The sequence below is a fragment of the Glycine max genome, chromosome 8 (genome assembly GCF_000004515.6).
Source record: "Glycine max cultivar Williams 82 chromosome 8, Glycine_max_v4.0, whole genome shotgun sequence".
Taxonomy (NCBI): Eukaryota; Viridiplantae; Streptophyta; class Magnoliopsida; order Fabales; family Fabaceae; genus Glycine; species Glycine max.
This window is the reverse complement of record NC_038244.2, coordinates 11331092-11434091: the sequence shown is the minus strand read 5'-3', so window position 1 is coordinate 11434091 and position 103000 is coordinate 11331092. Positions and strand designations below refer to the sequence as shown.

The following is a 103000-nucleotide window of genomic DNA, read 5'->3' as shown; positions in this document are numbered from 1 at the left end:
CTTAAAAACTTTCAACTATTAATTATTTTTTAAAATTTCAGCAGTTAATTTTTTCCGACATAGTAAAAAAAAATCTTTGTTTGCAAAATTAACAACACTCTTGGAAGTGGAGATAAGTGACGGAAAGGAATTAGGGAAAGTTGGCCATACCTAGTTCAAACTTGTATAACAGGCTAAATGTTGGATGACAATTTCAATTCTTTGCAAAGAGTATGCGGGGTCGATTAGCCTCACTTCTGCAACTGACATTGATATATAACAAATTCAAACCATTTCAAAGCATCATTCTACAATTTTCTTAAAAATTCAACATCGAAATGAATATTTAATTATTGTAGCAATAGTATATTGAACTGTCTTATAACTGATCCAAATTTGGCTAATTAAACTAACCCAAAATTAAAAGAGTGGAAAAAAAAACTCATTTGATCATCTTGACTCTGACATAATGCAGAAATATATATTAATTTAACCTATAGTTGTTCACTTGTTAGTTCAATGTGATATTAACATTATGTCACCCCACTATCATGCACATATTACCCACCTACACCATAAAGGTACAGATAACCCAACCCACTCCATAAAAACTAGCTAGTTGGACGAAAGCTATATGCAATCATGATTCATGACTCATATATCTAGTCATTCTACTCCTTAATCTCCCATTTGTTAATTTAAAAATATAAATTAACAAATATTAAAATTTAAAATATATGATTAATTTAAATAAATAAATAAATTATTTGGGTTTAATGAAAAAAGAAAATAAAATGATTTTTAAAGCCAAAAATAAAAAACCAATAATTTGAAGTCCTAAATTTATTTAGAATATTTTTTTTTCTTTCAAAATATGTTCTTTTATAAATCTTGATTATAAGGTTGAGCCTTTGTCCACGTGTTGAGAGACATAATTATTTAAACCATACATTTCATACCTTGATAGTAAAAAAAAATAATTATTTTTTTGTCTATATCATAGACTAATCTCATAATTAGTCTAAAATTTTTTTGCATATAAAATGAATCAAACACATATGTTCTTCCTTCATGTAGGTTGTTCTTTACGTCTCTTCACAACCCAAACATCTTCGTTGTCCCTATTACCTTAACCTTTCCCAACATTGATCAATCACTAGCGACAACCACATCATTATCTGTCATTCTCCAACATTCTCACCACCCACCACCACCATCCTACCTTTTAGCAGTTTTGCTCATCCAAACCACCAACCTCCCTTTCACTAGATCCACTCGCCCAAACACCATCGAACCACCACCAACCTCCACGAGCCAAGATCCACTTGGCCAAAAAAACTCTACCAGATCCCATTCTAAACATGAAAAGTTTCAGAAAAATTACAAACTCAACTACATTTAATGGGGCCTTATATATTATATATTTTTATATACTTTATGGTATCATCATTCATTGTTTGATATTTATGTTGTCATTGATTTTTTTTGTTATTTGTAATAATTGAAGATAATTACGAGAGTGTTTATAACAACTCATACACCTTACTCAATCAACTAAGGCAGTATCCTTGGTATATTTGAAGTGATCATAATGTCAAAAGAAGAGGAGTTGAATTGTGACTTTGTCAACTTTTCCTAAAGCATTAACCTTTATAAAATTTTACTCAAGATTACCTTGGTGTTCAAAAAGCCTTGAGATGATTATGTGAACCTAATGTTAGTTCACATTTGTTCATGTATAGAATATCATAACTTAAATAAAAGCATTTCTCAGTATATTGTTATAATGAAAAATTCAATTTGTGTTATGCAGATGGAGCACTCAAAATGTTGTGTTCAAAAGGTCATATTGTTTAGAATGTTGTTTCTAGCTTATCATGCATAAAACCATGTTCATGTTTAAGGAAAGCTTTAAGACTTTGATGCATATAACATAGTTGGTTTAAAACATATCTTTTGATCACAAAGATTATATAGTTAAAGCGTGGCATTTTACAAACCAGTTAAGCTTGTTATGAAAATCTCTTTTGTATGCATTCTGATATGTGCCATTTTGAGCTTGGAATGGTTTAATGTAGATGCAATATATAAGACAACAAAATAGCTTATTGTAAAAGGAAGGGAATAAATGATTAACACTTGGATTTTTATACTAGTTCACCTTAACTTTGGACTGCGTTCAATCCTTACACTTCAATATGAAATTTTTCACTAACACAACTAATAATATGTTGGACCAGTCAATTGCTACATCTTTACAATTATCAACACCCTTGATGAACTTTTCTTTTCAGCCATCCCTTGAGCTTTCAACATCTGCTCACCACAACACCACACTAGTATTGGCTTGGAGATCACCCATTCAACCATGACACCCGCGTGGTTATGTGAGAGACAAATCTAGTGAAAAATTATTAAATTTTGGGTTAAAAATAATCATCTCCTTCTCATTCATTGTATTTTTTTTACTTTTCAACAAAACAAAAATACATTTCACATAATAAAAATATCCTAAATTTAAAATTACCTATGTTTCCTTATCAACCCACAATTCCTTTCGCCTTAGATCCATTTATTTCCAAATACGCCATATATCAATGATATATGATACTCCCAGAGGAGAATATTGTTTGACTTTTATAATTTACATTTAGCATCCTTTTAAATAAAAATACCGAGTTTGTTTATGTTGTATATTAAATTAAATCAAAATATTAATACATCCCTTTTAATGCAAGGCAAAGTACACCATAAAATAATATGTCCCTTCTAGATCATTCATTTTTAAGCTGTGCCTTTCCTTCAAATCTTTCGTAGCTGCGTAGGTTAGGTAAAAAAAAGTAAAATAAAAAATGATTTACAAAGAGAAGAACTCCACCACTTCCTATCCACCATAATTGCTTTTCTTTGAAGCAATAATAATAAAAAAAAGCTGCTGAAACGACCTGAAGAAGGGAAATACAAAATACGTGTCAAATTAAATAAAAAATTTCAAAGGTGTTGATAATCAATAAAATATTGGAACGATTTCCTTTTTTCTTTTCCTTAAAACCTTAATTATAAAATGTTTTAGAAACTATTAATGATATAGAACAAGCTTTCATTTTGATTCTGTAAATATTATTGTCTTACTCACAAGAATTAGATCATATATAATTTATTTACTGAAGGAGTTAGTATAAGTTTTTTTAGAACGTTTAAATAATTAGGATTTTAGACATTCAAAAAAGTCCTTTTATCCGTTGCAGTAGATATAAATATTAAACATATTGCCACATTAATTTTTTTTATCATAATATTGTTTTATATACTTATAAATCTATATAGGTAAAGTGTTTTTCAGTACATAAAGAAGAGAGAAAAAAAGCTAAAACGCCGAAGCATATGATTGGAGAGTTATTCAATTTGGTTTTTTATTTTTAAAAAATTTAATGCAATCTTTTATGCTTTTAAAATACATTAAAATAATCCTTCTGAAATAATGATTATTTTTTATTTATTTTGGAATATAATTTTAAACCATTTTTAAAATTAATTTGAGACATAAAACTTATTTCATTTTATTTGCTTACATGAAAATTATAAAATTGAACCGATGTTCAATCAATAAAAAAGAATATGATATGTTAGCTTTTTAAAAATATTTTATAAAAAATAATATGAATTAATAATACAAGTTTCACATTTTAAATAAGTCAAAAAATGGATTTAAAATTATGTCTTGAAATAAAAAATAATTATTGTTTTAAGAGGATAATTTTGACTATTTTTAAAAACACAAATAACGTACTAAATTAAAATTTTAAAAGATAAGATATAAAATTAAATATAATTAAAAATATAAAAGACTAAAAGTATATTTTATCATATACTTAAATTCTTTTTTTCAAATAAAGTTTTAGCTGAAGTCAAATCCTAAAAAAATACTTATATTAAATAAAATATCAAATGTAACCTCAAAATTGACAAGTTTTTTAATTGATGTTGTGTGTTATGATACCTATAAAATTTCTAGAAATCCAAAGGATAAATAATTTCACATAGCTTCATATCAAATATCATAATATAAAAATATTTTGTCCTAGGTAATAAAATACTACAATATTATATTTTCAATTATATCAAGTAATTAAAAGTTATAAAGATAAATTTTGGTGACAACAAATTGATTGGGTTGAACATCAAATTTCACTATATTTTCATATGGATCATTTAAATGACCAACTCCAATGTGTAGGTTGTCTCCCTAATAGTTCAAGAAATTGATAGAAAACCTAAATGTTTCTAATTTCACAAAATTTGAGAACAAAATAATTAAAACGTGAAAAATAATATAAATTATGAGGAAAAAACACACATGTAAATATAAAATTAACAAACATTTACAATGTAAAAAAAGCATAGAAGAATATAAATCACAACGAAAAAATACATGTAAATATAAAATAAACCAAAATTCAGAACAGAAAAATTCCTAAATCAATTTGTGAATTTCAAATGTTGGATGATATCTATCTTATATATTATTAATTTTAAAGTGAAAAAGATTAATATTGTACTTTGTGCTTATATTTGTTTGAGTTTAATATTTCTTTTTTTATCATAAAAATATCATATTATTATTTTTAAATTATATAATGTGATAAATAATTAAAATAATTGATAAAAATATGTATAATTTTTTTGATTTCTAAAAAGTTATTAAAAACTGTTAATAATCAACCAAATAAAGTTTATAAACTTTATTTTAAAAAACATGATTTTTAAAAAAAAATTCTACCTTATCAAATACTTCAAAATAGTATTAAAATTTGTATAATGATATTTAATAAATAATAAATAATATATATGATAAGTTTGTTGATTTTTAAAATAATTTAAATAATTATTTATAATTAAATGATAATATATCTGTTTTATACCAAGTATATAAATATTAAATTCGTTATTTATTAGTTAATTATATAAAAGTCTTTCATATTATTATGGATTAAAAAACATTAAATTCTGATGATCTTTATCTAAAAAAAAGTTTTCGAAAAAGAAAAGAACAAAGCAGATCAGAAATGCAGAATAAACAAGTTGGGGGAAAAAAATAATAAGAAAGAGACATTGGGTCCGACACCTCCCTGCTGTGTACATATGAAACCTCTTTGGCGTTTTCTCTCTTTGGACTTCTTTTGACTTCTTTTCTCTCTCTCTCTCTCTCTCTCTCTCTCTCCTTCTTTTCCTTCCTCTCTCTGCACTTCAACAACTCTCTTTCTCTCGCAATGCATCTTCTTCTTCTTCTTTCAGATCCAGCCAATGCTCCACATTGCGCACTCTCTCTCTAAACCCTAATCCCGAAAACGACGCCGTCTCGCCCTCACTCTCCCGCGCAAAACCCTAGATCTGCTGCGACTGCGATGCTACACCTCCGCCAGCGCCGCGATGCCGCCGCGCCCGCCACCACGCGCTGGCGCAACACGGTAGGTTATTAACGGCTACAACAAACAACCGAGTCCTCCTCGCTGGAAACGGTGCGTTTTGAAGTGACGCTTTTTGTTTTGTGTTTTTGAGTGTAGTTCGAGGAGAATCTGGAGCAGTGGCCGCACCTCAACGAGCTCGTCCATTGCTACACCACGGATTGGGTCAAGGATGAGAACAAGTACGGACACTACGACTCCGTCGGAACCCCGTCGTTTCATAACCAAATATATGAAGGCCCCGACACTGACATTGAAACCGGTATTCTCTCTCTCTCTCTCTCTCTCCAGTTTCTTTGCTTTCTTTTTTTATCGTATTAGCTTCTGCATTAGTTTGCGTTTTTTTTTTTTTTTGAAATTTTGAAATGTGGGTTAAATGCGAGTTTGGTTAATTAAAATAGGGGTAATGCTATTAAAAGCATGTGTGATGTGATATTGACAGAAATCGGTGTTTATATCTATTCTTCTTCTTTTTCTTCATCTTCTTCTTCATTATATCAGCTTCGGGACTGTTTGGATAAGAAAAAATGAAATAAGTTTTTCCGTGAGCTAAAGTTAGTTTATGCATAAGTTAAAAATAAGCCTTCGGAGAAGCTAATATGAGAGAGCTTTGCTTCCATAAATTATTAGCTTATGTACAAGTTAATTTTTATAGCTTATGCAGAAACTTATTTCATTTTTGCTTATCTTTTCTCTTCTATAAGTGCTTGTGGAGTTTATCCAAACAGAGCTTTATGCATTTCTGCGATTATTTTTTTTTTAAATTATGAAATGGAGTTTAAATGTGAATGTGCTTATTTACTGGGTTAATGCCAATAAATTAATAATAGTATGTGACACAGACACTGAGACTGGTCTCTCTCTCTCTGCATTTGCTTGTTTATCATACTTTTGCTTGTTTATCATATCAGCTTTTGCATTGTGACTTCGGGCATTCTGCGCCATAACACTATTAATAGCATGTGGGTGGGTTTAGGGTTGTGTTTGTGATTAGAGGCTGTAGATATTTTTTTAGCTTAAATATGTTTTTGGTCACTGCAAGTTAACGTTTTTTCATTTTTGTTCCTTTTAAGTTAATTTTTCTTATTTTAGTCCTTGTACGTTTGTGCCTTTTCAATTTTGATCCTTGTAAGATATTTTGCTCATTTTTAGTCCTGTAAGTTTGTGTTTTTCAAATTTTGGTTCTTGTAAGCACGGACTTATGGGGACTGTAAATGAAAAAATTAGAATCTTACAAGTTCAAAAATTGGAAAAATGCAAACTTACATGGACTAAAAATGAGCAAAATATCTTACAGAGTCCAAAATTGGGAAAACATTAACTAACAAGGACTAAAATTAGAAAAATGAACTTATAGGGACCAAAAATGAAAAATCCCTAATTTACAGGAACCAAAAACATATTTAAGCCCTATTTTTTTTTGTAAATACAATTTTGCCTTTCCTCTATCATACTAGCTTCTGCATTTATCAATTTTGTTTTTACTTTTTTAAATTATGAAATGGGTTTTACATGTGCATGTGCTTATTAACTGTGGTATTACTGCTAATAGCATGTGATACTGGTATTTCTCTTTTGTTTTTTTTCCCCATTTTTTATATTTTTTGCTTCTGCTGCTTCTTCATCATATCTGCTTCTGCATTCTGTATCATAACACTGGTAATAGAATGTGGGTGGGTTTGGGTTGTGTTTATTGGTGATTAATGATTGTAGCAAGTTTTTTGTTTTCTTGAACAAAGTTATTGGTGTATGCAGAAATGCGCCTTGCTGGGGCAAGGCAAACGAAGGGTGATGAAGTTAATGATGATGACATACCTAGTACTTCGGGAAGGCAGTTTACGGAAGGTGTAGATGGTGACTTGCTGCCTTCAGATGTTCCAAAGGTTGATAGGGGTTTAGTTTGGTTCCTTGTTTTAATTCCATTGGAGATTCTGTGCTAGTTTACGATTCAAGTTTTGTAGAAATGGTATTGTTACTGATTTTGGTTTTATTAATTGACTTAAATGTGCAGCATATTGGTCAATCTCCCCTTCCTGCTTATGAGCCTGCATTTGATTGGGAAAATGAGAGGACATTGATATTTGGACAAAGGATACCGGAAACTCCTCTATCGCAGTATGGCATTCGTGAGATGTTGTTTCTTAGTAGAGTATATTTTCAATTTCTTTTCCTGTTTTTTTTTTCCCAACTGAGTTTTTTTGTCGATACTTTTCTATTTGGCATCACAGTGGAATGAAGATCTCTGTAAAAGTTCAGTCTTTACAATTTCAAGCAGGATTGGCTGGTGAGTGTTATGTGGTTGATATTGGTGGGATAATGTGGTAGACAAATTGCTTCTTCTCATTGTGCCATTGCCAATGCTATGCTATTTAATTTTTAGTGTTTATGCTGAAAGTGGATTTATATGTCTGACGCAGAGCTCTGTTTTTGTTCTCATAATTTGTAGAGCCCTTTTATGGTACAATTTGTTTGTACAATAGGGAGAGAAGAGAAAAGTTATCAGAAGACTTTTACTTTCATGTCTTGCCAACTGAAACGCAGAATGTAAGAATACAATTTTTTTTGTTAAAATATATGTAATCAATGGGTGATTTTGAAGTGACAATGATTCGGTCCCATCCCCCCATTTTTTGCTTTTTCCAGGCCAAAATTACATGTGAACCTCGTGCAGTCTTTTACTTAGATGCGCCATCTGCTTCAGTTTGTTTGTTAATCCAGTTAGAGAAGCATGCTACTGAAGAAGGCGGGGTTACTGCTTCTGTTTATTCACGTAAAGATCCAGTATGTATTGGCATTTTTCTTCCTTTGTTGTTGTTGTTTAGCCAAGAATTTGAGCTGCTGTTCCGCTATTACATGTGTACATACAGTATATGGGAGCACCTTTTGTCCATAAGATGGGCATGTCATCTATTTATTAACAAATTATTGGTTCTAGCTTAATGGTAACAAAGATGGGCGGTGGTTACTTTCTTTAAAAGAAAAGCTTGAGCTTTAATCGTTACAAAGTCTATACTTACTGCTTAATATTAAGCCCAAGTCTTTTTAATTTGTTGCATTGTCCCAAATTGGACTGCATTTTGTTGACCAATCTTTTCAACAATGCCATCCATTATAAAAGATTATTTAGCTGTTATTTATATGTGAGATGTATCAATAGGCTTCAAAAAGACTGTTCTCTTAGGTTAGTTTGGATATTTAATGGGGAACGAAATAGAATAAAAATTCCAGTCCCCATTGTTTGGATACTTTATGATGGAACATGGTAACAGTTATTGCATGAACTTATTATTCTTATTTCACTTGATGCTTTTTCCTGGTCCCTTTCTTCAAATTTGTGTATTCATTTTTGTGCATCTCTACCCAGTTAACTTGTTGAAAAGTTGAGCTGAGTAAGCAATGAGTTTGAAGTGGGTGGCCCCTATTGCAAAAAGCAACTAACAATAAATTGGGATTCGGGATTTATCATCCCTCTATTTTGTGTCATTGAATGTGGGTATTTAGGAATAATTTGTGAAACAATGGGGGGAATAAAAAAATGGTCAACTCAATAGTCTAAAAAAATTCCTTCAAGGAAGATTTATTGCAAAGATGAAAGAGAGGGCATACTTATGAGAGAATGGCCTAGTTTGTAGATGCTGGATGTCTTCAACTTTGGGAGGAAGAAGCATACACTTGCAGAGGGAGGAAGACACAAAGTAAAGGATTAACTTCTTTACAAACAAATAAAACGATCAAAAGTGCTGATTCCATCCCATACCCCCATCAATTGGGGTGGGGGGTTCAGAATGGGGGTCTTTGATGCATTGCAATTTAAGTACAGGGTTTTTATTGTGTGCCATGGAGGCATGCACACTGGATAAGAAGATAAAGTTAGGAAGTTTATATTGTGAAAGAAAGTATTTATTATATCTAAACATAAGCAATTCATTTCGTGATTTTTTAAGTTATTTCAAGCATTTAATAGGTTATGTTTGAATGGGCACGTGATAGACAATCCCATTTATACTATCCAAACAAAGGTGCACTTTAAAACTTGATTTCATTCTTCTCCATTCCCCTATCCATTAATGCAAACAAAGCCTTAGAGCTGTTCACTAAGTAGTTTAATATGGTCTTCCTTTCCTTAATATTCTTCCATCTACCAATCATGATGTTGCATTCCGTTTTCTTCCAATAAGCTATATTTTCTTCAATAGCCTCCATGGTCAAATTCATTTGTTGATTCTAATATTTGACTCTAATCTCAGGATAGGATGGTGGCTTAAATCCTGTGCCATCACTGCCATGTCTTGCAACCAATTCCAAGATGTCATAGAATTCATCACGTCTTGTCACATTGAATGGTATGGCATGGCATTGTAGAAAAAAAGAACCAATTTCTTGACATGCTTCCTCAGTCAAATTCTTCTTAAAAATGTAATTCGTTATGGATTGGGTGCTTACTCTGCTTTTTTTAAAAGTAGTTCTAGAACATTGTACCACATCATTCCCTTCTCTTTTTTCACCAAATTTATATGCACATCATTGGTGCTGGATTTCTTGATTAATCTCTCTTGCAACGGCGATGCAATTGCTCACATTTCTGTCTTCACTTCATCAGTAACAAATTTGCATGCTACAACCTCCTTTGTGTCCAAACCCTATGGCCTATGATGCTTCATGATTGTAATGCTGTATTTAATTTTTTTTTCCTTGCATCTCCGTCCATTGAAATATGCTTCCACCTCCTATGTCCAATTGGATTCTTATGCATTTAAGGACCCTCACTCACAGCATCACCTGGGTTGCTACCAGCAGCAGCTGCACTAGCACTCTGTTAACCCCAAGCACCAAAACATAGAGGGCAAGAGAAGCAACAAGTAAAACAAAGAAGAAAAACCCAATTTGAATCAGCATAATAGCATAAGCATTAGATTGTGCAGTAAAATCTCGTAATTTGATTGAATGAAAAGCAGCTGAACCAGCACCCATAGAAGATAATATAACGGGCAGATCAGGAAGCGCCTAGTAGAAACAGAAAAAGACAAGGTTGAACTTGAAGATGATGCAGATTGGAACAAGAAGACACAAGTCGGAATGGAGGAAGAAATAGGGCTTGGATTCTTTTAAGTGGATCTTCAAAATTGGTTAAGTTCCCTTTTTTTCTTCCATTAGTGGGCCTTCTGATCAGCAGTGGATCAACCAATCACACTAGAACAAGTTTACATAGGTGATTGCGATCAATGGCATCTCCAGAATTGCGGACATGTCTGATTCACAAGTTAGATTTGGGGATCAGCACTTTATTTAGGCAAAACTGGGAAAAGGATAAGGAAAGGAGTGTAACGGGAGAGCAAGAGTGTGATTTGTCCTATGTGGGACTTGAAAGATGTAATGAAACCATATGCTTCTATAAGAAACACATTAAATAAGATAGTGAGCCTAGGCCCTTCAGCAGTTCAACTAGGCTTTCAACTAAGAACATTATTAAGCCTTTTTTTCTTTCTCTTCTTTCATCTTCTACTTCATTCATTTAGATTCTTTTTTGGGCTTGAACATTTCAAAAAATGAAGACACTTTTTTTTTAATTTTGAACAGGTGTTCATAGGATGTTGGTTACAAGATTTTAAATTATTAGTTGAAAAGGGAGAAGCAGGGTGTAAATATGCATTTTCTGGCTTGGACGTTGGATTTTTTTTTTCTTTCTAGTAGTAAATAAGTTCTGTGAATTTTTTCTTGTTGACTGTGGATGCTTGCTTATTTTAGGTTATAATTTACAGGGTGACTGTTATTTGTTTGGGATGATACATTTTAGGAAATTGTTTAGGCTTTAACATTTACTTCACTTTACAGGTGCACTTGACTGAGAGAGAAAAGCAAAAACTGCAGGTGTGGTCTAAAATCATGCCTTACAAAGAGTCCTTTGCATGGACCATCGTATCATTATTTGATAGCAGTATTGGTGCAGCTTCAGTAGGGCCTGCTTCCCCTAGCAGCCCTCTTGCTCCTAGTATATCTGGTTCAAGTTCTCATGAAGGTGTTTTTGAGACTAGTGCAAAAATCTCTTTAGATGGAAAGCTGAGTTACTCTAATGGAAATTCAGTGGTAGTAGAGGTTTCAAACTTAAATAAAGTCAAAGAAAGCTATACTGAGGAATCACTTCAGGTGTGCGCTTCAGATTTCCTGATTTTGCTTTTGTTGTTAGTGGCTGAATTGAAGGAATAAAATTTCTGGCTTAAATTTGCTGTTATTTATAGCACTTTTAAGGTGATATTATTGACACTGGCAATTTACACGAGGCATTACATTGCAATAATTCTTTATGCAGTAAATATTTATTTATTGATTTTCCCCTCTTATATGGGTTTTTTTATTTATTGATTTATTGTTTTTGTTTATATGCACTATATTACAATCGTTCAGTGTGCTTTAAATATTTATTTATTGATTTTTTCTTCTTATTTGGGTTTTGTTTTCTGTTCCTCCATCTGATTGAATGTTAAATTGTGATTGCATTGTCCTTTGTGATCTAATGTTTGTTTTATTTAATATTAAATTCAACTTTGTTTTTAATTGGCATTATTGTTTGGGTTTCCAAATCAGAGAATCTGTGTTTGGTCTATATGACACTATGTTGTGCCACTTTTTACATTATCAAGTTTGAGCTTTGGGTAACTGCATTTCTCTTTTCTTGAGAAGACATTTATATGACTGCTATGATTAAAATAAATTAGTGTTTCATACTGATTTATTCTGTTGCTGGTATTTCTTGAAAAATATCTAGGATCCTAAACGTAAGGTGCACAAACCTGTCAAAGGTGTTTTGAGGCTGGAAATTGAAAAGCACCAGATTTCCCAGGCTGATTTGGAAAACATGTCAGAAAGTGGTAGTATAACCAATGATTCTGTTGACCAAGGGGATCGAATTGCGGATTCACTGTCTGGAAAGTACCCTAGTAATGGTTGTGATGATCCTCAGGGTAGCAACCTCAGGGTAGTATCTCCAGTTTTGGGAAATGGAGCAAATCAACATGGAAATTCAGATTTTAATGCCCATGATGTAAGTATTGTCTTTTGACATAGTTAACAGCCTTTAGTTAGTCAATGGAGTTAACTTTTTTAAAGGAATTAATAATAACAAATTTGATCTTAAAAGTGAATTTGTATCGCTGAGTTCGTGGTTGATATTTTCTTTTGACTTGGAGTCTTCGCAAGGAAGATAGTGGTAACTATGGATATTTTAGTGTATGATCATGAAAACAGCTTTATGGTGTACTTTATCAAAGTGTCAAGTTTTATCAATGTTGAGTAAATAAAGAGCATGTAACTCTTCCATTGTTATACCAAAATGCATTGTTAATAATGTGGGGTGCACATACTGGAATTGTGTTAAATTGGACATATCTGGTGCTATGGGTTCATTTTTTAATGGTTTATTTCTAATTAATGGTAGGAGAAAAGGAACTTGTGTATAATCTTGAACCACTTCGAGGAGGACCTAATTTTCAAAACCTTGGTGTTTCTTAATTGTCACTTCTCATGTTGATCACTTCATGAGGGATATTTGCATCTTGCTAGTCTATGTTGTATTTGGTTAATATAATAATGCCAAAAGTGCTTAATTTTGCTATGGTGGTAAAGATATTTTGTGATACTGTGGTTTTAAGTAATTCTATTTATACATGCTGTGCCTCTGCTAATGTGCTCTATATTGATTAACATATAGTTCCATGCTTTTGACTTCCGCACTACAACAAGAAACGAGCCTTTTTTGCAACTTTTTCACTGCCTGTATGTGTATCCGTTGACTGTAAGTTTGGGTAGGAAAAGGAATTTGTTTTTACGGGCTGAACTCAGGGAGGATGATGGTGATATTCGTAGGCAGCCATTGGAGGTAATGACCTTTATTTTTGTGTTCTTAAGGAAAGTCATTGTCCTATGCTTTCATCTTATGTGTGACTCAATCTGCCCAGGCAATATATCCTAGAGATCCAGGTCTCGATGCATCATTTCAAAAGTGGGGTCACACCCAAGTTGCTGTCGGAGCTAGGGTTGCTTGTTACCATGATGAAATCAAACTTTCCCTTCCTGCTATGTGGACACCAACGCACCACCTTCTATTTACTCTATTTCATGTTGATCTGCAAACAAAATTGGAAGCTCCAAAGCCAGTAAGTTTATTTTTGCTTTCCACCCAATTTATTGTTTTTTCATTCCTTCCTTTTACCGCTGCTGTCTGGGGTTGCATATTGATTGTTATGAATTGATTATGCTTCTTAATTTTTACAGGTGGTAATTGGATATGCAGCACTTCCTTTATCTTCCCATGCTCAGTATGTTTTCTTAATTTGATCTCTTTTCCTTTGGTTAGACTTTAATGTTTATTTTATTAATTAATGATAGTTCTTGGCCGGTTGCTGTTGCACAGTGAAACCAAAATGTACTTCTTACCATAGGAGTCTCAATTACAATTTTAATGACCACAATGTTGATGGCAAGGCTGGATCTAAAATTTGACATCTGATGAGTTTGAAAGCTTTTCTTCTTTTTGTACTTGTGTGGCATGCTGGTTATATTTCTTTTCTGATATTTTTATACATGACCAAATTAACTTATAGTTCAAATTGGCAATATGAAAAGTTGTTCAGCCTTTTGCATGTGTTCATGTACAATGAGTGAAGCATAAGTTACCTAATGTGCACAACCTTGGATATGAGGACTTAGATTGATCTGATGGCTTGAGGAGAATAATTCCTCAGCTCTTTATTTATAATGATCAGAATTGAATACAAGGGTTATTTCTTAATTGTAGGGATAATACAATCAGAATCAATTACATAAAAATAGTAACTAAGCAAGTGTAATCATGGTAGTCGAAATCATGTTTTGGAGCGTAAGTTCATATGTGTTTATGATCTTCTCTCCATCATCTGAGTTTGTTTGTTTTTTTTTTTTGCTCAGCAAAAATAATTATATATATCTAAAGAGTACCAGAGGTATGAAATATACATAGTGAGGTTGGGTGCACAGCTGGTTCCCAATGCTAACAGTTCATCAAGCACTTCTGGGAGACACTAAAACCTGATATCATTAGGTTTCTTGATGAATTCCATGCTAACGGTATCTTCCCTAAGGGTGGTAATGCCTCTTTTATCGCTCTAATACTCAAACTGAAAGATCCACAATCTCTCAACGACTTCAGACCTATCTCATTAATTGGCTGTGTCTATAAGATTGTGGCCAAGACACTTGCTAACAGATTGAAGTTGGTAATGCCGGATATCATAGACGAGAGACAATCTGCATTTATAACGGGTAGACACTTGCTGCACGGTGTATTGATAGCCAATGAAGTAGTGGAGGAGGCAAAAAGGAGCCAAAAGTCATGTCTAGTATTTAAAGTTGATTACGAAAAAACATATGACTCTGTTTCATGGAAGTTCTTATCACACATGATGAGCCGGTTGGGATTCTATTCTAAATGGATACAGTGGATCATGGGCTGCCTCACCTCAGCATCGGTCTCCATTCTGGTTAACGGCAGCCCTACTAATGAATTCACTCTGCAAAGAGGCCTTAGGCAAGGGGATCCCCTAGCTCCCTTGCTGTTTAACTTAGTTGTAGAAGGCTTAACAGGCTTGATGAGGGAAGCAGTGGATAAAAAGCTCTTCAACTTTTTAGTGGGCAAGAATAAGGAGCCAGTAAGCATACTACAGTATGCTGATGATACCATTTTCTTCGGGGAGGCTACGATGCAGAATGTGAAGGTCATAAAAATCATCCTCAGATGTTTTGAAATTACATCAGAGCTTAAAATCAACTTTGCAAATCTGACCAATGGAGGAGGGCAGCGGCTGAATTTTTGAATTGTAGTATGCAGTCTATGCCATTTTCATATCTCGGTATACCAATTGGGACAAACCCAAGACATAGTGCGATCTGGGATCCTGTCATTAGGAAGTGTGAGACAAAACTAGCTAGATGGAAACACAAACACGTTTCCTTTGGAGGGAGAGTCACCTTGATCAATTCAGACCTAACAGCGCTTCCAATTTATTTTCTTTCTTTTTTAGGATACCTAGCAAAGTTATTGACAAGCTGATCAACATACAACTTAGATTTTTATGGGGTGAGGGTTTGGAACAAAAGAAGATTGCCTGGGTCAGTTGGGCAATGGTGTGTCTTCCAAAAGACTAAAGGTGGCCTCAGCATAAAAGATTTATGGGTATTTAATACAGCGTTGCTAGCAAAGTGGAGGTGGGTGCTGTTTCACAATCATGGGGAGATGTGTACCAGAATACTCACTTCCAAGTATGGCGGTTGGAGATCCCTTGACGATGCAAGAAGGAGTAGATATTTTTCTCCTTGGTGGAAGGATCTCATGCAGATTAATCAACAGCAGCCAACAGATGTAATTAAAAATCAGATAGAATGGAAGGGTGGGACGCGGAGATAAATTCAGATTTCGGGAGGATACTTGGGCAGGTGATGGTAGACCACTAATGTCAAAATACTCAAGGCTGTACCAGATCTTAAACCAGCAGCAACAACTCATCAGCTGTGTGGGGAGTCAAAAAGATGCAGGGTGGGAGTGGAACTTTAGTTGGAGGAGATCCCTTTTTGAAAACGAAATTGGTATGGCTGCAGAATTTCTTGAGGAGTTAGCACATGTAACAATTCATCAAAACAGGGCAGACTCATGGATATGGAAGGCTGATTCGAGTGGGAACTACTCAACGAAAACTGTATACCAATTACTGGTGGGAGCAATAAGGGGGGTTATTGAAGATCGGACCTTTGTGGAGTTATGGAATCTTAAGATCGGTTGCCAACTAGGACCAATTTGAGAAGTAGACAAGTGGAGATAAATGATTCAAGGTGCCCATTGTGCAACAGCCTGGACGAGGATGCAGCCCACTCATTCTTCCACTGCAATAAAACCCTACCTTTATGGTGAGAATCTTTGTCTTGGGTGAATTCCCACAAAGTCCAAAAGATCATTTTTTGCAACATGTTAACGGGTCTGCTGCTGAAATCAAAGGTAGAAGATGGAAGTGCTGGTGGGTAGTGCTAACATGGACCATTTGGAGGCATCGAAATGGGGTAGTTTTTGAAAACCAATCTTTTGATGGGAGCAAAGTGATGGATGATGCAATATTCTTACTATGGTCATGGCTTAAGGCTATGGAGAAGGATTTCACGCTGCACTTCTGTCACTGGTCCTCCTATCTCAAAGAAGCTTTCTATAATTAGGGAATGATGATAGATGCAGGATTTTCAATAACTTGTGCAGGGCATTTGTAATTTCTACTATGGGTTTAGTCAGGTTCTTAGTATTTGTTGTCTAGCATTCAAAACCTGATGCATACCCATCCTCTATATGTATTTAAGTACCTATGGTACTAATCTATAATATATCTCTTATTTTTGCTGAGAAAAAAAAAACAAAGATTTCGAATGTCCTACAATTACATATTAATCCTTGCAGCTGCCATCCTTTCCTAATTACCCAAAAGCATCTCTCAAATGAGTTGACCAATAGTTAAAATGCATTCCAAAATCTTTCTCCATGTCTTTAAGCCATGATCAGATTAGTAGTACTGCATCATCCAACACTTTATTGCCATTGAAAGATTGGTTTTTAAAAACTATCCCATTTCTATGCTGTCATATGGTCCATGTTAATGCCACCAACCAGCACTTCCATCTAATATCTTTAATTCCATTAGTCGTCCCTCTAATGTGTTGTAAAAAATGGTCCTTCAGATTTCATGGGAAAACACCCACTGTATTCACCCATGACCGTGACTCCCACCATAAGGGGAGTGTTTTGCTGCAATTAAAGAATAGGTGAGCTGCGTCTTCCTCCATATTGTTGCTCAGTGGGCACAGCGTGTCATTGATCTCCACCTGTCTCCTTCTCAAGTTCACCTTCGTTGGTAGTCTTTGTCTAAAGAGCCTCCATGCAAACACTGCTGCTTTGGGTGGCATCTTAAGTTTCTACAGTTCCACAAAAGTCCCATCATCATTTTCCCTCCTTGTTGCTTTCGACAATATCTCTTATGCAGTTTTTGTTGTATAATTCCCACTCGGACCAGGCTTCCATACCCATGAATCTTCTCCATTTTGTTGTATTGTTAGCTGTTCTGATTCCTCTATAAATTCTGCAGCCATTGCAACTTCATTATCAAATAGGGTTCTCCTCCAGTTGAAGTTCCATTCCCAACCTGCTTCGTTATGACTCCCCATGAGGCTGATAGTTTTTTGTTGTTGGTTTGAAATCTGGTACAGATTATGATATTTTGCCATTAGTGGTCTGCCTTTAGCAGTCCATGTGTAATCCCAAAATCTGATCTTGTCTCCACGTCCCACCTTCCATTCTATTTGCTTTTTAAGTTCAATTGTCTCCTGTTGTTGATTGAGCAGCTTAAGATCCTTCCACCAGTGAGAATAATATGTGCTTCTTCTTTCATCGTCTAGGGATCTCCACCTACCATACTTTGAAAGCAAAATTCTGGTCTACATTTTCCCGTTTTTCTAAAATAATTCCCATCTCCACTTTCCAAGCAGCGCTGTGTTAAACGTCCAAAGATCCTTTATACCTAATCCTCCTTTCTCTTTTGGGAGACATACTGTTTCCCAATTGACCCACACAATCTTCCTTTGCTCCATTCCTTCACCCCATAGGAATCTGCGTTGAATGTTGGCCAGCTTCTCTACTATTTTGTTGGGGATCCTGAAAAATGAAAAGAAGTAAATTGGAAGCGCTGTTAGGACTGCATTTATAAGTGTGACTCTCCCTCCAAAAGATATGTGTCTTTGTTTCCATTTAGCTAGTTTTGTCTCACACTTTCTAATGATAGGATCCCACGTCTTGCTACATCTTGGATTTGACCCAATTGGGATTCCAAGATAGGAAAAAGGCATGGACAACGTGCTGCAATTTAAGAACTCAGCAGCCTCCTTCCCCCATTGGTCAGATTTCCAAATTGCCCCAAATCGGCTCTTTGCAAAATTGATTTTGAGTCCTGACATTAATTCAAAACATCTGAGAATCACTTTTATAGCCTTCACATTTTCCATGGTGGCCTCCCCGAAGAAAATGGTGTCATCAGCATATTGTAAAATAATGACTGGCTCCTTGTTTTCCCCCACTAGGAAACTGCTAAAACGCTTTTTGTCCAACTTCTCTCATCAAGACGGTTAGACCTTCAACAGCAATATTAAACAGCAAGGGCGCTTGGGGATCCCCTTGCCTGAGGCCTCTTTGTGGAATAAATTGGTTAGTGGGGCTTCCATTAACCAAAATAGACACCGATGCTGAATGAAGACAGCCCCTAATCCACTGTATCCATTTGGGGCAAAATCCCAATCTCCTCATCATGTATGTTAGGAACTCCCATGAGATAGAATCGTAGGCTTTCTCGTAGTCAACTTTAAACACCAAGCAAGGTTTTTTCCGCCTTTTTGCCTCCTCCACTACTTCATTAGCTATCAATACACCATGCAACATATGCCTTCCCCTTATGAATGCTGTTTGTCTCTCATCTCTGAGTTTGTGTTGCATCTGGCTTGCAATTTGGGCGGATTGCACTGTATCGCTGTTGAAGATTGAGACTTGTGGCGCTTTTTAACAAAGTTTGTTTCTAGGTTATTTGCCGATAGGGTTTGCGACCTGGTATTTTAACCTGAATTGCTTTAGGCCAAGAAACCTAATTACTTAAGCCCAATTTCTATTCCCTCTGCGTCCAAATAATACCGTGCCCCCTTTTCACCCAAAAAATGAAAACTACCGCACTTCCTTTCCCTATAAACAAAAAATTACCGTGCCCCTTAATCCCCTCTTTGTTCTCTTTCACTCACGAAATTATCTTTCTCCTGCTCTGTTTGTATGGACTGCACCCGAGACATTCTTCTCTCATCTCTGTGATTTTGTTTGCAGCACACGCACACCATCTTTGTTATTCTGTTTGCAGTGCTTGCACGCCATTTGTGTGATTTTGTTTGCAGCAGATGCATTCCTTCTTCGTTTATCTGTCTTTTAAGTGTGATATAGTGATTTATGTTACTTTTTTTTTATCAGCAAAGATAGATATTTATATATAAATAACTGAGTACCAGAAGTACTAAAGTACAAATGTTTGATTGGCCATGCTAATGGTTCCAAATCAGACTAAATGGAGTCTAGGTTGGAGCCATAGGCAGGCCACAACATGGTATTAAAAGCTACTGCTAATCTATGTTTTTGTTATTTACTGGTACATAAACCCTGCTCTAAGGTTACTAGACCATTGATTAAAATGCATTGAAAAATCCTTCTCCAAATTCCTCAGCCATGTCCACAATAGGAAAGCTGCCTCATCAATCAATTTGTTGCTATCGAAGGATTCATTGGAAAATATCATCTTATTCCTTCGCTGCCAAATAGTCCAAGTCACAGCCAACCACCAATATTTCCATCTAGTTGCCCAAATCCCATCAACCCCCATCGATCCATGTTGCAGAAAATGCTGCCTTGGGTCTTTCGGGAAAGCTCCAGAATTATTTACCCAAGATAATGTTTCCCACCAAATAGGGATGATTCTACTGCAGTGGAAAAACAAGTGTCCTACTTCCTCTTCCATACTTCTGCAAAATGGACAGCTCCTATCCATGACCTCTATTTGTCTCTTGTGAAGGTTTACTTTAGTAGGCAACCTATCTCTAAGTAGCCTCCAAGCAAACATTGCAAATTTGATTGGCACCTTCAGCTTCCCCAGCTCCTCAAAAGCTCGATACTGGATCCCCTCAACTGCTGCCCCCCTCATTAGATTGTAGGCAGTTTGCGCCGTGTATTGCCCACTTGGATCTGCCTTACACACCCACTCATCTCTTCTATGTATCTGAATAGGCTTCCTTTTGATATCTTTTAGGAAATTAACAGCCATTGGTATCTCATTATCGAACAATGACCTCCTCCATGATAAGTTCCACTCCCACTCCGTTTCCTTATAGCCTCCCATCTGCTGGATTAATTGGTTTTGTTGGCACGAGATTAGAAACAATCTGGGGTATTTTGTTACCAGTGAGACGTCTTCATCTATCCACGCGTCCTCCCAGAATTTGATGCTGTCTCCACATATCATATTTACCCTCTTGGTTTCCTGGATACATATCATATTTACCCTCTTTTTTTTAACCAATCTCCTTATTGCTGCCCATTTCACCCCCTTCCCCAACTCTCTCACATTGTATTTGATAATGTTTATGAGTTATGGCTTCTATTCCCCACTTTCTCTGCCTCTTCCCTGTCTCTCTCCTCCATTGTCATAAATTTCTCCACCATCCTCCCCTGGTCTTCAACTCCAGTTGGCCCCAACTGTTTTGCTAATTCCCATATCTTTGTTGCTTTTTGCTTCTTATTTTCTCCTAAGCCTGTCTACTCCCCTAAGTCCTAGTCTGTTGTTTCTCCTCTACATCTTGCCCCTCCCGACATCTTGTCTCTTTCATATGCACATATATGATTTTATGTGCATATATGTGAATTTCATAAATTTTGTAGGATCTTACGATCCATGTTACGATCTCCTAATATACGATCCATACTCCCCTTCCCGATCTTGAGTAAGATCTCGATTTTGACTACCATGGTAATAATAACAGAAATATGGAAACAAAATCATAACTCAACTGAAATATGGAAACAGAATCATATCTGAACAGGTATTATTTACAATAGTAAAAACAGTCACCTATATTGTATTGGAAATCTTTACAATATCTTTTATGATAATACCTCTCTTGTAGGTCTGGTTTCACTCAAGATGATAATCAATATGTTGTCACCACTGTGATTCTTCATTTATGTTTTCGCCGCTTCCTATTTTCCTTTTCTATAGTAAGAACTAGTTATGTCTTTAAGACTTGGTGCATGTCTGGTTTTGTGTACTTTGGGGCCTAAAAGTTTTCTTTTCTTTCCCCCCAGTTTCCTAGAGAGCTTTTTAAGGAGAAGTTCCCCTAAAAAATTGTTATCAAATATGTACTTATACTCTTAACTTGGTATATGGCAGCTTATGCTTTTGTCGTTTTATACAGGCTGCGGTCAGAAATAAATCTTCCAATTATGAGAGAATTGGTTCCTCATTATCTCCAGGATGCAGGACGGGTATGTGTTTATTACTGTACACCTATACATGTTAATTAACTTTCATCTGTTGCTTTTTCTCCCTTTTCTCTTTGGGTAGTGTGACCCAATGGGTATGTTTGGATGGAGGACGGGAATGTTTACTTAAACTTTCCTCTTGTTTAAGAGTTTTATAAAAAGGAGAAGAAGATGAGAGATCTTCATTTAATTGTTCAAAACCTCTCCGCTCATAACGTTTGAAATTCCCACAATTTTAGAGGATATTAAATATTCAAAGACAGGGAACATAACTTATTAGGGTGCTGCTTAATGCATTAGTAAACTTATAATATAGTTGTCTAATTATTTTAAATTTGTTATGATGGTTACTGGTCTTGTGAATTGTAATGTGATGCATAATATTGTATTGTACTGCACTTGACTTTATGTGGCTCTGGATTGGTTTCTGTTATTATATTTGATCTTTGAACTTAAAGTCATTCTATAATTTGGTCTCTTATTTTACTATAGGAGAGATTGGATTATTTGGAAGATGGGAAAAGTGTCTTCAGATTGCGTTTGCGACTGTGTTCGTCTTTATACCCTATCAATGAACGTATTAGAGATTTCTTTCTTGAATATGACCGGCATACTCTTCGAACAAGTCCACCATGGGGTTCTGAACTTCTGGAGGTATCATTCTTGCCTAGCTTTGTTTTTTTTTTTTTTTTTTATAATGATTTTGGGTATTGTTGTTAATCTTATCATTTGTTTATTTTGGACTCGTGTAGATATCATTTTATATATGCTGAAGTTCACTGTTGGGGGTTGCTTTTTATTTCCATTCTTGAATGGGAGGGGTTATCATATATCTTTTTGACTCTGCATGTCTATGCATATTTGCGATGTGCTTGTCTTAGAATGTGGGTTTGGGCCTAACTCAACCCCAAAAGCTAGCTCATAGAGTGAGGGTTGTCCCTCACTTATATGTTCTATCTTTGCCTTATCTCTAGCTAATGTGGGACTTGAGTTTTTCCCAACAGCTTGATTATGATGTGTCATTTCCTTTTTTTTTTAATAAAAAAATAGTTTTCAGTTGTGCAAAAGTGAAAAATGGTGTCGGAAACCATAAGTTATCTCTCTGCTTTTCATCATTTTTCACACATATGTTGCTAAGTTGTATTTTTATAGTGAAATACATATCTGTTGCTTTTTTACAGCTCATCTGGGATACACTTATAGATTTGGCTTAAATTTCTTTGATAGGGTAATTAACGGAAAGAAAAAGAGTAAAAAAAAATATCAACTCTTGATGGTATCTCAATTCTCCACTGACCTGCTGTCAGGTGTTCAATAAATATAGCACCTTTCCAAACCTTCCTAATTACACAGGCATAAAATCTGTAAAGCACCCCTTTAATGGATTCTAAAAGCAGTCCAATAAAACAATGAAAAGATGAACATGACTTCCTATCACAAGTTAACGTTTCTCTCTCAGGTCAACCTCACCATCTGAGCATCAAATGTCCCAATGGAGAAGGGAAAAGAAAAAAGATAAATACACTGCCATGGTTTTATTGTCAATAAAAATATTTTATAGAATTGTCTTGTTTTGTTCCATTTGGTTCACCTATTTTTATGGAATGAAGTGCTATCACCTTTTACTATCCATGTTCTTTTTTTTTAAAAATATAATGAACCAAGCATAGGATGGGACTTGTGTTATGTTTTGTACTGTGCACACATCTATCATCTAACACGCCTTCTCACACCAAAGGGCTTAAAACTTGGACAATGCTCATGCCTACTCTTTATATGCTGAAATTCAACCCTTTCTTGCTATAATGGGGTTGGCAGCCACTTGGGGTATGTTCGGATTAAAGTTTCCAAACCTAAGTTTGAATTAAAAGTATGCTAGAAACTTAAGTTTGCTAAAAAAATGAGTTTACATAGTGCAATTTATGTTTGGATATTTTTTCCTCAAAAGTATGTTTGATGAAATAAAACTTGTTTGGATAATACTAATCAAAAGTACTTTTAAATGTGTAATTACTGAAAAGGATATGAAGTTTATAATGTAATATTGAATATAAACTAATAATTATATTGTTTTTTAGTGAAATAACATAATAAAATAAGGGAATGAATTAAGAAATATGCTCTAAATTATATATGCAACAATATTTCAGTCAAATAAAAGGAGTATTAATTTTCATTAAAAGAAGTTACTCAAATTCTCTTAAAAAAAGTTAATCAAATTACCTATGGATAATAAAAGAATGAAAAAAACAAGTGAGTCCCAGTGGTGGCAGCAAGCACTTCATTGCCCGTGATGACATTTTAATTGAAGAGTGGGTAAAATTGGAAGTTAATGTTTTGAATGGAAACTGAAGAATGAAAAACATGTCCTCAGCTGCTTTTGGCCGAAACCCAAGTTACACCAAAACGTAGGTACTGGAATTACTTTCAGGGGTATTCAAACATCTTTCCAAACTGAGTTTAGCCTTTCAAAAGTTTGTTTAAAGTGGACAAATGGAAATCCAAACATGCATTTGGTCATAGAGGTTCTATTATCATGTCAAAGACCAAGTCTTCATAATATATTGTGTAAATTATTTTGGAAAAGTTTTAGGTTTTAGTTATTTTGTAAACAAATTGTTGACTGTCTGATTTTGCATTCTTTTCTGCTTGTTTGTTTATATTGTATACATATTTTTTTTTGGATTTCTTTGTTCAAATGCTTAATTAAGATTCCCTTATTCTGGATACAGGCTATTAATAGTTTGAAGAATGTTGATTCCACTGCTTTACTTCAGTTTCTTCACCCAATTCTTAACATGCTACTTCATCTTATTGGCAATGGTGGAGAAACACTTCAGGTTTGCACATTAGTTAGTTCATTTTCTATCACATTTTTGAAATAAGTGCCTTGGAGCTGTAAAAGACTTGGAGAAAACTGAAAAGGTGTTTGTAAAATGTAGATGAATATTATTCAACCCAATCTGTGAAAGGTTACAACAGAGCCATATATACAGGACTGAACAAAGTCCTAACTAACCTAACAAACTGAGTGCTCAACTAATTATCAGTTAGTTGGAGATGGCAGCTGGCACACTACAAAGCTATGTCTACTGCTTTACATAGAAAATAAAATAAGAATTAAGAGCAGAGTAAAACTACTCTAATAAGCCGCATTTACTGTTATGTTTTTCCTTTACATTTTGGTGGTTTAATTTTCTATCTAGTCTCCTTTAATTGCACATGTGGTTTGCTTCTTACATTATAGTCACCTTTCTACTATTGTTTTCAGGTTGCTGCGTTTCGGGCCATGGTTAATATTGTAACCAGGTATGGCTTTTACCTATACTTGATCCAAGTTGGATAAAAATGTATTTGATGTTTGAAAACAAATTAAGAGGCTGTTTGGTTTGAAAAAAATGTGTCCTGTTTTTCACTGCTAACTGCATAAAATATTATCTTGTTTTCTGTTTTGTAAAGTTAATACATGAAACAGTGAAAAAAATAAAGAAAGTTGTTTTCCCTGTTTCCTTTATAAATCTTTGAAGTCAAAAACAAAATGAAAACAAGGTGACAATTTTGTAATTAAAGTGAAACATGAAAACATTTTCCCAAACCAACAGCCCTTAGTATTTTCATATATAAATCATTCATTTGTTTTAGGAGCACTTGCTCTTTGATTCTGTACTTAGAATTTAGGCTTAACTCATGCCTACAAAACCAGCTTGTAAGATGAGAATTGCCCAAAGGCTTGATAAGGGTGATCACAATTAAGGTGGCTTCCCAACAGAACATCTTTACTCTTTACTGTAGTACTTTATTTGTTATGAGCATTACCTGTGTTTGAAATTCTTAATTTGTACACACCTTTACTTATAGAGGTATTAAGAACTTCCAATTCAGTATCTTGATAAAAGATTCCTTTTTTTTTAAATTGTATGTTGTTAAAACCTCTTGGAAGGACACTCTAAATGGGAGATTTTGGGGCAACCAGGAAGTATACGTTGCTGTGTTATTACTTGTAGTTTCATGGTATTTGTGTCACATCCAATTAGTAAATAGGCATGCCAATCTGCCCGACTCTTGTAACCAGATATGCAAAATGGAAAATAAGAAGGGGTAATAGACATATGACTGATTTTGCAATTGTTGTCTGTTAAATCTTGTTGGAAATTTACTCTTGGAATTTAAAACTATGATTTGTAATGCGAGTTTAATGTAGGGTGCAGCAGGAATCAGTTGATGATGCTGAAAGGAATCATTTCCTAGTCAACTATGTTGATTGTGCCTTTGATGATTTTGGTGGTCGTCAACCGCCTGTATATCCTGGACTGTCCACTGTTTGGGGAAGCTTGGCACGAAGTAAGGTACTGGCAAGTTCATTATCATTTGTTTATTACTCTACCCCTTGTTTGTTGTAATAATGACAACCATCACTTCTGTCTTGTTTTTCATTATGCTTTAGAAATAAGCTATTTGTTCATGTGCATGCATATGCTAATTTGGTTTGTTAGGGCTTCAACTCCAAGTTCTCAAGTTTCCAGATATTGTTTTTATGCACCAAGCACTTAATATTATTTGGTTATAGAGGTTACTGTCAGGTCTGCTGTTTTCTGTATGTGCAGCTTCTCTTTTACAGGTTACATAATGTATATGTCCATCTTATCCTTTTTTGGTTCTTTACATTGAACCAAAGACTTTTGTTCTCCAACCAATAATTAACATTATTGGTGTAATCAGTTTATAACAGCTGTCACTGAAGATTTAGATTGTAGTCATAACCAAGAGAAAGAAGAGATTTGAATTATTATCTGAATTATCACACAAAAATCAGTAAATTCTTCCCAGTAAGTTGAATTTTGTTTATAACTATTTTTTCAAGAATGTCTTAAACTATGGATGAAGTGGCTGATAGGGACTTGGGTGTTATGGGGTGCCTAAGTCTCACGGTGAGTAGTATGGGATGCTTGGTGCAGTGCTTAAGTGGCTTGGTTCTCTCCCCTTGACAACTAACTTTTTAAGGGAGCGGCTTGGTTCTCTCCCATTGGTTCCTGGGTGCATATCATTGGTATTAGAGCTTGTTGCCTGTGTCTTGGAGAGAACTACCTGTGGAGGGGCTGACCTGAAAGGCAGACTTAAGCGTTGTAGAGTACAGCCACCGGGATGAAAACTCTTCAAAGGTGTTGCTATGATAGGGATGTGGTATGGCCCTGATTGTTTGAAAATTTATAAATGACATGATGTAGTTTTCTTTAGTAGTGACTCCGTGCAGCTTCAAGTCACACTACTCTCATGAGAGTGTGGTTACCCTAATGTACAAAAAAGTGGAAAATCTCTTCAAAGGGTACTGTAGCTGTATGGGGTACCTTAGTCCTACATTGAGTAGTATGAGATGCTTGGTGGAGTATTTAAGTTGCTTGGTTCTCCTCCCTTGACACAGCTAGCTTTTAAGGAAGGGTTCCCAAGTACATGGGTGCTTATTAGTGGCATGCATATAAATAAAATATTTAAATTACTGAGTTAGCCATCCCTAGCTTTCCTTTTCAACAATTAAACTAACCTTGCGTACATGATACACGTACTTTGTTACTGTTATATTCAAGATGTGCTTCCTAATTTTGACTTCCTTGTTTGTTTTACTTTTGGATTTTGGATGAATTTCATGCTATTGAGTGATATTAACAAACAAAACAAGTTAATTAGCATTAGCAGGATTTCTCAAATGTATGCTACTTTTCATCCTTCAGGTTAGTAAATAAAAAGGGTTTATTTTGCAGGCCAAAGGGTATCGTGTTGGACCTGTGTACGATGATGTTTTGGCTATGGCATGGTTTTTCCTGGAGCTAATTGTTAAATCAATGGCATTGGAGAAGACTCGTCTCTTTTATCACAGCCTTCCAATAGGTACCTTTAAAAGCTTATGATCTGATCATGCATGTCCTCTTACAAAATTTTAATCCTTTTCAATTCTCCACATAATTCATTAATATTTGCTATCCTGTTATGAAGAGTATTGGTATAATTAGAGCTGGGGAAATGAGCATAAGTTTATGGACTAGATCACTGAAACCTGGCTTTAAAAATTGTTTGGCTTTCTCATTGTCTGGATTGTTTGAAATTTAAAAGCAGTAAACCAGGCCAGACCTGTTTAGCACATGTATTAAATTGGTTAGGGTATGAAATATGTGTGTGTGTAGGAGTGTAACTTTATCAATTGTTACACCATTCAATAATTTTTAATCGGATGATTTTATGTCAAAACTTTGTTGGATAAGTTTCTTTCACAAAGATTATATTTACAAAATTTCTTTTAATTCAAAACTATTTGGTTCCTCATTCATGTACATTAAAATTAATGTAATATCTACTTTTAAAACATGTACCAATATGACTTGTTTGATCTTTTTATTGCTGTTCAATTTTGACAAAATTCGATAAAAACAATCAAGGTAATATAGTTATCATTCACTGGTTGGATCAATAAAATTCACATTCTATATAAAGTGATTTTTGGTGTAAGTTTCACCAATGTAATTTGATCCCTCATCCCTCTCTCTCTCTCTCTCTCATACATATATTTATATGAGAAAATATAAAAGTTTGGGTTTTAGGTATTTTTTCATAATTTCAAGCCTTTTATGCGAGGTGGGGTTTAGCTAGATGGATCAAATGTTGCACTGTGTTGTGTCAAAAACCAAATCTTTAGACATCCCATTTAGATTTAAGGCCTTTTTTAATAGTTTCACTTAGATTGGTCTTCCTCTACCTCTATCTATTTGGTCATCCTTCATCTGAGCATCTCTTCCTATGATCCCATTATGAAGCTTACATAAGTATTGATTTTGAGAATTAATATAATATATTTGTTTGGAATCACTTTTTTATTTTATTATACTTCTGTTTCCACTCTATATGTCCATATTTGTTTTTCTTGGCACCCTCTTGAGGTTAGCCAACCTTTGAAAACAGGGGTCTACATGTACCTGTCCAGCCATGTGTTTTGTGGGCCCATGGTCAAACACCTTTTCATAGTGCCTTTTGCCATAAAATGGACTTACCATAGAAAAGGGACCATCCTCATTTAACTTTAACAGTTACAGTTGTGCAAGTTAACAGTTTAGTACTATCTATACTTTGGTTGTCCCCATTACTGTTTGTGTATCTGATTCACTGGAGAAGTTGTCTTTAATTTTTTTTGGTTGTATTTGAAAGTAAAATTAATGACATCAAAATTTAGCACTGCACTACTTACTCTCGTAATTGGCTTAGATTCTGGCTTGAATTTTGATTTTATTCTTTCTTTCTTTTGTGTTGAAAAGGTGAAGATATCCCTCCAATGCAGTTGAAGGATGGGGTATTCAGATGTATATTGCAGTTGTATGATTGCCTTCTTACTGAGGTGCATGAGCGCTGTAAGAAGGGTTTAAGCCTGGCAAAACGCTTGAACAGTAGTTTGGCCTTCTTTTGTTATGATCTTCTATCCATTATTGAGCCACGGCAAATTTTTGAGTTGGTATGTTATTTATGCTTTTCCTCCATGTTTCTATATATTTGGATGCTATTTTAAGAATAGCTTATGCGTATCAACTATAAAACAAGACTTTCTATTTGTAACCACCAAATGATGTTTCTTTTTCTGTCGGTGTCTGTACACGGTCTTGAAATATTTAACTTATGCTAATTGCTAATTTACATGAAAGTTATTTGATTGTTTTATGGATCAATTAGTGTTTTTGACCATTGTTGTTAAAATCTCATGATTTGTGATTCGAATGGCACAAATTGGTTCAATTTTGTTTTTTTGGCAAACCAGCATATCTTGTTATGAATCAAAGATTGCTTTGGATCGTGTGATACATGCATGAATCAATGTGAGAAAGACTGTCCAGAATTTGTTATGGCCAACTGAAAGGTGAAGAAAAGACTGTTGTTGAAAATTAATATAAGGTGAATGATTGGAAGATACAGAAGATTTGTTAGAAAATCTGCTTCAGTCTTTTTTCAATAATAGTATAGTTATCGTGTAGTTTCTAAATTCCTTGATTGGGATGTTGTTAGATATTCAAGGTGAATGGGCTAGTTATCCTACTACTAGTAAATGATCTACCTTTGGAGTATTGTGTTCTTATTGGGGGTAACTTAATATCCTGAAAAGGGTTGCTAGATCATGTTCTGGAGTGCAATTTGCACATTACATCCACCAGTTTAAACTCATTTGACTAACAATTCTTTAAAGAATCTTCAACAAGAGAAAATCACATAATTAACACTTGTTTGTCATAACCAAGCTTTATTGCTTATCACCTCCATTCCTGTTTTCCATGAGATGACCGAGACCAAACACATTGAAATAGATTGACACTTTATTGTTGCAAATATCCTATTTGGGGACATCGATACCAATTTTGTGTAATATTTTTTTAAAGAATCTTCAACACGAGGAAATCACACAATTGACACTTGTTTGTGGGTTATGGGCTTAACTTAACTCCAAAAGCTAACTCATAGGGTGAGGTTGTTGCTCCTCACTTATATACTCTATCTTGGCCTTTAGTCGATGTGACACTTTGATTTTTTCCAATACTCCTTTCACGTCTAACACTTTTGGGCTTGGTGTCTGGATAATATGGTGGGTGACCCATTTAATGTGTCTAGGATAGACTCTAATACCATTTTAAAATATGGGTTATGAGCCTAACTCAATCCCAAAAACTAGCTCATAGGGTTAGGATTGTCCTTCACTTATATACTCTATCTTGATACTATCTCTAGTCAATGTGGGACTTGGGTGTTTCCCAATACACCCTTTCACGCTGAACACTTTTGGACTTGGTGCGTGAATAATATGGTGGGTCACCCGTTAATGGTTCTAGGATAGGTTTTTACTATCATCTTAAAATGTGGGTTATGGGCCTAACTCAACCCCAAAAGTTAGCTCATAGGGTGAGGGTTGCCCCTCACTTGTATACTCTATCTTGGCCTTATCTCTGGTTGATATGGGACTTGGGTTTTTTCCAACAGTGATAACCAATCTTTACTGCTTATAGCATTCATTGCTGTTTTCCATGAGTTTACCGAGCAGTGAGCAAATTGTAGTAGATTGACACTTTTATCATACTGAAGATCCTATTTTGAGACATCAATACTAATTGTCAATTCAAATGATCTACCAGTAGGTCTTTTTTACCAAATTATATAGAGGTCTTTTGATAAGCTATCTTTATTATAAGTTTGATTCATAGGAATTGTATGCTCCACAGCTTGAAGAAGAGTGCTAGGGATATGAATGTGCAAACAAGTTGATTGGAAGCACCAGTGAGGAGTGTAGATTGCATTTTTTTTAAACCCTGTGAAAAAGGGTAAAGGGTGACTAAGAAGGACATGAGAGGAAATTATTAAGAGGGATTTCATGGTGAATAATATCTGGTAAAGCTTTTGTTGTTGTGTTGCGGTCTAGTGGGTACTGTGTATCATGAAAATATAATAATTAGGATTCAGGAAAATTGTATCTTAGTATTTAGTATTATGTTCATTATATTAGTATCTTGTCTGTGGTATAGTTGAGACAATATACGGGTTATGCTTCTTTTTGTAAATTTTTTGATTGTGATATGGTTGCTTGTGCACGCTAAATCTTGTTTTGGTTGGAAGTGTTATCTCTTAAGTTTTGGTATTTTTTTCATGACTGCTTGCCATGCTTTGATTCTATGATTAATGCGAAGTTAATTGTCTACTGCAGGTATCATTATATCTTGACAAGTTCTCTGGTGTATGTCAATCAGTACTTCATGAATGCAAACTTACCTTTTTACAAATAATATGTGATCACGATCTTTTTGTGGAAATGCCTGGAAGGGACCCTTCTGATAGGTACTTCATCATGTTTTTATCTTTGGCACGGATATTAAGTTACAAATATCGTAATGTATGCAGTTAGATTTTTTAAATAAGTTTTAAACTACTATTTTGCATTATATACTTATCAATATTGTTTATTGATGATAACTGTTTTAGTTGACCTATGATAACCTATGTGATTGGACATGGTTTTCTTTTAATGACATGAAACTATGTTATACTTTATTGAACTGGAAGGTGCTAATAAGTAAAACTTATTGGAACAAATGGAATAACCTAGATTATGATTTATGACTTATGGTTTTTAATGTACTGGTGTAAGTGTGCCAGGGGAAACTCTGAAATTGTATATTTTCTATGAATCCCACATGTTTGACTGTATTCTATTTGTTTAGGAACTACCTTTCTTCTGTATTAATACAAGAACTCTTTGTTACTTTGGATCATGAAGATTTGTCTCTAAGAGAAAAGGTGAGTTTAGTTAGAATTGAGCAATCTTGATTTTTTTTCTGCCTGATCAAAGTTTTATCATTTCTGATTCATAATGTTTACCTTCGACGTTATCATTCTTGTCTATCCAATCTACAGGCAGCAAGAATCTTGGTAGTGCTCTTGTGCAAACATGAGTTTGATGTCAGATACCAGAAACCTGAAGATAAATTGTATATTGCTCAGCTATATTTCCCACTTGTTGGACAGGTGTGTAAAATTATTTAATTTTAATTTTTTGACATTATGTTAGGAAAGAGGACCGAAGCCTGCAAATTGTTAGGGAAGAGTATCAGAATCAGCCGCAGATTGATTCAAAACCATTTTTAGTATTTCATAGGAGGAAGAAAGCCCCAAAGGCCCAATAATAGAACTGTTAGGGAAGTTGAGACAGTTAAGTCAGTTAAGAGGATGGAAGATAAATAGACCCTCTCGAGGGTAGTTGAGGCAGTTAAATTTTTAGTTGAGTTTGACAGGGAAATTCCCTGTGTGAAAGGAGAGTGCTCCTTTGTTGAGAGTTGTTTGTAGTTGTCTGATATCAATGCAAATTACTCTTTCTCTCAGTTCCAGTCTATCAATATCTCTTCTGTTAGCTTAGATCTCTCAGCTTAGTTTCATCTAGTTAAAAGGATTCCTAACACATTATTTTAGTTGGAAATTTTCTGTGTGCCTGGAGTTTTGTGTTTCCTTGTTCTATCACTTTTCATGTGGATTTCTGTCTAATACTTGGGAAATCCCCCCTTGAGTTATTAGGCTCCATCCATTTCGAATAATATTATTGATATAGTAAACTTCCAGCCCCAGTCCCTTTACTTTCTTTTGATTTTGTTCCAACAAGTATCTATGTTGTGATTAGAGATATAGTAAACTTTCTCTTGATTCTAGACCTGCCAACAGTACTTGTCTTGTGTGATAGTAGTGAAGATTTGGTAGTATTTTTTATTAGGGATGTGTGGAACTGAAGCAAAATTGTGACTAGTGGGAACTATGTGATGTTTGGCACAGTTCTCAGAATTGGAGTAAACTGCAAAATAATATTTACCTATTTTTCCTAAAAAACAATATTTTTCACTAAATTGAAATGTAGCAGATGTTGGCCCATGCCCACCTATTGGAACTAATGCAAAGATAGGTGAATTGAATTAGAAGAGTTAATATTTGTTGCAATATCACATGGAAAATGAATGCGATCTTGAGTTTATGTAATCATGTTATCATTTTTTTAAACTATTCCTTGATGTCCAATTTCTGTAATGTATTTTGTTGGTCTTTTCAGATATTAGATGAAATGCCTGTTTTCTACAACCTCAATTCTGTTGAAAAGCGGGAAGTTTCAATTGTAATTTTGCAAATAGTTCGAAACCTTGATGATGCATCACTTGTCAAGGCATGGCAGCAAAGCATTGCTCGGACTAGATTGTTTTTCAAGCTCATGGAGGAATGCTTGCTTTTATTTGAGGTTACACTTTATGATGTGACTTGTCAGTCGCCATTTGTCTGAATCATGTGATTTATTGTGTTTAATTAATAGAAATTTTGATGTTGCTGAAAACTTGTGCTAATTTGGACAGCTAAGCTTTATTTGTGCCTTTAATCTTGTTATGTCAATTGTCATAGTTGTTCTCTTAACTTTGACTTGTTTTACAGCACAAAAAACATGCTGATGGCATGTTACTTGGCTCCAGCTCTCGCAACCCAGTAGGGGAGGCACCTGCTTCCCCAAAGTACTCTGACAGACTTTCTCCTGCAATCAACAATTATCTGTCTGAGGCCTCAAGGCAGGAAGTCAGGGTGAGCCAACTTCTGCAGAGTTAATTAGCTATTACTAGTGCAGTGCAGTGTTCTAATAAAATTTTCTGCTGTTTGATATCTTGTTACTGCTTGATTTGCTTCCTTATTTGGCTTAAGTACTGGATGTAGGTGACTGCATTTTGTGCATCTCAATCTCATGCCTTAAGTTTTTGTGGCAGCCTCAGGGAACACCAGATAATGGTTATTTATGGCAGAGAGTAAATTCCCAGTTAAGCTCCCCTAGCCAGCCATATTCCTTGAGAGAGGCTCTAGCTCAAGCACAGTCTTCCAGGATTGGAGCTTCTGCTCAAGCACTTCGAGAATCTTTACATCCACTTTTGAGGCAGAAATTGGTACACTTTTCCTTTAGTTAAAATATAATTTGTTTATGGGTCATGCTGTAAACTGCCATTGTTACTTTATTTTATGGGTCAAGGCTGCCTATGCTGTTGTGCACAATTCTCGAATTAATCTTCAGCTGCAATGACACCTGACCTAAACTTGGATATATTTGCTGTTACTTTGGAAGGAATTCCACCTGCTTGTTTGTGTTTCTTTTTTTGTATACTTTTGGTAACTGACACTCCAATTTCTATTGGTATGGACATGCATATGTTGTAGGAACTTTGGGAGGAAAATTTGAGTGCCTTTGTCAGTCTTCAGGTTTTGGAGGTGACTGAGAAATTCTCCATGATGGCAGCATCCCATAGCATTGCCACCGATTATGGAAAACTTGATTGCATAACTTCTGTGTTCATGAGCTTTTTATCCAGAAATCAGCCGTTGACTTTTTGGAAAGCATTTTTTCCTGTATTTAACAGTGTGTTTGATTTACATGGGGCAACTTTGATGGCAAGGGAAAATGATCGTTTTCTAAAGCAAGTCACTTTTCATCTCCTTCGGCTTGCAGTCTTCCGAAATGAAAACATCAGGCAAAGGGCAGTTGTTGGTCTTCAAATACTTGTGAGGGTATGTTTTCATCTATTTAAATTTTAAATTTTAGAAGTTTTTACTTTGGTTGGTTTCATATCATATTAATCAATTCTTGGTTTTGGTTCTACAATTTGTGCAGAGTTCATTTCATTACTTTATGCAGACAGCTAGATTGAGAGTCATGTTGATTATCACATTATCAGAGCTAATGTCTGATGTGCAAGTGACTCAGATGAGATCTGATGGAAGCTTAGAAGAAAGTGGTGAAGCACGGAGACTTAGGAAGTCTTTAGATGAAATGAAGGATGAAACTAAAAATGCTTACTTGTTGAAGGAGTGTGGATTACCTGAGAATGCTCTTGTGATCGTACCCGAAAAAATGACAGAGAATAGATGGTCCTGGTCTGAGGTGAAATATCTCTCTGACAGCCTTCTTTTGGCCCTTGATGGCAGCTTGGAGCATGCACTATTGGTGAGTTTAATTATTTATGCATCATTATAGGCTTTGATTGCAGTGAGATCAATTATACAGTCATTTCTATTTACTCTGGAATAACCAATTTGGACTATGCTTTATGCTATATATGCCGGGGCTAGATTCACTATTACAAATACCGAGTCCACTCTTTCTCTGATATTTTACGGTATAATGTTTTCATTTGTGATGCAAGATGATCAACATATAAGTTCTTTTTCTTGTACTAAATGTCAATTTATCCTACGTGTTTCTCTATGTTTGATTGGGTTAGCCAACTGTTGATGTTACATGTCATTATTCCCAAATCTCAGCATAATCTGGAGTTACATGTCCCTTTGCCTCCTTTTTTTTAACATTTCTCTCTCTCTCTCTCTCTCTCTCTCTCTCTCTCTCAAGATGAAGTGGAAGAACTTGCCCATTTTGAATGCTTATCTGTTCATGGCTTAGTTCCTGACTGCTACTTGTTTATTGGGCTTCAGTTTAAATAAGTTTAATCTCTGTTTCAGGCCCCCATGATGACTATGGATAGATATGCTGCTGCTGAAAGCTTTTATAAACTGGCCATGGCATTTGCCCCAGTCCCTGATCTTCACATAATGTGGTTGCTTCATCTTTGTGATGCACATCAGGAAATGCAGTCATGGGCAGAAGCTGCTCAGTGTGCTGTTGCTGTTGCTGGTGTTGTAATGCAGGTAAAGACACAATTTGTTTATACATAAGCTATGCAACCTAAGGATACATGAATTATTGTGATGGGCATATTTCAGATAAATTATTAATGCCAAGGTGATCTATAAATATTGATGTTTTATTTTTATCATGATATAAATCAGTGTAGTTATGATTTTCAATGATTGCTTCTTGGATTTTTTTTGTGTGTGTATAGTGTGACCAGATCAATTATGCTTTGAATCATCATGCTTATTGTTATAATCTAAAGACTTTAGTAGCAACGCGTTGGGTAAAAACTGCACACCTCTTCATTGCACAATGATGAGAGAACACAGCATAAAATTAAAAAGGCAACACCGTAAAAAAAAAAAGAGAAGATCACAAACTTGTTTAACGTGATTCGGCCCCTCATGCCTACATCCACAACACAATTTTATTTAACATGGTTCGGGTCCTTTCCATTTTAGGCATGCCTTACCATTTTTACTTTATGCCATGGGAGGAGGGGTTGAGTTGAGTTGAAAAGTTCCTCTGATTGTTTTGGCAATATTTTTTTTCTGAGCTTACACCATTATTAATTTTTATGCAGGCCCTTGTTGCCAGAAATGATGGTGTTTGGAGCAAAGACCATGTTGCTGCTTTACGTAAGATTTGTCCTATGGTTAGCAATGAGATTACGTCTGAAGCATCTGCTGCGGAGGTTGAGGGATATGGTGCTTCAAAACTGACTGTTGACTCTGCTGTGAAATACTTGCAGCTTGCTAATAAGCTCTTCTCACAAGCTGAGCTTTTTCATTTCTGTGCAAGCATTCTGGAACTTGTAATCCCAGTTTACAAAAGCAGGAGGGCTTATGGACAGTTGGCTAAATGTCACACATTACTTACCAGTATCTATGAATCAATTCTTGAACAGGAATCTAGTCCAATTCCTTTCACAGATGCAACTTACTACAGGGTTGGATTTTATGGTGATAGATTTGGGAAACTTGATAAAAAGGAGTATGTATATCGTGAGCCTCGTGATGTACGTCTAGGTGACATAATGGAAAAACTTAGTCACACATATGAGTCTAGAATGGATGACAATCACACTTTGCATATTATTCCAGATTCTAGACAAGTGAAGGCAGAGGAGTTGCAGCTTGGTGTCTGTTACCTTCAGATTACTGCCGTTGATCCAGTAATGGAAGATGAGGATTTAGGAAGTAGGAGAGAAAGAATTTTCTCTCTCTCTACTGGAAGCGTTCGAGCCCGCGTATTTGATCGATTCTTGTTTGACACCCCATTTACCAAAAATGGCAAGACTCAAGGTGGATTGGAAGATCAATGGAAGAGACGCACTGTTCTTCAGACTGAGGGTTCTTTTCCAGCGTTAGTAAATAGGTTATTGGTAATCAAATCCGAGTCCCTTGAGTTCTCTCCTGTAGAAAATGCAATCGGAATGATTGAAACACGAACTGCTGCCTTAAGAAATGAGCTTGAAGAGCCTCGAAGTTCAGAGGGGGATCAACTTCCAAGACTCCAGAGTCTGCAAAGAATCCTACAAGGCAGTGTTGCAGTACAAGTATGATTTACTATTGGTTCTTATTGCAATATGCATTTTTTAATTGTGGTTACAAGTTGTGTTCTGAAAACTAGACCAAGCTTGCCAGTCTGACGGGAAAACTGGTGAATCAGTATTTCAATGAAGAACTGAACCGGTTTTTACAAAAACTGGTCTAATAATCAGAGAACCGATCAAAATCTGGCAAAACCCTGGTTCTTCACGAGTCAATGAAAATTTCTTTATATTTTAATTTTTCATTTAAAAAACGAAAGATCAACCTACAATATTGTGTTGTGTATTTTTGAAACTTCTTTTTTTAGTTTAGTTATGATATTTTTTAAAAAATATTTTATATATTATATTATTATTATTTTATTACCTGTTTGGCCAGGATTCAACCACTGAACCCATACCATAACCTGGTTCAATGACCTTTTGAGTTTTAAAAACATTGGTTGATAACTCTGTTTGGCCTCCCCCAGAATGAGTTGGGTGAGGTTGTGTTGTTGCTTATTGAGTTAAAACCCAGATTTTAACATTGCATGCTTTTACTTTTGGTTTTTCAATTCTGAAAGCACACTTCTTTGTGCAGGTGAATAGTGGAGTCTTGAGTGTCTGCACAGCCTTCTTGTCCGGGGAGCCTGCGACGAGGTTACGATCACAGGAACTGCAACAACTTATAGCTGCCCTTCTTGAGTTCATGGCTGTTTGTAAACGTGCCATCCGCGTACATTTCAGATTGATTGGTGAGGAAGATCAGGATTTCCATACCCAGCTTGTAAATGGTTTCCAGTCATTGACAGCAGAGTTATCACATTACATTCCTGCCATTCTCTCGGAGCTATGACAATGGCACAAGTGTTTGCCTCTTATTATTTTGCTTCGATGTGTTCATATTGTATTCTTCCTCTCATTCCCTTTCCCCCTTTGGGTCCCCCTATTTCAATCCCTTGCAAAGATGTGTAATTGAATTTGCATCATGGTTCGTATATTTAGAATTATGCGAACCAGTTGAAAACTCGAACCATCCTGTTTGTGTATCATGATGATGTTTCTAGTTTCCCCACTTTCCCCTTTTTGGTTTGTGGCGCGGGGAATGTCATTTGTGTAATATTTTATTTGTTTTCAAGTTGTTGAGCCATACAGCTATTGTGAATGGTTACTATGTAGTGTACATGAGAATTTTGAGTTCTAGGGCATTGTCTATAGTGGAGTTGATATAACCGACAGTTCAATACATGCATGAAAAAAAACTATTAGTAATTCATTAGGTAAATGATTGTAAGTATAAACTTAATGTTATTTTTTCTATGTAAGAATGTTATCTTAGATTATAAAATATATTTATTATACAATTATTATATAACTTATTGTTGATAATACTTTTAAAATGCTTTTTTTAAAAGTCAACAAACTTACATGATGAGTTGTGATTAAATGATCGAACATTGTTAACGTATAATTTTTTTTAAACTTGGTAACCCTAATGTTGGAATTATAATATTCCTAGGAACATGCAAAACAATATAAAACATAATAATTTGAATTTGCTTGTTTAATAAGTCATATGAAATGTTAAAAATAATGGAAACAATATTATCTTAAATTATAAAATATATTTATGAATTGATTGATAAATATTTCATGCATTTAACAAGTCTGAGGAAATCTTATGCAATTGAGCGGATTTATTTTTTTAATTCATAAAATTTTATAAATTATAGTAATTAAGGTACTTAAAACAAGTATATCTTCTAATTTTTTTAAAAAATAATTATTGTCATCACATGCATAAGTTTTAATTAATATTTTAAAATATGCATCTTTATTATAATAAAAGTAAATAAGTTTGAGAGATAAATTTTATGCAATTGAGTAGGAAATTTTAGAGATTTTTTTTAATTTAATGGTCATGTACGATCCTTGTAAAATAATTTTACATAGTTACTTAATCATAATTATGTTATAAAATTTTAAAATATTTATATTAAAATCAATAAATTTATCATACATAACAAATTGTAATTGGATAATGATATAAATTTTGTTACACTGTATAATTTTTATTTTTAACTTGATAACACTAATGTTGTAATTATAATATTCCTAAAAACAAGCAAAACAATATAATGATAAGTTGAATTTACTTGTTTAATAAGTCATATGAAATGTAAAATAAAATTGGTGCATATAATTATTTTGGTACATAAAAATCATTTAAATTTGAATGTACGTACTCTTTTTTATTTATACTTTCACTTAATTATTTGCAACTTCAATGGCTTAAATAATTTTTTACTAACCTTATATTTAATAAGTCTAGTTTTTTAGTAAGTTTAATATATATATGATAGATAAGATGGGGATGACAATAGATAGTGTTTAGATAAGATCTTATAGTACTTGTTTTCATATTCATATTTTAAAAAATTATGGTACCCGATTTCATACATACACAAGTAGCAACTTTAATTTTCATTCTCATACTATACCTATATACTTATACCCACACTTTATATAAAGTTAACAAATCAATAAACAATTAATCAAAATAATTACTATAAGTAAATTCAAAATGCATCTTAAATATAGAAAATATAGCATTAAAAGCATTCACACATAATATTAAAAATAAGAAAACGACATTGATTCGTCCAAACTCCTAAAAAAAAGATTCGATTTTCATGTTAAAAAAAATATACTAAGCTTATAATTATATATTATAAATTTAAAAAACACAAATGAATAAGATATTTAATGTCAGAATCAACTTCTTCATATTTTTTAAGTATTTATCTCCAAAGTCTATATAATATTTTGGTCCACATATACCAATAGAAATTGAAACATGACAAAAAGATGAAGTCACTATCAAAATCGATAATTAAAACTACCAATACGAAACAACTCTAATTGAATAACTAGAATAATATAATTTTCATTATCTTGTTACTTATGTTTCAACCAGCTTTTGCGGATGTTTGTAAGAAGTTATTAACCATGGTTGCGGATGAAGGGACTCGAAAATGGGGTCCAGAGCTTCGTGCAGAACCTAGAGGCTCAACAATGGCGAGTTCTCCCTATCTCTGACAGGGTGGTAGCAGCGGTGGAGACAAACAACCAGCCAACCAATCAACTTTCAATGCTAATAATTGCGTGGGGGACAAAGACATTAATGTTGAATTGAAGGAGGATGGAAAACGCACGGAATTATTGGCCTCCCTTTTTCAAAATCCAAAATTGATAACTAGCCAATTATTGCAACATTCATTACCCAGCAATGATCAACAATCAACACCAATCATTGAAGACAATAATGATGTAATGAACATTGAAACAAATTTAGTCCCTATATTCTCGTGGGAGAAAATAAACGTCGTTTAGGTAACAACGGGTCCGATGAATCATCATCGAACCTATCTCCATTACCTACCTCAAACCCTAATACCCCCCTAAACCCGAAACTAACCCCAGACCCCAACCCTAGCTCGAACCACCTTAACAACAAACACTTTCCCAACCACGACTTTCCATCCAACCCCATTCAACGTCTCTCACATCTCAGCCATGCTTAACGCATCACATAACCCCACGTCCAAACCTCTTAATACCCCAATCCCTCACGCCCAAACACCAATAGGAATACCACATCACCAACATGTCCAAACCTAGCCACATCACCAACATGTAGCCTCCCTCAAAACACTAACCCTAACCCTAACCCTCAACCTCCCAACGAATTCACCCCAATCCTTTCTTCTCCCACTACTCAATCTTTTTTATTGGCAAGCCCTGACAGAGGGGGTTTGTCTGGGACAATAAGCATCATCAGTTGGAATTGTTGGGGCCTACACAACCCATGCACAATTCCTAGACTAAAAGACCTTATCCGTGCTTACCATCCTTATGTTATCTTCTTATTTGAAACTCTGGTTCTCTCTCAAAGAATTGAAGCCATTAGAGTGCAAATTGGCTTTGATTCTTGCTTTTCAGTTAACGCGAATGGTAGAAGCGGTTGTCTTGCTTTCTTTTGGAAACACCTTTTACTTGTAGCCTCCAAAATTTATCCACAAATTTTATTAATGTTGAAGTCCAAGTTCCAGGAAAACCTTGTTGGCAATTAACAAGTTTTTATGGATTCCCAGAAAGTGATAGAAGGAGAGACTCATGGAGTCTCATCTGTTCTATATCTTCATCCTCTCTTCCCCTCTAGTGCATTATAGGAGATTAATATGATCTTCTTTCTAATTAATGACGAAAAAATTGGTAATTCTGAGCGTGCAAACTGGCTGATTCAAGGATTCCGTGACTCCATCTCTGATAGTAATCTCCATGATCTACCAATGGAGGGTTACAAATACACTAGGGCAAAAACAAAAGGAAAACCACACTACATCGAAGAAAAGTTGGATAGGGCTTTAGCCACTCTTGATTAGATTGACATCTTTCCCCAGTTCAAACCCATCAATGGTATTGTATCTAAATCTGAACACTCCGGAATCTTTCTAAAGCTCAACTCTACAGGAAGAAGGGATTTTCAAAACAACTTCAGGTTTGAAAACTCCTGGTTACTTGAGCTTGAATTAGAAAAGATAGTGCACGAAGGTTGGCTCAATTCATGCTCAAACGATGTAATGGAAAAATTCAAATCATGCACAACTATATGAATATCTAGGGAAGGAAAATTAGAACTCAATTTCGGCCAGCCATTGAGGACTGTAGGCAGCAACTTGCTTACGTAATTCACAAGTTGAGTCCTCTGCTAGAAGTTATAAAGAGATAAACAACAAGTTGAATAATCTCATAGGCCAAGAAGAAGCGTATTGGAAGCAGCGAGCTAAAACCTTTTGGCTCAAGGGGAGAGATATCAACTCAAAATTCTTCCACTCTGCAGCCACGACCAAGAAGAAAATAAATTCCATCACCTCTATGTCAGACAAAAATGGTGTGTTGTTCTCTGAGCATCATGACTTTGGCAGAATTGCTACAAATTATTTGAAGGGTGTATTTTCAACGGATTGTTCTAAAAATGTAATTGATGTTGATTATATTCGTTCTTGCATTTTTCATGAGGACAATCAATCTTTGTTAGCCCCTTTTTCTATCTCTTTTCCAAATGTAATCTGACAAGTCTCCTGACCCTGATGATTTAAATGTTGCGTTCTTTAAAAAATTATGGTATCTATATGGCCCTGAAATTTTCTCTGCTGCCACCATTTGACTGGAAAATGGTTTTTTCCGACCAGAATTAAATAAAACCATCATTGTCCTTATTCTCAAATGCATAAACCCAAATTTCATTAAAGACAACAAACCCATTTTACTTTCCAATGTCCTCTATAAAATTATCTCCAAAACCGTTGCAAATAGACTAAATCCTTGACAAAATTGTATTTTTGGTTCTCCAGTTTATTTCCAGTTTCGGATTTGATCCCCCAGTAATTTAATTCATGAATTGGGTCCCCATATTTTGTAAAATCGTGTAATGTTTGTTTCCCAGGCCACAAAATTGGACGTTGACCGTTATGTTGACTGCTACGTATCACTTTCTTATTGGATGATGATTGTCACATGTCATATTCTGATTGGATGTCAACTCCATGAAAGATTAAATGCATTGTTATTTTCATTGAACAATAAGAATATGCCACGTGACCGTCATCATCTAATAAGTGACACATGACAATCAGTAACGGTCATCGTCCAAATCTGGCTTGGGGAACCTACATTATCCGATTTTACAAAACAGGATGACTCAATTTGTGAATTAAATTACTTGGAACTGGAGGACCAACTTAAATCCATTCCTCTCAAAATGCATTTCAAAAGAACAATATGCATTTATAGAAGATCATTAATAGAAGATCATTCTATCACTAATAATGTGCTCATTGCTTCTAAGATGATTCATCACATGAGATGCAAAACAAAAAGAAAAGGCTAGTGAGATTGTCTTGAAAATTGATATTAGCAAGACTTTTGACAAAGTGGATTGAAATTTTTTATTTGTAGTCATGAAAAAAATGGATTTTCATAAAAAAATATGGGTGGCTTCAATTAAACCATGTCTTCAAATTGTTCACTACTCAATCATGATCAATGGGAATCCTTTAGGACAAATTTCTCTATAAAGAAGGCTTTGAGGGATTATCTTTTCTATTGAAAAAATAAAAAAAGGACAGTTACATGGTATAAATGTGTAGAGAGGCTAGTCCTCTTACACCTTTGATTTGCTAGCAATTATTTTCTTTTTTGCAAGGCTAATGATGATAAGGAGCATAAAATTATGAAATCTCTTTTGTGGTGGAAATTCATGCCAAAAAATAAATTATAATACTTAAATATATTTTTTATCCTTAATAAATATGTGATTTTGTATTTATTTTCTAATAAATTTTTGTTTTACGATGGGTCTCTACTAAAACAACAATTTTATTTTTAGTCATTGATACTTATTTTTAGTATTTAAGAAATTAGTAAATTTTGTGTTTGCTCCATAATAAATATTTCTCATTTTTATTAATACAGACTAAAACATAATTTGTTAATTTATTAGGAAACAAATACAATTTTTTTAATTTATTTGGGATTAAAACAAAATATCAATGATAAAAGATAAAAATGTTATTTTATTAAGGATTCAACGCAAAATAAAAAATTTATTAGAGAATAAACACAAAAATCAAGTATTTATTAAAGATAAAAAACATATTTAAGTCATTATCAGAAGTCAAAGATTTTTTTCCAGCACAAACACCCCACGTGTTTTAAGGAGGCAAATATCTTCACACTTGGGTGTTTCAGAAACCATTGGCATAGGTAGGTACCTAGGTCTGCCTTCAATAATAAGGAGAAAGTAAAGAGTAGTTTTTGACTTCATAAAGGACAACATGTGAAAGAGGATGAACCATTGAAGTGGTAACCATCTCTCTAATGTGGGTAAAGAAATTTTTATCAAATCTTGTGCTTAAGCAATTCCTTTATATTGCATGAGTGTTTTTCTTTTACCTTCTACCTTAGAAGATAATCTCCAAAAAATGAAGAATTCCTTTTGGTGGAATTTGAAAAATAATTCTAGAGGAATCCATTGGATGAGTTGGGGTGTGGAAAAAGATTTTGGTGGTCTGAGGTTCAGATTTCTTCTTGCTTTCAATTTATCTATGCTAGGGAAACAAGAATGAAAATTTATTTCTAACCAAGATGCTATTATTTTTAAGGTGTTCAAAGCTAAATATTTTTCCATTGTTGATTTCTTGGAAGTCTCTCTTGGGCATAATCTAAGTTATGTTTGGCCTAATATCCATGCTTCACAGGTTGTGATAAATGAAGGTACAAGGTGGAGAGTTGGAAATGGAAAAAAAAAAAAATCAATATTTGGAACCAATTAACCATGGCTGAAATCAAAGGACAACCACTTTGTAACATCGCACCCACCTCTTGGCCAGGAAGATATGAAGGTTCACTCTATTAGTGACCATGACACAAGATCCTGGCGAACGGATATCATGACCCAAATCTTCAACACCAATGATCTTGGAAAAATCCAGAATATGCACTTGATTGATACTGAAATAGAGGATGACCGAATTTTTTCTGTCCGTTCAGCTTATTATTTACTTAATGACATGTTATCTCATGATACATAACAAGCTGTACCTGCTCAATGGAAGCAGCTATTGTCTTTAAAAATTCCTCCCAAAATCAAGCACCTTCTATGGAGGATCCTTCGCAACTATTTGCCAACAAGAGTGAGGCTTCGAGACAAAGGAGTGCAGTGCCCTTTGACGTGTCCTTATTGCAACAACAATCTGGAAAATAGCTGGCACTAATTTTTTGGGTGTGAAGAAGCTATTTCTGTTTGTCTAGACACTGGACTTTGGCAAAAAATACAGCAAAATGTGCAAATGGCGGAAGGTATAAATGATCTTAAATTTTCCCTCTTAAATTCCCTGTCAAAGGGCCATGACTGCAGCAGATCGATTTGCCCTCATTCTTTGGACCATTTGGTGACGTCAAAATGAAAAAATCTGGAATAACATTACTACTCCCCCAACAACATCTGTTAGCCTTGCATTCCAGCACCTGGGCGAATGGGAAAACGCGAGAGAAGTAACACCACCACCTCAACCAGGATATCTAAAGTGCAACATAGATGCGGATCAAAATTGCATAGGCATTGGCTTGTGTATTACAAATGAATGGAGTCAGTGTGTCAAAGCAAATTCTTCATTGCATCAAGGATGTATGGACTATGTGGAAGCTGAAACGTGGGCCTTGCTTCATGCCCTTTCATGGATCAAGTTCCAGAACCTTAGCAACAATGTCTTTGAAATAGATGTTCAAACTGTGATGGATGGTATAAATACAAAAGCAGTAGGAAAGTCTTGAATTTCATTTTCTGTTAAATTGTAAACAAGTCCCTTATAGTATACCAAATTATGTGGTGAGTTTTGTAAGACGGCACATAATCATGTAGCTCATACCATAGTTAGAGCTTTAAAATTGTATGTTTGCAGTCAAATCTTTTATCATGTTCTTTCATGTATTTCTTCAACCATCGTGAATGAAATATTGTAAGTGTCTTAGATTTTAAAAAAAGAAACACTGTCCATCTCCCTGTACATATTTTCAATCATGGACAATGAATAACTAATATAAGAAAAGACAATAAAATAAATTTTTAAAAAGTACAATTGTAATTAATAACTCGTAAACTAACAGATTAATCCGAGCCAAAGAGTGAAATTTTTCCTAGCTAGAATAAGTAAAGGTACTTGATCAATGCTTCAAATTTAAAAATATATACATATAAATATGAATGGTAGGCGCTTCTAAAGACCAGAAAAAGAAAAGGCTAATGAAAACATTAGTACGTTCCAAATTTCTTTCATCAAGGGGCACCCGAAAGTATCACATGGCTGGAGTTAAAAGTTAAATAGTCGTATATATTTTTATTTTTTTTGGTAGTGTTACGGATGGATCCTTTCATCCAAGACAAAATACCACTGTTTTTACTACATAATGTATATTTTTTAAAATAAAATTACTACATAATGTATATATATATATATATATATATATATATATATATATATAATTTTAATAAAATTACTTTATATAACTACAAATTAAAATAAATAAATGTTTTTACTACATAATGTATATTTTTTTAAATCGATGATAAATTATTTATATTATGTTACATTTTTTTAATTATTGTGAAGTTGCACCTTTTTATAATAATTTTTATTCCTACCTTACCTGAAAGGAAAAAAAACTAAGAGATTATCCTTTTCACTCTCTTAACTAAAATCACTAACAAAATCACATTCATTAACCATAAGCTCTCCATTTTTTTAACACTCGTGCACAGACCCCATTTTCCGATCCAATACCCTTCTCACCCAAAAACGAACCCGATCTTTCCTCATGTACATACATTTTCACTTTTCACTAATTAAATTCTCCACAACCCAGACTTTGTATGCACGTTCAGAAACCTCGTCATCCTATTGCAAAACTTCAACTTCAACTTTTAACCACCTTTTCTTTGATATCACTCATGAGAGAACTCTGTTTTCATCGTCAAGCCTCAGTTTGTCCACCAAATAGTCCTTCAAAGAAACCCCCTTAGTCTGTTCCACACCCACACTAGCTACTAGTTTCAGTTCCAGAAATTTTGACTTCACACCATACAACATTTTTATCAAAGCCATGATTGTGCTCTCGAAGTGGCTGCTACTTGTTGCGCTCCTTAGTGCAACAACAACTAAGTCGAAGCCAAAAATGTGAAGAACAATGTGGTTCCATCCAAATACCATTTCCTTTTGACATGAGTGAGGGCTGTTCCCTCAAGGCCTCATATCTAATCATATGCAATAAGAGATATCAAATACCTATTCCATTCCTAACAAACATCCAACCAAGTGTGCAAGTGCAACAAATCTCCCTCGATGGCGAGCTGGTTATTTCATTGCCAGTAGCCACCAACTGCCACACTGGCAAGTCAGTGTATAGTTGGTACTTCGTTGTGGAGACTTTTCGTTTGGCGTCCAACCGAAACTGATTAACTGTGGTGGGTGCTTATATGGTAGAAGTGCTCTCAGGAAAATTTTTAGTACTTCATGCATAGCTATGTACTTCTCCCAAAATCCATCAACAGATGACAATTCCTGCGAAGGCACGTTTTGTTGTGAGACTCCGTTGATTCATCGGAGGTGAGTGGGTGGTTTGTGTGCATGAGTGTGTGCAAAGATATAAATATATAAATATTTATTTACATCCCTTAATTACTTAAATCTTTAATTTTCAAAAATTTTGATAATTCAAACTGGTGAAGGCTTACATTTAACTTTATGGAAACTTTCATGAAAATTAAATCTTGATGTCCAGTGACTGCACTTGATCTATCACAAGCTGCAGAAAAGATGATTAAATTTAAATTAATTACATATTCCAATAATTCGATGGCTAAGTTTTGCTTGCTCAAAGCTTTTGCGGTCTCTAGAAAACCTAGGAAACACATTATTCCTATCCCAGTTAATTACTTGGTATCCCCCTTTACAAGGTTGGGTCAAAGTAAATTGTGATGGGGCAGCTGGGCTTGCTGCATTTGAGGGTATTTTCCAGGATTATACTGCCAGCTTTCTTCGAGGATTCTCTTCTCAGCACTACCTCCACACATAATTACATGGTGCAATGCTAGCTATTAATATTGCCTTTCAAAGGGGTTGGACTCATCTTTGGCTTGAGACAGATTCGCAGTTGGTAATGAAAGCATTCAGCAAAGTGTGGTGCCTTGGTCAATTCGTTCAGCTATGACGAATGCTTTATCAAGTCTGAATGATCTTTCTTTTTGTATATCTCATATTTTTAGTGAGGGGAACAAATGCTCGGATGCCTTAGCGAATTATGGGATTTCAAATCTTGGTTTTAATTGGTGGGACTTTTCCCCGAGCTTTGTTAGAGGAGATATTCCTAGAGAAAGGATAGGGTATAGATTTAAATAAGTTCTTTGCATGGGTTTTGGTTTTGCCCCCATGTTTTTTTTTCTCTAATAAATATTCTGAGTTTTTGCAGAGGATCCTTGAGGCATAGGCTAGTTGGGATTCCTTGCCCTCGATCATGGTGATGCTTAAAGTCTCATTATTAAAAACAAATGTCTTTTTTGAGTTATAATTAAAGTTTATAATTACTTTCTTTTTCACCCTTTAACAAATTACCAATCATTTGAATTCAATCCTGCGATCCACTTTTTATTAATTTACCAAAGGATAATTTATTAAGGAGATATTTACGCTCTAGAAATTCTTAAAAAGCTTTTGAGAAAACATCCTTAGGATAAAATGAATATACTTATTAAATCTTAGCTATCAAATATTTCATTGAATAAGATCGAAGTATCTTTATAGGCAATGGAAAGACTAATGCTAGCTCATTATATTGCTTTAGTTCCTTGCAATGCACCGCGCCTTTGGTGTACATTTCTCTAGATTTATATATTCATATTCACAACACCAAAACATAAAATAAAATGAAAGCAACCTTGGAATATCCACATCATAACAACTAAATTCAATTTAACATACCATCATTAGAACCAAAAAAAGGCCTCATTTAAAGCCGAGCATATTGACCATACATTGTCTCCTTAATTACCATTGCATTCACCAACTACTTTTATTTGCTCAATCATCTGAATTGGGAGAATGGATGTTTTGTTTTTCAGGGGTTGGGAAAGGATGGGTTTACGGCCCATGATGATTTTGATCAGGAATGGGTCTTCCCGTGACCATTGCTGGAACATAATATGGTGGGTATGTGACATTCTGATGTGGTGGCATACTTAGATCAAAATTTTGAGCAATGCTTGATCTTGGTATGCCTACATCCCTGGGGACAATATCCTCAAGAAAATCAAACACATCAGTCTTTGAGATTGCAGATGCAATGTCACTCTTCTGAAGTATCCTCCTTCTGTGATCCTCAGCATTGGCCCAAGCCTTCATTGTGAGCTCCATAATAAACATTTCACAGGCCTTGGCAAACAACACGGGAGCCTCAGCTGACACCATCCTCACATCCCTATCAGCCTTCATGATCTTCTTAATCCTAGCATAAGGCAAGCTGTGAGTCCTTAAATCAGTGGTCTCCTCAATTTCCTGGCACTGTTTTGCCCAAAAGTTGTTGAGTTGTTCCTGGTAAATGTCTTGGGGAGCATGTTGTTTCTCTCTAGGGAAGGATGATGTGACATAAGGACCAATAGTCTCACTAGGAGGATTGGTAGGTGCCATCATAGGATTAGATTGATATTGGTTCTTGCCAACTGCTTCTTGTGTTGGTTGACCATGCTGGTTTTGATCCATGTTGTTATGGACTTCAAAATATTCTTTCACCATGCACAACATAGAAGAAAAAGGATTCATTCAAAAATAAATATCATCTGTGGATCTCAAATAGTAAATGCTAAAGTTATATAAAAATTTACATTAGTCCAAGTCACAAATGATACAGAGCTAGAGCGCGCGTTCGCGGGCACGTGCGCATGTTAGTCCCAAATTTGATTTTGTCACATAATCCCTAATTCCGTCACATGTCACCACCATTAGTGAAGGATTGTTTTTTCTCACCAAATTTTGTCATTGATTTTATTTTTTCTAGTAGTGCTATATCATATGTATTGAGTTTCATATAGTTCCAGAAATCAAGAAGACTCCTATGTTCTCAAGTATGAAAAAGAATCATAAAAATAAACATCATATATATGTTGTAAGAAAATAAAATCAATATAATAATAAAATTGACTTAAATATATTTTTTATTCTTGAAATATACTTAAATTTTTTCTTTTGATTCCTAATTATTCTTTTTTCTTTACTTTTGGTCCCTATTTATTTATTTATTTATTTTGTATTCTATCCCTATTATTACGTCTCTCTGTTCTCTGTTAGGTTGTTGAAATATTTTGGAATTTTTTGTTTGGTTTATGATTTTTATTATTATTAAATGTCATGTTTTCATTCAACATGGTGAAGAAGTATGAAATACAAAATATTTTTTTTTTTAGATCAAATATCAAAACAAAATGTATTATGGACCTAAAGAAAAAATTAAAGTATATTTCAAAGACAAAAAATATATTTAAGTCAATAAAATTTGATCTATATATCATGTTTACTAATTTAGTCATGATTAGACTCACAAACCCATTGAACGACCCTTTTAGACTCAAGTAAATCAAAACAAATGTGACAAACCTTGAATTATATCATAAAAATTCTTTTTATCAGCCACAACAGAATCCCATTCAAAATTGAGGATATGAGATTAAAAGTTGAAGCCTTTTCCAACTGCTAGCAATAATTAAAAAATAATCATACAGTTATGACAATAATCAGAATCCCATTCTATATATATATATATGCTAAAACACCAAATTAAAAGCCTAGAGTTATGACAAGCTTTTAGCCTTGTCATCGAAACAACTTGCATGTCCGAAACAAAATGATAAAAAAGCTAACTTTATACATTATACATAAACACAAATATGAAGTGTGAAATTAGATCGAGTTTGATTATAGCAAGCTAGAAGAAAATTAACACACAGGGAGGAGAATAGAGAAGATACCTCCACTAATTTGTTTCAAAGTGATTGAGATTTCAATACCAAACCGAAGAGAGAAAAATTGTAGAGAGGAGAAGAAGCTGATAATGAAAGTCAAAGAAAGAAGTGTGAGTTCGTTTTAATGCTATAATTACATTTTTTGCATGCCGAATGTGTCCTTGCACTAGCATTTATTACCATATAACAAAAGTAAAATAAATTGTGTTATTTAGGTTCATCTTTAAAAATGTTATTTATTATTGTTATTAATATATGCATTTATTACTTATCAGTTACATAATATATTTTTAATGCAACAAAAGATGAATGCCCATGCCATATTATTTGCCGTGAATAAGAAGCATACTTCAAATTTTACAAAAACTCTCCTTAATGAGCCCAACATGCAACAAAACATTGCAGAAAACTAGTTGGTTTGTTTGAAGGCAGTATTTTCATTTAATCAAATTCTCATTTTTAAGAGTCCACGTCTTAAATTTGGATTCATTTGCACCCCTATCAAACTCCTTAAGCTAAATATAATTTTGGTCCCTAATAAATTTAAGGATTATATTTCAAATCCCTAATAAATATTATTTATTTTACATTGAATTCCTAATAAAATAAAATTATTTTTCATCATTGTTATTATTATTATTTTTATTACTTTTACTATGTCTTTTTTTTTTGTTTTTGTCCCTAAAATATATAAATCATTTGTTATTTTTATTTCTTATGTTCATCACAAAAAATGCTATTTATCATTGCTATTAATATATGCATTTATTACTTATCAGTTACCAAATACATTTTTAATACGACTAAAGATGAACGCCCATGTCATATTATCCACATTGAATAAGGAGCATACTTTTTGTAAAAAACTAGTTGGCTTTTTTGAATGTCATATTTTCTTTAAGGTAAAATTGTATTTTTGTCTCCCACTTTAGTTCTAATTTCATATTTGGTCCCCCGTTAATTTAATTCATAAATTTGATTTTTTTTTTTATAAAATTCTACAATATTGGTTCTGGATGTCTCAATTAAACATTGACTGTTAAGCAGCGACGTTGATTATCACGTGTCAACATCCACGTTGAAAATGCTTGCACTTTTTTTTACCCATCAATAAAAGTAAAATATTTTTATGCTGAAAAAACCTTAAACATTTGTACAAATTTTTTCTCAGATCTATCCAACTTTTCTTTTTTGTCCTTTTTATTTTGTTTGGAAATCGTCATCATCACCATTTGATTTGTAGGGCCATAATTTTTCTGCTTTGATTTTCAAACTTCCTCACCATTTTCCATTTTTTCTTCTTCTTCTCTAGTTGTTTTTTTTCCTGAGAAAAAAATTGAGCTCTTTTTGGCTAAGCCTCCAAGCAGATCCAACTAAGGAAATGTAAAATTTTCAAATTTTTTTTATCAGTATCCACTTTTTAGACCTTCCCCTCATGTTCTAGATTTGAAGATATTGTCATTACCTCACTCTTGTTTGTGCCAAGATCTGTTCTGTTCCGTTCCCCCCTTTTTTCTTTTTTTAGATCTTGGTCTTCTCCATGAGGTGGCTTTCTGTATCCATGGATTGAGGCACTGGCCAAGAACAAGGTTGGCTTGGAGGAGCTTAGGCTCAAGAGGATGGTGGTCTCGAATGAGAGCCTGAGCTACTCTTTCGGTCTATCCAACGGTTTCGCGAAGAAGCCCATGCTCTCAATGACGGTGGTGGAGTCGAGAGACTTCCTCATCCCGCTCTCTGAATCCATCGCGTTCCACAGACTCCCTTTCTTCGAGACCATCGCGGTCATCACCAAGGCCAAGGGAGCTAACCTCTTTTGCTGGAACCACCGCCGTGGATTCCTCTGCTTAGCCAGGCAGAAGCACATTTGCATCTTTCGACACGACGGTAATGCTGATTCATTCCTTTTTTCCATCGCGTTTCTCCATTGTTGTTGTTGTGGTGGTTAATTTTTTATGAAGCTGAACCAAAAGATGGGTAAAAAAAAATCTCTCAGATGAAGACGATGTCGGAAATGCTTCAATGATGGAGACGATGTTAGAAATGCTTGGATAGATCAGAGAAAAAATTTGCAAAAATGTTAAGGGTTTTTTCAACGTAAAAATATTTTACTTTTACTTATATAGGTAAAAAAAAAAAATGCAAGCATTTTCAACGTGCTTTTCGGACGGTGACACGTGGTAGTCAACATCGCTGCTTAACGGTCAACGTCCAATTGAGGTGTCTGGGACCAACATTGTAGGATTTTATAAAAAAAAAAGAGAACCAAATTTGTGAATTAAACTACTGGAGGACCAAATACGAAATTGAAGCTAAAGTGGGGCTAATTGACCTAATGGGGTTTTCTTTACAAACAATTTTCCAAAACGGATCTGTTTTGAAACAATTGTCAGGAGGATCTCTTTTTTAAATGCGTTCCGCCATGCATGTTGACAGTTGACGTGGAGCATGTTTTGCCATTGGCACTGGCGAAACATGTGAAGTAGGTGTTTTGTCATTGACGCTGGTGAGATAGAGGCTAAATTAGAGATGATTGATTTTAACGGAAAAAAAAATTAAGCAAAAAAAATTTTAATACGATTGTAATTTATTGTAGTTAAATTAAGGATGATTTATTTTAACGGAAAAAAATTAAATACGATTGTAATTGATGATTGATATAATATATTTTTAACTTTATTTTGATTGTTTTTTTTTAAATTGATATGATTTCTTATAACGGGAAATAATATTTAATTACGTGAAATCTAATTGTTTATTTACCCCTATTCCGTAAAAATCAATCATCCCTAATTTAACTACAATCAATTACAATCGTATTTAATTTTTTTCCGTATAATTTTTTTCCATTAAAATCAACTATGCCTAATTTTTTTCTGTTAAAATCAATCATCCCTAATTTAACTACAATAAATTACAATCGTATTTAATTTTTTCCGTCTAGTTTTTTTCCATTAAAATCAATCATCCCTAATTTAACTACAATCAATTACAATCGTATTTAATTTTTTTCCTCTAATTTTTTTCCATTAAAATCAACCATTCCTAATTTAACTACAATCAATTACAATCGTATTTAATGTTTTCCGTTTATTTTTTTTCCGTTAAAATCAATCATGCCTAATTTTTTTTCCGTTAAAATCAACCATCCCTAATTTAACTACAATCAATTTCAATCGTATTTAATTTTTTATGTTTAATTTTTTTTCGTTAAAATTAACCATCCCTAATTTACCCTTGCATGCACGCCACATCAGCCTCTATCTCGTCGGTGCCAATGGCGAAATGCCTACTTCACATGTTTTGCCAGTGCCAATGGCGAAACATGCTCCAGGTCAGCTGTGTCGCCAACATGCATGGCGGAACGCATTTAAAAAGAGACCTTCCCTAGCAATTGTTTCAGAACAGACCCGTTTTGGGAAAATGTTAGTAAAAGAAACCCCATTAGGTCAATTAGCCCTAAAGTGGAGGATCAAAAGTATAATTTTGCCTTTCATTAAAATTAGAATGTTAATCAAATTCTTCTTTAAGAATCCATGTCTTAAATTTGGATTCATTTACACATGCATCATCGTTCATAGATTAAATATATTTTTATCCCTAATAAATTAGTGAATTATATTTTGGACCCCTAATAAATACTTTTTTTGTTGACTTTCTAATAAAAAAAGTGGTTAAAATATGATACAAACTTTCACATTCCCGTAAGTGTGGGCTCAAATCCCCTAACACCCTCCTGCCCCCCTCCCCCCTCACTTAGTGGGAAACCCTTACAAAAATCCTCCTAGCTTCCAAGGTTTAGTTAAGTAGTTGTAATTGGGTGAAACTACTCACAATTTGACATGCACAATAAGCCTTTAGGTTGGTCTTTATTATTAGCCTCAATATGTTATTGGTGTCCAACCAGATATTGTTGAGAATGTCTACTCATTCTACCATTTTCCCCACCAAAAAAGTCTTACTAGTATTTCCAACAACACTTAATTTCACTTAATTTTATAGTTTCTCATTTTACTCCTTATACTTTTTTTTTTAATCTATACTCTTTATTTTTTTCTTTATCACTAAATTATTTGGTCCCTTAAGTTTAATTATATTTTTAAGTTTATCGATCATAATTTTAATGTTGTAGTTATAGTGTCTTTTACTTTAATCTAAACTTTAGAAAACATTAAAAATTATGATTAACTAATTTTTTAGTCCTTCAACTTTTTCAAAATTTAGTTTTTAGTCTCTAAAATTTTGTTTGACTGGTTAAAGTCTTTCAATTTTTTTTCATTTCGATTTAGTTTCTAAACTTTGATTTAACTGGTTAATGTCCCTCAATTTTTTCTATTAAGATTTTTAGTTCCTAAACTTTTAAAACAATCAATTTTTAGTAAAATTTATTGAATAAATAAAAAATAATGGATTTAAACTTTTGTTCAAGGATTAATTTATAAAAGTTTAAAGATTTTAACCCGTTAAATAAAAGTTTAGAAACTAAAAAATTTAATGAAAAAAATTAAAAAAACTTGACCAGAAATTTAAGAACTAAAAATTAAATATCAAAAAAATTTTAAAGATTGAAAACTTAGTTAATCTTAAAAATTATACAATTATAAGGAGAGGGGACAAGCGTGTAATGGAGTGGAGGAGTCAGGGGCATTTTCGTCATTTAAGGAATCCCCTGGTTCCCCTTAACAGTCTCTGTTGATACATATAGACGCGTACATATATACGATTTCGCAGCTCCACCATTTCCCTCTGCTTACTAACACGTAGAGACACACACACACACCATTTCCCTCTTCCATCTTTTCCTTCTACCATTGTTGTCTCAAAACTCTCTCTTTTTCATCTTCTTTGTTTTGGGTTTCCTTCCATTTTGTAAGTTTTACTCTCTTTCCCCCCTTGTTTTTCTTTGAAGTTACAGTGCGGCATTTTGAATCTTGGCGAGATTTCCTCCTGTTTTTGTAATTTTTTCGTGAAAAGAATTGAGCTTTGGGAAAATGAGTGTTTTTTTTTTTAAATCTGGGTATTGTTCCTTTTCGTTGGATCTTTGGTGATTGTGAAGATGATGTTTTTTCTCTGTTCTCAATTGCGGTGATCGATTTCCACGGGAGCATTTTAACTGCTGGCAGGGTGAAAAATAGATCTTTGTCGTGTTTGCAATTCTGGGTTCTTAAGTATGTTAGGATATGCTCAATGTGGTTGGTAATGTTGAAGAAAAAGAATCGTTGCATGTTGTAGTGTTGGTGAGGAAGTTTAGTTTTTCTTTGGGGCTTGAATTTTGTCCATTCAATGTTCTGTTGTGCTTTGTCTTCTCTGTAGATGTTGAGGATTGGATCTTCTATCTTGCATTTCATTGACGAAAAATATATCCTTTTGTTTGTTAGTTTGTTTTTACATATTGAATAACTAAAATCAAGAAAATATTTTGCTGTGCTTTACCCCTTTCTTTCTCTTGGACTCATAATGAGCATTAGAGCTATAATTCCCTTATGATTATTTTCTCTTTTGAATTGATAGCATGACGGTTTGAAAGTTGAAAGTACAGAATCCTGCTAACTCCCCCATTGCTTTAATCTCCTCGAAAGTTCTTTTCAATTTCTGTTATGGCTATAGTATGCTTTTATTTTACTTTGAGCTTTTGTAAAAATGATATTTTGATTATTTTCTGTTTGTATTTCTACTTGATATTTTTTTTGTCTTTGATTTTATTGTAGAAGTTGCCTGACATGGCTTCGTACACCCCAAAGAATATCCTCATTACTGGGGCGGCTGGATTTATTGCGTCTCATGTTGCCAACCGGCTTGTCCGGAGCTACCCTGACTACAAAATTGTTGTGCTTGACAAACTTGATTATTGTTCTAGTCTGAAGAACCTCCTTCCTTCAAAATCATCTCCTAACTTCAAATTTGTGAAGGGGGATATTGGTAGTGCTGATCTTGTCAACTACCTTCTCATCACCGAATCCATTGACACTATAATGCATTTCGCTGCCCAAACCCATGTTGACAACTCGTTTGGTAATAGCTTTGAGTTCACCAAGAACAACATATACGGAACTCATGTCCTATTAGAAGCCTGCAAGGTTACTGGCCAGATCAGAAGGTTCATTCATGTGAGCACTGATGAGGTCTATGGAGAGACGGAAGAGGATGCTGTTGTTGGAAACCATGAGGCCTCTCAACTTCTTCCCACTAACCCGTACTCTGCTACAAAAGCTGGGGCTGAAATGCTTGTCATGGCTTATGGTAGGTCATATGGGCTACCTGTTATTACAACTCGTGGAAACAATGTTTATGGGCCCAATCAGTTTCCTGAGAAGTTAATTCCAAAGTTCATCCTCCTGGCTATGCAGGGAAAGAATCTTCCAATTCATGGGGATGGTTCAAATGTGAGGAGTTATTTATATTGTGAAGATGTTGCTGAGGCTTTTGAAGTTGTCCTGCACAAGGGTGAGGTTGGCCATGTTTACAATATCGGGACAAAGAAGGAAAGGAGAGTTGTCGATGTAGCCAAAGATATATGCAGACTTTTCTCAATGGACCCAGAAACTTGTATAAAATTTGTAGAGAACAGACCATTTAACGACCAGAGATACTTTCTTGATGATCAAAAGCTGAAGGACTTGGGTTGGTCTGAGAGGACCACTTGGGAAGAAGGCTTGAAGAAAACCATGGATTGGTATATCAATAACCCTGATTGGTGGGGTGATGTTACTGGGGCATTGCTTCCTCATCCTAGGATGCTGATGATGCCTGGTGGGTTGGAGAGGCATTTCGAGGGATCTGAAGAGGGAAAACCTGCATCTTTTGGCTCAAGTAATACCAGGATAGTGGTTCCATCATCCAAGAACACCAGCTCTCAACAGAAACATCCTTTTATGTTCTTGATCTATGGTAGAACAGGGTGGATTGGGGGTTTGCTGGGGAAATTGTGTGAAAAGCAAGGAATTCCGTATGAATATGGAAAGGGTCGCCTAGAGGACCGCTCCTCACTCTTGGCTGATCTTCAGAATGTGAAGCCTACACATGTTTTTAATGCTGCAGGAGTGACCGGCAGACCCAATGTTGATTGGTGTGAATCCCATAAAACAGAAACCATCCGCACCAATGTTGCTGGTACCTTAACAATGGCTGATGTCTGCAGAGAGCATGGGATCTTGATGATAAATTATGCTACTGGGTGCATATTCGAGTACAATGCAACACATCCCGAGGGCTCTGGCATTGGTTTTAAGGAGGAAGACAAGCCCAATTTCATTGGCTCTTTCTATTCCAAAACTAAAGCTATGGTAAGTTTCTTACATGTTATGGATTAATTATATCTGTTCATAATGAATTATCATAATAATTTTTATGTGAACATTGACAGGTTGAGGAGCTCTTGAGAGACTATGACAATGTATGCACACTCAGGGTTCGCATGCCAATTTCGTCAGACCTGAGCAACCCGCGCAACTTCATAACAAAGATTTCTCGTTATAACAAAGTGGTCAACATTCCAAACAGTATGACTATTTTGGATGAACTTCTGCCTATCTCAATTGAGATGGCAAAGAGGAACTTGAAGGGAATCTGGAACTTCACAAATCCAGGGGTTGTGAGCCACAATGAGATCCTTGAGATGTACAGGGATTACATTGACCCAAACTTCAAGTGGTCTAACTTCACCCTTGAAGAGCAAGCAAAGGTGATTGTTGCTCCTCGAAGCAACAATGAGATGGACGCATCAAAATTGAAGACAGAATTCCCAGAATTGCTTTCCATCAAGGAATCACTCATCAAATATGTCTTTGAGCCAAACAAGAAAACATAAGCAGGTTTATGTTATTCAGACAAGGCAGTTATGTGTTCAGGCTATATAGACCAGTGAAATTGGATTTTCTAAACTAAGTTATTGTAAAAAAAAAAAAACTGATGAAAGGGAAGAACATCATTAGATATTGTTGATAAATTCCATTACTATTAGTACACCAAATGTGGCAAATATGTTCTGCTCATATGTTATCCATTGACCTTTCTCACCTCATCCGTATATATTTTTTGGACTTGTGTTGATGAGCTACTTTTCTGCCGGTAGTTCGTTCTCCTTGGTTTTTGGTTCCCGTTAATCAAACACAATGAACATAAAAAAAATCAAAATTTCTAATTTTTTTTAGCCCAAATAATCTGATGTCATTTACAACTTATATATGTGATTTTTGCACTGTACAGAACGTGTCATTTACAACTTATATATGAGGATGTATATCCCTTTGTACTAGTACCTCTGGTACTGTTTTGATCATATATATATAATATATTTAGTTTTGCTGATCAAAAAAAAAAAAACTAACAATTTACCTATATCACTATATGTGTAGTAAGCAACCTGATCAGAACATGCTTCAACTCATAATAGATGTCTGAAAAATCTTAAGAAGTCTTCGTCTGCTTGTACCTTTTGGCAGCAACAATGTATACCAACATATTTAAGAAGCTAAGTCCAGCTAAAAGCAAGAAAAAATAATCGAGATGACCCTTGTTCAAATTATCAGGAATCCAGCCAAGCTTTCCACCTTGTGTGGTGAAGTAAGTCACCATAGTAAGAATGAAAGAGCTCAAGTAATTTCCCAACGCAAAATACAAAGGTGACAGTGCTGTACCTAAAGTCTTCATAGTATCTGGAGATTGATCATAGAAGAACTCAAGCAGTCCCACGAATGCGAATACTTCTGCTGCCCCCAATAAGAAGTACTGAGGGATTTGCCAAAGTATACTGAGTGGTACAGCAACAGGTTCATCAACAAGATCAAGGTCTCTTGCAAGCCGCAGACGCATAATCTCCACAACAACAGCTGCTAACATGGACAGGACTGAAATGAAGTAGCCAATGCTTACTCTTTGCAACACTGAAATTCCCCTTTCATTGCCGGTGAATTTCCTTGTAATGGGAACAATTATCCTGTCATAGACAGGAGCCCACAAAACCACACTTAGGACATCAAAAGTTGCGAGGGAAGCTGGGGGTATTTCAAAGGAACCAATGTTTGTGTTCATCACTGTTCCTTGCTCCACAAACAATGTTGACATTTGGGTATAAACAGCAGAAAAAACAGCCCCAGTAGCCCACATTGGAAACATGCGGATCAAGATCTTCAATTCTTCCACCTGTGTTACGGGGCAAAGTCTCCATGGATTAGAATAGTCACCACTTTTACTCTCATAATCGGACACTGTAGCTGCTCTATCAAGACACCTGCATCAAAGCCAACAAAGAAAAGAAGTTTAAGACGGTTGTGTGCAAGAAATCCTGTTTATTGTTTATGTATGGGGGAAAGAGCATTTTTAAGAAAGTGAGGATACTAGAGATTGTCGACTAGAAGAAAAATTTAAAACATGTAAAAAAATACTTCAAAATTTAGCACAAATTTCTCAATGCAACAAAGACAGGCTAAAAGAAAAATGTTTAAGTGCAATCTATCCACAAAACTGACAAAGACCACAATATTCTTACAATAAACGAAAGGAGAAACAAAGAAAACAACGAAACATCTTATAAATCAGGACAATTTTAATTATTCTATCTTTCTTGGTGTGCCAATCAAGGGCTAAAGGTATAGCTAATTTGTAGATAGCCAATTAGGGCTTACAACTTCTGAAACATTAGAGCAGGGCTCATCCAACATTTTCCCCATAAACAACTAATTACTAATTTGATGTTAAACAAATTGCACTTCAACAAGAATATTAGATAGAAAATCAACATGTATAGTAAAATAATCCTAATCTTATGCCTATATGGTGATGATGAAAGGAGCTTATAATACTAGATTCAGATGCCAAAGTAAAGACATTTTACTTACCTTAGATCATCACTATGCAGCAGTTTGCGACTCCCTTTAATTGCAGATCTCTTGTCTGACATCTCATACAAAAGACTACTATCCTCAGGGACAACCAAATTCCACTTCCGGACAGACGCGCACAAAACCTGGCACATTCTTGTAACAGGACTTCCCCCTGGTTTTTGAAACCTGTAGAGAGGTGTGCCTATAAAGAAGCTTATCACAGATAATACCATGAACAAAGTAGGAATGCCAAATCCAAGACCCCATCCTGCATTGTCTTGAATCCACACAACTATGCTGCTCGATACAATGGCACCTAGATTGATAGAAAAGTAATACCAATTGAAAAACGACCCCTTCTTAACCCTTTCCTTTGGATCAGTATCATCAAATTGACCTGCCCCAAAAGATGGCACACATGACTTTATACCACCGATCCCAAGTGCAATCACGTATAGACCAAAGTAGAACACAGCATATTGTGCAGGAGTAGCTGAAGGGCATACAGAACCCAAGCATTCAGCAGGCTTCAATGCTGGTAAAGATGCAGAAAGTGTCAGGGTACACATCCCCTGCACACAGTAGCCATATCACTACTACAACAATAAAAAGACAATTAAACATTCAAAGCATGTATGTAATCAAGTAAGTTTAATTCTTTAGGAATCATCTTTTAAAGTAATTATTAGAAAAGTCAACAATTTTATCATACATAAAAATCTATGATTGGATAACACTCTTGGTGCATCCTAATAAATTCATCAAGTATATTATATAGGTAATCCAAAACAGAATCAGGGGTGTTCATATTGTTTATCTTTCATTGTTACCATACTACTGGATAATTAAGAGAGATATGTGTGTGGAGAAACATTTGAGTAGGAAAAGAGGGCTATTTCATATTAGTTTATTACAATGAAATAAACCACAGAGAAAACAGCAATTGTCCAGTATCGACCCCAGTAACCATCTCCTAGAACAGCTCCAATGAGAGGTGTGAGATAAGAAGTGCCAAGCCAGATGCTAACGTTTCTTGCGGCAGAAACGTTTCCTTCATGCAGCTTGGTGGTAAGATAGGTAACAAGATTTGTTGCAATTCCAAAGAAGGCCAAACGTTCACAACACTCATTGCCTGAGATTTATATACATAAAAACAATAGAGTTTAATTTCTATGTATCATGTCTAAATATCTAAAATATTCTTACACTCAACAAATCAGAAATCATAGTAAGTATGACTTTTAAGGTGGTTATTGTTAAAGTTGACAAGCTTACCAGTTATCAACTTACCATACACGACAAACTATGATTAGATGACGATAGAAAATCCTTCACACTATTAGTATTTATATTATTTACTCATAATGATATAAACAAAAGTTGGATTATTTAATAGGATGAGAATAATGTAAAAGCATACCTAGGATAAAAGGACAAGCCCTCCAATTGCCAGTATCCTTCTTAATAGCGGGCCTGCCTCTGTAGTCAACTGAGCCATCTCTTGTGTACTGTTTACTCTCTTCATCATCCTTCACAAGAAAATAACCAATCATATATATCTCATAGCAAAATACCATTTTTTTTTCTTTATTGAAATGATTGGATCAAACTATTTTTCTTTTATGAGTATGAGTTATGTTAAATAATTATGTCATGGCTTGTATTGTATTGTATACAAGTAGCATGATAAGAAGATAGAGGTTTTGAGATAAGGGTGTGTATGGAGAAAGAAAGAAAGAAAGGAGTGAAGGTGAACCTGAAGGAGAGCCTCTTCCAGAAGCTGTGTAGCACCTTCAATAGAACTCATGTCTCTGGTGAGAAACCTCTTTTGGTTCTAAACTGAGCCAGAGTCGGAACAGTTATAAGGACAACTTATGGAGAACATAAGATGAAGGATGTTCAGATAATTAATATTGGAAATTTCGAATCCGTGCAAAACAATAACTAGTTTGCATCCAACCACAAGTCCAAATGCCTAATATTATTAATGCACAGACAATTACGAAACAACCCCACCATAAGTACGTTTGTCTGTTGCACTTCTTCAACGTGCCTTTTTTGTTTTTTCTAAACAATATTTACCTCCGTCGGATACAATCTTGTTTTAATTGAATAAAATTATTATAGATGTCAAAACTCTCACCAAATATTTAAGATTTGAATTTATGATTCTTCAACTTGCCTATATAACAAGGGTAAATTTGTTTAAATTTTAAAAAATAATAATTTTAAAGTGTTTTTTCATTAAAAAAAAAGTGCTTTTTAGAATATGATTCTTGAGGATGATTTTTTTTTCTTATACCTTACAGTATACCAGATTTTTCACAAAAAAAATTAAAATAAAATAGTAATAATTATACATAGTTGCTTTCAAACCAACGCGAATCCAATTTGTCTTAACGAGATTTCAAACATGCACATGTCCTACATCAGGTCCCTGTTAGACTATTCCATTTTGGGCACTTTAATTTGTCCTCCTTTTTATCTTTTCGTATTTTATTTTGTTTTTTTAGACCATTGGTGCCCCTTTGTACATGAGGCAACGGCCAAAAATGATTACACAATGTTTGTCAAATCTAGGAGCTAACACCTATGCATAAATATCCCGAAAGTTTACCATAGTTTTTTTTTTATCGATGTTAAAAATATCAGTCGAAAGCTAACAAGTATGCATAAATATCCCAAAAGTTTACCATAGTCACTAGTAATTGAATAGTCAGATAAACATGCCTCTCTGTAGAAAAACTTATTTAAAACTGTATAGATAAATAGGCGAATATCCCAAATCATAAAAGAATATTCTTGTACATTGCGTATAAATTTTATTTAGTATTGTTTTTAATAGCTAAAGCCATATTTAGAACCGTGCTTATAAGGGCACAGTGAAAAGAGTTGTCCCATAGTTTGTCAACACTAAAAATGTAGCAAATTTGTTCTGCTCACAATTTGCATTTATATGTGATAACCTTTCTCACTTCACCAGTGTTACATTTTATGACTTGTGCTGATGAGCTATTTTTCTACCGGTAATTCATTCTCCTTGATTTTCCATTCCCGTTAATCAAGCACAAGGAACATGAACAATAGAACATAGAAAATATCAGACTATATAATTTATTATTGAGCTCAAATAATCTGATGCCATATACAAGTTACATATGTGAGTTTTGCACTGTACAGAATAAGAACATTTACTGCCAACAATTTACCTATGTGAACCTTCTCACTTAGAGGCTCCTGAGAGAGGCCAAGTTTACTTTTATGCGTAGCATATATGCAAACAGAAGAATCAATGACAGAAGGAAATATCAGAACATGCTTCCACTCCCTGAAAAATCTTAACAGCTTGTAACTTTTGGCAGCAACTATGAACACTTAACATATTTAAGAAGCCAAGTCCAGCTAAAAACAATAAAAAGTAATTGAGATGACCTTTGTTCAAGTTATCAGGAATCCAACCAGGCTTTCCACCTTGTGTGGTGAAGTTACCATAGTAAGAATGAAAGAACTCAAGTAATTTCCCAATGAAAAGTTCAGAAGTGTCATTGCAGTACCTAAAGTCTTCATAGTATTTGGAGATTGGTCATACAAGAACTCAAGCTGCCCCACAAATGTGAATACTTCTGCTGCCCCTAAAAAGAAATACAGAGGGATTTGCCAAAGTACACTAAGGGGCACGGCAACATGCTTATCAACAAGGTCAAGCTCTTTTGCGAGCTGCAGATGCATAATCTCCACAACAGCAGCTGATAACATGCACAGAACTGAAATGAAAAGGCCAATTCCCATTCTTTGCAGCATTGAGAGGCCCCTTTCCTTGCCTGTGAACTTCCTTATGATTGGAACAATTATCCTGTCATAGAGAGGGACCCACAAAACCACACTCATGACATCAAAAGTTGAGAGGGGTAGTTAGAAGGAACCAATGCATGTGTTCATCATTGTTCCTTGCTCCATAAACAATGTTGACATCTGGGCATAGACTGCAGCAAAAATGATCCTGGTGGCCCAAATTGGAAACACGCAGATCAAGATTTTCAATTCCTCCACCTGGGTCACGGTGCAAAGTCTCCATGGATTAGAATAGTCACCACTTTTACTCTCATAATCGGATACTATAGCTACTCTATCAAGACACCTTCATTAAAGCCAAAAAAGAAAAGGAGTTTAAGAAAGCATTTTTAAGCAAGCAAGGATACTACAGATTATTATTTGAAATTGAAAGAAAAGTAAAAAAAAATATGTTAAAACTACATCAAACTTTAGTACAAGATTTCTCAATGCAACTGGAATATAGGAAAGGAGAAACAAAGAAAACATTATCCTTACAATAGAGGAAAGGAGAAACAAAGAAAACAATGAATCTACCATTAGCATACTGGAAGGATAAACCTAGAGAAAAAGTCTTTAATAATTCTCATCATCAGAAAAAAATTAAGTACAGCTAGTTCAGCACTTCATTATATACTTGAAACAAGCAAATAAATCTTGCACAATCATTTTAAGTGCAAATTTGAGTCATGAAAGAATAATATTAATTTTACTCATATGCTTGTCTAATCAGGACTAATTAGACAACAGTAAATAAATGATACACAACCTTTGACCAGGTGTTAGCATTAAAATGTCTACTTTAAAATTAAATGCTTACAGAGTAACATAAACTTATAGGCAAAGTGAAATGAAAAACAGAAAAATATTTTCCCCATGCACATAGATCTGAAGCAGTAAAAAAAGGAATCTTTAAAAGACTAATTTAATGACAAATTAAATCTTTTAAGGATTAATTTGGTGACAAAATCTTTGGAGGACAATAGGGAAGATAACAAGAAGATGAGAGACTAATTTGGCAACTGAAATTTTTGAAAGACTAATTTTGTGATGCATGTAACTTTGGAAAAAGACCACATTGAAGATTTTCTCTTAATTTTGATGGGTATATTAAACCATTTTCCTCCCTTCAGTTTTAAGGCCTCGTTTGGCTTCCTGTTAACACACGTTCAGTGATGGTTAAATAAAATTGAATACACATACTGATAGAAACTGGATCAGAATTATAGAAAAAAAAAGGGTTCTATTAACAGGAAATAGTAGAAATGGGTCACAGTACTTCAAAGAGGCCTGGACTCTCCCACAATAATCTGAACTCCCTCATAAATCAGAAGATAAAATCTCTGTCTCAACCCCTCTTATGTATAGGCAACTTCTAACTAACAAATAAATAACTAACCTATCATAACTAACTGCATAATTACCTTCAGTATATACCACTTAAAATAAACATTGGAAATAACACAGTAATATATTATATGGATGATAAATCTTGACCCATACAGTAACCAACATGGACTCTAATTCTGCATAATTACCTTGATTCCCCTGAATAAGTAAATAAAACTCCTAAAAATAATTCATATAAAAACACAGTAAAATCATCACAACCCAAAAATTATTATAAATTTATTATTGCTCCCCAGTACTGCAGCATTAGTGTCATACAAAACTTAATTGGATAATGTTCTGCAATTGGTCCATGTGTTCCAAACATCAGATAAATCAGAACAATTGGTTATTCCATCCTATCAGGCCTTACTAGGTGTGCCAAGGAAGGCCTAAAGCCTGAAGGTATAGCTTATTTGTAAGTGACAAGTTAGACCCTAACACCTGCAACTTCTGTAACATTAGAGCAGGTCTCATACATTTTCCCCATAAAAAACTAATTCCTAATTTGATATTAGACAAATTGCACTTCAACAAGAATATTATATTAGAAGGTGACCATGTATAACAAGATAATCCTAATCCTATGCTTATATAGTGACAATGAAAGTTACGCAAACAGAAAATTACGCAAACTGAAACAACAGGAATTGAAAATTACGCAAACAGAAAATTACTATGATCAATTTTATTTACCCGTCACTCACAAAATTCGAGCTGCTTCCAACACAAAATCAATATAAGAATGGTAGAAAAATGAAACTGCACAGCAAAACAAGGAAGAGATAAAACCGTTATTATTGTTATGATTATTATGTCTTAAAGTCAAACAGGTAGTTAAGTTGGAAATGGAACGCATTTCACTTACCTAGGTTTCACCAAGTTTCAAGGAAGCACCATTTTTGTGGTGGCGAGAGCATGAGAGAGAGAGACTGCGAGTGCGAGGGTGCGAGGTGTGGAGAAGCCGTGGAGGTCGTGGTGGAGTGCGAGGAGAGGAGAATTAGGGATTTAGGTATCTATCGTGATTGCGTGAAAAGATTTGGGGTTTTAGTTTTGCTAAAACATCAATTTTACTAAATCACAGGTTATTTTATTTTTTTAAGTAATAAAGGATTATTTTTTTTTTGACAAAATATATAAGGATCCTTCAATTTAATATGAATGTTTCTATAATTATTCAATCATGGGGAAATGATTCAATCGAGGATACACGACAGTGCTATATATTTTATCACGATCCACAAAATGCCTTTTTTTTATTTGTGGGGATTTTTTTTATGCATTTGAAACTATATGTTTATTTCTGAAAGTTTTGGGGAAAAATATTGTCCTTGGTATATGTTACTTTAAGTAATAAAAATTATATATTTAAATTTTATTATTCGACATATACTTTATATGATTTTTTCTTCTAAATAATAATAAGAAACATAAATATTTTCATATATTAAATGTTATAATAATATTTTAAAAAATGAAAAGTCATACATGTAATTAAAGTCCAACAATGAATATATCATTTATCATATTATTTAAGTTGATTATATATTATTTTAATAAATATAATATTTCATATTTTCTTTTTGAAGTCTTTTCTTTGGGTAACATTTCATTTAGTTAACTTGACATATATTTCATATTTGTTAGTCTTCCTCCTCTCATAATCCACGTCGCATTCGAACAGTCCAAATTTTTATCCAATAATCAAATACCACCAACCATCTCGTGATGTCTCCCTGAACCGTAACTATTTACTATTAATAATAACGTTGCTGTAATAATAACCCACTCTTCATTATTAAGAATAACACCAAACAAACACATAACAATTGATAATTGACAGGAGTAATAATCACAATACAATAGTGGCCACTCCTTCCCAACCCAAACAAACAAAACAGACCCATTCCGTGACACCATTTCTCGGTTGACGGCTACGAGACAAAAATCACAGCCACTAGAATCACCACATACTCCACGGAACAACACCAAAATTTTAAAATATTATAATTTCATTTATATATTCAGAAACAAATTTATCATATTCTAGGAAATCAAAATAATTATTTATTTAAAATATAATTTAATTTTTCTTTTTCTTTTTTTTAATAATTATAAATATAACATTTCAATAAAAAATAGATATAATATTAATTAATAAACATAATTTAAAATAAAATTAAGTTGAATCTCATTTTTTAAAAAATTAATTTAATAACTATATAAATTTATCCTTAATTGTGTCAAATAAACTTCTTTGATTAAGAATAATAAAAGAAAGAAATTAACAAATAAAGTATATTTTTTTACTTTCCAAAGATTAAAATTTAAATTTTCAGATGCAAATTTATTAATATACTACTCATAATTATTAACCTGATGATTTTTATGATTATCATTATAAATTACCTAAAAACACTTATAAATAAATTCCACCAGTAAACACATTCTCACAACATTCCATGATGGCTTCTTCCTCTCTCTTCTACCTTTCTCTCTCCCTCATCCTAACCCTCACCTCCGCCGCGCGCCACAAACCCCACCCCTCACCGGCCAAGCCACCAGCCAAGCCCGCCGTGACCACCGCCACCTCGCCGGCAATTCAACAAGCCTGCGCCGCGACGCGCTTCCCGCAGCAATGCGAAGCCTCTCTCTCCCAATCCCAGAACCTCCCTCCGAACCCGAACCCGACCCCTCTCCAGCTCCTCCAGTCCGCCATCGCGCTCTCCTCCGACAACCTCGCCACCGCACAGACGATGGTCAAGTCACTCCACGACGCCTCCGCCGACAGCCGCAACCGCACCGTCGCCGCCGCCACCTGCATCGAGATATTAGCCAACTCCCATTACCGCATTTCCCTCGCCAGCGACGCGCTCCCACGAGGCAGGACCAAGGACGCGCGTGCTTGGCTCGGCGCCGCCCTCGCCTACCAGTACGACTGCTGGAACAGCCTCAAATATGCCAACGACACCGAAATGGTCGGCAAAACCATGTTGTTCATCGATAACCTCGAAACTCTCTCCAGCAACGCACTCAGCATGGCGTTTTCCTTCGACGCCTTCGGAAACGACACCGCTTCGTGGAAGCCCCCAGTAACGGAGCGCGACGGGTTCTGGGAGGCTGTGGGCTCGGGTGGCCCCGCGTCCGCGGGAGGGGTACCGCCGAATTTGACGCCCGACGTTACGGTGTGTAACAATGGAGGAGACGGGTGTTATAAGACGGTGCAGGAGGCCGTAAACGCCGCGCCAGCGAACGGAACAAAGAGGTTTGTGATATACATAAAAGAAGGGGTTTACGAGGAGACCGTTAGGATTCCATTAGAAAAGAGGAATGTGGTGTTCTTGGGCGACGGCATTGGCAAAACCGTCATCACCGGTAACGGCAACGTGGGACAACAAGGGATGACAACTTACAACTCTGCCACTGTCGGTATGTTTTTTATTTTTTTATTATAATAATAATAATAATAAAATAATCGGAATTTTTTCTCTTTTTTATTTTTTAAAAGAACTGATTAAAAAGCCACAGAGTTTACTTGAGGTTGACTGGTTGAGGAATGGGGCCCTCTGATTTCGCGGGTTAATGCTCCTCGGCGGAATTGTCAGCGTATTTTTGTTGAATTTGTCAAATTCAATTTTATTTTTAGATTATTAAATCTAAGGTAAGGAACGCCTGTGGACAACAATGCTTTTCGGAGAATTTTTGTAAGATACAAAATCCAGTCTTGTTTTACTTGATGAGCAACTCTTTTAGATTGCATAAATGTTGTTTAGTTGTTTCAACAGGGACATTTTAGAAATATTTTTTTCAAAGCCTTTTTGTAGTATGAGAGAGAATATTTCTAGAGGGGGAATCCGGAGTATCAATCATTAAATTATAAAGCACAAGTTTCCTCTAGTGCATACTTATTTTTGCCTTATCTGATTGCAATCCATTCTTTACATGTTCAGTAAACCTTCATTTTTTCACCATGTATGAATGAAGTATGATGATTGATGGCACGCATGCATACATGCTTTCATTCTTGGATTGTTTTTCTTGTTATGTTAAAGATATATTTAACTGTGATTGCAGCGGTTCTTGGCGATGGATTCATGGCAAAGGAACTGACGGTCGAAAACACAGCAGGTCCTGATGCTCACCAAGCAGTGGCATTCAGATTAGACAGTGATCTTTCTGTGATTGAGAATTGCGAATTCTTGGGCAATCAAGACACTCTCTATGCTCACTCACTGCGCCAGTTTTACAAGTCATGCCGCATTGAGGGCAGCGTGGACTTCATCTTTGGAAACGCTGCAGCAGTTTTCCAAGACTGCCAAATCCTAGTTCGTCCCAGGCAAGTGAAGCCAGAGAAGGGTGAGAACAATGCCATCACAGCACACGGCAGAACAGACCCTGCAGAACCCACAGGCTTTGTTTTCCAAAACTGTTTGATTAATGGCACTGAGGAATATATAGCATTGTACCTCAGCAAGCCTCAAGTGCACAAGAACTATTTGGGTAGGCCTTGGAAGGAGTATTCTAGAACGGTTTTCATTAATTCGATCTTGGAGGCTCTTGTCACACCACAGGGTTGGATGCCATGGAGCGGTGACTTTGCTCTCAAGACACTTTACTATGGGGAGTTTGAGAACAAGGGTACTGGCTCTGATTTGTCTCAGAGGGTGCCATGGAGTAGCAAGATCCCTGCTGAACACGTATTGACGTATTCGGTGCAGAATTTCATTCAAGGAAATGATTGGATTCCATCATCTGTTGGTAGCCCATCCTCGTAAATTAGGAGGCATCCGTAGATGGGGGAGTTTTCTTTAGGTACCCCTTTGTAAATTACCAATAACTAATGCAATAGCAATATCCATATTAGGAAGAAATTTCAAATCAATTTGAGTCGTGCTGGTGAACAATACCAAGGGTTGATCACACTCACTTTATTGGGGTCACCTTGTTTGAATGATTTACAAAGTTTATCTCAAGATTATAAACATTTTATTTTCCCATTCTCATGTTTTTCATTGCTTAGAATGTTATTTCGGAAATGAAAATGGATAATTTGAAACAAACTTAGAGTTTTTTTTTAATAGCATGACCTGATCAAATAATGAAAGTACCTTGGCTTCTATCGCTTTCCGTCTAAACAAAACAAGACATGGGCATTATGAGCACCACGATCCTCAAAAAAATCCGTTGATTTTTCAATTTTTATAACTTTTACGTGGAGAACACATACAACATTATATTTCACTTAATTTCTAAGTTCTTTTACAAGATAAAAAACTTAATATGACTGTTCGGTAGCTAAATTTTTTTAATAACTTTTAGTGTTTTTTAAAACATTATTTAAACTAATATTTTTTAAAACATTAATTTTTATCTTTTAATTTTTTATATCTTCTTTCACTTTTATTCTTGATATGTTTATTCCTTTTTCTTATTATTTTTTTAAAATAAATTATAAATTATTTTATTATTTTATATTTTTTTAACTATTTTAATAATTAATTTTATTAAATATTTCTAATTTAATAAGTTAATTTTTTAATTTTTAACTTTCAATTACGGACTAATTTTTCACCTTTCAACTAACTTTTCAGCTATTTTCTCCTAAAACCTAAATCTAATCTTTTTTCCATTATACAAATGGCATAATGAGGTGACACGTTTTCATCTATCTATATATTGCGGTCATAAGGAAGTTGGAAATGGTCACCTTTATTCAAAGAAGCTAATGCTAATGCCTAGTACATATGGCACGCACTCTCCTCTACTTTGAGTTTTGCCAAAAGGGTCATTTAGTTGCTAATGTGTCCCGTTCCTATTAATAAATTATCCTTGTTCCCATTCCTTGATGAGGATGTTGAAAGCGCTTGCACGTGAATGACAAATGAATCTGAGTTCAGCCATTGGTAGGAGCACTCGGAAATTTGATAAAGAAACACCATTGGTTGGGTACTGTAGTTACCAGAAATATTCACATTATCAAAGTTCTAAACAAGGACGCATATGTCTGGGCCTTTGACGTAGAGTGGCCAACCATAGTCGACAATTGTCCCTACAACCAATTTCATTGACTTGAGCATTGTAGAATAGTAATACTATTCTTGTTCACGTGAGGTACTATTGTACTAGTAGTCTAAATAGTGTTAGCGGTAGTCACATGTTGCGGAAAGTTCTTAAAATACTTCCAAAATCAAAATTGATTGCTTCACTGTTCACACCATTCATCGACAGCAAGAGCTAATTAGATGCAATTCCAAAGACAGCGATAGGCCGCACTAACCTCCTAATGGCTAATGCTACTTTTTCGAACAAATATCCCATTTTATTTGGAAGTTTTTGACACGGGACCAAATTATGTATACACACAAATTTGTCTCATTACTATAGTTTAAAGTAAAAAATAAAATAAAAGGTTGGCCATATAGTGTTAGCTAGCTTCAACTAAATTTGCAATTGCTGCGGGAATGCTATTTTTAGAGTTTGGTTAGGCACTATTGTAATCGAGCCATTAACAACTTGTTTCTCAACTCTTTGAAATTGGCGCCACCCATAGTGAATATGTGGTCTCTCCACTACCTGCTTTGGGATTAGGAAGCGATATATTATAAGGTTTGTTGGTTCCATGTGTAATCGGAATATTGTGGCTGATAATCACGCATGGCATGTGGTAGTAGTAATTAACCACCCCCTATGGAACTTTCCTATTGAGCTCGATTGTCAAAGAGTGGTTCTGCTAATGGTTTATAGTTGAATAATATGTGTGTTGGTTCAACTAGTTATTTGTCTGTCCCCCACCATGTCTTTCGTCACATTTAGCCAAATGCCTTTCATGTGAATTCTAACATGAAAATAGAAGTTTTTTTAAGTAAGATATTTTTTAAACCAAAAGCTACGAGACTATTTTTATAAAGCTTACAAATTATTGAAATGAATTTTACTTTTTTTTTTTAATGAAGTGAATTTTAATTACTTTTTCAACAAAGTTTTCTAATAGGCATAACCAAACAATTTAGCTATATTTAAGGGACCAAGTTCGCGCACGGGCTTGATTAAGCAACCCTCCTAGGTTTCTAAAGAAAAACAAGTCTAATATCATTATGCCACTTAAGCTAAGCCGAAATTAATCTTTGTAAGACTCTTTTGATTTAACACTAGTAAAGAAAAATCAGATCTTCTAAACATTCTTCAAATAAATTTTCTAGACATTTTTTTTACCAATGAGATTAGCTCAATTGGCTAAGCAAACCTCATAGTGATTGGACTAAAACTAATTAGGAAGAATAATGATAATAAACATTCCATAATTTGAAATACATCACTAATATCTCTTATTTTTCTATATTTCTCTCTTCTTATCATATTATATCACCTACCATTCTTATGTTTCTCTCTTTTTTCTTTCTCTTTCTAGATGTAGAATAACATTGTGATTGTTTATCTATATTTTCCCAATCGGGAAATATGTCCACAATTTAGAACAATTCCCTCCTTTACTTTCAAAACTAAACAACAAAAGTCCAAAAGAAAAATAGAATCAGAACAAAAGATGACCAAGAAGAATTGGGAAGGCCATAAATTACAGATTCGTTCGGGTAAATTGCTCTGAAATTGAATTGATGAGATTTGTTATTATATATGATCAGAATGCAGAATACACTCAGCACAAAATAAGAGTGTAGAATAGAGAGCATATTCATGCATAAACTGAAGAGGAATAACTTTTTTCCTTTATGCCAGTTTCCTACACCGAGAAACTTATCAACATTTGCAAGGACGATAGAAAGCTAAATTCACATGTCACAAATCAGAAAGAGATGATGTGGCAATGACAGGAGATGTTGGAGTATGAGACTCATCATCAGTCCAATTGGTCTCTCCCCAATGCTTCAACATGTTTTCCCATGAGCACATTGTCTATGCATTTCTTCAACCTCATATCTTTAACTTTAATTTGCCAATGCCCTTTTGTGTAATTAGCAACTTCAGCTTGCCTACGATCTCATTCCAATTGTGCCTTCTGCTTTGACTTCAACATGCAAAACTGTTGCAAAAGCTCAGGCATTGCATCATGCACCTTCCGCCACCTTTCATGAGCAGCATCACTTTTAACCACATAAGGAAACTTGACACTACACTTTAACCAAAAACTTTAAGGCTTAGATTTATAGGTTTTCTCCTAACCTTAACTTTTCTACTTCTACTTGATGTGAGACTTCACCTCACACTTCCTTAGTTGAAGAGAGTGTCACTATTTCCAGTTGCAGTGATTTCTGGCATTCCAAATAGGAAATCTATATTTCTTAGGATGAGCAAATCTGCATCAATGAATATTATCTTGTCATAATCTGTAAGCTGCCACAAACGGAACTTGCTGTAGTTCCATTCATTGTAAGCACCTTTTTCTGATCCTTTGAATTGTCCTGAATTTCCACCCTACTGCTTCTAAACCACTTCTGTGGTACTCACTTATTGTCTCATCAACAAGTATAACTAGGTCTCGAGTTGAACCGGACATGTGGATGCTTTGTGCAGCAGCAATAGCTCCACAAACATAAACGTGAGCGGAATGGAGAATTGTTGCATATGCTTCTCTACGAACATTTCCCACGTAACTCAGCTCTGCTCGTAGTTAATTCAACTTTCACATGTCATATATATATGATAAAACAAATATAATGAAGAGTGGACAATATGATAATGTTATACTACTCATGGATGAGAACATAAAAAGTTAAATAAAGTAGAAAAAGTCATTTTTCTTGGTTGTGTAAATATTGAGTTTCAAGTTTTAACAGCTTTGCTTCTAAAGAGAATATCATCATTTTGTAGATTTGATTTGATTAATTATTAAGTTAAAAATCATTATTATTGTGCAATGGGAAATTGGTCCAGAAGTATGTGTTACTTAAAAACAAGTCATCCATTGCTGGTAAAAGCATTAAATTTATACAAGTTCCCACATTATATGCTCTTGAAAGTACTGTGATGTTGTCATGTTATGTCTATGTAATGTTCCCACATTATTTGCTTGTGAAAGTACTGTAATGATATCATGCTATGTCTATGCGTGTGTTTAGAAAAAATAAAGTAGAACTAACCTTTGCCCCTCAAAGGAAATGCAAGTTCACAAGATCCTGGTGGAAGGTGGAGTTTTTCTCCCAAAAACATTCCCTTCATGTCCCACAAGTTCTCTACAGGTAAACAAATTAGGTATTGGAAAGAAGTTGGTAACAAAAGGCACATACAAGGGATAATTTCCTTTGAAAGAAGTTGTAAGCCTAGCTACTGCTAGCTGCAAGTGCAACCTAGCAACATCTCTAGACCAATTCCCCCCATTTGCATGAGGAAGCTTCACAGCTATGAGATTGAGCCTTATTCCAGGAGATCGAAGACTTGGAAGAGAAGGACAAACCAGGACTTCGGTTTCTTCTTCCTCATCAATCCATTCCGGGTATAGGGATTCCCATGTCACATTTTTTGCAGCATACTCCAGCTCCAGAACAACATGTGTGACATTAGGAATAAGCTGTTCCCAATGGTCTAGTTCATTATTGTTGAAGTTTAGAAGGCCAACCTCTTGAAACTCTTTTTTCCCTGTCAGTTTCGCAGTAATTTGCAATATATCACCCCAGTTAATATCTACATTCGATATATAACCACGATCTAAACCACCCCATATCCACCTGTTCACAAAATTTGGCCTGCATGATATAAATTTGACACAATGAATTGATTCTATTCTTAACTCCATTTTTACTATATACTTACTGAACATTTTGGTTTCACCTTTGGAAATAAAATTTACTAGGCGAGCATGATCATTCCAGAAAAGAAATGGGAAAATTACTGATATAGACTAGTAATTTGACACAAATTCCACACTATAATTAGAAATTTACTTTGTCTTGCGAAATTTATGGATGAAGAATGCAAAATAATTACTCTGTCATCAGTGTCCAGTCCATTAGTGTGAATCATTTTGTTGTTATTTCACAAAAATCCAATACTTTACAAGTTCCTTAATTCCTAAAATAAAGTTAACTATAACAAGGTTACATTCGTGGATTGCGAATTTGGGAAGTAAAAAAGATATATGGTTGGTAGTATGAACATAATTTTTTATTTTTTGAACAGCTGAACATAATTAAATGTAGCATATGCTTACCTGGAGCTAGAGCTTGATAAATGGTTATTGTTGTAAACCTTTGGAGAATACAGGAGTGTTACATAAGTGTCGCAAATGGTCATCAATAGGACAAAAGGTTTTAAGAAAGAAAAGTTGCATCTTGAGCTTTTATCTTGGATGGATAACTGGATAGGCTTCTCATTCTCAACATCTTTTGCATTACTTTTTGGTGATCTTCGTCTGTATAAATCTACAATGTACCACGTAGTTATTGAAGATCAAAATAATAGAAGTAACCAAAAGAAATGAAGGAAGATTTTTTTTAGAAATAATTGCAGCCCAATGGATAACAGATCCAGTAAAATATTGATCCAGCCTGGCCTAATACAAGGTACTTAGGCTGGTCCGTTTGCTATTTTCTTTATTTTTTTATATAATTGGAGTATAAAAATGTTAATTTAAAACAACCTATTTGATTATTTTGTATTAAAAAAATTATAATTAATTAATGTTTAAAATTTATATTTTTTTTGTTTGAAAACAATGTTTAAGTAAATTTTAAAAAACAAGCTAAATAATTAATTGTGGTCATTTTTTAGTCTGTGGTCCAATTGGTCTATGTTAGGTAAAATATTCATGTCAAGTAAGGTCGAATGTATAACGGTCCTAGTTGGGTTAAAAAAAGTCCTATTTTGTTTCAATTTTATTGATCTAACATTCTAAGTCGTACTGTTATTCAGTTAAACTTTATTTTTCTTTTTATAAAAAAAATTAGATGATTTCTGGGACTCACTATGGTTATAACAAGTCTTAAGACTTAAAAAATGCTTATAAAAGTATTTACAGATTACCTACCAACAAGATCTTCACGTAGACAACAAAGATCGAACACATATCCTTTCGGGTTATAAATTTGTTTCTTATCTTTCTTGGTTCATTAGATTTTATCTACGCTAATTATTTTAAACTTCAAACATGTACAAAAATGAACTTTAAAATTATCAAGCTTTGAAAACTTATGAAACCATAGTATCTTGGTTAGTAAATAATCTCCAAACTTCTTCCCTAGCATAGCAAGATTAAAAACATGTAAATGTTGAAATGGGAAAATTGATCCCAAGGGGTCAATTTTACAAACTTTTTTCTGAACCGAGTTTGTTTTGAAAATAATTATCAAGGGGGTCTGTTTTTCAAAGCTTTTTGTCAATTACTATAAGTGAAACATGACGTGAAGGGACAGGATGACATTTCGTCAGTGGGGTTGGCGAAACAGGCATGACATTTTGTCAGTGGGGTTGGTGAAACAGGCACCCATCACGTCGACAGCAGGCACGGCATCAGTGGGTTTCGCTGGTGGTACTAATGAAATAGGCTAGGTTGCAGTTGACGTGGCGCGCATGCGGTGGCCAAACAGAAAAAAAAAATATATGCTAAAATTAAAAAAGATTTTAAAAAGGAAAGAAAAAATATATACTAAAATTAAAATATTAACATAATAAATGAGAATTAATTTTCCAGAACATAAATGGAAAGAAAAAATATTAACTCTCATTTATTATGTAATTATTTAAAATTATTTTGATTATTATGTAATTAAAAAAGAAAGAAAATAAATGGAAACAAATGGATTATTCCTCATTTATTATGTAATTATTTAAAAAGGAAGAGGAGAAAATAAATGGAAAGAAAAAATATGTAATTATTTAAAATTAATTTGATTAATGGAATTTCGTATTTTTTTCTTAAATAATATATTTTTTTCTTAAAATCATATTTTTTTAAATAATATACAGTAGAGAAAGAAAATATGTTTTTTTCTTTCCAAAAAACATGTTTTTTGGTTAATATTTTTTAAGAAAAAATATATTATTTAAGAAAAAAAATACGAAATTCCATTAATCAAATTAATTTTAAATAATTACATATTTTTTCTTTCCATTTATTTATTTTCTGTTCTTCCTTTTTAAATAATTACATAATAAATGAGGGATAATCCATTTATTTTCTTTCCTTTTTAATTACATAATAATCAAATTAATTTTAAATAATTCCATAATAAATGAGAGTTAATATTTTTTCTTTCCATTCATGTTCAGGAAAATTAATTCCCATTTATTAGGTTAATATTTTAATTTTAGTATATCTTTTTTCTTTCCTTTTTAATTTTAGTATATTTTTTTCCTGTTTGGCCACTACATGCGTGCAACGTCAACAACGAAATCCTCATCTACAACCTAGCCTATCTCGTTAATATCATTAGCAAAACAAAATCCATTGTTGTCGTGCCTGCTGTCGACGTGATGGGTGCTTGTTTCACCAACTCTAATGGCAAAATGTCATGTTATCCCTACCACGTTATGTTTCGTTTATAGTAATGGCGGAAAGCTTTAAAAAATAGACTCCCTTAGTAATTACTTTCAAAACAGACCCAGTTCCAGAAAAAGTTTGTAAAACTGACCCCCTGGGATCAATTTGCCGTTGAAATCCCATACCTCCAAATTCCTTCTTCATGACAAGTTTTTTCCAACTGAGATAGTTTATTCCTTTCCTGGCTTATGAGTTTGAATCCCACCAAAAAAAAGTTCATTTTCTAGAGCTCCTCTTCAAGGGTAGATGGGAGTAAGAAAACACTCATGGAGTATGTTGGGATAGACTGAACTATAAACTTAATTAAAATTTCTTTACCCGTTTTTGAGAGATTTTTTGTGGACCAATGATTGATGCACCTCCAAAGTATTGAAAAGATGGAATAATTAGGATTTTATTCACTACTAATTGTGAGTGTACAAGAGATATATAAAGAGAGTACAACGAAATAACAAATTCAAAATTATCTATAACTTGAATTTAAATTGTAACAACTTGCAACTAATTACTATATCATATCAATAGTCTAACATGCCCCTGGAAGATGGTGGTAGTGAAGACAACGACAATCTTGTTCATCAAAAATTTGTGGCGCAAAAATGTAAGATCTTTAGTAAAAAAGTCCGCACATCGATCAAAGCCAATAGATGCAAATTTAACCATTAAGGAGAGGTCATAACACAAGGCTTAACCTCTTAAGAGAATTAAACATGCTTAACTGTCATAAGGCAAAAAAAAAAAAAACGCTTAATCATCATAATGCAGAAGCAAAAAGACTTGACAACCATAAGGTAGAAGCAAGAAAATGGCTTAACCACCATAAGGCAGAAGCACAAGAAAAGGGCTTAATCACCTAAAAATGCATAAGCAAAAGGACTTAACCACATAAAAAGATAGAGTCAAAAAATGACTTAACCACCTAAAAGGCAAAAGCAAAATAAAACAGGTTAACCATCATGAATGATTTCATATGGAGGACACGATCTGATTCTCGTTATATAGTCACCAAGAAATTCTGACTTCAAAGAAATGAGTTATTTGATAATTGACAAAGAATAAATTTAATGGGTAGATTAAAAGCAATAGCAGGTGACCATGGGAAAACAAAAAAAAAATAATAGAAAAAAAAATCAATTTAACAGTTAAACTCCTACTCTATGATATCATATCGAAAAGATGGAATAATTAGAGTTTTATTCACTATTGTGAATATACAAGAGATATATATAAAGTATAAAAGAATTACAAATTCAAAATTATCTACTAAATTATTTCTAACTTAAATTTAAATTTATGTATAACTTAAATTTTAAATTATACCAACTTGTAAGTAATTGCTTTATCATATTAATAGTCTAACACAAAATTTGTCTTTTATGAAAGCAAATAACTCCTTCTTACTGCCAATAATGAAAAGGAGTCTTTGACAATGGTTTCATATACCCCTAAAGTTGATGGAATATTATGCCCGACGCTGGGAGGGGTGTTGTGACTGGAAAAAAATTTATGATTTTTGGAAATTGATGATCCGACCAGAAGCTTCAAAGTTTTGTCATATATGTCAAGGACGTCCTTGATGATTTTGGTTTTCCTCATCATTTGCCTTCCAAATAAAAAATCATAAGCAAATAAAATGTGTGTGAGGAGGGTTGCTTAATCAAGCCCGTGCGCGAACTTAGTTTACTTACTATAATATTTTAAGAATATTATAATATTATTATAAATAAATAACTACAATATATAAAATTAAATTTTTATTAATATTATTAATGTCATTATAAATAAGATAATTACAATAGTTATAATATTAGGGGGAAATTTTATATAAGAGAATTTAATAACTTTCTTAACATGATAAACATTTGGAGTCATTTTGGTTGCCACTTGACATATCCATTTGAGGTTTAAAAACAAGTGTTTATCATATTATTAAAAAATAAATAATTAAAACGTATTATTTTAAAATTTAAAAAATATGTTAAATAGTAAAACTTTATTTAATTATCATTTTATTCCCCTAACCAAATAGTAAAAATATTACTCAAGTAGTTGTTACTTTTATCCAAACACGGTCAAATCTACATACCTCGTATAAAAGTTCTTATCTCTACATAATTTAAACGACTACTGGTTTTATTATTTTTTATTACGTTTCCACGTGGTTAGGGGAGAAAGAAACACTAACATGTATACGTACGTGATTTCTTTTTTTTTTTTTTACTAAACATCTTAAACCTTTATTGTCATGGAAAATGCTGACAACACTCATTTTTATCGACATACTTTTGTCATTGATAAAAATTTGATAGAAAATTATAAAATTAACACAAAAACATTGATTAAATATGATGTAAGACCTATAAAATTTATAATTTTTAATAAATTTTAATTATTAAAAAATTTATTCAAAATAGTATATTACGTTATGTTTCCTGGAATTTTTCTTATGCTTATTGATTCATAACAAATTATAACACATTATAATACAAACTCCCAATAACTAATTACTTTAGTGTTTGATAATTTGCTTAAAGTTTAAAGGACATATTCAACAAGTTAAATTTGAAACACATTCTGAGATAAAAATTTATTGTTTATAATAATTCTACTCGGATTATCTTTCATAGAGGTTATATGTTTACTTATACAAAAAATTAAAAATTACACAATTTTTCTAATATGTTATATCTTTTTCTTTTGAACTAAAAAGAATATTAATGAAGAAAGTCGTTGAAGTATTAGTCAAAGAAATAAAAATAAAAAACGAATTCATACTTTTCTAATTAATTCGTTTAATTCGAATTATTTAATAAAAATATACTAAATAATTTTAATTCAGTATTTTTAGACACTCGTTATCCAAACCAGAAAATAGAAATATAATAAATCGTTTAATAGAATTGTTCCTTATTAGATGTTATTTAATGATTGAACAAGGTAATATATTAAAAAAATGCTATAAATCAAATTCTAAAGAAAGTATATTTAATTAACTCAATAATTGACGTGTGCCAATTGACAAACAAAGAAAAGGGTTGGGTGGATTATGAACGTCCCTAATGTGCTGCGATATGCATTATTTACAGATTTAGAACTTCAATAGGCGTGTAGAAATTAATGAAACGATGAAAGGGAAAACCCACGGTTTTGTTGCCACATGTTTTTTCCATTGCCACTGGTTTCATATAAATGCGTATACTGGGTACAGCTTAATCAATGTTCCCATTAATTTTTCTATCTCTTGGTCCCTTTGAAAACGTAGCCTCTCATCCATAACATATTCATGTCTATATCATTCCGTCAAGTCACTTTTTTTGGATAGCATTTATTGGAACTGTACGTGGAGACGGTTTTAAATGTTTCTCAATATGATAGTAGACATTAACATACTCATCATATTTGTCCTTCTCTCTCTTTCTATTTGAGTGGGTAATAAAATCTTAAAAATACAATAAAATATACAAATAAAACAGAGGACAGACCGGGCCAAATACTGAGCCTTAGCTAGCTAGCCAGCACACCACATGCAGTGAGAGGCACCAAATTTTGTGGACTCTAAGTAATAAAAACAAATTAAATTAGAGGATGGCTAGATTCCCCGTTTTATTTCTTCTATATATTTATGTGCTAGTTGTTGTTTTCTTACATGAACACACGTAATTCCTAGGATCAGAAAGCTACAACTACTTGGCAACTTAGTATAATGGAAACCCATGTCACAAATTGGCTGTCTATGTATTCATAATTGCTCTACTACATGACTAGGATTGCTGTAGTGACACTCTCTCAAACTTCTTGTGTTTGCGGAATCAATAAGACTCGCTAAAATTAGCTTGTTTGCCATGGACACAAGTAAGATTTAATTTAATATTGATTTAATTTAAACTATATACACATTTCAATCTGAATTAGCTAATTTAATATAAGATGAATATATATATATATATACATCCTTTCTTATGCGCTTCACTAGCTTAACTCATTTTAAAGGGAAACAGCTATATGTTTTTTGGTGTGTGTATATATATAGAGACACACACACGCAACATTTCAAACCGTACAAATTATTATCGAAATATTCGTGCTTGATCAATTAAAGCTATGAGAGAGAGCTGAAGAATCTAATCTTATAAATATCATGTTTTGGATGGGAGTTGTGACCCAACTCACATAATGGACCATCTTGACGGAAAGTGCCTCAGCTTCAATCTACATGCGTTGCGCGTTGATTGAAGTCAATGTTCGAATGCAGATGTTTAAGATAAATACGTACGCTGTAGATTATACATTCATCGAGAGGAAAGTTATCATTGTCCTCAAGAAGCCTTAAGCCCTGTCTTAGAGAATCTAACCCATCTCCAACTTCTATAAATAGTTAAATATCACTAATGTTAATGTATCATGTAAGCATTTAATATAAATCCTCGATCACTTTGGTGAAATTCTTTTTTATTTTTTAGGGAATAAACTCAGTCCTTTCATTGATAATTTGATTCTCAATACAAAAGAAAATATAATAAAAAATCTGACTGCTAGCTAGCATAAAATTGTGCCACCCTAACTAAAAAATGAACAACACAATTTACTTACCTGCTAGTATCTTTGGTAAAATTCTTATTGACTTGAGTTTCAGAATATCTTTTGAATCTACCCACTCACTCATTCTCCATGACTTAGTCACATTGGAGTTTGATCGAACTCAAAAACCTCAAACCTTGGTCCATTTGAAACACACTAGAGTTAACATTCATCAAGAATAATTCTAGACCTGCAATCAACCTTTAATATATATGTCAGCGGTTTTACATCAAAACAAGTACATTCGTCCCAGATTCAACCCAGTAGAAGTTTTACATCACCGGTTTTAGTTTTATAGCAGCTTTAAAAATCTGAATTACCGAAGTTTGATAACAAGGACTAAAAGGGTTAAAGGAATAAAATAATATATTATATTTTACTGGTGCAACAAATAACATCTAAAAATAGGATAAGATAACTACCAATCTTATCTTATAATATTTTAACATCAAACCGAACACTGAACACAGAATGAACTCTTAAGGTAGAAGATAATTGTATAATAACTATATGCATTGTCAATATAAAACTTATATCAATTAAAAATTGTTTGTATAACTTTTAATTAATTATTACAAAAGCTAATAAACTTGTCATGATTAGATGCCATTGTAAAGAATTTTTGAACCGACAATATCTGACTTTTTTTCCACCAACATCATTGTAAAGAAGACAATTAAAAATTATCAATATAATAATTTTAGTCCCAATTTGTAAAAACATTTTCAATTGAAATTTTACATGCAGTACTTTATTTCAATCTAGTTTACTGGATATAACACTGATGTAAACGATGTTAAATATGATTTTACATATGCTAATTAAATTATTTATATTCAAGGATCAAATTGAAAGTAAACATTTCTTATAAGGAATAAAAAATATAATTGAAGTTAAAGGGAAAAAAAAAAGGTGCTGTGTGCATCACAGCAGAGAGAAGGAATCATGTAATCTTCCCTTTCCAATGTTATCCACATTGATCATTAAAAGTTGCACGTTTTATATTTAAAACCACGAAAATATATAACTTGTGTCTCTCAACATTTCGAAGTTCGAAAAGGAAATTACTCCTAGACTGCCTTAGAGAACCCAATTCAAGGAGATTCTTAAATCAGAAATATATGAAACTCGTGGGCTAATAAGTTACATGGTTCACATAACATGAATTAATGTGAGATTTTTTAGCATACCCCTTCTTACCTACATCTTCAATACCTTTGAACCAGAAAAAAAAAAATAGAAGAAAATATGAAACGAAGAAGGATATTCTTTTATTCAACAAGAGGTGCTCATCACAAAATGCTAAAATTTTAAAATCCACGTAAGAAGTGCTCTTATTTTATGTGACTAGCGTAAGTGAGAATACAAAAAATACTTGTGATGACCACCGAATTCATCATAAAATTGCGACCAAAATTGGGTGTAGTTCTCAGAATAAGCAGAGAGACTCCCCTAGCAACAATTTACACTCATGTTAGATAATTGACTAGACAAACCAGATCCACCACCATCCAAATCCCTTTTCTTTGGCTTCAGTGATGGAGGTACCCAGTTACCAATAATATCAGCATCAGCATGTTCATGATCATCATAACCAATGACATCATGGCTAGGCTCTTTACGACTCACAGAGAGCCACTTGGCTTGCATGTATGAAGCGGTTCTCCATGGTGGCACGTGGAGACCCTTCTCTCTTAGGCACTGTTTGGCAGCAGAACATAGCAGGGAAATTATCTTGCACAGTTTGTTCTCAGTCCCAACCAAAATCACTGGGACCGAGTCTGTCAATTCCTTGTAGTTTTGTGTTGGCCTCGCAACTTCAAATTGGGACCTAAAGTCTATATCTACTATCAGCCTCGTAGGTTTACCACAATTCTGGTCATCCTCTATTATCACTTCAATATACTCGTACTCACCTGTTAATAATATTAACCCAAACAAAAAAGCTCAATTTCACTTCATAGTACCTTGTGCACCACATTAATTTTGACATCAAAGGACAATTTCAAAATTTTAACATAAGATCCACACCAAAAGGACCATCATGTCTAATTCAAATTTTCGTATCTCCTTGGTAGCATACAAGCCAAATAATCCAAAAATTGAATTAGAGGTTGAGAAAAGGCAGAGAAATAAAGACCCACCAGCAGGACAACCCAAAGAGGTGGCCCAAGAGGTGTGGCATACAGAAGCATCAAGGCCATCCATTTTCATCCTCATAACAAGCCATTTACTGAGACTTGTCTTAGTCTTCTCCGCACCCTTTCTACCTCTCATATGGTTCAATACACACTTCAATACCTTAGCCTCACATCCTGTATCACCCTCACTCCTTAGAACATCCTGAAAACATAGGGGGGGAAAACACATAAGAGACAACCTTAAACCAAGACAAAACATTGAATTCATTGAACAGCTAGTACCTGTAGAATAAAATATTGGGTTCGGTGGTTTAAGGTGTGGCAATTTGAGGACGTGGAACTTGTGGGGGATGTTGATTCGGATTCTATAAAATCTTGCACCATTTGTACTAACTCGTCTTCCTCTAAACTTGCCATCTCTGTTTTTCTTTTGTCTAGTCAAAGACAAAGAGAAGAAGAAGAATAGAGCGTAGTGGAAATTCGTGTGAGGTTGCGTATTTATTATATATAAAGAGGTATGGTGGTGGAAACAGCACCTGTGTGGTGACAGATCATAGATACATGAGGCCCGGTACTGATAATGTAAATCTATTAAACAAAATAAAACAAAAGAAACAAAGAAAAAAAAGTTGATAGATAGAGGTTAAAAATGTTGCTAAGGTATACTGTCGGAATATCCATATCTTAATTCGTTGATTTAATAACCATGAAAATGACACAATTAAGTGTTTTCAATGTGTTGTAGAACTTACTCTCAAGGTTTCCAATCCAGTGACTAGATGATGGTTAACTCACCTGCTAATGCAATATATGCACGAAGATTCTCTATCCGAAAGTCATTATAATATCGATTAGTTCGAGTAAGATAATAAATTTTTATTAAGGGGATAAAAATCTATTAAACCTTTTTTTTTCTTAGTATTAATTAGACTTTGAACTTAGACTTGGACTAGAATTTTTGTTTGAAGGAAGCATAGTCCGCGCCACTTCAACCATTTTGATTGGTTCCATATGGTTTACCGACGACTTGGAGTATTTCAAACATCGAGATAATATAATTAATATAACAACATTATCATATACTCATCGTATTCGTACCAAATATGTTTATCCTTAATTTTATCATTCTGCTCTTCACGGTCCGTTGTGCAAAATGGTGGTGAGGTACAAATAGGAATAATTGCGATTGGGTTGGTATCCATTTTAAGGTAAAATTTAAATATTTTTATTGTTTGCTTTGGATTAATTTGAATATAATGCTGTTATACATGATTTGAATATAACATTAAATCTGATTTTTTTTTTCAATTTAAATTGTATCGATTATTTAGTTTTTGTTGTTTTTAAGAATATTAAATAATACATCATATATACAAGAAGTTACATGGTATTTTTCTAAATTTTATTTTAAAACTCTCCCAATCTAATTACTCCAATTAATTTTATTTTTTAACCTTTTATTTATTACATGTTAATATTTATTAACTGTTCATATTTCCAAATTTTGATTTTAAAGTTTTTATTGTTATTATTACTACATTTTTAAATAAATGGTGATTAAAAGGACAATAAATTTTAATAAACTAGAAAAATAGTATTCCATTATATATATATTGATCTTAAACAGAAAAGGTGAAAATACATACATATAATATTATTAACTATTATTATTCACTTACATTTTTTAATTTTATCATCTATTTTTCTTATAAAGATAAATTTTACCATCTATTAATCTTAAAGCTCTTCATTTTCTGTCATAACTTCTGCTTAGCTTTTCACACTTTGCTTCTTATTCTGTCATACTTCTCATTTCTGAATTGGGGCGCTTATCTTTGCTATTTCATCTGTGCATTCCTTCTCTTCATCCTCTCTCCGCTAATGCTAGGGTGTTGCTAGGTGCACAGCCATATTACTTGTGCACCCAGCAAAAAAAGTAAATTCCAAAAATATCCTTATTGCTTTCTTCTTCCCTTTAAGTTTTATTTTTACAATAACGCAGTCATTCTTTCATTTTCTCAGTCTATTTGTTCTAGTTTTTTCATTGTCCTTTGAGAGGTGCATTGTGTCGCTTCGGTCGAGGTGAAAGTGTTACGGAGGTATGTCGATGGTAGTTGTTGCGGTAGTTGCTTTGGTTGTTAACGAAGATATGTCAAAGGTACAACGGAGTTTTTTTTTTGCGTATATGGATTAAAGAATCTGTAAGTTATATAAAACTTACGGATTGATTAATCCGTAAGTTTTATTATAACTTACGGATTAATTAATCCGTATGAGTTATACGGATTAGGTAATCCGTATGTGTTATACGGAATATCAAAGCAGCCATAAAAATGAAGAAGCAACCTTACCTCAACAACAAAAACGGCACGACGGTCCTCAAATCCGGTAATGGAAGCACTGAACAGTGGCGACGCGACACAAACCAAACAACGAAGGAAGAAGACAACGCTTTGAGGAAGGAAGAAGAAAAACAGTAGCAGCAACATATGGAATATGTAGAGGAGGGAGGGTTTTTAAAATTTAAGTGAAAGAAATTTTTGTCACTTCACTTAAATTGTTGGGTGCACCAACAATATTGTTGGGTGCACCTAGCAACAGCCCTAATGTTAATTTCGGCCTGTCTTGTTTCTCATTGGACTCCATCTCTTTTCTTTTAAATCCAGCTCACTTAGTCTTGTATTTCACTTGCTGAGGTATAAAAAAAAAAACCCGTACCACTCGTTGCAACAGAAACAAAAATTATATGCTAATGCTATGTTTGGTTGCATTCAAATAAAATACAGCAAAAAAAATACAAATAAAAAGATCTTCTGTTTAATTGAAGAAATAGGAGAAAAAAAATATGATATCTAAAAACAAAAAAATTAAAATTTTGTTCTTTTTTATTTATTTTTTAATTTCAATTTCAAATTTTTCCTTCTTTCACTTTTTTTTTCATCCAACCAAACTTATCATAAGAGTAAGACACTAAAGTTTTCGTATATTAATATAATTACTAAGTTTATATTGATAATAAGATGTATCATATTAATGATGATTAATATATATTACGAAATGCATTATATTATCAGTATAATGTATTTCAATGATAGTGTAAACTTATAATGTCCATACCAAGGGTGCTTTTAGAAATCCATTTAGAGACTATAAATAAAAAAATCCCGTTATACCAAGCAACAAAGATAAAAGGAGGGTAAGAGATGAATTAGTGCATGTGTTTGATTGAAGTTAGAAATATTGGGCGTTTTAATATTAATCTAATAAATAAAAATAAAAGTTCTAATTCTTTAATAAAATTACTTCTATCTCAAAAGTTTTTTTTTGTTAACCTTAAACCATTAGCTAATGAACTTAACTGAGTTCCGAACACACTAGTTAATTTTTGTTAAATAAAAAACTTTAACATTTTTTTAACAATTAACAGTTTTCATTAGTATGACATTTTTTTAAGTAAGAACTAAAATCTTTACTATATACTTTCGCTATTAGACCTTAGATACTCTAATAATCTAAATGCTCCAATCACTTAGAAATTTAGTACATAGCGCAATAAAAGAAAGAAAAAAATTCCCTCTCTATTTGAGGAGAAAGTGCTCCATCCAAATTGCCAATTATGGCCACATTGAATGATGGAGATCCTATGCTATGAAGTATCATCAAAAAGTCACATTTGGTTGTATTATTTCCATCACAATAATGCCACCTCCTGCAGTCTCCCCATCCCCATCCAGGCTATTATTTCCAAATTCAAATGGCACTGACTTCACATGGAAAATCAATTAATATCTCCATAAATGGTCTTCTGATCGTTCTGTACAAGCTCGATTCAAGATGAACTTCTACGGGCTATATCCAAATGATCCACGGTACCGATAATATTATCCCCTGTATCGTAAACAAGATTGGATATGTGGTGGAATGAATGAAGATATGTCACACTTTCGTTATACGTTGGGTTGGGTAGCTTTTGAGGAGTTGAGTTTTCTTTCTGGTTGAGATTGCTAATGCTAGTTAGGAATTGCTTGATTCTGAGTTTATTTCTTTAAATTCTAATTCTGAGTTTATGACAGTAATTAGTAAAAAAACATGTTTCTTTTTTAAATATTAATTACTATAACTATTTCAATGGAGTAATTTTCTTGTTATACGCACAAACATTTATCTTTATCTGCTCAATAGAATTAAATAAGTTAAAATTTTATTTAGAACCACTGTATTTTTAGTAACGTGAAGTTAAACATATTTATAACTATTTTATAATGTAAAGTAAAAGTTATAATTAGAAAAAGCAAGTGCTCATTTATGGGAAGAGACTCACTCTCTTCTAGGAATCTAATGCGAGAAACACACCGATCAACACATCACCTCAATTTCAAATGCATGGAATTTGCTCTTTACAATACTTTGCTCTTTACAATGTCTAGTTGATACGACAATCAAAGAATAAGCCTTAATATTTTGCATTCAACAAAACAATTGAGGGTGACAGTTATATCCATGTCAAACAACTACTTTTTTTATAAAAAAAATGAGGTGTGTTAATCATAAGTGCCTTGACCAACTGTCATCAAATTATACTAATTTAATTAGAAGTTTCATGTTAGATTTCTCGGTATGCTTACCTTAAACACTTGGAAACAAAAAATTTACCGACCACATTAATCTTATTTCAGTTAAAAATAAGATTATTTTCAATGAAAAATACCTGAAAAGAAAAACAATACATGTCATAAGCCCACAAGGCACAAGTTAAAAGTTTAAAATAATTTTTATTGGTTAAGAAAATAGAGTATTTCATTTGTCAACACAAGAACAGGTGTTTGACTAATCAACCTCTCTTGGTCAATAAATGGCCGTCTATTTCCTTGATCGCAAAAATTAAAACAATAATTAGTAATATTTATGTAGTCCAAACTCCCCATAGCCCCTCTTTTTTTCCTAATAAATTAACAATTAATGTAGTACTTGGTAATTTGTGGTCCAACAACACCACCCTCTTTATAATAACACCCATTTTCTCTTCCTATCACCAAGCCCCACCATGAACCCGCCGGAATTTCCCTCCGGCAGCTGCGGAACATCATCGCCGCCAGGAAAGAAAGAGCTCCAGCTCCAAGGTACACGCCCGCCGCCTCTCAGAGTCAGCAAAGACTCCCACAAGATCCGCAAACCGCCGCTTCCCCCCACCGCGCACCAACCGGCGGCGCTGCCGGAGCACCGGAAGCCGGTGATCATCTACGCCGTGTCTCCGAAAGTCCTCCACGTTCCCGCCGGTGACTTCATGAACGTCGTCCAGCGCCTCACCGGACCCTCCTCCGGCGACGTATCGCCAGCGGCGAGACTCGCGTCGATCGAGAGAACGAGCCCGTCGGAGAGGGAGAAAGTTCACAGCGAAGACAACGACGTGAAGTTGATGTTAGAAGGAGTGGAAGTGGGTCAATTCCCCGGAATATTGTCGCCGGCGACGTTGCCTCCGATATCACCAGGGTTTTTCTCGGAACCGCAAACGACGTCATTTTGGAATGACTTGAGCCCGTTTTGGTCAACGAACAGCTTCGTGGCGAGTCCGTCGGGGTTACTTTCCGGCGCTTTGGTTTCTCCGCTGCCGTCGCCGGACATCTTTAATCTCTTCGACTAATTTTCGTTTTCGTTTTCATTTTTTTTTTGCGTGTTTGATGATTAATGGGGAATGGTTTGAGGGAAAGGGTGACGGTGGAAAATTCACCGTTTCGCTGACTATTGTGCCACGAGTTTTGTAGTGTAATGCGTATATTGTTATACTGGGAAAAGAAAAATCAATGAGGACTCTTCAATTCAAACTTCGGTGATTCACTTTTCTGTACTAAAATTGGCTGACTTTATTTGTCACAAAGTTTGAGTGTCTTTCCGAGTGTCTATCGTGGATTGGGGTTTGAGTTTTTTCTTTTTTTTTTTAATTACTCATTTGATTTGTGATTGATAGTTTTTTATTACAATTTAAAAGTGATTTTTTTAATTTTTATATTTTATATTTTAATTTTTTTAGTTTTTATAATTTATATTTTAATTTTTACTTAATTTGTGTAGTTTGAAAGTGATTTTTTTAAATCTTTATTATTTTTTTTAACTTTTTTTTAATTTCAATAGTTTTGAAAGTAATTTTTTAATTTTTATACTTTATATTTTAATTTCATTTTACTCCTTATCATCAAAATATAAGTAATATTATCAATTACAATTAACTATAAAAAATATTAACAATGTAACTAATTTATCGCAAGATAATTTGTAATAAAAAAATAGTTCATAATTTATAACTAATTTGTAATTAATTATTTTTATATATTTTTTAATAAAGATAAAAGATAATTAAAATACAAATTATAGGGACTAAAAACATCATTTTCAAATTATATGAACTAAAAGAGTTATAACTACTTGTTTTTATATATATACTTTAATAAGGATAAGGTAATTAAAATATAAATTATAGAAACTAAAAATATCACTTTCGAACTATATGAACTAAAAAGATCATTTTTAAATTATAAGAATTAAAATGTAAATTATTTGAAATAAAAAAATTACTTATAGACACTAAAAAGGTATGAATAATAAATCTACGTGAATGAATAATTTAATTTTTTTTATTAATTATTAAATACGGCTCACAAAAAGTTTTATTTTAGATTTTTCAAAATGGAGGCCGGAGGACTCTTATTCTACTTTTTTTGAATTTCTTGACATAACATCTTGTGGTGCTAGTTTAGAAAATATTTTATCTCTCGAATATTCATTTTTTATAAAAGAAAAATAAACAAATATGGACTGGAACATTACTACAAGTACAATGCTAGGTCAAAATTCAAGGATATTAAAGGATTACAAGAAAATATTGTTAAAAAAAACTGATTACAATAACTTGAAAAGTAATCATTGTTTAAAATAAAGAAAAATAGGAAGAATGGTGGATGGAGAAAAACAGTGAAAGGATTATATTATTTTCTTTTCGTTTGGTTACATAAAAAAATAAAAATTAAAAATGCATATAATAGAATTCATTTTTTTTCTATCCTGATAACATCTATTGACTTAGTTACCCATCTATTCTTTATTGGACCTTGTGGGCTCAATAGCTTTAAGAGGGATAGGCTTAGAATGTAGAAGAAAAATTGATTGCAATAACATAAATGAGATAAGGGAAAAGAAAAAAGCAACCCACTTGAGATTTCCACTATCTTTGTAAAATCCATTACAAAGTCTGAACCATACAGGGACAACCCATCCCTTGTGTTCAGGAATCCTTTACAACAAGAGATTCACAGTCTCATAACCAATCTCATTGAATAAGAAGAATGGAAGAAGAATTCTCTCTTCAAGAGAAGAATATTACAATGAAGATCATGTAAGAATTCTTATAAATTTTGCAAGTGTTTGGTCAAGGATTTCTTTTGAGAGAGCATTTGACAATGAAGTTCTTTTAGAATCTCTCTCATTGTCTTTTGAGAGGATAAGACATTTTTGCCAAGCAAAACTCTCTCTTCAATTTCGTCCCAAGTCACACATATATATAGGCCTTTGATGACCATTCAAAATTTAAATGATAAAATGTGACTGGCGATATTCCTTGAAAATTCTCCCTGGTAATCGATTACAGAATTAGTGTAATTGATTACACAGTTTTTTTTCTTGAACAGTTGTGACCCTTCATTTAAAATTTGAATTCCCAACGTTCAGAGTCTCTAATAATCGATTACATATGATGTATAATCGATTACATGTGCCTTGAATGACTTGAAACCTTTTATTGTGAGACAAGACTTGATCTTGAAGAAATCTTGAATCAAGACTTTGTTTGTTGAAACAATCTTGTATTAATCTTGAAACAAAATGAGCCTTGTTTGATTCTTCTTTTGATATCATCAAAATCATGTATACATACATTCACATTACTATTATATATATATCATCAAAGAATAAAATTTCTTTTTTTCCACGTGTATTTTCCTTCGGAAACAATTCTGTCCAATATATGGTCAGAGATTTCTCTCTAAAAAAGAAATTATTATTATTATATGGTCAGACATTTTCTCTATAATAAGTTGAATTACATTCCAGCCAAAGTGCACGTTCGTTTTGGACCAAGCTGAACATTGCGAATGTAATACAAAATATGGGGGGACAAAAAACGGAAGACGTGAATTTATGCAAACGGAGCAAAGTCCAAAAGTCAAAATATAATTTGCTTAAACCACAAAATGGTAAAGTAAAATTAGGCCAAACCAGGTGGAGGGAAACATCAAACGATAATTTAACTTGTTATATTTACAAATTTATGACTCAACAGCACCCTTGAAGTCCATCAAAACCACCAATGCGCAAGTAATGCACCTCACATATTTGGCATCCTCGGCTGGAGGATTGTATAGGAAAAGAAAAACACAAGAAGTAATCAATGGGTAACCAGACTACAAATATTTTCATGCTCTTGATACGGTAGAATTCCAGGTGGCCCCAATCAAAGTGCCAACTCTTTCTCCTTTAATAGCTTTCTCAATGTTACCAGGTTTGTTAAGATTAAAGACAATAACTGCACCATAAAGGAAGGGCAGGGTAAGGAGACATTTAAACTAATAACAATTAGAAAACATATATATATATATATATAAAAGTGCATATAAATGTTTGTCTGCGTGACTTACCTGGAATATTATTTTCTTGGCATAAAGTTATGGCAGTCATGTCCATCACTGACAGATCTTTGGAAGTTACCTCCTGATAGGTTAGTGTCTCATGAAGACGTGCTTGTGGATTACGCTTTGGGTCCTCATCAAAAACTCCATCAACGTTTGTTGCTTTGAGTACAACCTCGGCATTAACTGAATAAATGACGGAATAAAGTCAAGTAGAGACACTAGAAAAGTTCACCTTGTAAACTGAAGTGAAAATAAATTTAGCAAAAACAGAAAATTGATTTGAAAAGGTTTAATTACTCATTTGGTCCATATAATTTTATTATTTGTATATTTCAGTTCTTATAATTTTAAAGTGATTTTTTTAGTTATTATAATTTATATTTTAATTCTCTTCTAATCTTTGTAGTTTGAAAGTGATTTTTTTTAGTCTTTATAATTTATATTTTAATTATTTTTTAATTCTTATAATTTGAAAGTGGTCTCTTAGTTCCTATATTTTATATTTTAATTCTCTTTTAATTATTACCATCAAAATATGGATAATATTATCAATTACAATTAATTACAAAAAATATTAACAAATAATTCGTAACTAATTTATCACAAGATAATTTATAATAAAAAAATAATTTATAATTTATAACTAATTTACAGCTAATTATTTTTATATATTTTTTTTAATAAGGACTAAAAAATAATTAAAATATAAATTATAGAGACTAAAAAGATCACTTTCAAACTATAGGGGATTAAAAGAGAATTAAAATACAAACTATAAAAATTAAAAAGACCACTTTTAAACTATAAAGACTAAAAGAAAATTAAAATGTAAACTATAAAACTAAAAAAACCACTTTCAAACTATAGGGACTAAAAGATACGAATCGTGAAACTATAGGAACCAAATGATTAGAGCTATCCTTGTTCTAGATCACATCAATAAAAATTTAACTTACTTTCTGCACATCGGAGTGCTGCAGCAGTGTCTGTGGTAAAGAATGGATTTCCAGTTCCAGCAGCAAAAATGACAACCCTTCCTTTTTCCAAATGCCTCACTGCCCTTCTGCGAATATACGGTTCTGCAACCTCAGACATACGAAATGCGGTCTGCACCCGAGTAGGAATGCCTATACTCTCCATTGTTGCTTGAAGAAATATAGCATTCATAACAGTGGCCAACATCCTAGAGGATAAATTAAACAAAATTAGTAATAAGCCTGGATACTACTTCTCATGCATTTTGAGCAACTCAAAGCATAGTGGATCATAATAAATTGGAAATGTAAGTGAACAACCAGCGCGTCAACACATTAGTCATCAGTGCTGTGACTTAATCTACAAGATAGAATTAAGACTTTTGTAAACATGCTAAAGAGTTCTGAGAGAAGATCTAAGGTAGGCGCCTAAGACTAAGAGAAATTAAGGGAATCACCCAATATAATCAGCAGATGAGCGGTCTAGTCCGCTACTTCCAGCCCAGGAGGATCCACGGAAGATGTTACCCCCACCAACTACCAGTGCAACCTGAAACATCATCCTAATTGTTTAAACCAAAGTCTGAAAACCAGGTAAAAGCTTTGAATAACTTCAGGCCAAATGTTCTAACTTGCAGTGATATCATAAAGTCTCCCAATGTTACAGCCAAATACAAAAATAGATCCGTGTATCACTTCTCCTAAAGATTAATTTGTAAAACACATCGACAACGACAATTTCACAAAGCTACAGTAAATTTCACACATTCAATTAGTCAAATGATCTCAAACAACAGATGATGCAGCAGAAAAACTAGAACAAAAGAAACAAAAAAAGTATTAGAATAAAAGAATCCATTGTAGTCACCTCAATGCCAAGGCGAGTCACTGCTGCCACCTCCCTTGCAATGGCCATGGTTATCTGTATCCAACCATAAAACAATAATTTCAGAAATGATGCCGAGAACAACACGAATCAAAATATTTCATTTCATTTCAATTATTATGTTTTCAGGAATTATGTATTGTCACTCTACTCTAATTAACTTGTTTTCTCATTTCCCTAAAATGTATGTCCCTTTAAGTAATTAAGCTATAGCAAAGATCTATTGCCACTGTTATATCTATGTAAACTTGTAATTAACAATTAGAAAACTAATTTTAAATAATGAAGGCAGTAACGCACAATAAAATAGTAGAAAAATGTGCAGCTCCTGCAAGTGAGAAGTTATTAAAAAAAGAAGAATTGAATAGAGAAATAGAGTGGGAAAGCAAAGCAGGGTATGTAACCTTAGGGTCAATGTTCTGAGAGTGGTCTCCAGCAAGTGCTTCTCCGCTAACTTTGAGCAAAACCCTTCGCCATTTAAATGAAGGCTTGCTACTTTCGTTCATTGAGAGTCTCAAGTGAGACATGGACGGAATCTCGGACTTCCTGCCAACAAATTTTATTTATTTCAGCCATAACAAACAGTTATGATTATTATTATCGTCTTAGTTCCACAGAAGCATTTCTACAAACAGCTTGTTAGAAGAAGAAGAAGAAGAAGAAGAGAAACAAACCTGAAATTGATGGGCTCAGGGGAAGAACCCATTTCGGAGCGAACGGCGAGACTGGTGGTCTGGAAGGTTGAATTGCTCACTGTCAAATAAGGGAAGAGGGGCTTTGGAAGACATAGAGGAGAAGATGAATGAAGAAAAGAAGAAGAGAAAGAGAAGAGAGGGGTTGAGAGTGCCATTAGAGTTTCAATCCGCGCTATCTCTATGCTACCGCTAAACCCTCAACTACCGAGGTTTTGAATTATTGAAATGTCTCAATGGAAATTGGCTACCAAATAAAGAAATCCAAATATCCTAACGGGATTATCCAAAACTAAAAAAGAAACGTGGCTTTTATGTAGACAAAAATAAAAATGTTAAATCAGATCAAGTGAGGTGCATATTAACTGGCTAAGACTCACCGCTAACCTACTTTCTAATTAATATTTTATAAACAATTAATTATTACACTTAGATTCTATTATCATACTTTAATAGTGCAATCATTAACATGCGTCCTGCATTTGCTTCTCATATTAAAAATATTTATTTACTAAAATATTTACTTCTCTCCTTTCAAAAAAAAAATTTTACTCCTCAATGATAAAAATTCATCTCACTACGTTCAAAACATTCACCAGCTCATTTTCTTTTCGTCGGCTCCATCTGACTCGCAACTTGCCACTAATTGGTAGACTATGACTCCCCTCCAAAGTTTTCAATATATATTTATATTGCTAATGATTTAAATTTTTTTGAAAGAATATAAAAAGATAATTTGAAAATTTTAGTCATTGAAAGAGTATAAAGAATGTAATCATTTATTATTATTATTATTATAGGCAATTTTGTTTTAATGAGACATATTTCAAGTGACTATTTCTTCCATGATAATTGATAGACATTTAGCCCGCGGCCTTAGCAAGTCAATAATAAGGTAAAGATAAGCTCTATAAAGTAAATTGAATAAATTTCAATTTCATTTTAAAATTTGTACCTGCTGTATAAATCATCTAATCACAATGTGAGAATGGGAAAAAAGAGATTAGGATTCTCGCGAGGTCTGTGGCCTGACTTCGCCACATTAAACTAGAGACATATCACAAGTGTTAAGTGTTCAAATTTCTAGAACATGTCAAGAGCCTTGAGATTCAACATGGATTTAGCAATTATCATCATATAAGCAGAGGCAATGGCCAAGATACCATGAGCTTCAAATTCCGTCTTCCCACATTTTGAGCCACTTATATTGGATTCTAAGGCCATAAAACACCGTTGTAAATTTTCCACCTTTAGCAAGCAAAGCCTTAATGGATAAGTGGCTAAAGTTCTCATACATGGAAGGCATCGTGGCTGAATAAACGATCCCAAAATAGTAGTTACATGGTTATTCAACACCAACATAACCATGGCATTTACATGGTTATTCAATACCAACATAAACATGGCATTCTCTTAATTAAAGCCTAACGGGCAATCCAAAGTTGTGGAATGTCTTGATAGTTCCATCACAACCAGCTGCCACAATTGATAGTCCCCATGTTTCTGATACACTTCTGTCATGGCAATTATCTTTGTGAGATAACTGCTGGTCTTCTTCTGCTATAGGTAAATCCCAGCTAGGAAGTTTCTCCTCAGGCCAAGTCATAGAACCTCGACACGAGCCATCAGTGGTGAACCAATTACCAAGAGAAAAAAGTTCGTGATCTCTAGTCTCAGGGGCAACCTCTAGCTGTTGGGTTGGCATTTCTGAAGAACGGTGGGAATAATTACCACTAGAGTCCCTTTGATCTGCTTTCATTCCTGACCAAGGTATTGCAACAGTAACACCTTTAGAGAAAAAGTACTCACAGGAGCGTTCAGATTTCGTCTGTTTCGAAGAAGCATTTCCCATGTCATCAAAGTTCCAAATATATACATGGGAGTCCTCTCCAACTGAGATTATATTTTTTCCACTTGATGTAAATGAACCAGACATCTGACTTCCTGACTTAGGAAGACCTGTTACAAGTAGTAAGACTAACTGGCTTAGAATTTTTAATGAAAACCAACCATTAAGCATACACAGTGGAAACAAATATAACCAGCATCATGATTATTTGAGGTACTTCCATTTTTATATATGTAAGAATCTACAATATTAACGTGATTAGTCCTAAGAGACAAAAAGGAAAAAGAACTTCAACTACAAATTTATCAAAGTTGAGTAACTAAACCTTTCAAAAGTCTGAGGAAAGCTTCTCCTCCCCTCCCAACATAGTAAATTTGTGGGATAGGCATTAAAAATAGAGCCGCTATATCTCCCAATTTGCAAAACAATTGCTTCTGCCTAACGTCAGCCTATCAAATAAGCAGATCCTGATGCCACCCAAGGAAACTATAGCATAGGTTTAAAAAATAAACTGGATAAAACCAGAGTGAATCTTTCTAATAAAATAAAATTCCACCCATGTGAGGAAGAAGCTCTGTGTGGGTTTAATTTTTCAAAATTAATCTATTAACTAATCAACCAATGATATTTCAAACTGTTTAAAGTGACAGCTATAAAAAATAAATTGAAACAGACATTAACAGAATTACAGAGGCTGCTGACCTTTAAACTAACAAATATAAATCAACAAAACCTCGGGATACAACAAAGATTCATTATGCAGCTCATAAAAAATGTTACACCTAGGTAGTTACCAAAAGTTATTTCTTAAACATGACAAAACCTGCCATCATTCCAAGGTAACAAACAACAAAGTACTTGCTAACATAAAATATTTTATTCATGTCAATTATATGGTTTCAATTAAGATGACAATTCACAACGTCAGAAATGATCACCATCCCAACAAAAGAGAATAGTTATTGGAAAATGCAAAACAAATATTGATAAGGTGAAGAACTATTGAAGCCTATCCTATTATTCTTCCAATAATGATTCAACACTAAGTGGTGGTGTACCTTTGTATTTCTGAACAAGCTCAGTGCCATCAAATATACAAATTTTAGAATCTTCTGATGTGATCATTATTCTCTGACTGTTTTTTTGGGAGAACTACAAAGGAACAAGGATGTTATAATGTTAATAGATAAAGTACAAAGTATAGCACTTTAGTAGCTAAGAATTAAAAGATTGAAACCTGAATGCCGGTAATCTTGTTGCCTGACACTTTCTTTTTTCCATGGACATCTATCTGTGCCTCAAGCTGGAAATATGTTCCTAAATCATTAGAAATCCAATTTAGACAGTCCTTTCTATTTTATGTCCCTCTATTTTATCGTTTGAAAAGAGAGTTCATGACTATAGTAATTGATATTTGTTAAACAAGAGGTGCATACCAGAAGCAACATAAAAACAACAAGTGCCTGTAACAGAACCAACTACAAATCCCTGCATATGTAAATAGTCAATGGTTCATCAATCTCATAGACATGAATTTCCAGTTTCAAAATATGTAAGAAGACCCAAAGTCATGAAAAGATTCAGGGTTAAAAGTCATGGCATACTTTCCCATCTTGCTGGTAACTTATAGCACTTATGACATCTCGTATATCTGCCCAGTCAATAACTCGCTCTTCACGTATCCCCCATATTCGAACCTTACCATCAATGGACCCACTAATGAAGTAATTTTCATCAACAGGGTTGAACTGAATGCATGTCACTGCTTTCATTAAAAAGTGAAGACACAATTATAAATTACATTCACGGGAAAAGATATTATAATGTTTCAAATTATGATTATGAACATAAACAAAGATGTGCTTTAAATTTTGTCAACTAATTAAACTATGGTTGAGAACAATATGCGCCAAAAGGCATGGTTCTGTTATACATACCATAGTCATTGTGATGGAAAACATTTAGACATTGATTACAACCAATTTGCCACAAGCGGACAGTCTTGTCCATAGAAGATGAAAGGAGAATCTGCAACAATATTTTTTTATCAGCTTCAAGGAAAATTAAAATTGCAAGCAAAACAAATTGAACATATTGCATGATTAGGGGGGAGAGGGGATAACAAGCTTCTGCTAGTTAAACTCACATCTGAATTAGACCAAGCCAAATCCAAGACATCACTGGAATGACCAAAGAATTCTTGCAGTGGTGATTCCTCAATTTGAAAAATACTATTTGGAAGGAAAATGAAGGGTTGACTTGAGTGTTTGTTCCGAGGAGAAGAGTTGTCACATTCCACTTTACTATTAGAAGTACTGTCTTCTGTGGTGGAACAAATACTGGACTTATCCAGTGATGTAACACGCCATATGCAAACAACACCATCTTCACCTCCACTTGCTAAATACTGACCACAGGGACTAAATTTCATTTTCCAGATTAGGCCTTTGTGTGCTCTAACCTCTTGTCCAAGGTATAGGCCACTGAACTCCAGCCACCTCTTTTTATTCTGCCTCACCTTTATTCTTCGAGTTTTATTTGTCCCTGCATTTCCTTCACCGCCTTTCCTGATGTTCACAAAGCGCTTCCACCAGTTTTTCCTCTTTCTTTTACTCATATTAAAATCCTGAAATTCTTCTTGTGAATCAGCTTCTCTGGGTCTGTGCTCCTCAGCTGTAGAAGAGAACTCATGCACTTTCCCTTGAAAGTTTGCATCTGCTTCATCTTGGGAACACCCTTTCACTTCATCCAAATAGACTTTTTCTTCAGAAGCTGCTTTGCCTCCTGAGAGAATCAACTTCTCAGATACTACTGGATCAGTATGCAAAATGCAAGCATTTGAGATTGCCCCACTGCACTCCCTGATCCTCTCCAATCCCAAGCTGATGGACGAATCATCAAAGCTCATTTTCTCTTGTGAACAAACCTTGGAAGCAGCATCAGCTAAACCCAAACCCTGCAGAAAACGTTCCCTCCTCTCCTTCACACTAACAGGCTCCTTCACCCAAATTTCGTCATAACCACACCTTTCAGAATCAAACCCTTCTTTGCCTAAAACAGAATCTTGAGCTGACAAACTATCCACTGAGTCAAAGAACACATCGATATCGTCATCATCATAGCCCAGCATACCTCACACTTAGTTTTGAAACAAACCACCTTACACATGAAAATCTCACCTTCAAGATCTAACCTTTCTCCCAACTATCAATTCACTACTTCTCAAGACCCTAAAATTGGGAATTCCCAATCAAGGGACCGAATTTCTCCCCCCAGTTACAGTAGAATATTAAATGCCACAGATTAAAACCATGGCCTAGGTACAAGGAACCAACTAACCACCAATGAGTAAATGACAACAGTTTATTTGCAAGTTCAAAACCTCCCAACTCAAAGAATACTAATTAACAATTCCACACACCCCAATAGTGTATATAGATCATAGAATATTCATATCATCAAATACAAAGCAGAAACAAAGTCCAAGCTTAGTTCAAAGTGGAGACTATACCAGGATTACGTGTTATTGTCAAGTCAAACAATGCCGAAATTCAGCATGATCAACCCCCCCAAGCTACCATGGCCTTATCCACACCAAAAGCTAAAGAGAAAGCTCCTCAACCAAATATGGCTGCAAATGAACAACTGAAAATGCCTCGAGATCTGTATTTTGTGATATGAAGATTGCCAAAGCGCACGAGCGGCGATAGTGTTAGTAATGTTTATGTCTCTCCTTTCTTATCTTAATATCACACCTCGTAATCCCCGCCTATTATCTGTGATATTAGTGTAGTGTAACATTAAAGTCAGACACCGAAAAAAAAGCAAGATTTTTTAATAACCGTTTCCATTTAAAGAAAACAAATTTCGTGACTCCGAATGAAGACAAAGGTTGATTTGATTCTCAACTTTCAGCTGTGTTTTTCTGTGACTAGAAAAAGTGGCTTTGATTGGTAACTGGTTACTTACAACAAGTTAGAAGCTGTTTACATTACATTAGACAGAACTAGAGAAGGCTGAGAAAATGAAAGTGAAAACTCGAAAGTCGAAAGTTTTAGGCCAATTAGGTGGTCATAGGTGGCCACAATGGACCCTCATATAGGCTTTACTTTCCTTGTTACTACAGCTAGCAGTCTAGCACTGTTGCTCTCTGCACAGCAGTTTGCACTTCAAATTTTTCTTTTCTCGGGTTGTGTGTGGTGTGGTATATTCTTGTATTGATTGAGGGTGCTATAGGTTTAGGTCTCCTATATGCCTATTTGGGTATGTTGTACGTGTTTCTTTTTTACTATTCCCATGTAAAATATGGGGAGTCTGAAATCAAAGAAGGAGAAAGGAAAGGTGGTGTTGAGAAGGGAAGGGTTGTTTAGGCCTAATATGCTCACAACATGTCCATACCTTGTTGTTGGAGTCACATATAAAATTGACACTTTCTAATGCCCACAGCATTGAGTTCTTGGAAAGTCAATTCCTTTCTGAAAAAGGAGCTTGTCATCACTCACATGAGTTAATTGAAAGGAGAGACTGATCGTCGTGGAAGAGAGAAGATGGGTGGGTGGGGGTGGTGGCGGGGACCGGGGTGTACGGAAGAGTGTGTGAAGGAAATGAGAGAGAAGAGAGGGGGAAGCATGGCATGTGTTTGAGGGAGGAAAAGAGAAAAAGGAGATAGTGAAAAGATAGATCATAGTCTACATCATTATTAGCGCTTAGCATCCATCGAACGTTCCAAAACCTTCTCACTCC

The 103000-nt window shown here is 34.1% G+C and overlaps 9 protein-coding genes and 2 pseudogenes across 17 annotated transcripts in view; 4 read left to right on the top strand and 7 right to left on the bottom strand.

Annotated features, from left to right (window-relative positions):
• The first annotated feature begins 5146 nt into the window (after positions 1-5146).
• Positions 5147-38504, top strand: LOC100803721 (guanine nucleotide exchange factor SPIKE 1). The gene is made up of 30 exons (XM_006585268.4): positions 5147-5447; positions 5544-5706; positions 7200-7327; positions 7456-7559; positions 7673-7728; positions 7891-7988; positions 8088-8225; positions 11277-11588; positions 12208-12483; positions 13150-13317; positions 13397-13594; positions 13713-13756; positions 21498-21567; positions 22057-22218; positions 24297-24404; positions 24836-24873; positions 25766-25910; positions 27321-27447; positions 28863-29056; positions 31283-31413; positions 31797-31872; positions 31990-32100; positions 33167-33349; positions 33538-33681; positions 33861-34034; positions 34303-34650; positions 34754-35086; positions 35599-35784; positions 36354-37328; positions 37903-38504. Exons 1-30 carry the CDS (start codon positions 5385-5387, stop codon positions 38155-38157), a joined length of 5508 nt encoding a protein of 1835 aa, XP_006585331.1. The 5' UTR covers positions 5147-5384; the 3' UTR covers positions 38158-38504.
• A 10366-nt stretch (positions 38505-48870) lies between these two features.
• On the bottom strand, positions 48871-49675 carry NF-YC05 (nuclear factor Y transcription factor family protein). Its single transcript, XM_014778557.3, has one exon. It carries the CDS (start codon positions 49673-49675, stop codon positions 49058-49060), a length of 618 nt encoding a protein of 205 aa, XP_014634043.2. The 3' UTR covers positions 48871-49057.
• Positions 49676-52060: 2385 nt separating this feature from the next.
• Positions 52061-58919, top strand: LOC100803187 (trifunctional UDP-glucose 4,6-dehydratase/UDP-4-keto-6-deoxy-D-glucose 3,5-epimerase/UDP-4-keto-L-rhamnose-reductase RHM1). Of its 5 annotated transcripts, none has more exons than XM_006585266.4 (3): positions 52061-52815; positions 56640-58211; positions 58292-58919. In XM_006585266.4, the coding sequence occupies exons 2-3, from the start codon at positions 56649-56651 to the stop codon at positions 58733-58735; spliced, it is 2007 nt and encodes a 668-aa protein (XP_006585329.1). In that variant the 5' UTR covers positions 52061-52815; positions 56640-56648; the 3' UTR covers positions 58736-58919. The 5 variants fall into 5 exon arrangements, with proteins under 5 accessions (XP_006585329.1, XP_006585328.1, XP_006585326.1 ...); XM_006585265.4 differs by having other exon boundaries at positions 56637-58211; XM_006585263.4 differs by lacking the exon at positions 52061-52815 and adding an exon at positions 55575-56165 and having other exon boundaries at positions 56637-58211.
• A 372-nt stretch (positions 58920-59291) lies between these two features.
• LOC100802668 (protein NRT1/ PTR FAMILY 8.3) lies at positions 59292-62700 on the bottom strand. The gene is made up of 5 exons (XM_003531363.5): positions 62506-62700; positions 62170-62278; positions 61664-61881; positions 60765-61321; positions 59292-60157 (listed from the first exon to the last, which is right to left on the bottom strand). The coding sequence occupies exons 1-5, from the start codon at positions 62554-62556 to the stop codon at positions 59335-59337; spliced, it is 1758 nt and encodes a 585-aa protein (XP_003531411.1). The 5' UTR covers positions 62557-62700; the 3' UTR covers positions 59292-59334.
• Positions 62701-63840: 1140 nt separating this feature from the next.
• LOC100801777 (protein NRT1/ PTR FAMILY 8.3-like) lies at positions 63841-67691 on the bottom strand (annotated as a pseudogene). Its single transcript, XR_001389308.3, has 3 exons — positions 67682-67691; positions 66677-66731; positions 63841-64887 (listed from the first exon to the last, which is right to left on the bottom strand). The product of XR_001389308.3 is annotated as a protein NRT1/ PTR FAMILY 8.3-like (transcript).
• A 713-nt stretch (positions 67692-68404) lies between these two features.
• LOC100801231 (probable pectinesterase/pectinesterase inhibitor 51) lies at positions 68405-70966 on the top strand. Its single transcript, XM_003531360.5, has 2 exons — positions 68405-69398; positions 70044-70966. Exons 1-2 carry the CDS (start codon positions 68432-68434, stop codon positions 70742-70744), a joined length of 1668 nt encoding a protein of 555 aa, XP_003531408.1. The 5' UTR covers positions 68405-68431; the 3' UTR covers positions 70745-70966.
• Positions 70967-72644: 1678 nt separating this feature from the next.
• LOC100807808 (UDP-glucuronate:xylan alpha-glucuronosyltransferase 1-like) lies at positions 72645-76383 on the bottom strand (annotated as a pseudogene).
• Positions 76384-84286: 7903 nt separating this feature from the next.
• Positions 84287-85788, bottom strand: LOC100800694 (uncharacterized). The gene is made up of 3 exons (XM_003531359.5): positions 85461-85788; positions 85182-85380; positions 84287-84953 (listed from the first exon to the last, which is right to left on the bottom strand). Exons 1-3 carry the CDS (start codon positions 85593-85595, stop codon positions 84490-84492), a joined length of 798 nt encoding a protein of 265 aa, XP_003531407.1. The 5' UTR covers positions 85596-85788; the 3' UTR covers positions 84287-84489.
• Positions 85789-89634: 3846 nt separating this feature from the next.
• LOC100807275 (protein MKS1) lies at positions 89635-91029 on the top strand. The gene has a single exon (XM_003532813.5). It carries the CDS (start codon positions 90223-90225, stop codon positions 90817-90819), a length of 597 nt encoding a protein of 198 aa, XP_003532861.1. The 5' UTR covers positions 89635-90222; the 3' UTR covers positions 90820-91029.
• A 2350-nt stretch (positions 91030-93379) lies between these two features.
• LOC100800162 (uridylate kinase) lies at positions 93380-96691 on the bottom strand. Its single transcript, XM_003531358.5, has 7 exons — positions 96391-96691; positions 96121-96262; positions 95699-95752; positions 95289-95380; positions 94813-95039; positions 93863-94039; positions 93380-93750 (listed from the first exon to the last, which is right to left on the bottom strand). The coding sequence occupies exons 1-7, from the start codon at positions 96564-96566 to the stop codon at positions 93641-93643; spliced, it is 978 nt and encodes a 325-aa protein (XP_003531406.1). The 5' UTR covers positions 96567-96691; the 3' UTR covers positions 93380-93640.
• Positions 96692-97324: 633 nt separating this feature from the next.
• The window catches only part of LOC100806747 (WD repeat-containing protein 44), a 5784-nt gene continuing 108 nt past the window's right edge, over positions 97325-103000 (bottom strand). The window contains exons 1-9 of one of the 4 annotated variants that reach the window (XM_041018174.1): positions 102656-103000; positions 101769-102033; positions 100404-101341; positions 100195-100285; positions 99862-100019; positions 99694-99745; positions 99495-99574; positions 99316-99409; positions 97325-98367 (exon numbers count right to left, since the gene is read on the bottom strand). The exon at positions 102656-103000 is cut by the window's right edge and continues 94 nt beyond it. In XM_041018174.1, coding sequence (XP_040874108.1) covers positions 97826-98367; positions 99316-99409; positions 99495-99574; positions 99694-99745; positions 99862-100019; positions 100195-100285; positions 100404-101165 — 1779 coding nt within the window. In that variant the 5' untranslated portion in view covers positions 101166-101341; positions 101769-102033; positions 102656-103000 and the 3' untranslated portion in view covers positions 97325-97825. Of the gene's footprint in view, positions 98368-99315; positions 99410-99494; positions 99575-99693; positions 99746-99861; positions 100023-100194; positions 100286-100403 lie in introns of all 4 variants that reach the window. The other 3 variants (XM_041018173.1, XM_041018172.1, XM_006585262.3) reach the window with 3 other exon arrangements.

Coding starts and splice junctions, on each gene's coding strand:
- LOC100801231 (XM_003531360.5), top strand. CDS start 68,432: ATGATGGCTTCTTCCTCTCTCTTCTACCTTTCTCTCTCCCTCATCCTA. Junction 69,399..70,043: donor TTACAACTCTGCCACTGTCG/GTATGTTTTTTA, acceptor CTGTGATTGCAG/CGGTTCTTGGCGATGGATTC.
- NF-YC05 (XM_014778557.3), bottom strand. CDS start 49,675: ATGGATCAAAACCAGCATGGTCAACCAACACAAGAAGCAGTTGGCAAG.
- LOC100800162 (XM_003531358.5), bottom strand. CDS start 96,566: ATGGCACTCTCAACCCCTCTCTTCTCTTTCTCTTCTTCTTTTCTTCAT. Junction 95,040..95,288: donor TCATCTGCTGATTATATTGG/GTGATTCCCTTA, acceptor TTTATCCTCTAG/GATGTTGGCCACTGTTATGA. Junction 94,040..94,812: donor AGCACTCCGATGTGCAGAAA/GTAAGTTAAATT, acceptor TCATTTATTCAG/TTAATGCCGAGGTTGTACTC.
- LOC100803721 (XM_006585268.4), top strand. CDS start 5,385: ATGCTACACCTCCGCCAGCGCCGCGATGCCGCCGCGCCCGCCACCACG. Junction 31,414..31,796: donor GGAAGGGACCCTTCTGATAG/GTACTTCATCAT, acceptor CTATTTGTTTAG/GAACTACCTTTCTTCTGTAT. Junction 35,087..35,598: donor GCTTGGAGCATGCACTATTG/GTGAGTTTAATT, acceptor TCTCTGTTTCAG/GCCCCCATGATGACTATGGA.
- LOC100800694 (XM_003531359.5), bottom strand. CDS start 85,595: ATGGCAAGTTTAGAGGAAGACGAGTTAGTACAAATGGTGCAAGATTTT. Junction 85,381..85,460: donor CCCAATATTTTATTCTACAG/GTACTAGCTGTT, acceptor CTATGTTTTCAG/GATGTTCTAAGGAGTGAGGG. Junction 84,954..85,181: donor CTCTTTGGGTTGTCCTGCTG/GTGGGTCTTTAT, acceptor TATTATTAACAG/GTGAGTACGAGTATATTGAA.
- LOC100807275 (XM_003532813.5), top strand. CDS start 90,223: ATGAACCCGCCGGAATTTCCCTCCGGCAGCTGCGGAACATCATCGCCG.
- LOC100803187 (XM_006585263.4), top strand. CDS start 56,109: ATGCTCAATGTGGTTGGTAATGTTGAAGAAAAAGAATCGTTGCATGTT. Junction 56,166..56,636: donor CGTTGCATGTTGTAGTGTTG/GTGAGGAAGTTT, acceptor ATTTTATTGTAG/AAGTTGCCTGACATGGCTTC. Junction 58,212..58,291: donor ATTCCAAAACTAAAGCTATG/GTAAGTTTCTTA, acceptor GAACATTGACAG/GTTGAGGAGCTCTTGAGAGA.
- LOC100802668 (XM_003531363.5), bottom strand. CDS start 62,556: ATGAGTTCTATTGAAGGTGCTACACAGCTTCTGGAAGAGGCTCTCCTT. Junction 62,279..62,505: donor TGGAAGAGGCTCTCCTTCAG/GTTCACCTTCAC, acceptor TTTCTTGTGAAG/GATGATGAAGAGAGTAAACA. Junction 60,158..60,764: donor CTGCATAGTGATGATCTAAG/GTAAGTAAAATG, acceptor GCTTTGATGCAG/GTGTCTTGATAGAGCAGCTA.